Genomic DNA, 129,621 nt, shown 5'->3' on the forward strand with positions numbered 1-129,621 from the left:
CAAACCCCAGCTTCCCAGGGTCTCCTGCTCCTTGGGGGAGACCAAAGCCAGCAGCAGGCATGGTGACCCTCTCTGGGCACCCCCTCTTTCTCTGATTCCCCCATACTGTGCCCTGTGGACTCTCCGGGGCTGGAGCACAGGCTCCGGGACCCTGGACAAAGAACTGAGGAATGCGTGTCACTCTGCCTCTGAATCAGGGCCCTGGTCAGCAGGGTATTGTTGATGGTGCTGCTAATGAGACAGGGCTGGAGTGAGCGCCACGCCAGGCCTGAGTGAGGGACTCAGAAGAAGTGGCGTGGGGCCGGGTGTGGTGGCGCACACTTGTCATCCCAGCAGTCAGGAGGTACAGACCGGAGAATCGCGGTTCACAGACAGCCTCAGTCACTTAGCGAGGCCCTTCGCAACTCAGTGAGACCCTGTTTCAAAACATAAAAAGACTAAAAAATAGGGCTGAGGGTGTAGCTCAGAGGTAGAGTGCCCCTGGGTTCCATCCCCAGAACCACAAAGAAAAAAAAGAAAAAAAGTGGTGTTGGCATTAGGCATCTCCCAGCAAAGCAGCAACAACAGTTGGAGCTGGCAGGATTGAGGTTAGATGTAGGAAGGCCTTCCATACACGAAAGAATGACCAGAACACACACACACACACACACACACACACACACACACACACACGCGTGCGTGCATGCATGCATGCTTCTGAAGGAATGGAACACATGGGGACATCAGGGAGTTCAGTCCATACTGCCGAGATGTAAGAAAATCAACAGAATCAGTAGTGGTGGTGCAAGCCTGAAATCCCAGTACTTGGGGGAGGGGGGGACGAGACAGGAGGATCGCAGGTTCAAGGCCAGCCTCAGCAACCTAGCAAGACTCTCGGAAACATAGCTAGACCCTGTCTCAAAAAATAAAGGAGCTGGTGGTGTAGCTCAGAGGTAGAATGCCTCTGGGGAAAGAAAAGAAAGGAAGGAAGGAAAGGAGAAAGAAAGAAAGAAAGGAAGGAAGAAAGAAAGAAAGAAGAAAGAAAGAAAGAAAGGGGAGGAGAGAGGGAGGGAGGGAGAGAGGGAGGAGAGAGAAAGACCACGGCGTTGAGACCCCACCCGCCTTCCCCCATACCTCCCAACCATATTTCCTCCTCAGATACCCGATACTTCCTCCTCCTCTGCCCACACAGAACCACTGAGTGAGCACAAACCCAAGCAGCCGAGTGCCTGTTCGCAGAGCCTGAGTGATTAGCGCTCAGCCCTATTTCAAGACTCCGTCAGAAGTGCTCGTGCCTCCTTTGCCAGCACTCACGCCGGCAGAGGGCCGTCACAGGGCCGTCACTAGCTGCCATCTGCCACAGTCTCCAGAGCCCGTCCTTGTGTCCCGAGTCCGTCTGGGTGTGTGGAACTTCGTCTTGTCTGCAGAGCCTGGTTTTGCTCTGAGCCTTGGTCTATCCTCAGAGTCCCGATCTCCTTCAGCAGTTCCCCTGTGTATACGACTTGACTTGCGTTTACAGCAGAAACCACCCTGCTGCGCACGCAGCCCATTCTGGTCCACAGAGCTTGCCTCGTGCCTCGTCTGGGCCACCTCTTTCCGCCTCTGACACTGTCTCTGCTTGCAAAGCATCGGTCCTGATCCACAGAGCCATTTCCTCCTCTGTGGGTGTCTCTGGCTTCAGACCGTGTCACCAGACCTCTTGCTATCTCAGAGCCCGGTCTGTCTGAAGTCTGTGGAGCACCTTTGACACTCTCCAGGGCCCCCACAACCGATCTGAATTTCCCTAGAAACTGTGCTTGCTGGTAGATGTGTCTGATGTAGAGCCCACCTGGTGGGGCGGGGCGGGTCTGTCTGGGAGCACTGGTATCTTTCTGCAGCGCACATCTCTGTCAGCAGAGCCTGGACCTGTCTGTGCACTTCTTTATCTCTGTTAGCAGAGCTGGCCTCCCTTCACAGAGCCTTTGCCTGCTTCCAAACTCACTTTCTATAACGCTGGTTCCTGTTTGCAGGACCCAGGGCTCTCCCCAGAAGCCAGCCCAGACATCTTGCCCATGTCTGGAGTAAGCGTGCTTGTGCACACAGCTGACACTTCTGCCACTCTTGTAGCAGACCCTGTCCTTCGCTGGAGAAGCAGTCCCTGTTCCTAGAGCCTGTCTGTCTGTAGAACCTGGGTAGGCTTGTAACACCTCTCCCTACCTGCAGAGCCTCAGCTATGGACTCTCCACTCACAGGGCCTGTGTCTCTTCCCAGAGCCTGAGTGGCTTTGCAGATGGCTGGTTCCCACCTCCCTGTACACAGGAGTTGAGTCTGTTTGCAAACGTTACATCCTGCATACGGAGTGTGACCGTACCTCCAGAGCTTTTGCCTGTTTCAAGAGCCTGCCTCTGTCTGGGAAGCCTTCCTATGGTGAAGATGAGGTGCCTGCTTGCAGAACCCTGACCATCCATGGACCTGTCCCTACGGGCAGAGTTAGCCCCCAATTCAGAGTCTGTGTCTCTAGGGCTTGTCCACATCTGCACTTGCAGAGCCCATGGCAGTCCGCAAAGCTCCTACATGCCTGCCACTGTGACTGTTTATAAAGCCTGTGCCAGAGTTCACAGTTTTGCACGTCCGCCAGCCTGTCCCAGGGTGGTGCCCGTGTCTGTAGCACAAGTTGTCTGTACACACAGAGGGTTCCTGTCTACAAAATTCGTTCCCATTGAGAGGACCTGGGCCTGCTGCTAGCCTTTCTTGGGTCTGAGGAAGCGGTCCCTGCTTGCAAAGTTCAAACCTGTTCACAGAGCCCTTTCCTATCCACACAGCTTGCAAGTCCTCTGTCCATCTGCATAGCCTGATCCTAACTTTGTCTGGAGGACCGATGCCCGTTTGTTACTCTACTGTTGAGTACAGAGCCTGTCTTCCTCTGCAGGGCTGAGTCCCATTTCAAGAGACTCTCCATGGTGACAGAGTAGGCCTCTGCCTGCCCAGGCTGTTCCTGTCTTTGCCTGTCTGCAGCACCAACCAGTGTCTACACTGAGCCCCTGAATGCAGATCCTGTGTGTGTCCACATAACCTGCTTCTAACTCTGTGTGCAGAGGTTCTCACTGGCTTCAAAGCCTGGCCCTGGCCTGAGAGTTTAGCCCTGTTTGAAGAACACACGCACAGATGAACTAGGTCCTTGTTTACAAAGTCCCTGTCTGTTTGGTGGTCTGCAGTACCTGCCCTGGTTTACTGACATCAGTGCTAACAGAGCCTCCTAAATCAAAGACATTTTATTTATTTATTTATTTATTTATTTAGTGGTATTGGGGATAGAACCAGGGGTATTCTAGCTCTGAGCTACACCCCCAGCCCTATTTTTTATTCTTTATTTTGAAACAGGGTCTCACCGAGTTGCAAAGGGCCTCACTAAGTAGTAGCTGAGGCTGTCTGCGAACCACGATTCTCCTGTCTCAGCCTCCCAAATGCCGGGATGACAAGCGTGCGCCCCCACGCCTGGTGTCAAAGACATTTTATGATGTAGGTACTTTGGAGATCTGTAAGTAGGGAGGGCTCTTGCTCCAAGCCCAGAGCACAGGTGGCCAAGGGGTGCCCTGAGACCTCTAACTCTTGTCTCCTGTGTCCTCTCTCATTCCTGCCTGGCTTAGGATGGACGTCAACAAGGGTCTCCCAGCCATCGACAGCCGTCGGGATCTCCACGTGTGGATCGTTGTGGTAAGCTGTGTGAGCAGCCAGGACATGGGGGATGTGGAAGAGAGCAGGATCTCTGGAACCAGGCTCTGAGCTCCCTCCCCACCCTTCCCGGAGGGTTTCCTGGGTGGAGGGAATCTCCGTGTTGTCACTGGTGCCTTCTCCTCCCAGGACCTGAAGATGGTGCCGGTACCTGAGAAGGCTTACGGGAACTTCTTTGAGGAACACTGCTACGTCATCCTCCACGTAAGTCCCTGGGAAGTGTGTCCGGGGGGCGACGTGGCCCAGCGCTGGAGAGAGAGAGGTGCAGACATACGCTCTGGCCTGGGGACCGACAGGTTGAGACACCTCGAGGTGTCTTAGCCTCGCTGCCCCCTCCTGACTTCCTGTGCGTGGGAGCCCTGCCCCCAGGGGTCTCCTCGATGACCCTGTCCCACTCCTGGCTCCACGTGGACCCTAGATCCCTCAGAGCCCAAAGACCACACAGGAGACGCCCAGGGACCTCCACTACTGGATGGGGAAGGAGGCGGGCGCGGAGGCCGAGGCCGCTGCAGGCACCTTCGTGCAGCACCTGCAGGAGGCGCTGGGTGGGCGCACGGCGCAGCACCGGGAGGCGCAGGGCCACGAGTCCGACTGTTTCCACAGTTACTTCCGCCCGGGAGTCCTGTGAGTACAAGGCGGGGTGGGTTGGGGAGGACGGAGAAATGGGGCCGGTGCTGACGCTGGGCCGCCTTGGGAAGACCCTCGTGCGTGTGGGAGAGAGACGGCTTTGTGCAACTACAAATCACATCCCCACAACCCGTCTCAAGTCTACAGAGCAGTGATTTTTAACAGGCTTGTACAACCATCGCCACAAACAGTTTTAGAACATTTTCGTCACCCTAAAGGAAGCCCGTATCTTTTAATGGTCACGCTCCATTCTTCTCCAACACCCCTTTGTCCCCCACTCTTTGCAACCACTAATCCGTATCTGTTTATGCATTCTTCTATTCTGGATGGTCCATTAACAGAATTATACAAGTGGTCTTTTGTGCCTGGCTTTTTTTTGCTTAGCATATTGTTTCTCCATGCTGTAGCATGATTATTACTTAGTTTTTTTGTTACCAAATAATATCCTATTGTATGAGCTGGGCGTGGGGGGCGCACGCTTGTCATCCCAGCATTTGGGAGGCTGACACAGGAGGATCGTGGTTCGAGGACAGCCTCAGCTACTTAGTGAGGCCCTTTGCAACTCAGTGAGACCCTGTTTTAAAATAAAGAATAAGGTGGGCGTGGTGGCGCACGCTTGTAATCCCCGCGCTTGGGAGGCAGAGACAGGAGGATCGCGAAGGTTCGAAGCCAGCCGCCTGTGCTGGCTTAGGAGACCCTGTTTCCAAATAAAAATGTAAAAATAGGTCTGGGAGTGTAGCCCAGAGGTAGAAGGGCTTCCAGGAACCCCAGTACCACCAAAAAAATAAAAATAAAAATAAAATAAAATAAAAAATAAAATAAAGAATAAAAAATAGGACTGGAGGTGGGGCTGGGAGATAGAATGCCCCTGGGTTCCATTCCCAAAACCACAAAATAATAATTAATAATAATAATAATAATAATAATGTCCTATTGTATGAATGTAGAATATTTTATCTATGCATCTGTTAATAGATATTTGGGGTTGTCGCCACTCTGGCTATTATGGTGAATGCCCCTATGAATATCTCTAATCAAGCTTTTGTGTGAACAAATGTTTTTATTTCTCTTGGGTGTATACCTAGGAAGATACACCCGTGTTGTTTTGAGTTTGGCTTTCTCTTGCTGTACAGGTAGAAATATCTTTTTGCTGTATATTACTCCATACGCTTTTAAAATTATAGGACCGGGCATTGTGGCGCACACTTGTAATCCCGGTACTTGGGAGGCTGAGACAGGAGGATCGCGGTTCGCGGCCAGCCTCGGCTACTTAGTGAGGCCCTTTGCAACTCAGCGAGACCCTGTTTCAAAATAAAGAATTTTAAAAAAAGGGCTGGGGGTGTTGCTCGGAGGTAGAATACACCTAGGTTCCATCCCAAGTACTACAAAAAAAATTAAAAATTGCAGTGTATTTAGGTTGTATAGGAAATTGCCAATATTCAACCTGCTTCATCCCATTGGGCCGAATATAGCATGTTGTATATTCATGAACACACACGTAAGAATACATGCCTATGCAGAAACACACATACCACCTCCATGCCTGTCCACCTGTGATGGGCATACCTACACGTATGTGTGAAATGTGGGCACATATTTGATGCCCACTTTTATAGACTCACATGGGCAAATAGATACACATGAACCCAGTACATAGATGTGATGTGTCCACGTATGCACACATGAGTGAAGAAATATGCACTCGTGCCTTACGTGTGTACCTACCTACTTACATGTACATCTGCACACGGCCTCCCCCGTGTGGATCGGAGCACACTGGCATGGGCGCTCGTTCCCAGTGAGTGCGTGTCCTACATGGGGGTTCTGTTCCCGCCTCAGCTACAGGAAGGGCAGCCTGGGCTCTGACCTCAAGCACACGCAGACCAACGTGTACAACATCCAGCGGCTGCTGCACATCGCAGGGAGGAAGCACGTGACCGCCACCGAGGTGAGGGATGCCGCTCGACCTCCAGAAGCAGAGGGAAGCTGGGTGCGGCGGGCCACATCTGTAATCCCCGTCTTGGGAGGCTGAGACAGGAGGATCACAGGTTTGAGGCTGGCCTCAGCAATTGAGTGGGACCCTCCGCCACTTACTGAGATCCTGTTTCCAAATAAAAAACCAAAAGGGTTGGGGGTGTAGCTCGGAGGTAGAGTGTCCCCGGGCTCAATCCCCAGAACCGGTTGGCAGAAAACGCGGTGACAAGGAGCTGCTAGTGTCCCAGGTGGCCTAGCATGAGTAAGGAGAAGGCTTCCAGCCCCAGCTCTGCCGCCGCCCCCGGGCCCTGTTACCCATTGGCCTCAGGGGCGCAGTAAGAATGTGAAGCCGGGCATGGTGGCGCAGTGGTGGCGCACGCTTGTGATCCCAGCATTGGGGAGGCTGGGACAGGAGGATCATGGTTCGCGGACAGCCTCAGCTACTAAGTGAGCCCTTTGCAACTCAGTGAGACCCTGTTCCAAAAATAAGAAGACTAAAAAAATAGGGCTGGGTGTAGCTCAGAGGTAGAATGCCCCTGGGTTCCATCCCCACTACTGAAAAAAAAAAAAAAAAACAAAAACCATGGGCAGGAGCAGCAGCCACGCTGTGCGCCTGGTCCCGTCGGCAGCACACTGGGAGGGCACGCCTCCTGTCTCACACGCTCCCACTGTCACCGCGTGCACTCGCGCTGCCTGTCCCTGCACCCCGGGGCCGCGCTAGTCCACACAAGGCCCTGTGCAGGTCAGCACGGGGAGCCTGGCTCGCCTCTCCCAGGAAATGAACGGAAGATGCCGATTTCGTTTGAGCAAGACATTTTCCTGCCACCCATGGGGAATCCAGCGTAATGAGCATCCGGGTGTACCGTGTCCACAATGTGAACAACTAAAGGTCACACGCTTTAGTTGTACACGTTGCCGTCTACACAGGACGTGGCAGCGGTGTGACTCACTTAGGCTCTGCACAGCCCCCACAAATCCAGTGACCACACATCCCTGGCCACACGGTCACCATGCAGCGCTAGGTCTTGCCTACTCTCCTCCCTAATTACAGTGCCCCCTTTATCCTCCAGTGTCTCCCCTCCACTGGTACACGCTGACCCCACACAGACACACATACACCATCGCCATGGGCACACACACTTGTCCATATGTGATGTGAACACACGGAGAAACAGATTCCTCGGCCCTGCTTGTATACACGTGTACATGCACACATGTACATGCATACACATGTACATGCACACATGCGTACATGCACACACAGCCACAGCCACACATGGAGTGAAAAGCGTTGTGCTCAGGCAAGCACACCCCACGGAACGTAGCACCACCTGCCGTCACGTGTGCCTAGACATGCACACAGCCACACAGTGACCCCCAAGGTCACGTGTGATTGCGCAGGTGCACGCTGTACACGTCGACAGGTGCTGCTACAGCCGTGCATACACCCGTTGCACACGGCTTCATACTTAGAAGCCGCACACTCCAGCTCTGCTCCCCTGCGGGTGGGTGCAGGTAACAGAACACCTGTGTTTCTCCCTGTCCCTCTTGGCTGCCAGGTGGAGCTGTCCTGGAACAGCTTTAATAAGAGAGACGTCTTCCTACTGGACCTGGGCAAGGTGATGATACAGTGGAACGGGCCCGAGACCAGCGCTTGTGAGAAGTCCCGGGTCAGTGTCTGCCCTGGGGCTGGGGTGCAGGCTCGGGGAGGCCCGGCCCTCCAGGGCCTCTGACCACCCTGAGGAGGGGTTGGGCTTTCCACATCAGCCTGGGAGGGACCTGCTAGGTACCAGCTGAGTTCAGCCCTGTGTCTGCTAGGTACCAGGGTGCAGGGGATCCAGGCCTACCTCTGGGAGCTGAGCCATGACAGGAAGGATGTGGGCCAGGCTGTCTGGGGCACGAGGGGGCACCTGGGAAGCCCTGACTGCCGGGACCTCTCTCACAGGCCCTGGCCCTGACCCGCAGCCTCCAGGACAGGGAGCGTGGGGGTCGTGCCCAGCTGGGCGTGGTAGATGAGGAGGCTGAAGCTGCCGACCTCGTGCAGATCATGGAGGCCGTGCTGGGCCGCAGAGTGGGCAGCCTGCACGATGCTGAGCCCTTCAAGAGTGTCAGCCAGCGGCAGAAGGCCAATGTCCGCCTCTACCAGTGAGCAGGACTGGGAAGGGCAGAGTGGGCGGGACAGTCCAGGACTGCTGGTCCAGCATTGCCATGGTAACACAGCATCTCTGGAAAGCCCTCTACGAAGGCAGATGGGTTTCTGGGTCCGGTCGTGTGGGACCTGGGGCCCAGCCTGGACTCTTGCATAAAGCCTAGTGGCCTTGCTGAGAAACCCATTATACAGATGGGGACTGAGACCCTGTGAGGACTAAGGCTGTACTAGAAGGCCACAGCTCAGGGCCCCAGCCCCCATACTAAGGGGAAGGGATGGGCTATGGGCCAGAGTATAGCAGGCCAGGGAGCGGCTGGGCTGCCCATACCTGGATGCCTGTCCCCCAGAGTCTACGAGAAGGGCAAGGACCTGGTGATCCAGGAATTGGCGACCCGCCCACTGAGTCAGGATCTCCTGCAGGAGGAGGTGAGGAAGGCCTGGCCCCAGCACCCATCCACCCACACCCCACCACCCCAGCCCAGTCTGGACCACCCGCCAACCAGTCCCGTCCTTGCTTTCAGGAATGCTACATCCTGGACCAGGGTGGCTTCAAGGTGTACTTATGGCAGGGATGCAGGTCCAGCCTTCAGGAGAAGAAGGCCGCCTTCAGCCGGGCTGTGGTGAGGCCCAGGCCCTGTCTGGGAGGCACACAGCCCTGGGGTCCAAGAGAGGACATGGCCTTTGCTCAAGTTTGCACTAAGAAACATCTATTCCCTGCGCTCCTGAGGGGAGGGAGTCCTGCCTTGGGGTCCAAGAACGAGTGCATCCTGCCGAGGGATAAAACATGGGGTACCCAAGACCCTATAAGTAGGTAGTGGGACGTGACCCGCCTCGAGGTCTGGGGAGCCTCCTGCACTGGGTGCACCCTCCCTTCTGGGGTGGGGTCTGGAGGGGTTACCATGGCCAGCTCGCCTCTAGGCCTGGACGCTGGGGACCCGGCCTGCCCTCAGGGACCTCAGAGCAGGCAGCAGTGACAGCTCCTGCTTGTGAAATGGGTCAGGAGCTTTGTTAATTAAGGCTTCTCTGAGAGCTGCTATTACTGGCCCGGGTGGGAGGTCCCCGGGGGGTGGAGCTCAGTGGAGCGACCTGAGCCACAGAAGTGACAGAGCCCCCCCCCCCAGGGCTTCATCCAGGCCAAGGGCTACCCGGCCCACACCAACGTGGAGGTGGTGAACGACGGTGCTGAGCCCGCCGCGTTCAAACAGCTCTTCCAGAGGTGGTCCAAGGAGCTGGGCAGGAAAAAGTTCAGCAGGACTGGTGAGAGGGTGGGCGTGGCCTATAGGAGAGGGCGTGGTCTGCAGGGGAGGGGGGGTTCCTGCAGGGGAGGGAGGGTCTTGCAGGGGTGGGGCCAGGACGGTGGGGGGGGCTGCAGAAGAGGGGTGGGTGGGGCCAGGATGGGGCGGGGCCTTTAGGAGGGGGCATGGTCTGCAAAGGAGAGGAGGGGAGGGTGGGGCCTACAGGGGCGGGGCCAGTCCAGGGCGGGACCTGAAGAAGGGTGGGTGGGGCCAGTATGGGGCGGGGCCTTTAGGAAAGGGACATGGTCTGCAAGGGAGGGGTGGGGCCTGCAAGGGCGGGGCCAGGACGGGGCAGGGCCTGTAGTAGAGGGGCATGGTCTGCATGGGAGGGGAAGGGAGGGGTGGGACCTGCAGAAGAGGGATGGGTGGGGCCGGGGTGGGGCGGAGCCTGCAGGAGGGGCAGGACATGGCAGGAACCAGCAGCTCTGGGTAAGTGGGCGGGGCGTGACCCAGCTAAGGAGGGGCGGGGCCTGGCCCAATTGGGCAGGGCAGGACGAGGGGGCACGGTCAGAGGCGTGGAGATGGTCTCAGAATCTTGGAGGGAACCTGCGAGGAGTGTGCGGGGCCAGATCAGCCGAGGCAGGAACAGAGATGAAGAGTGTCCCAGACACCTGCTTCCCCACCACAGGTAAACGGATTCAGGAGAGGCTGGACCTGGGCACGCTGCACAGCCAGCCTGAGCTAGCCGCCCAGCTGAGGATGGTGGACGACAGCTCTGGGAAGGTGGAGGTAATTCCTGGCTTAGCCTACGGGTGAACAATATGGCTGCTATATAAAGTGTCCCCGGGACACCAGGTGCACATCCCTGCACAGTCAGAAAGGCCCAGGGCCAGGTGTGTAGTGCATGCACACCCCCTGGCCACCGGCTGCACAGTTACACCTGATTACACAAGCCACAGCTACTGAGTCACAGTCAGACAGGTAACACCTGGACACTTAACTGTGCCGTTACCACCTATATAACAAACGCGTACGCGTTACAGCATAGACACGGAGCTTACACAGTACACACAGCCAAGTGTAAATATGAATCTGCACACACCCTACATCACACAGGACCACAGCCGCACACAACTGCCCACCCCCGGGGGACAACACAGCCACAGCCACATTCAATCGTCACAGCCCCCAGCACACAGCCGTAGCTGTCAGCCTCTCATCTGGGCTCCGAAGGTGTTCTGGGGGCTGGGGGCCGCAGGTTGAGGGCCATTTCCATATCCACGTGACCCGTTTGCATATCTCCTGTTGGCTGACCCCTAACCAGGCTCCTTTGTTCCTTCCGGCCTCAGGTTTTGTTTGTTTTGTTTTTGCAGTACTGGGGATTGAATCCAGGGGCATTCTACCTCCAGAATGGAGCTACACCCCCCAGGCCTATTTTTTATTTCTCTTTTCTTTAAAGGGTCTCGCTAAGTTGCTGAAGGTCTCTGCTGGCCTCGATCATCCTGTCTCAGCCTCCCAAGCGCTAGGATGACAGGCGTGCGCCACCATGCCTTTTATTTCTCATTTTGAAACAGCGTCTCACTAAGTTGTGGAAGGCCTCACTAAGTAGCTGAGGCTGGCCACGAACCTGTGATCCTTCTGACTCGGCCTCCTAAGTACTGGGATTATAAGCTTGCACCTCCCCCGCCCGGCTCAGGCCTCGATGTTTAAGTCAATAAAAGGAGGGCAGAAACTGGTCCCACCTGGTCCCCTGGCTGATGCGAAAACGCTGTGAGATTGTGGGAACAGGACCCTGGGCCTCGGTGAGGGTCCTAGTGCTCCGGGAAGGTTGAGGTCATAAAAATACAGGATTCTTTCTATATTTGATGCAATGTAGGTGGATGGAGGAGGAGGAGAAAGGGGGAGAGGGAAAGGAAGAGGGAGGGCAGGGAGAGAGGAAGATGGGGAACAGAGAGGGAGGAGAGGAGGAGATGGAGGAGGAAGAGCAGGGAGAGATGAGGGTACAGTGTGAGGAGAAGGGGGTTGGGGAGACAGGTTACACGAGAGAGACAGAGGAGCAGACAGGGAGAAATCCGGGAGCAGATAGGAGGGCCAGCTGTGTCTGCTGTCCCTCGCCCCACAGGTGTGGTGCATCCAGGACCTGCGCAGGCAGCCCGTGGACCCCGAGCATCATGGCCAGCTGAGTTCAAGCAGCTGCTACCTCGTCCTCTACACATACCAGCGGCTGGGCCGCGTCCAGTACCTCTTGTACCTATGGCAGGTGCACTGTCCTGGAAGGGGTGGCGCGCACCTTAAAGCCCAAGAGCCAGGACTTGGGAACGGACTGGGCGAGCTACAGCAGGCTCTCCCGGCCCCCTCCGCCCCCCACAGGGCCCCCAGGCCACCGCAGAAGAGATCAAGGCCCTGGACAGCAACGCTGAGGAGCTGGACCTCACATACGGAGGAGCCCTGGTGCAGGAGCGTGTGACCGCAGGCAGCGAGCCCCCCCACTTCCTGGCCATCTTCCAGGGCCAGCTGGTGGTCGTCCAGGTAGGTTGCTATGGCGGCAGCCTCGGTGGTGATCTGCATGCCTGCGGCCCTTACGTGAGCTTGCTCCGCGCCTTCTCTTTGGGGCTCAGGAGCTCCGAGGGTAACCCTTAGCTGAGATTCTCCCCGTGACCCCAGAACTAAGCTCAAAGCAAGAGAACAGGTGAGGAAACTGAGCCCAGACGGGGCCCGGGCCTTGCCTGTGAGGCCAGGCAGGGCAGAGTTGGTGCCTCCTGCGATCCTGGGCACCGCGCACCGACCCGCAGGGATGGGCGGCTACCCTATCCCAGCCGCCAGCATCCCTGCACGCCACACCCAGAAGGTCCAGAAGACAGCAGTGGCCTGAGCCCAGAGGCAGTTTGTCCCCATTAGGATGGGGGAGAGCCCTTTGGAGCCCCTTCCTCATCAGCCTAAGCCCAGCCCTCTTCTAGGGGAGCACCAGGCACCATGGGAAGGGGCAGCCAGCATCTGGCCCGAGACTCTTCCACGTGCAAGGCACCGACAGCCACAACACCAGGACAATGGAGGTGCCTGCCCGGGCCTCTGCCCTCCACTCCGGCAGCGTCTTCCTGCTGCTCGCCGATGGTGTCAGCTACCTCTGGTTTGGGAAGGTACCTGTGACACTGACCTCTTGATTCATGTCCGGAGCCAGTGGGGCCGGGCCGGGGATGAGTCCCCTCCACAGCGGATGCAGGCGACATGCCTGTGATCCCAGTACTTGGGAGGCTGAGATAGGAGAACTGCAGGTTCAAGACCAGCCTTTGCAACTTAGTGAGACTGTCAGCAACCTAGAGACACCCTGTTTCAAAACAAAAGAATAAAGCTGGGCGTGGTGGCGCACGCTTGTAATCTTAGCATTTGGGAGGCTGAGACAGGAGGATCACAGTTCGTGGACAGCCTCAGCTATTTAGTGGGGTCCTTTGCAACTCAGTGAGACCCTGTTTCAAAATAAAGAAGAAAAAATAGAGCTGGGGGTGTAGCTCGGAGGTAAAATGCTCCTGGGTTCCATCCCCAATACCACACACACACATAAAAAAATAATAATAATAATAGAATAGGGCTGGGAGTATAACTCAGAGGTAGAATGCTCCTGGGTTCCATCCCCAGTACCACACACACACACACACACACACACACACACACACACACACACACTAAATAAAATAATAATAATAATAATAGACTAGGGCTGGGGGTATAGCTCAAAGGTAGAATGTTCCTGGGTTCAGTCCCCAGTAACACACACACACACACACACACACACACACACACACACACACACACGTACACACCAATGCGGAGTGAGCCAGGGGTGGGGGATGAGGAGGTACAGTGTCCATGATGGAACCTGGGGGAAGTGAGAAAGCCCCAGGTAGACGAGGGGATGCAGGGGTCAAAGCCAGGCCAGGCCCAGGCTGCCGCTGCTGCTTCCTGCCCCGAACAGAAACGTGGCCTTTCCTGCGTCTCTGGGGGGCAGGGGGAGGCCGAATTCAGCTCACCAGAATTTTCTCTGATCTTTAACATGAACCCTGAATGGACCTTCTGGCCTCAAGGTCCCCAGCTATGCTTGGACTCAGGGGTTCCCAGATCCTGTGTCCCCATCTGCTGGGGAAACTGAGGCCTGCAGGGGAGGGGGAGAGAGACCCCTTGCTCACGCAAGCCCTGCCAGCACCGTGGGCCTCCCCGTGGCTCAAGCCCAGTACGTGGGGTCCCTGCGTGGGTGGGCGTGAAGGCCTGCCCCCCTGCAGGCGTGACCCAGCCCTATGCTCCCCAGGGCTGCAGCGGTGACCAGCGCGAGATGGCAAAGACAGTGGTCACTGCCATTTCCAGGCACGACAAGGAAACGGTGCTGGAGGGCCAGGAGCCTCCCCACTTCTGGGAGACCCTGGGAGGCCGGGCCCCCTACCCCAGCGACAAGAGGTAAAGGGGTTTGGAGGAGTGTTCTTATCTCAAGGAGGAACGGGGGCCCAGAGAGTATGCGTGACTAGCTCAGGGTCTCCTGGAGAGCTGGAGAGATAAGACTAGCACTGAGCGTTGAAAGTTCCTTGCTCCCCTGGGGTTCAGGAGCAAAGTCCCCCTCCCATCTGTCCCCAGCCCTGGGCAACCTGGATCTGGAAGATGCCAGGGCCAGCGGGGGCAGGTCGCCCTCTGCTGGCCACATCCTCTCCCTGCATGGTCACAGGCCACGCGTGGCTCCCCAACCCCCAGGTCAGGGGACAGGATGTGCGTGAGGGGAGGACAGTTTGGCCTCAGGGAGGAGGTAGCTGAGTTCCAGCCCACTTTTGGGGTGTCATTGGAGCCCCATTTTGCACCTCAGTTATTCCAAGTCTTTTGGGCTCAGTAGGACTATCCGTCACTCAGCTTAGCTTCCCTTTTCCCTCCCTAAGCCTGAGGTTCCCTGCCCAGGGTGAGCGGGGGATCCGAAGTCCCAGAGAGGGCGGTGCCCCAGTGCCCATTCCTGGGAGAGTCATGGGGCAGCTTGTGTCCTTGCTGGCTGGGGCTCGATGAATCACCCACCTCTGCCTTCTCCGCTGGCAGAAAGGGACCCTGCAGCCCAGAGCGGGGAAGGCTGCTCCCGAGGAGAACCATGGGGTGGGCAGAGCTCGGAGAAAGGTCCAGACTCCTTTTCCAGAGAAGGGGCTTCTGGGCCTGGGTGGAAGCAGCCGAGCAGAGGGCTGGCTTGGCCCAGGCTGGGAGCACAGCCCCTCCCCTATCCTCTCGCCCCATGCCGCCCAGGCTCCCTGAGGAGTGCTCCAGCTTCCAGCCACGACTCTTCGAGTGCTCCAGCCAGGCGGGCTGCCTGGTGCTCTCGGAAGTGGTGTTCTTTGGCCAAGAGGACCTGGACAAGTATGACATCATGTTATTGGACACCTGGCAGGAGGTAGGGCGGGGGATGAGCAGGGGCGTGTCTGTATTGGTGTAACTGTGTGTGTGTGTGTGTGTGTGTGTGTGTGTGTGTGTGTGTGTAGCCACCTGACTCTGCCCGGAAGGCTGTGGGTGAGTCTGTGTGACTGTGTGATACCCGGGCTGATCGTGTGGCCGGGGACTGAGACCGTGAGTGGGTTTGTAACCCTGAGTGCAGAAGAGTGTGCCCTGACTCGGGGCTGGTGTGGCTGTAGCCGTGTGTGTAGCTGTGTGTGTGTGTGTGTGTGTGTGTGTGTGTGTGTGTGTGTGTGTGCCTTCCGAAGGTATGTGTGACCGCAGGAGTCTGCAGAAGGACTGGCCCCGGGTGTCTGGGCTTTTCTGGGTGATGCCAGCCTGTGACCATGACTCAGCATCAGTGGCCGGGGGGGCAGTAACTAGCTGGACCGGCCAGACCAGATATAACTGGTGACTCTGTGTGTAAGAGACACAGGGAGAAGCCACGTGCGTGGCCCTGGGTGTGAGTGACCAAGCACCTGTGTCTGTGCGTGTGCAGTTACGTTTCCCGGTGCCTTTGGGAGAGGGCGTCACCGGCTGGGCATGCGTGATGTTATCTGCGTGCAGCATGTGCCAACAGCGGGGTCCGCGTGGCTCTGATTGGCTCCTGGCCGGCGGATGGTTGCATCTCTGCATCACTATGTCTGTGTGAAGCCAGCTGGTGGCGAGGCTACAGGGCCTCATCTTACTCTGAGGAAAACCTGAGCCTGCCCACCACCCCTCCCGACCTGGCCAGTCCCAACTGCCCACCTGATGTCCTCACTGCCTCCCCCTTGCTTGTTCTCCTGCAGCCACAGTGGGCTTGTCCCCGGTCCCAGGGCCTCAGGGCCTTTGCACTGGATGATTCTGCTTCCCTTCCTCCCCAGACTGACTTAGTATCTCACGAAAACCCTACAAAGGCAGGGCTTTGTTTATTTAGCACAGTAGCTGCTCAGTTAGTATATGCGGGTTCATTGTACCCGCGCCCAGGACTTTCTCGTGTGTTCATGGGTGTGTGGGGACAGTGGCCTGCTGGGTGTGTCTGGTTGGCCGGAGATGTACGTGTGACATCCTGAGGCTGTTTGACCATCAGGGAATGGAGAGGAAGGGGTTGGCTCTGGCAGCCCCTGCACCTGTCTGAGGCCAGGCCCCTCTGTGGCCCAGATCTTCCTGTGGCTGGGAGAGGCTACAGGGAAATGGAGGACGGAGGCAGTGACGTGGGGTCTGGAGTATCTGAAGACCCACCCGGCGGGGAGAAGCCTGGCCACGCCCATTGTGCTGGCCAAGCAGGGCCACGAGCCCCCCACCTTCACTGGATGGTTCCCCACTTGGGACCCCTACAAGTGGATGGTGAGTGAGGCCCCAGAACCAGCTGCACCCTCACTTGGGGGGAGAGAGGTTTGGCCTGCGGAGATAGAAGGAGGGGGCGCTGCTCAGACCTAGGGCAGCCGATGTGTGTGAAGGAGACCAGGCTGTGTCTTCCAGCCCCCTCCAGGGTCCCAGTGGTACCCCGCATCCTGCCCCAGCCCTGACAACTGTCCTGGTTCTTGACCCAGAGTGACCAGTCCTATGAGGAGGCGGTGCAGGACGGGATCTCCTGCCTGGGAACAGGGTTGGCTGTCTCCAGGATAACAGCAGTAAGTCGCTGGGTCCCTGCATCCCACTAGGTGCCTGGGCTGGAAGGTGTGGTCCAGACTGCGCCAGAGGCAGGGGTTACAGTTGGGGGCAGGAGGCCAGCTTGCCCTCCCCATGGGTGCCTGTCCCCCACGGTTCCCAGCCTGAGGCCCCTCTCTGGACAGGAAGTCAACAACTTCCAGCTGTCCCAAAGGCCGGCTGATAGCGGAGCCGCTCCCTCAACCCTCAAGGACTCTCCAGACACCGCCTCAAAGCACGATCCAGAACCAGAGTCCCAGGCGGATGGTTGCAGCGTCAACAGCACCCGTGTCAGCTGCAGCGGCCCCATCAACGGCGGGGGCCTGCCCCGGGAGCGGCTGATGCACCAGGCCCTGGAGGACCTGCCGCCGGGTGTGGACCCTGCCCGCAGGGAGGTAGGCACCTGCCCCGCCCTTCGATGCCCCCCCCCCCCCGCATCAGCATCTGAAGTCCTGCCAGAGGAGCCCTGGTGGCGCACGCTTGTAATCCCAGCATTTGGGAGGCGGAGACAGGAGGACCGCCATTCAAAGACAGCCTCAGCTACTTAGTGAGGCCCTTTGCAACTCAGTGAGACCCTGTTTCGAAATAAAGAATAAAAAACAGGGCTGGGGGTATAGCTCGGAGGTAGAATGCCCCTGGGTTCCATCCCCAGTACAGGAAAAAAAAAAAAAAAAGGAGCTCAGGCCCCATCAGCCCACAGAGGGCCGTGGCATGCTGCCCTGGGGGACGTGTCCTGGAGGGGTGTCCTGGAGGGGTGATGGGCGACACATGTGCCTGGGTGGGACAGGACGCCGGGCCCCAGTGATCCCTCCCACCTCGCAGTTCTATCTCTCAGACTCTGACTTCCAAGACATCTTTGGGAAATCCAAGGAGGAGTTCTACCGCATGGCCAGGTGGAGACAGCAGCGAGAGAAAAAGACGCTGGGCTTCTTCTGAGCCCCGGGGCCCCGCTCTGACCAGGAGGCCAGGGCTCAGCAGAGCGCTCACCATTACACCACGCAACCTCCTTGGGCCTCCCTTGTCAATAAAAGCTGGTAGCCTGCTCGCAGCCTGGTGTGTGCGCCTTCCAGCCCCGTCCCTTGGTGGTCTCTGGGACACTCCAAGGTGGCCCTTCCCCCATGGAGGGTGACTTCTTGTCGCTGATGTCCCCAGGGGCATGAAGCAGGAACAGGCGCCATGACACACAGGGTGCGTTTTGGATCCAGGAAAGGAGACCATAAGACTCGTCATTATAATTTTTATAAAAGCCCTCGACCCCAGGCTGGCCAGAGTGGAGAGGCCTGCATGGGGTTCCTAAGGGAACTGAGGGCAGGTCCAGGGAGCCCAGGAGGCGGCAGGCAGCACAGACAGGCTGCTAGTGCCGAAGGTGACTCGGGGGCCGCCTTCCTCCACGGTAGAGGTTGGGAGCAGCCGCACCGGCCCTGTCCTCCGTGCGGACGGAGGGCCGACTCACTCTGAAGATGCTTACTGGACGCCCAAGCCTAGTCCTGAAGGGTGATCCTCACAAAGAGAGTAGCTGATGGATGCTGGTCTCCGTTCTTAGACAAGAGGTGGACATGACGGTAACCTGGTAGGCGGATGGCCAGGAAGGGCAGTCCCGGTCACTCAAGGCAGGGCCAGCCCCGCCCGAGGGAAGCCGGCCCTTCCTCCCCACCCCAGCAGAGCCCAGCCCTGCCCGACACTCACCCTGCTTGAGGCTGTGCCAGGGGATGGTGCTCTGACCTATGAAGTCATTCTTAGAAGACGCGTCGTAGTCCTCTACCACGAAGCGGACGAGGGCAAGCTCAGGTACAGCCACCTCGAACTCAAACTCCGTGTCCCAGCGTGGGTTGAAACCTGGGGGGACAGGCGGTGTGTCAGCCATGTGGACACTGGCTCCAGGGGCCGGGGACCGCCCAGGCCCGGCACCTACCGTTATTGGTGATTACGGCAGTCTGGTGGCTGGCCACGTCGCGGCCCACGCCATGGATCTCCACTGTCACCTTGGGGTCCACAATTGAGTTCTTGCTCTTGTTGACTTTGGGTAGCTGCTGTCCAGAGATGACCTGGGGAAAGGTGGGGACAATTTTAAGAATTCGGGATAGCAGCGAGAGGGAAGGGGGGCCCAAGGGCACCTATTCCCTCCCGGCTGCGGCCATACCCTGACGGTGAGCCGTTTCCGGGTCCACCAGGGCCCCTGAGTCAGGGCGCGTGCACTGAAGGTGGTGTTGGGGTCTCTCAGGAAGGCGGGCTTCAGCACATACCCGCAGGCCCCGTTGTCCAGGAAGCGGCCCTGGTACACGTCCATCTCTGGCCCGGGGGTCTGGAAGTTCAGGGCCACTACAGGCAGGACAGAGCAGTCACAGGCTGCGGGCCAACCTCGGGGGCCCGGAGCCCGCCTGCTCGGGGTGCGCTGAGGCCTAGGGTTGCAGTCAGTCAACAGCAGGCTCCTTCTCTCCCTGGCACCGCACTGGCCCCGCGTCCCAGCTCCAGGGCCAGCACTGAGAGCTCCTGGGCTAGTGTGTGATCTCCGACGCTGACTGGCTGGTGGGGACATTCCCAAATCCAGTTTCCCTGCATCTGGCCCTGTTCAGGTATCCCCAGACCTCTCTCTGGGTAGCACTGAAGACTCTGTCCTTTGGAGAAGCACCCCCCCTCCACCCCCTGGCAGCCCATACCGATCTGGCAGCCACCGTTCCACATCTCCACAGGGCTGTAGTTGGAGGAGTCCGTTCTCCAGCCTGCAGGGTAGATCCGGCTCAGGTGCCCCTCATTGTGTCGGACAAAGCTGTTTCCTAGCAGGAGGTGCGGTTTGGTCAATAGAGGAGGCCTCTGGCGAGCCCAGCGCCCTCCCTTCCACTTCTGTCTGGTCCTGAGAAGGGGAACCGAGCCTGGTCTGGCCAGCCCAGATGGTCAGACAGATGGACAGCACCTTCTGCCTACAGACAGGGGCTCACCTGACTCCTGGAGCAGTCGGAGGGCACGGTTCTCGGAGAAGGAAACCATCTCATAGAATGCCTGGCCAGAGCCACCAGAGCTGGAGAAGCCCCCAAAGTGGACACTCTTGCAGTAAATAACCAAGTCGGAGAGCTCGGGCACCAGCCTGAGCTTGTCCTCCTGGGGGCCGCGGGGAGGCCCCAGTTAGAGTCAGAGGTCGGGGCAGGGCAGCCACTGAGAGCCAGAAACCCAGACGCAGAGACAGAGGGAGACAGACAGAGAGAGAGGGGACAGAGGGTCTGAATGGCAGCCAGAGAGAACTTATAAGAGGTGAACGCCCGTGAAGGTGGGGAGGGACCCCAGGGCCGCCCGGCCCCCGCAGCTCCCCCTCGAACCTTGGGCTTGTGCTGCACCCGGCTCCGCACTGCCTCGTCTTCCATCTCCGCAGCCTCATCCTCGTCCGACACGACGGTGGCCTCGGAGCCGCCGTCCCCTCCGGGGGGGAACAGTCCCCCAAGCTTCTTGCCTTTCAGCAAGATCTTCCCCTTCAGTTGCTAGGCACAGAGGAGCGAGGTCAGGACCCACCTGGCCTCACGGACAGCGTCCTGCCCGCTTCCCCAGCACACACCTCGGGGGAGGGCAGGCTCGTGGTGACCCCATCCAGCGGCTGGTCCAGCAGCATGGACCCCAGGATGGCACGGAAGTGTCGCGCCATGACGCGCTGCTGCTCCAAGCTGCAGTGGTTCTCCAGGGACAGGATGACCGGGTAGGGAGATGCCTGGAGACCCAGGGGCGTGTTAGAAGGGTCAGCTGCCCCCAGAGTTCCTGCCCTCTCCCCCAGGGCCACGGCACCTTGAAAGCATAGTCCCGGATGGCCCGGAGCACATCACATAGGAGGATCTTGGAGGTGAAGGTGTAGCCGTGGTAGATGATGGGCTCCAGGTTGGGCCCGTCCCAGCAGTCCAGCTCCAGGCAGCGACAGCCCTTACACAGCGCCCTGTGGGACAGGGCGTGGTTAGGACCCTGGGGTGCTGCCCTGGGTCCCCGCAGATCCCACCCCAGGCTTCCCGGGATCACACCGGATATAGGCTTCGGTACTGCTGGGCCCGGTGAGCTGGTCCTCCAGCAGGTAGGTGTTGTGCGAGGAGGACACCAGGTAGTGGCTGAGTGGCTGGCTCATGTCCTGGTAGACCCGCCGGTGCGCCAGGTTGAAGGCGCTGCCGTCAGCTGACAGCAGGTACATGAGGAAGCCATCCTTGGTCATCTGCCGCTGTGCCTTGGCTGGGAGGGAGGGGCCGCCAATGCGGTCAGAGCCGCCTGCTGGCTGCTCACCCTCTGCCAGGAGGAGCCCCTGCTCCCTCTGCCTGTCCTCCTAGCCGGCCCTCCGTAGCTTTGGGAACTAGAAGAAGTTCAAGTTTCCCGGGAAGACCATGGTCACCCAAGGGTGAAGCTCTATTTCCTCCTCCTCCTCTGTCCCTACGCTCTGAAGCCCCTGGGGGAAGGTCCAGAGGAGGGCTTCCTCTTCTCTGATTGGCTGGGCCCAGAACAGACATGAACACTAAACAAGAATCGTATCCACATCTGCATTTCCAGCCATCCCTTCTCCAAGCCCCGGGAAGAAGGAACCCAGAGGGAAACTGGGGTGGTGGTGCTGGAGCCCGTCTCCAGCTGCCGGCACTGACCGAGGCCCCGGGGGCTGGCCGAGACACCCTCCAGAGGGGCCCTGGGGACCCTCACCAGTCTCGTTGGGCTCGTAGCGCTCAATGAGAGAGAGAGCCAGCGCGGGCCCCGCCGCCTCCTCCCGCTGCTGGTGCTGCAGGAACGTCACTAACTGGTCCACCGACAGGGCATCCCGTGAGCCCGCCGCCTCGGCAAAGGCGCGGTCGATCTCCTCCCGCTGGGTCAGCATCTTGTAGAAGGCTTCAATCTCCTGGTCCTCCAGGGAGTCCGTCTGGGAGCGGTCACACTCCTGCCAAGCCGGGACAGCGGGCAGCTGGCACTCGGAGCGGGCGCCGGGGAGGGTCGCGGTCCCCGCCGGCGGCCGCGCAGCTCGGGCTCACCCTGAAGATCTTGCGGGCGTAGCTGTCATCCACCTGGATGTTCAGCTCCTTCAGGAAGTTCTGCAGCTCCTTGAAGGTCATCTTGTTGTCCTTGTTTTTGTCAGCTTTTCGCAAGCACGAGTGAATCCAGCTGAGCAAGAGGTGAGGAAAGGACCGGGAGCCCGGGACCCACCCAGTCCCAGTGGGAGTTGCCCCTGCCGCCTGCCTGTACTTCAGGGCAGGATCCAGGCCCCTCTCGAGGAAAGCACCACATCCCAGCAAGGAGCCTGTGGCTTCTCTTTCCTTTACTTTTCTGGCCGTAGGGATATTATGTCCAGGGGCATTCTACCTCTGGACTACACCCTCAGCCCTATTTTCTTATTCTATATTTTGAAACAGGGTCTCACTGAGGTGCGGAGGGCCTAAGTAGCTGAGGCTGGCCACAAGCCTGCGGTCCTCCTGTCTCAGCCTCCCAAGCACTGAGATTACAAATGCGTGCCTATTTTATATTTTTATTTTGAAACAGGGTCTCACTAAGTCGCTGAGGGCCTCATTCAATTGCCAAGGCTGGCCTAAAACCTACGATCCTCCCAAGTACTAGGATTACAAGGGTGTGCCACCATGCCCAGGTCAAGGAATTTGTTTCCAAACTGGGCCTGGTGGTGCATGCCTATAACCCCAGTACTCGAGAGGCTGAGATAGGAAGGATTGCAGGTTCAAGGACAGCCTCAGCAACTTAGACTCTCAGCAACTAGAGGGACCCTGTTTGGAAACAAAACAAAAAAATTAAAAAAGGGTTGGAGGTGTAGCTCAGAGATAGAATGCCCCTGTATCACAAAAGGAAATCCCTTGTATCACAAAAAGGATAAAAAAAAAAAAGTCTGTTTCTATTTGCTAGTTTTGAAATATTTTGAATTGTTGAAGACATTTCTTACTAGGAAAGGGCTTGTAGGAGACTGACTAGGTGGGGACATCATTTGCAAAAGTAAAACTAGGAGGAAGCCCCACAGCTGGGGCCTTTCAGCACCTAAGCTCCTGTATCTCTACCTGTCCTCTCTCCCTTCGAGCTTGACCTTGAGGAACTCCAGAAGGGAAGCTACCTTTGCAGAGATCAGACCACAACTAGAAGACCATGAAACCTCACTACCAAGGTGGAAAAACCTAGTAGAACACAGGGGGGGAAACGACAGGCTTTTAGAAGGAATCGTAGGGGAAATGGCAGCATAGCAATGCAAGAGATGCTTTAAAAAAACTCTGAGAACCAAGCTGGGTTGGCAGTGCACACTTGTCATCCCAGGACTTGGGAGGCTGAGACAGGAGGATCGCAGGTTTGCGGCCAGCCTCAGCTACTTAGTGAGGCCCTCTGCAACTCAGTGAGACCCTGTTTCAAAATAAAGAATAAAGCCAGGCATGTTGGTGCACGCTTGTAATCCCAGCATTTGGGAGGCTGAGACTGGAGGATCGTGGTTCGCGGACAGCCTCAGCTACTTAGTGAGGCCCTTTGCAACTCAGTGAGATTCTGTTTCAAAATAAAGAATAAAAAATAAGGCTGGAGCTGTAACTCGGGGGTAGAATGCCCCCGGGTTCCATCCCAGTACCGCAAAAAAAAAAAAAAAAGAAAGAAAGAAAATAAGATAACACTAATAACTCTTAACTAAATGAATATAAACTGGTCTCTTACAAACTATACGTATTATATATAATTTATGTAATATAACATATATGTATGTATAACACAAAGTTTCATACCCAATGCAAGTAAAGATGAGGTAAAATGGGCAGGCATCCAGTGCTTGGGCAGGGTATTGGTACCTTTAGAAAAGGCATCTAGGAACAGCCTAAGCTTTACGCTATTGCTATGGTTTGGGTGTAGTTTGTCAAGGTGCACGTGTTGGAACTCTGGTCCTAGTGAGATGATGTTGGAAGGTGAACCTGTAAGAGCTGAGACCTAGTGGGAGGTCCTGGGGCCAACTGAAGATGCTCCCTTGGGAGGAAGCATGGAACCCCAGGCTCATTCTGGCTCCCGCCGGGTGATGTGATCTAGCCTTCTTACACGTATCTCCCGCCACTGTGATGCTGTGGGCCAGGAGGTCTTTGCCAGAGCCGAGCTGATGCCAGCACCATGCCGTTGGGTCTCCAGAACTGTGAGGTAATAGTTCTCTCCTCTGTACAAAGTTAGCCTGCCTTGGGTACTTCATTACAGCAACGAAAACGGACTAAAACAACCATTGTAAGAAAATACTCCTAAATAGCAAAAGGCTTTATGAACACAGTTCTTTGCAGGGTTATTTATAGAAGTGAAAGACTAAAATAAAACCTCGACACTGCAGGAACAGCTTTGTAATTTACAGTGCATCTGCTCAGTAGAATGTTACAGTCATTAAAGCTGTCTGTGGAGACTTTACTAACTCAGGAAAATAATTGTGATATAATGTCATATGGCAAACGGATCGCAAATGTATGATCTCCACTGTTTTCGGCAGAAGCATCATTAGGCAAACTGAAATGTAGAGAAATAGACTGGGAGGAGACTGTAAATGTCAGCAGTTTCTGGAGGGAGTGGATAGTATACTGTAACATATCCATATTTCCCCAAATCTACACACACGCGCGCGCGCACATGCACATTGAAAAGGTAATTCCCAGCCGGGCGTGGTGGGCACGCTTGTAATCCCCGCGCTTGGGAGGCAGAGACAGGAGGATCTCGCAGGTTCAAAGCCAGCCGCGCTGGCTTAGGAGACCCTGTTTCCAAATAAAAATGTAAAAATAGGTCTGAGAGTGTAGCCCGGAGGTAGAAGGGCTTCCAGGAACCCCAGTACCACCAAAAAAAAAAAAAAAGAAAAAGAAAAAGAAAAGGTAATTCCCGTGCTGAAGGGTACTCAGCAGGAGAGACGGCTTTGTGAGCCCAAGATCTGACCAGTTGGACCTCGTATGGGAATGTAAGACTAATAATAAGGTGTGCACGAGAGTTGACTATGAAGTCGTACCTTTGAATTGCCCTTACAAGACAGCTCCAATGCAGGCAAATGTGGCCTTGAGAGAGAACACTTAAAAGTCTTGCAAATGCTGGGAAACACACAGAAGCTCAAAATGTGAGCCCTGGGGCTCAAAACGTGCTCCCCAAAAAGCTAGATAATCAGCACCCATGAACGTTCTGAATGTGAAAATAAGAAAACAACTCCATTTATAAGAGTCAAAAGGAGATAAATGACCTAGAATAGAAATTTTTAAAACTTAGGATCTCAAAACCATAAAATACCATTGAAAGGGGCATTCTATCCCCAAGCTATGCCTCCAGCCCCTATTCTATTTTTTATTTTGAAACAGGGTCTCACTAAGTTGCTGAGGCTGGCCACGAACCTGTGAACCTCCTGCCTCAGCCTCCCATGTACTGGGATTATAGGTGTGCACCACCACACCGGGCTGAGTTTTTTATTTTGAAACAGTGTCTAGACTGCTGGCGACACATACTTGTAAATCCCAGTACTTGGGAGGCTAAGACAGGAGGATCACATATTCAAGCCAGCCTTGGCAATTTAGTGACGTCTTCCACAGCTTAATGAGATCTTGTTTCCAAATAAAAAGTAAAATTGGGTTGGGGGTACAACTTGGAAGTAGAATGCTTCTGGGTTTAGTCCCCATACAAAAAAGGAAGGAAAAAGGAAGGAAGGAAGGAGGGAAGGAAGGAAAGAAGGCAGGCAGGCAGGCAAAGTTGCTGAGGACCTCACTAAATTGCTGAGGCCGGCCTCTAACCTGTGATCCTCCTGTCTCCGCCTCCCAAGTGCTGGGATTACAGAAGTGCACCACAGTGCCCGACTCACAAAGTACTTTGTTTTAACCCCACGGGCTGGGCTGAGGACCAGGCCTGCGGGGACACCATCCCTCCCTAAGACATAGCACTGACCTCCTGATTCCCAGAGAGAAAAAGTGTGGTAACTCTAGCCAACCCGACTGCACCATCCCACACGAGGCCCCATGCTGAAGCCGGCTGCGCCCCTCAGCTCCCATCTCCGCCCTGGTTACTGGGGGACACAGGGGTGGGGGCATCGGGGGCTGCACAGCTATGGCCTTGGGTCAGAGTAGAAGATCCCACGCACGTTTCCGACCTCCCTTCTGCTGTGGACTGAACTCTGTCTCCCCCAAAAATCTTATGTTGAAGCCCTAACCTTAATGAGGTGGTATTTGGAAATGGGGCCTTTGTGTGTCAGTTACGTGTGGATAAGGTCATGGGCCCTCTTGACGGGATTATTGCCCTTAGAGAAGACTCACCAGGGAACGTTTGTCCCTCTTCCCAACATGGGAAGCCATCAGCAAGTCAGGGAGAAAACTCTCACCTGACTCCGACCCTGCAGGCCGAGAAAATACATTTCTCCTATTTAAACCAGTCGGTCTAGGGCATTTAGTTATAGCAATGTGAGCTGACTAAGCCACTTTCCACACTCAGGCTGCCCCAGGGGCAATGGCGGCCTGTTCCCAGGCCAGGCCAGGCCAGGAGCCACTGGTACCAAGAGGATACTGCCGCAGCTTCTGCCGCTGGTCCATGGAGCCCGAGTGGTGGATGATCTTGCGCAGCCCCTGCACCCAGTGCTGGGCGTCGGCTGGCGACGGAGCGATGAGGTCTAGCGTGTTGCGCTGGTCCTTGAAGACAATGGAGAAGCAGCGGTCCTCCGGCACGTCCCGGGCAAACTTCTCCAGGCCCTCTGTGCGGTGTCCCATCCGCACCTCCTGAATGTCCTCGATGGAGACTGAAGAGGGAGGGGCGGAGCCGCCATGAGGCCATCCCTGCCACCCACACACACAGCCAAGGCCACAGGAGAGGGGTCCAGCCCAGAGACACCACCCCTGAGGGACCAGGGAGGGGCAGAGAAGAGGGACAGAAAGTTAGGAGGAAGACAGAGGTGGAAATGGAGACAGCATGGGACAGTCACAGCGGGCAGAGTGGAGACTCTGGGGAGAGATGCGACAGAGATCTCGAAGGGGGACGGGCCCCTGGGTCCCAGGCCCACTGTCTGGGTGATGGGGGAAGGAGGGCCCAGGGCTGTGCTTTGGGCCTGCCCTCCCTCCATAGCCACGAAAGCCACCAGCTCTGACACTTAGTAGACAGAGGCCCCTTCAGTCAGCCCGGCCCTAGGGTCTGGGGACAGAGGGCCTGAGGTGGAGCTGTGACTAGTGTGTTCTGATGTTGGGAAGCCCTTGGAGCGGGGTGTAGGAAGGCGCTGCCTCCAGGGTCCCAAGAGGCAGGGTTCTGAGAGATTGCCTCTTTCTGGGACCTCCTGTCCCAGCCTAGCATCCCCACCTTGGTGCCTACATCCCAGCGTGCCCTCTCTGGCCCAGCTAAGAGCCAGAGCGAGCCTCCCAGCAGCAGGACCCAGAGCTGCGGGGCCCCACCCTGTCCTGAGCCATCCATCTGTCCTGGGTGTGGCTGGAGGTCCCGTCCCTCTGGAGCCCACCCCACCCCAGTACCAGGGACCTCCCAGCCACCTGCAGGTGCACGTGTGTGGCTTGCGCCTGGCCACAGGCTCTGCAGAGAGGGACACGTGAGCCTGGGCCATCTGGGGTGCAGCGGACAGCCCTGCTTAATCCCTTTGCGGCCTACTAGGCCCCCAGGGGTGCAGCTGCCGCTGCCCAGGCTGGGAACAAAAACAGGAAACCTGTTTTGTGGACCACCCGCCCTAGGCCCACGCCCCCACCCACTCCAGAGAGAAAGTCCAGGCGCCTCGCTGCTGATAACACCCGCCTGCCTGCCCAGAACAAGGGAGACCCAGAGAGCAGAGCTCGGAGAAACAGGGCTGCCCATCCCTCCACCACTGGCCTTAGTTTCCCCAGGGGCAAAGTGCACTTGAGGAGAAACCAAGCGCTCACCCAGGGAAGGGAAGTGCCCACGGGTGGACTGGGCCTAAGACGGGAGCCTGGGCCGCACCAGAGCCTCTGCCCATCATGCTCCTTACCTGAGCGCACCCGGCGCTCTGGGCCGGGATCTCACTCCAGCGGCCCCTTCTCTTAGGTCACAGCCCCTGGGGTACCCTCCTTAGGCCCACCTGAGCCCTTGGTTCACACAGTATCCGGTCCAGAACATTCTTCCTATCCTTTGGCTCACAGCTATCCAAGTAGGAGTCGCATCCGGCCAGTGTAAATGGGGGTCCTCATTTCTCAACCCTCTGCCTGCCCCTTTTCCCATGCTGCCAAGCTCCGGGAACAGGCTGGAATGGCAGGTGGGCGGCTCCGACCATGTGATTCCTGTTCTCACCGTGGCCCGGCCCACCAGCATCTAACAGGAAACCTGATATCAGGGCAGGGGCCCAGCAAAGGAGCTGCCTGGCGCCACGGAGGCAAGGTCAGGGGGTCACTCCTGTGCTGGGGGGCAGCGGGCTGGGCTGGGGCACACACAGGCTCGGGGTAGATTTCTGAGAACACTTAAAAACCCTGTCTCTAAAGCTGGGTGCAGTGGCCCATGCCTGTAATCCCAGTACTTGGGAGGCTGAGACAGGAAGATCACAGGTTGGAGGACAGCCTCAGTAATGTAGCCAGACCTTCAGCAAAACTTAGCAAGATCCTGTTTCAAAATAAGAAAAAGAGCCGGGCGTGGTGGCGCACGCTTGTAATCCCCGCGCTTGGGAGGCTGAGACAGGAGGATCGCATGGGTTCGAAGCCAGCCTCAGTTACTTAGTGAGGCTCTCAGCAACTTAGTGAGACCCTGTTTCCAAATAAAATATAAAATAGGTCTGGGAGTATAGCCCGGAGGTAGAAGGCCTCTGGGTTCCACCCCCAGTACCACAAAAAAAAAAAAAAAAGAAAAGAAAAAGAAAAAGAAGCTGAGTGTGGTGATGCATGTAATCATCCCAGTACTTGGAAAGGCCGAGACAGGTTCTCGGCCAACCTCAGCAATTTAGAGAGGCCCTCGTCAACTCAATGAGATCCTGTTTCAAAATTTAAAAATAAATAGGGCTGGGGGGGTGTGGCTCAGAGGTAAAATGCCCCTAAGATCCAATCCCTAGTACCCAAACCACCAAAAACAAAAGCTCATCACCTCAGACCCTGCCTGGCACTGCTCAGCAACTGTCATGACTCCCGGGCCCCAAAGACTCAGCAGGGCTCCCCCATCTCCCCTGGCTCCTCCCTGCCTGACCTCAGGCCCTGCCACAGGCTGGAGCCCACACCTCATCAGTCCCAGGTCCCCGGGCCTGGCGGACCCTCCCGGGTCAGAGGCGCCCACCCAGAGCTCCCTGGGCGGCTCCGTCCCTGTCTGGGGCTGGTCACTGTGTGGCTTTACTCCCCACAGCTCCCAGGGGCCGGCCCAACCTCCTCCCACCCCGGGGACACTCCTCCCATCTCCCGGGGCAGATGAACAGGTGAGGAGAATCCAGGGGTCTGGCCTTCAGGAAACCCAGGTTATAGTGATCTGCTTTGCCCAACAGACCAGCCACTTGTCACCTGTAGCTGCTTAAACATAAATCAGCTCAGATGGGATAAAATTAAAAACTCAGTTCCCCATCCCGGTAGCCGCATTGGAGGGCTTTGGAGCCACCTGTGGCCGGAGGCGGAGGCGCCATGCTGGACAGTACGGACAGCTTTTCGACCTTGACAAAGAGCTGTACTGAATGGCCTTGTTCTAAAATTTTCCCACGGCCGGGCATGGGGGCGCACGTGTGCCATCCCAGTACTTTGGAGGCTGAGACAGGAGGATCGCAGGGTCACGGCCAGCCTCAGCTACTTAGTAAGGCCCTCCTCAACTTAGTGAGACCCTGTTTCAAAATAAAAAGAATAAAAAATCGGGCTGGGGGGAGGGCTGTAGCTTAGAGGTAGAATGCCCCAGGGTTTAATTCCCAGAACCACAAAAAAAAAAAAAAAGTCTAAGAGGCATAGCTCAGAGGGTGTGTAGGATGCCCCTGGTTCAATCCCCTGTACCAACAACAACAAAAAAAATTCCCACCAAGTAAAAGTGCAGAAGAGAGCGTCTCATCTTAAAGAATCTGCTCTCAGACACTTGAGTTCCCAGGCCCTTTGCTAGCTTCTAGAAAGCTCTCAGACCTCCACCTTCCTCGAGGGAGTGCCCCAGCAGAGGCCTCTCCCTGAGCATCCCAGCCCTGCTCCACCCCAGCTCCTACGGCTCCCTCCCATGCCCCGCCTGGCTTCTTCTCCCTGGAAGGACTTATCTGCGTCTGGACTTTGGGCCTTGCTTTTGGCCCACCACACCCACACAGTGTAATCTATCCAACTTCCCTCCTTCCCATGCCGCCTGGAAGGATATCCGGGAGTTCCAGCATCCCTGTCCATCTCCCTGCCTGCCTCCGAGCCTGGCTGGGCCATGTGTCCCCATCCCCAAAAAGCATTAGCACTGTCCAGCCCAGGCTAGGACTCAGTTTCCCTCCAGGTGATTTACCTGAGCCCAGCCCAAGTTCTCTTATTTCTGGCTCGGGGTTGCACCCATGACCTGCTCCCTACCAGGCTAGACTCAGTTTCCCCATCCCCGCCCCCTCCTCTGTGGCCCAGTGAACTCACACAGCTGGGACTCCGGGGACCTCATGACCTTGCGGGACTCCTGCCAGATGGTCTTGCAGTCCTCCTGCAGCTTGTAGAAGCGCTCTCTCCGCCAGGAGCTGGACTTCACCTTCAGGAGCTGGCTGCCCTTCAGCAGGGCCAGGAGGTCCTTGTCATCCTGCAGGCCTGGAGGTCAACACTGGTGAGTATTGGAGGCTCCGCCTGCCCCGTGACACGCGGCCATCGCTGCGGTATCCTGACCACGCAAAGGGAGCATGATCGTTCGTTCCTTAATTAGGGACTTGTGTGAATGGTTTGACGAAGGTAAACCTTCATTTCTTTGTGGTTTTGGAGATGGAACCCAGGGGCATTCTACCTCCGAGCTCCACCCACACCCTATTTTTTATTCTTTATTTTGAAACAGGGTCTCACTGAGTTGCAGAGGGCCTCATTAAGTAGCTGAGGCTGTCCGTGAACCGCCATCCTCCTCCGGTCTCGGCCTCTCAAATGCTGGGATTACAAGCCTGCGCCACCACGCCCGGCTAAAGTTCTCTCCACAATAGGGTTTATGACCTCGATGTTGGATCAGGGCATTCCAGTGGTGAAAACGCCAATGCCCCTGCTGCCTTGAGCCACACTGGCCATGCCCACCGCTGGGCCTTCCGGGTCCCACTTCCTGCCAGCCTCACCCAGGCTCTGTGTCTTACCCATCTTACCCACGCTCCAGCTGCTCCCAGAGCCCCGCTCAGACTGTAACTGAGACAGCCATGCATACTGTAGAACACTGACCCCCAAACTAACTTATGTGACCACCCCCAAAACACACACACACACACACACACACACACACACACACACACACACACAGAAGAATGGACACAGAAAGGGCAACTAATTCAAGAAGTCTTGGTTCCTGCGGGACCAGGGGACCTGGCTCTAAAAGATGAGTGGGTCCCTCCTGGTCATAAGGAGTCAGGGTAAAGAAGCTTGGACCAAACCATCAGGCAAAGCCGGGCGTGGTGGCGCACACTTGTAATCCCAGTACTTACAGGAGGGTCGCAGTTTGCGGACAGCCTCAGCTACTTAGTGAGGCCCTTTGCAACTCAGTGAGGCCCTGTTTCAAAATAAAGAATACAAACTCGGGCTGGAGGGTGGAGCTCAGAGGAAGAATGCCCCTGGGTTCCATCCCCAGTACCTCACCCCCCCAGAAAAAAAAAAAAATCAGGCAAAAACAGGCAAGAGGCATGAAAGGGAGGCCCAGCCTGGCTCCTCCAGAGCCCTCACCCCCAAGCAGATCCTGTACCAACTGTGAAAAAGGAGACCCCACCCTGCACCTTAATAACCCATCAATATAACACAGATAGACACATCTGTGTGTGTGTGTGTGTGTGTGTGTGTGTGTGTGTGTGTGTGTGTCACTCTGTCCCCCAAACTCTGTGCCCCACCTGCAATCTTGGTCCCAGTACTCAGCAGGGTGGTGGCAAGGGGACCCCAAGGATCCCGTTGGAGGGGCCGTGCGGGGAGCCCTCATGAAGCCATAGGCCTTTTCTGTCCTGACCTCTGATGTCCTCTCCACTGTATCCATGCCCCTGACCCCAGCCACCCTGTCCCACACTGACAGTGCCTACAGAGCCTTCTGGACCACTTCTGGGGCCTCGGCCACCAACACTCTTCCATCCCAAGCTCCAGCGTCTGGTGGGGACAGAGCCTGTGCTAACATCATCCCTCTCTGGGCCTGTGCACCCCCTCGGCCCGGTGAGAACAGTGTGGGGGGCATCCTCGGGCCTCCTCAGGCTGACAGTCTGATGTGACTTCCGCCATCTTTGTCCCAGGGCTGTCCACCCGCTTCCGGAAGGCCCTCTGCCTTAGCACGGGAGCTCCCCGGCAGCTCAAGGGGGAGACTTGGCAGAGAAGAAGGCAGCTTTTACAGGAGGTTTCCAACCATTGGCTGGTACAGGAGAACACAGGAGGGAAGGTAAGGGGGTTCCCGCCTCTGTCCTCTGCTGGGAAATTTCCTTACCATCTGCCAGCTCTGCGCCCCATCCCCTTAGCTGGGCACACATGGGGGCCACCCACTGCAGATGGGAGTCGGGGGTGTCAGGAAGTCGAAGGTGAGCCCCACCCTCCCGTTCTGGAAAACACCATGAAGAGATGACACGCTCATCCTGTCCTGAGCCAGGCTGTGGCTCTGATTGGGTCAGGCAGAGATAAGCCCGAGGCTGCAGACATGGCTGCCAGGACGTAGCCCTCCGGCCCCAGGGGGGCCCGGATAGTTCCAGGAACGTGAGCATCTCGGCTTGCTGGGCCGTTGGGAAACCTTTGCAAGTGTCTCCAGTGGGGCCTTTTGATTCTGAGGCTTCTGGGTCCCCGTGTCACTAGCAAGCAGAAGGCATATGGGCCCCTCCTTCAGCCCCACTCACTACGATACAGAACCTTCTCCTCTGGTGGGAAGGTGGTGCAGGGCTCTGAGCTCTGCAGAAGCCCCTGTTTGACCCTGCAGCCCACCAACCCGCCTAGGCTCACCCCCAGAGAGGGGGCCATGTAGAGGTCACCGGGGGCCAGTGGGAAGCTGGGGGTGCCAGGAGTTCCACCCCTGAACCTAGAGAGGCACACAGTGTAGACACTCGGGCCCGAGACCCACAGCCACACGTAGCTACGCTGAGATACGGCCACGCTAACTCTATGCAACCACATTGCCAGATGCAGCCTCACAAAGGGCCGCACACGGGGACACCCCCAAACTACACACGGTCACAGGGTCACCTTAGTCACACACTGCCACACAGTGCCCAGGGCTACAGCATCATTATCAGGACAGTAATAATAATAGCAGCCACCGTAATAACAGTCACCCTGTGAGCAAGGCCCTGGTCTCAGCACATGTATTTAACCCCCAACAACCCTGGGAGGACGGCGGCATCATTAGACCCATTTTACAGATGAGGGAACCAAGGCTGGAGGAAGCTGCCTGGTGAAGTGGGGACTCGGAAGCAGGCAGCCTGCCCACGGGGACAGGGCTACGAAGCCTGCTGCCACAGGCCGGTTTTTAATTTCTTAATTTAATTTTTTAAATTTTATTTATTTATTTATTTTGCAGTACTAGGGGTGGAACCCAGGGCCCTTCTACCTCCAAGCGCCACCCAGCCCTATTTTTTATTCTTTATCTTGAAACAGGGTCCCACGGAGTTGCAAAGGGCCTCACTTAGAAGCTGAGGCTGTCTTAGAACCCAGATCCTCCTGTCTCAGCCTCCCGAATGCTGGGATGGAGTGTGCGCCACGTCGCTCGGCTTACCAGGGACTTAACATCAGAAAATCCCCAGGACACACACAAGCCACGGAGCAGGATGCCAGGATCTGTCACCTAGGGTCACACACAACCATCCTCTGCCGCCAGCTGTCACACCAAGCCACACGCGGACACCCAGGTGCGCGATGTCCACACTGGGCCAGCCTCGGAGGGGTGGAGGTAGGCGAGGGGCAGGGGTACCCCAGAGCTCGTCCCACGTGTCACGCTGCAAACCCGGCCCCACAGCCCTAAGCCACGGCTGGGAGCTCACTCAGAGGCTGGAGGGCAGGTGGTCCCCGATTCAGGGACAAGCAGCCCGTCCCGCTGCGCGCTCCCCCAGTCCCCAGCGCCCCTTACCCAGTCTTTTCCCATTGAGCGCCGCCACCTGGAGGCTCTGCTCCAGCAGGTAAAGCTCCCTGGAGCGGCTCCGGCTCCGGCTCCGGAGCCCCAGGCACTGCATGGCGCTCCACCGCGCCTCTGCCACCGGGAAGCCTGGTGCGGGGCAGTGCAGCCCCTGGCAGCCTGCCGGGACCAGAGGGCGGGACCACTGGGAGGCCAGCCATAAAGGGGCGGAGCGAGAACCCGAGAGGCGGGGCAGGACCCAGAGGGCGGGGTTGCAGCCCTAGGGGCGGGGCCAGAGGGAAAGCCAGACCAAAGGGGCGGAGTCATTCCTTGGGGGCGGAGTCCTTGGTTGGGGCGGGTCCAGGCCGGGGGCGGGGCTAATGCCCTCGGAGGCGGGGCGACAGTGGAATGCCCCCGGGCAAGGCGGGGCAGAGGAGGGCGGGGTGGGGAGCACAAGTGAGACAGGGCTGCAACCAGGAAGCCCTAGTGTGACCAAGCAGGGGCGTGAGGGAAGGCTGGAGCCCGGGGAGGAGCCAGGCCTGGGGTTGGCGTGGAGGCTGAGCCACATTCCAGGAAGCGGGCCAGGGCGGGGCGGGGCGAGATGGGAGGCCTGGGCACTGGAAAGGCAGTGTCCAGCCCAGGAGGGCGGAGCCTCGGCTTCGGGGGCAGTGAGGGGTGGAGCTGGGGCCGGGCGGGAAGTCCCACCCCATCTCAGAGGGGGACACCCGGGCAGTGCCAGCCCAGGGAGGCAGAGCTGCGCTGCAGAGTTTGGCGGGGCCAGGCAGCCGAGCTTGCCAACTATTTTACTTTAATTAGTGAACAAATTCGTGGTCTCTTAGCTTTGCGCGTGCCTCCTCGCTTAGGAACGTTAGTTGGACAGACCTCAGTCTCCCCACCTGCGTGGGGGCAATCCCAAGGTATTGCGGCTGTATGCAAAAGGATTCTTGAAAAGCAGGTGGCCCTCAAAGAGCCCATTAACGCGGGCTTGCCTCAGCGAATAGACGGGAAGACTGCGGGTGTGCAAAACTGTGCTGCCAATGTGCCTGGGAACAGAGGGCCCTTTCACGTCGCTTACAGCGCCCCTTTCATCCACCCAGCAAATACTGATGGAGCCCCTACTGTGGGCCAAGGCAGGACACCACCAGGGGCCTGACTCACTCTTTTACTTTCTGCCTCTGAAGAGTTCCCGATTCGCCTCCCGTGGCTCCAGCAGTGAGTCACTGGCAAAGCCAGTTTTGGGCACAGAAGGCGCGGCAGTTATAACAATAAACAGAGTCAGAGGGACTGGTCTAAGGTCACACCACAGAGAAGACCGAGCAAGGTGTGTGAGATAGCTGCACAGAACAGGGACACAGAGGAGCTGTGCATCTATTTGGAGTAGGAGGAGCAGAGGCCAGTGTAGCCCTGGTTGTAGAGAAGCCATGCTCTTAACCACTACGAGGATCCGTGGACAGAATCACATCTCCATATAATTCCCTCCCTTTGCATTCTTTTTTTATTTTTTATTTTTATTTTTTGCAGAACTGGGGATTGAACCCAGGGGCAGTCTACCTTTGAGCTACACACCCAGACCCCCTTTTTTTGGTACTGGGGATTGAACTCAGAGGCATTCTACCTTCGAGCTATACTACCCTAGCCCAATTTTTTATTTCTTATTTGGAAACGGCGTCTCACTAGGTTGATGAGTCTCACTATTTACTGAGGCTGTCCTGGAACCTGCAATCCTCCTGTCTCCGCCTCCCAAGTACTGAGATTAAAAGCATGTGCCACCATGCCCAGCCTATCTTTTTATTCTTTATGTTAAAACAGGGTCTCACTAGGTTGCAGAGGGCCTCACTAATTAGCTGAGGCTGATTGCGAACCTGTGATCCTCCTGTCTCAGCCTCCCAAGAACTGGGATTACAAGCATGTGCCACCACACCTGGCTGGCTTTGAATTCTTATGTGCTTTATTTTGCTCATTTAAAAATATGATATTGCCGGGCCGGGCATGGTGGCGCGCGCTCATCATCCCAGCATTCGGGAGGCTGAGACCGGAGGATCGCGGTCCGCGGACAGCCTCAGCTACTTAGTAAGGCCCTTAGCAACTCAGTGAGACCCGGTTTCAAAATAAAGAATTAAAAAAATAGGGCAGGGGGTGTATCTTGGAGGTCGAATGCCCCTGGGTTCCATCCCCAGACCTGCAAAAAAAAAAAAAAAAAAATGATCCTGAGACTGTCTACAGACTTCACTTGACTGCTAAGATGGCCTATGGCACAAAAAAGTCAAGACCAGTGTAGGTGACTCTGTGTGTGTGTGTGTGTGTGTGTGTGTGTGTGTGTGAGAGAGAGAGAGAGAGAGAGAGAGAGAGAGAGAGAGAGAGAGGATATGTGTGTGTGTGTCTGTAGGGGGTCCAGAACCCCAGGAACAGCTTTGAAACTGGCCACCCCAACTTGCTATGATGTTTCTGGCACCATCATCTCTTGGAGGTACTGGCTTTTGGGGAAGCCTGGAGTTCCTAACCCCATTAATGTTATATCCTTGTGGAATATGCATTGCTATCCCATGAATGAGAAAATAGGGTCAGAGAGGCAAAGGGTCATACAGGCAGAAGCAGACCTAAGATGGGATGAGGCCAGGATGAGGTCCCTCTGCTAGCCACGTTTACAAATGCCTGCTCTTGAGTGGGACAGCAGGGATCAGGCGTAGGGAAAGTTAGTGGCGGTGAACGTGTTGCGTAAAGGTAGGATCTGACCGGGAGGTGAAAGGTAGCTCCGTTTCAGGTGCATCTGGGGAGCTGCTGGACAAGCTAGTCCAGGCTGAGCAGAAATAAAACAGAGAAAGCGGGGAGGGGAAGAGGAGAATGGGAACTATAGCATCAGCCAGAGGGCTTCCGAGGCACCTGAAAAAGCCCCTGACATGCAGTCTGGCCACCCTTACCCCGGCTAGGGACTGTCCTCTGTGTGGACTCATTTCCTAAAGAGCGGCACCCAGCAGCTCACAGGGCATGGTAACTGGGGTGGGGCCTCCCGCAGGAACACACCACGGCCCTGGGTACAGCTACTGCTCCAAGTGCCTGGGGGACACCACTCATTCAGCCCTTGCAGCAACCCTAAAAGGGAGGCTAGATCTAGCCCCCCTTTCTTTATGTATATGTGTGTGTGGTACCAGGGATTGAACCCAGGGGTGTTCTGCCTCCAAGCTACACACCCCAAGCCCTATTTTATTTTTATTTTTTATTTTTTATTTTATTTTATTTTTTTTTGGTGGTACTGGGGTTCCTGGAAGCCCTTCTACCTCCGGGCTACACTCCCAGACCTATTTTTTACATTTTCATTTTGGAAACAGGGTCTCCTAAACCAGCGCGCGCGGCTGGCTTCGAACCTGCGCGATCCTCCTGTCTCTGCCTCCCAAGCGCGGGGATTACAAGCGTGCGCCACCACGCCCGGCTTATTTTTATTTTTTATTTTGAAACAGGGTCTCACTAAGTTGCAGAGGTTGTCCTTGAACCTGCAATCCTCCTGTCTCAGACTCATGGACTGAGATTACAAGTGCTCGTCACCATCCCCGGCTGCCCCCCGTTTTACAGATGAGGAAACTGAGGCCCAAAGAAGCCAAGGGACTGTCTCACATGAAGAAGCCAAGCCTTGGACTGAGATAGTTGCCCTCCAGAATCCAGGCCTTTATGCGGCATGGATTTTGCATGCAAATGGGACAAGAGGCATCCAATCTAGGGGAGCCCACGTGGGCAAACGGGGAGACTCTGAGGGCAGCAGACCCCTGACTGCCAAGCCAAGGGAGCGTGGTCCTGCAGCATGCCGGGGCTGTGAAAGGGAGGGACTCCTCCAGGGAGGTGTGGACAACCAGCGACCACCTCCTCCCGCCGCCAGTTCTCTTTGGCAGGTCTTGCTTCCCCACCTGGCTTGCGGTATGGACCAAAGGCAGGGAATGGAGATGATTCGGGGTGATAGGCTAGAAGCGGCAGGGCCTTCGGGGAGACAGCTCGGGGTCACAGTGTTCATGCCAGCCCTGCAGGAAGGGCTGGACGGTGTCATGCTCCGTGAGGCTGGTCTCAAACAGGATGAACCAGGGAGGGCGGCCAAGCCCATGCCGCCAGCCTGGAAGGCTCTGGCCGAGTTTCTGTGTCTTCCTCTCTGGGAAAGATACCGGGGCTGTCCCAGGAGAGAAACTGGGCAAAGACAAGAAATCCAGGGATGGCGGCCATTCAGACACGACTGCTAAGTCAGAGACAACCAGGGGGCCAGGGTGTGGAGGTGCACGCTGGTGGATCACGAGTTCAAGGCTAGCCTCAGAAACTTTGTGAGCTCCTCCACAACTTGGTGAGACCCTATTTCTGAGAGAGAGAGAGAGAGAGAGAGAGAGAGAGAGAGAGAGAGAGAGGTAGATAGATAGATGGCAGAATAAGAATGAACCAGAGGGCTTTGAGGGGGGCCTTTATGAAAACAGGCAGGGAAGAGATGACCTCTGCAGGGCAGACAGCAGTAGCTAATGGATGGTGAGATAGAACACAAGTCTCCACTGTGGTCCTCTGAGCTGCCGGGTCTCCCTTTCCACCAGCCTGCCAGGAGCATGCAGGCTGCTGCTGGGCTGAGGACAGGAGAGGAGACATTAGAAGGAGCAGAGATCCCATGACCCGGCTGGACAAGGAGGCTTTGAGAAACCCTGGCTACGGCCTCTCTAGACTCGGGGGTGGGGCAGGTCTGGGCCAATGGAGAAACACAAAAAGAGCCTGGGGGCTGGCTGTGGGCACATCTCTAGGGTCTGGAGTGGAGGGCTGGAGGACTCTGTCTTCCTCATCTCTAGGTCCATGAGCGGTTGAGCTGAATGGGTAATGGGCACTAAAGTCTCCAACCCCCAGCTTACTGGAAAAAAGAGGGATATCTAGTTAAGAAGCAGTAGGTGAGGGCAGGGTTTGCTGAGCGGAGGATCCGAGGCCAGGAAGGCAAAGGCCCCTCAGCTTGGGTGAGCGCCCCATCTTCCCTCCCAGGGGCCCCCAGACCTTGCGGAGCCCAGGCGCCCCTCACTGCAGGAGGGCCAGCGGCAGAGCGAGGACTGGCCCAGATTGCAGGAAACAGAGCTGCCCTGACAAAGGAGACAGCCGTGAGCGTCCAGCGCAGCCCGGCCGGCCGCCCGGAGGGCCCGCGCAGCCAGGGGATGCTGAGCAGCCCGGGCCAGATCTCACCCAGACTTGCACACCTCCTCGCCCCGCCCCTTACACTCCTGCCCCGCCACACCCGCGCGGCCTGCCGCGGTCCAGGCACGCCCGGGCTTTGGGGAGCCTCTGAGGATGGCTGGGGCCGGCAGGGGAGAGCTCAGTGGGTTCCTGGATGCGGTTTGCTTCCCTGCTTGGCGCCTTCCTGCGGTCTGGATGGTGGAGCCCAATCTTTTCTGACCAGGGACCAGGGCAAGTCCCCGAGGGAGAAGTTTCTGGCTTGCTCGGCTCCCAGACCTCCCGGGCCGGACCCGGGACGAGGCGGTACACACCCAAGGTCGCGCCCCGCAGCTCTGCTCTGGGGTCACGCCAGTCCCGCACAGGGGCCGCGATGGCCGAAGGAGCTGCGAGCCCCTGCCCAGGGTTTCCCCACTCGCACGGGAGGGACACTCACCGTGCAGGGTCAGGAAGTCCCGGCCCGAGTCCATGCCCGCAGCCTGGGGTCCGGGCGCAGCGCGGGGCAGGGGCCCGAATGGGCCGCGGTGGGAGAGGCCGGGGGTGGGCCTGCACAGCGCCCCGCCCCGGGCCCGCCTCCGCCCCCCAGGCCCGCCAACCCGCGCCTCTCCCCGCCCCCTCCTGAGACCGGGAAGACTCGGAGCCAGGGCCGGGGAAGATGGGCCAACTCCAGCGGGGGCCAGTGGGCGCGCCCCGGCCAGAAATAGGTCCCTCCCGCTTCCTTCGCCGCCGCCACCCACAGGCCCTGTCATTACGCGGGCGGCCAGCTCCACACCCTGCCAGCCGGCGCCTCGCTGGGGTCGCCGTGGTGCTGCAGAGAATGGCCTTCATCCCCGAAAAGGGATCCGCTGAGGTCCCCGGGCTGCGGCGGCGGGGTACCACGCCGAGCCGCTCTGCTTCCTGGGTGGGTCTGATTGATTTCCTCTGGAAACAGAGACACCGGCACCCATTCGGAGGTTTGTAGAGAACAATACCCGACTTTGTTCAAAGGACGTCTTCCCTGCGGCTGGGAGGTGTCCGCCCCCAGGGATGCTTTTCATGGAAGGGGGTGGGTAGCAGGTGCAGGAAGCTCACCATTGAAACCCCCCACACACACACACACTCCCCAAAGCCCCACAGATTGGTGCATCAGAGGTCAGAGGAGACCGCCAGGGCCCCTTCTTCCAGTGGCCTTCCAGGGGGCTGTCTGGACAAGCCCCCCCCCCCATGTGGACATCCCTCCACCAATTCTCAATTCTTGAGACCTGGAAACCTTCCTTACTGGATGCCCAGACATCCCTGGGGAGGTCCAGGGAACCTGCCACCATCACCCCTTGGTAGACCTGGGCTCTGGTTGCGGGAGAACCCCAAAAGGCCCTTGAGGATGGAAGGTGCCAGGCTCCTCAGCAAAGCCACCCAGGTCTCCTGGACTGAAGCTTGCTGGCCCCCACCTGGAGACAGAGGCTGGGCTCAGGGGACAGCTGGAGAGCAGTCCTCCCATCCCTGAGAGTAGAGCGGTCTTCTGAATTTGGAGCGCCTCTGCTGTGCCTGTCCTTCCTCACAAGAGCGGGGCTGGCCGTGGTCTGCCACTCCACTCCATCCTGTGGCCCAGGGCAGACAGGTCAGAGCCCTCCTCGGTTTCCTGCCTCCAGCTCAGGGCCATATTTGGGTTTTGTGGAGGGCTGAGCCAGTTCACCCTAGCTGGCTGGCCTGACTTTGGACTCAGCCTGGGGCGTGGGGGCGATGCCAGCACTTGCTATGGCATCTCTTCAGCCAGCTACGTCTTCATGTTGTCTCTCAGCTCTGAGTCCTGGGCCCCGAACCAGAGCATCCTCTGGGACTCTGGCCTCTTCTCTGCCCCCAGGAACCCGCAGTGGGGTTGTAGCTGGCTCTGCCCTTGCATTCCCCAAACCCACCTCAAACAGGCCCTCCTCTGGCCTTCAGCCCACACACAGGAGCCGAAGCCTCCTCCCTGGCCCGGGGTTATTGGGCAGGATGGGCTGACTCAGAGCTGGCCGTATAACCAGGTTCTGCCAGAAAGGAGGGCCGGCCACGCCCTGCCCGGAGCGGGCTGTGCTGACCTGTGGGTCAGGCCTCTGTCCTGCACGCCCCCTCCCTGCTGTCCACGTGCCTCCTCCCTCTCTGCTGGGGGTGAGTCTCAGTGCTGACTGGATTCTGGGGGGGGGGCAGGGGTGAGGGAGGCACAGCAGAAGGCTGTAGAGGGGACCACAGAGCGGCAGGATCCTGTTCCCTCAACTCCCAGGACGTGCTATGTGGGCCAGCCCTGGCCGGGCACCAAAATCACCCTCCCTGGAAGCCGCTCTCAACTACCTCGGCAAGATGTCCTAAGAGCCTAGTGACTCAGCGCTCTGTGACGAGCTCCCTTTGGGTATACTAAGGGCCCATGCATGTCCAAGCCTGGCCTTGGAATGGCAGAGCTCCAGGCACCTCACCAACCCCAACCGGGCCCCCCACCCCGAGTCTTCAGGGGACACAGGAAAGAAATCTAGTGTTAGGGCCAGTGTGTCTGAAGCCACTTCCCGTAGCACCCTCCCACCCCCAATCCTGGAGGCCGGGGAAGGGGGTTATCAACCCAAGAATGTCAACTTTCAGGATGACCAGGCTCTGGGTGGCTTCAGAGCTGGCTCTGTGCAAACCTTCCCCATGAAACTCGAACACAGGCAAGCCTGGGTTTATCTGGCCAAGTCCATCCTCAGTGTCTATATCCATCGCCCCGTCCCCGGGCACCCCACTGAGAGGGCTCTTGAAATCTTGGCTTTGATAGTTACCTCATCTCTCTCTAATGGAGAGCTGCTTGGAATAGGATGAAGAACCAGTTGTCAAGTACCTGGCACCAAGAAGTGCCTGCTGAGGGGTCTGAGCTGGAATCCCCTCTCTCCTACCCTCTCCTCCCCAGCCTCCCCTACAGCTCCTGGGAGAGAAGAGCGCCTCCCCTGAGCACCCTCCCGAGGGCCCTGGGCCAGGCCCACGTGCAGCAGGAAGGAGAGGGAAGGTCGCCTCCCTCCCGGGGCAGATGTGGCAAAGGGAGGGTCCCGGGCCGCATCAGGAAGACACACCTGACCACACAGGAATCCAGGGAACCACCGTAGGTCACAGGGTTCCGGGAACTCTTGGCAATCCCAGGACAGTGTGGGGTTAATCGGGGTTACTTTTCCATAATTATATTTGTGGGGCTTTATCAGTGGATGTAACTGTGAGTCTTATTTTACTGTGGATTAAGGTCCTCACACCCCATAGGAGGGGAAGTCGGGAGACTTGTCCCTGGCCTCATCTGAGAAAGAAGATAGACCTCCTCATCGGAGGAAGAAGGTAGTGTGGGAACTGCAGGAGACCAAAACTCATTTGAAAACTGTTCTGCCAACCAGGCATGGTGGTGTACACCTTTAATCCCATTGCTTGGGAGGCTGAGACAGGAGGATCGCAGGTTCAAAGACAGCTTCAGCAGTTAGCGAGAACTTGTTTCCAAATAAAAAATAAAAACAGGTCTGGGGTGTACCCCGAAAGTAGAAATCCCCTCGATATTACAAAAACTAAATAAAATGAAATAGGGCTGGGGGTGTATTTCAGAGGTAGAATGCCCCTGGGTTCAAACCCTAGTCCTGCAAAAAGGAGGAAGAGGAGGAGGAGGAGGAGGAGGAGGAGGAGGAGGAGGAGGAGGAGGAGGAGAGAAAACTTTCTGCCATTTTGCTTATTTGATAAATATTTTTGAGCACCTACTGTGTACTAGACACTGTCTTAGAGTTTCAAGAATCATCAGTGTGAGCGGGGCATGGTGGTGCACACTTCTAATACCAGCATTCGGGAGGCTGAGACCGGAGGATGGCAGTTTGCGGACAGCCTCGGCTACTTAGTGAGGTCGTGGCAACTTAATGAGACCCTGTTTCAAAATAAAGAATAAAAAATAGGGCTGGGGGGTGTCGCTCGGTGGTCGAATGCCCCTGGGTTCCATCCCAAGACCCGCAAAAAAAAAAAAAAAAAAAAATCTCATCAATGTGCAAACATACCAAAACCCCTGCAGTCCTGGAGCTTAAACTAATAGGAAGAAAAGAGACACTACAAGAAACGTAAGAAATGAATCCTTTAGTGTATTAGAAGGTGCTAAGAAAGTGGAAACCAAAGTCAGGGAAGGGGTCAGGACTCGATTTTAAATAGCTTGGACAGGCTGGGGAGATGTATTCGGGCAGACTCGGGGGAAGTGAGCGCGTGAGCCATTTAGGGGCATCTGGGGCAGAGGAGCCCAGTGGCAGAGAGTGGGCAGTGCCAGGGCGTAGGCGGGAGCTGGCTGGGCTGTTGGAGGCTGCAAGGAGGTGAAGGCACAAGCTGAGAGTAGGAGGTGATAATGCCAATGGACAGGGACACACAGGGCGTGTGGCTACAGCCGTGATCTTGGGGATATAGCGGCACCAGGACCTGGCCCTGCTTGCCGGGGAAGGGCTTCCATTCTTGCCCTGGGAGACATGGGGAGCACTGGGAAGGTTTCAAGCCATGGAGGCCTGTGGCCCGACTCCTGCTTTAAGAAAATCCCCCTGGCTGGGCGTGGTGGGGCACACTTGTAATCCCAGGACTTGGGAGGCTGAGACAGGAGGATCACAGGTTTGCAGCCAGCCTCAGCTACTTAGTAAGGGCCTCATTGTGAGATCCTGTTTCAAAATAAAAAATAAAATAAAAGGTAGAATTGACAAGACTTACTGGTGAATGAAGAAGGATAAGAAAGGGGTACCCTGGGTCCAGTTCCCTGTAACACACACACACACACACACACACACACACACACACACACACTCACAGAACATTATGAGCTGGGAGTGGTGGCGCACGCTTGTAATCTCAGTACTTGGAGGCTGAGACGGGAGATTCAAAGCCAGCCCTGGCAACTTAGAGAAGCCCTCAGCACCCAGCAACAAGATGGAAAATTGGGTGGGGGCATAGCTTGGAGGAGAATGCCTCTGGGTTCAATCCTTGGGGGGGGAGGGGGGGAGGGAGAGGGGGAGGGGAGAGGGAGGGAGAGGGAGGGAGAGGGAGGAAGAGGGGGAGGGGAGAGGGAGGGAGAGGGAGGGAGAGAGGGAGAGGGAGGAAGAGGGGGAGGGGAGAGGGAGGGAGAGGGAGGGAGAGAGGGAGAGGGAGGAAGAGGGAGAGAGGGAGAGAGAGAGGGAGAGGAAGAGGAAGGGAGAAGGAGAGAGGGAGGGGGAGGGAGAGAGGGAGGGGGAGGGGGAGGGAAAGAAAGGAATATCCCTCTGCTGCTGGAGGAAGTCTCCTCACCATGGCGGAAGCAGGTAGGAGCTGAAGCTGCTGTACCAGGAGGACTCTGGGAGAGTAAGTAATTCAGGTTGGAGTAGATGGCGGCTCAGGCCTCGGTGGTGGGAGAGAAGGTGGTGAAGGGGGAACTATTCCTTCCAGAAGCATTTTTTAAAATTATTTATTTATTTATTTATTTTTGTACTACTGGCGATGAAACCCAGGGGCATTCTACCTCCAAGCTACACCTCTAGTCCTATTTTTTTCTTCTTTATTTTGAAACAGGGTCTCACTGAGTTGCAGAGGGCCTCACTAAGTAGCTGAAGCTGTCCTCAAACCGCAATCCTCCTGTCTCAGCCTCCCGAATGCTGGGGTTACTAGCGTGCGCCACCACGCCGCCGGCGTATCCGGAAGCATTTTGATGTCGAGCCGGCAGGATTTACTGGTGGGGCTGTGAGGGCAAGAGAGGCCACAGGTTGGCCCCAGGGTTTGGGCAGGGCAGCTAGAGCAGAAGAAGGAGCCACGGGGAGCATTTGGGCACACCAGGGTGCCAAGGAGAGATATCAAGTACAAGATGGGTGTACAAGCCAGGAGTTGACATGGACTAGAGATAAGATTTACGATCTGATTCAAAATATGTTTGAAATGCCTTTCAGCTGGGCGTGGTGGCATGCCTGTAATCTCAGTACTTGGGAGGCTGAGGAAGGAAGTTCACAAATTCCTGGCCAGCCTCAGCTACTTAGTGAGGCCCTCTGCAAATTAGTGAGACCCTGTTTCAAAATAAAAAATGAAAAGTAGGGCTGCGGGTGTAGCTCAGAGGTAGAATGCCCCTGGGTTCAATCCCCAGTACTGCAAAAAATATTTAAATTCAAAATGAAAAATAATTATGATTTTTAAAAAGGAGGTCTGGGAGCCAGGCGTGGTGGTGCATGCTTGTAATCCCAGCATTTGGGAGGCTGAGACAAGAGGACTGAGATTCACCGCCAGCCTCAGCTACTTAGTGAGGCCCTCTGCAGCTCAGTGAGACCCTGTTTCAAAATAAAGAATAAAAAATAGGGCTGGAGGTGTACCTCAGAGGTAGAATGTCCCTGGGTTCTGTTAAGTTGGGTCCTGCACTCATGTGACTTTGTGTCACATGACCTCTGCAGGGCAAGGGAGGGGCTGAAACCCCCACGAGAATTGGGCATTCCCGCGAGTAAACCCCCATCTCGCGAGATGCATGCCTTTAAAAGGAGAGCCCGTGTCCTCTAGCTTCGGACAGGCGCGCGGGCCCCACGGTGCCTCGCCCTGATCCCCGGGAGAGCCGTGCCATTAAAACTTTACATGCCACGTGTACCGGACCTCTCTCGTGTTTTTCACACTCCGCCGTATGCACATTATTTTTTATTTTACTCGCATTTAATTTTTTATTTTACTTATCATTTGGTGCCGAACCGGGAGAACTCTTGGGTCCCTCCCCATTTTTTTTCCTTTTTTTTTTTTTTCTGTTTTCTCGTTTTATTTTTACTCTCTTTTTGAGCCCCGGACTCTCCGACCCGCCAGCAGCTGACTGTGAGGTCCCACACCAGCGCTCCGCTTGCAGGCGTTGCTCCCACCACTGCCGCTGCTGCTGCCCCGTGCCTGCCCGGACCGTAAGCCATCTTTCCAGCCCCGAGCTCTGCTGAGAGCTCACGGCCATCTTTTCAGCCCCGCGCTCTGCTGAGAGCTCAAGGCCGTCTTTCTGGCCCCGCGCTCTCCGGGAGAGCTGGCGGCCTTCTTCCCGCCCCGGGCTCTGCTGAGAGCTCGCGGCCATCTTTCCAGCCACGAGCTCTGCTGAGAGCTCGCGGCCATCTTTCCAGCCACGAGCTCTGCTGAGAGCTCACGGCCATCTTTTCGGCCCCAAGCTCTGCTGAGAGCCGGTGGCCATCTTTTCCCGCCCATGTGCTCTCTTCCGGAGCGCCGGCGGCCATCTTCCGCGGCCACCACCGCCGGGGCGTGCAGGCTCCACCGGCCGCCAGGCTGCTAGTTCCACCCGCCCGGAGCCAGGCTCCTTGGGTGATGCTGGCACCTGTTCTACTTGCTGACCTCCTGCACGGGCCAGGACCTCTGCCTGCTGCTTGGACCTCCTAAAACCACCGTTCCCGCCTGCCCACGCCGCCCGCCGCTGGAATGGGACCGCGCCGCCTGCAGACTGCGCCACGCCGTGTACCTATGTTTTCTCCGCGCCTGACATTGCTTAGACCCGCCTGCCGGGGCCGCCTGCCTCCTCCATCTAGGCGGCCGCCACTCTGCTAAACAGCCCCCAGCCCGCGCTCCAGCTGGTTCCTCCACTCGGACTCGCGCCCTGGCGCCCTTCACCCTGTGCCCGCCCACCCCCGCTGCCTGGGCCTGGCCATTCCGGTAAGCAGCCACATGGAATTACTGGGGGATGGGGTCGCCAGCTTTGGCCCGCCATCTTGGACACGTGGAATCACTGGGGGGCCGCCATCTTGGCCCCACTATCTTTAACCCCTCCCACCTCATGGCCTCACTGGAGGCCTCGCCATCCTTAACCCCTCCCATCTCATGGCCTCACTGGAGGCCTCGCCATCTTTAACCCCTCCCACCTCATGGCCTCACTGGAGGCCTCGCCATCTTTAACCCCTCCCACCTCATGGCCTCACTGGAGGCCTCGCCATCCTTAACCCCTCCCACCTCATGGCCTCACTGGAGGCCTCGCCATCTTTAACCCCTCCCACCTCATGGCCTCACTGGAGGCCTTGCCATCCTTAACCCCTCCCACCTCATGGCCTCACTGGAGGCCTCACCATCTTTAACCCCTCCCACCTCATGGCCTCACTGGAGGCCTCGCCATCCTTAACCCCTCCCACCTCATGGCCTCACTGGAGGCCTCGCCATCCTTAACCCCTCCCACCTCATGGCCTCACTGGAGGCCTCGTCATCTTTAACCCCTCCCACCTCATGGCCTCACTGGAGGCCTCACAATCTTTAATCCCTCCCACTTTCCACTCCTAACCAATCCTAGGAGTCGGCGGCCATCTTTCCGGCCCGAGCCAGGCAGCTTGGCACTTGCTCTGCCTGCCAACTGCCTGCGCGGGCCAGGACCTCTGCCTGCCGCTTGGACCTCCTAAAGCACCGTTCCAGCTTGGTTCTCCGGTCACCGCCGGGACCTCTGGCCGGTTTGCCCCACCCGCCCCGAGCCAGGCTCACTGGCGGTGCTCCTCGGGGCCCAGCCTCAGCGTCTGGCGCGTGCCTGGAAGCCATTTTGTCTCCACGCCGCGGGCCCGGCAAGCCACGCCGCCTGCGCGCCCCCACTGATCCCGCCAGCCGCCAGTGCCGTCCACACCAGCCACCGGCATCCATGCGCCCCAGCTCCACCACGCCCCCAGCAGCTTCTCAGCGCTTCTGTCGCAGCCAGCGCTGGCTGGCAACACTTCACTCCGGTAAACTGCCTCCTTCCCTTGGTTAGCGGGTTCTGGACTTGGGTCTTCCGGTCCACTGGGACCTTAAAATCCAAGCGCTTGGTGACCCATTGTCCCATGGTCCACTGGGACCACGCTGCGGATGACCAGGTCATCCTCCGGTTTTGAGAAGGAATGAAGACGTTCTTCCCTATCTCTTAACCTCTGTTTCCGAACGATTGAGCAGGGAAATCGGGGACGCCCATTTCCTGTTCTTCGTTTCCACCCGCGAACCAATTATGGGGAGTCGAACCTTTATACTAGCAGATGCCCTGAGAGCCTGTCTGCCTTGATACGAGTTGGGAAATAGGTTGCGGTGGCCCAGGAATAGTTAGGAACTTTTATAAGCGGTCTGGTATCCTTCCAAATGCTCTCCCCCATCAGCTTCCATTTATTTTCCCGCCAGCTGCCATTTTGTGATGGCGCGTAGTCACTGCCTGGTGATGTCACAGTCGCCATCTTGGCCCGCGCCAGACTGCAATTTTGCTGGGCGGCCCGCGTGGGCGCGCCCTAGGTGCTGTGGGAAACGCCGGGGCTGGGGCGACACCCTCTGCCCGTGGGGAGTCTGCGTTGCCATTCTTGCCGGACACCAGCCCCGGGACGCGCTCTTTGTGAGTATAGGTCCGTCACAGCTGACAGAACCTTAACATAGCATCTAAGTTTTAATTCCAGAGAGAAACAGGCGGAAATGGAGCGTACACTCCGACTTTGCCAAAAAGCAGATCCCTGGTAGCTGCCCTTCAGCTGGCGGTGGCGGCTCAGCCCTCTGGAGCGCCACCTAGGTGTGGAGGACTGCAACAACAACTACCTCCAGGAGCCTGCCTCAAGTGGGGCAAAGCCACGCCCACCAATCAGACGGCTCGGCGTGTGGCCAGGAGGGCCACTGGAACAGTGCCCTAGGAAAAGGTTGAGCCCCAGGTGCCTCAACACAGGGGGAGCACCTTTCCAGACCAGGCCCTGCCGCTGGCTCTACTCAGCCTGGCTGAAGACTGACGGCTCCTGGATCCCTCAACCTCCATCCTCTTTGCCAGCTCAGGGTAGCTCTCCAGGTACTGAGTAAACCAGTCTCCTTTTTGGTCGCCTGCTCAATCTCATGATTTGTTTTTTTCTTTAATAGCCCTTGCCTGTTCAAGCCTCCTCAAGCGCACATCACTAAGCTGTCCAGGGTAACCTCCAATTCGCACTGCAGCTATGCACCCACCTGCACCACTTCTGGGGGACTGGACTCCCAACTCCTCCCGGCCTGGGGCCCCTGACAACGCCCCTTGACAGCAGGAAGAAGCTAGAGGGTCCAACGTCATCCATTATCCCTACCATCAAAAGGCCGGAATGTTAAGTTGGGTCCTGCACTCATGTGACTTTGTGTCACATGACCTCTGCAGGGCAAGGGAGGGGCTGAAACCCCCGCGAGAATTGGGCATTCCCGCGAGTAAACCCCCATCTCGCGAGATGCATGCCTTTAAAAGGAGAGCCCGCGTCCTCAAGCTTCGGACAGGCGCGCGGGCCCCACGGTGCCTCGCCCTGATCCCCGGGAGAGCCGTGCCATTAAAACTTTACATGCCATGTGTACCGGACCTCTCTCGTGTTTTTCACACTCCGCCGTACTCACTTATTTTTATTTTACTCGCATTTAATTTTTTATTTTACTTATCAGGTTCCATCCCCAGTACCGCAAAAAGTGTGTGTGTGTGGGGGGGGGTTGGGGTATAGCCTGGAGGTAGAATGCCACTAGGTTCAACTGAGTTTAATCCCAGAATCACAAAATAAATCAATAAATCCCTAAAGATTTATTTATGTCAAGTAATGCCTATGAGAGTCTATTTTGGTATGTTATTTCTGAAGGTCAATTTGGCAACATCTCAAATACTAAAAGGTGCATATCCTTTGGCCAAGCAAGTTTATAATACTATCCCACAGAAATATGATACAGCTATACGGAGAACGCAGGAATATGAACAAGGTCGTTCATACATTATTTATACAAGCAGAAAGAAAGCTGCTAGCCGGGCGTGGTGGCGCACGCTTGTCATCCCCGCGCTTGGGAGGCTGAGACAGGAGGATCGCGCGGGTTCAAAGCCAGCCGCGCGCGCTGGCTTAGGAGACCCTGTTTCCAAATAAAAATGTAAAAATAGGTCTGGGAGTGTAGCCCGGAGGTAGAAGGGCTTCCAGGAACCCCAGTACCACCAAAAAAAAAAAAAAAAAAGAAAGAAAGAAAAAGAAAGAAAGCTGCTAGGCCGGGCGAGGTGATGCACGCTTGCAATCTCCATGCTTGGGAGGCTGAGACAGGAGGATCGCGCGGGTTCAAAGCCAGCCTCAGCTAATTAGTGAGGCTCTCAGCAACTTAGTGAGACCCTGTTTCCAAATAAAATATAAAATGGGTCTGGGAGTATAGCCCGGAGGTAGAAAGCCTCTGGGTTCAACCCCCAGTAACACCATAAATAAATAAATAAATAAATAAAGACTAAAAGCTAGGGCTGGGGGGTGTAGCTCGGAGGTACAATGCCCCTGGGTTCCAGCCCCAGTATTGAAAAAAAAAAGAAAGCTGCTAAGAAAAGCAAATGGCAGAATCACATGCATGGCTTGGTAATGTCATTTGTGGTGTTTTTTTTCTTTTTATTTTCAGTACTGGACATTGGACCCAGGGGCATTCAACCTCTGAGTACACTCCCAGCCCTATTTTTTTATTTTTATTTGAAACAGGGTCTTGCTAAGTTGCAGAGGGCCTAACTAAGTAGCTGAGGCTGGCTGCAAACCTGTGATCCTCCTGTCTCCGCCTCCCAAGTACCTGGAGTTATAAGCGTGCACCACCAAGCCCAGCTCGATTTTGTTTTTGCTTTACTATGATAATATACAACTTCTGAAATGTAAATGGGGGGGGGGTTTAAAGGGCAAAAGAAGTGTGTGGGACTCAGAGAGAAATAAACAGGGGTCCTGTGAAGAGGGCCTCTCAGGAGGAATTCCCTTCCGGCCCAGGAAGCCTCCCCGCCTTTCCCCAGGTGGCCTGGGCCTTTGTCAGGGACAGGCCAGAGCCAGTACCCAGCAAGCCAGAGAGCGCTCAGAGCCTGGATGTGGGGCTGGGTGGGATCAGGGAGCCAGAGAGTTTAGCAGGCAGAGGGGCAGAGGATACAGGCTGGGGTGCCCAGAGAGGTGGGGAGGGCCAGGGAGGTGGGCATGTCAACCAGGGAAGGGTGCAGTGGCCAATACCTTTGGGGTCCCAGGCACCTGGGGGTCAGGCACAGGACCCACACCTTGGCACTGTAGGCTCCCAGCTTTGGGGGGAAGAGTGGGGCTGGGGAGAGCCAGAGCAGGACCATCCCACCAGTATCAGGTGCAGCTCTCAGTGCAGAGCGGCCAGAAGGGGCGGACGAGAGTCAGGCCCAAGCAGAGATGCAGGGGTGGTCTAGTTCTGTGGGCAAGAATCCTGTCCAGGCTGTCCTCAAACCGGCAATCATCTTGTCTCAGCCTCCCAGATACTTGGATTACAGGCGTGCACCACCGTGCTGGACCCTTGGTACCTCTTTCTTATCCTTCTTCATTCACCAGCAAGTCTTGTCAATTCTACCTTTTATTTTATTTATTTTTACTTTTTGAGCTACTGGTGATGGAACCCAGGGGCATTCTACCTCCGAGCCACACCCCTAGCCCTATTTTTTATTCTTGTTTGTTTGTTTGTTTGTTTGTTGGTACTGAGAATGGAACCCAGGGGCATTCTACCTCTGAACTACACTCCCAGCTACATTTTTTTATGGGGGGGGGGTACTGGGAATAGAACTCAAATGCATTCTACCTCTGAGCTACACCCCAGCCCTATTTTTTTTTTTTTTTTTTTTTTTTTTTTGCTGGTCTGGGGATCGAATCCAGGGGCATTTGACCTCCGAGCGACACCCCCTACCCTATTTTTTATTCTTTATTTTGAAACAGGGTCTCACTAAGTAGTTGCGGCTGTTCGGGAACCGCGATCCTCCGGTCTCAGCCTCCCAAATGCTGGGATGACAAGCGTGCGCCACCACGCCCGGCTCCAATTCTACCTATCAGATCTCTCTGCAACCCAATTCCCTCGCCCTCATCCAAGCTCCTGTATCTCCTTCCTTAACTCTGAAATTCATACCAAATTGATCTCCTGGCGCTCCTCGCCACAGGCCCTCTGCTCTCAGAGCAACCAGAGTGACCTTAGTAAATCAAGACTGTGGCATCCTCTCTGCATGACTTACCCTTTCTTCCTTCTCCTTTGGCTCGCTCCTACTCAAAAAAATTTTTTTTTTCTATGAAAAATCCTGAGGCGGAGCCAGGCGTGGTGGCGCACGCTTGTAATCCCAGCATTCAGGAGGCTGAGACAGGAGGATCAGGGTTCACAGACAGCCTCAGCTACTTAGCAAGGCCGTTCACAACTCAGCGAGACACTGTTTCACACTGTTTCAAAAATAAAAAAGACTACTAAATAGGGCTGGGGGTGTAGCTCAGAGGTACAATGTCTCAGGATTCCATCCTCAGTACTGAAAAAAAAAAAAAAAAAAAACCAGACAGGACGATGGCAAGTTCAAGGCCAGCCTTAGTAACTTGCTGAGACCCTCAGCAGCTTGGCAAAACCTTGTTTTAAAGTAGAAAATAAACACCAGGCGTGGTGGCGCACGCTTGTCATCCCCGCGCTTGGGAGGCGGAGACAGGAGGATCGTGCAGGTTCAAAGCCAGCCTCCCTGGCTTAAGAGACTCTGTTTCAAAAAAAAAAAAAAAAGGTATAAAATAGGTCTGGGAGTGTAGCCCGGAAATAGAAGGGTTTCCAGGAACCCCAGTACCACCAAAAAGCAAAAAAAAAAAAAAAAAAAAAAAAAAAAAAGTAGGAAGTAAAAGGCCTAGGGGTGTAGCTTGGAGGTAAAACATCCCTGGGTTTAAAACAAATGAACAAACCAAATAGCAACAACAAAACCCAGTGCATAATTCACATACAGTAAAATCCATCTTTTATAGTGTACAGTTCTGTGAAGTTTGAGAAATCCAAAGTTATGTATCTACCACCATGACAAAGAGAGAGGATAGTTGCATCACCCCCCCAATTCCTTCATGCCCCTTAATAGCCAATCCTAGCCTCCATCCCCAGCTCCTGGCAACCCCTGATCTGTTTTCTGTTTTGCATGCTTTGGACTGCCCTGAACATGGTATCATTCAGTAGGTATGTAGCCTTTTGAAGGTTGGCTTCTTTTACTAGCATTATGCATTTGAGATTCATCTGTGCTGTTGCATCAAAAGTCTGTTTCCTTTTTATTGTTGAGTAGTATTCCATTGTATAGATATACCACAGTTTATCTGTTCACCAGTGGGTAGGACATTGGAGAGTTTTGCTGGTTTGGGATGATTCTGAATAAAACTGCCACGAACATTTATGTATAAGGTTTTGCGTGCGACTAGTTTTCATTTCACTTGGGGAAACACCTGCAGTGGAAATTTTATGTACATCACTTTTGTAAGAAACTGTCAAACTATTTTGCAGGGTTGCAGCACGAGTTTATCTTCCCGTTCACAACATAGGAGAGAATCCCGGTTGCTCGCCGTCCTCACCAGCACTAATTTGGTTTCTTTATTCGAGAGATGTATCTGTTTGCTTTTGCCATTCTACTACGTGCGCAGCTGTATAGAATCGTGGTTTTAATTGGCACTCCCTTGATGACTAACGCTGATGAGTCTACTCATGCTCTGAAATCTCTGCCTGCTCGTCCAGGACGCCAGCCGCTCCCCCTGCAAAGTTCCTGCCCTGCTTTGGGACTCTAGGACCCACACCACTGACATCACTCTTGGGCTTCTTCCTTCTTCTGACATCCTCAGCTCCGGAAAGTAAGGACCGGGAACCTTTACACAGTGCAGGTTCAAAGAGTGAACGCACAGTCTCTGAACAAATTAAAGAGGGGCGGAGGTGGCAGACAGACCCGGAACGTGGTTCTGCCCTCTGACCAGCCGGTCTCCATCCACCAACCCTTCCCCGCGCTGTCTCACCCTCGGCTCGCTTTTTTTTTTTTTTTTTTGTGGTACTGGGGGTGGAACCCAGAGGCTTTCTACCTCCGGGCTATACTCCCAGCCCTATTATATATATATATATATATATATATATATATATATATATATATATATATATATATTTTTTTTTTTTTTTTTAATTTGGAAACAGGGTCTCACTAAGTTGCTGAGAGCCTCACTAAGTAGCTGAGGCTGGCTTCGAACCTGTGTGATCCTCCTGTTTCAGCCTCCCAAGTGCAGGGATTACAAGCGTGTGCCACCACGCCCGGCTTTCGGCTCACTTTTATTTATTTTCTTTTTTTTTTTTTTTTTTTTTTTTTTGCGGGTCTGGGGATGGAACCCAGGGGCATTCGACCTCCGAGCTACACCCTCTGCCCTATTTTTTATTCTTTATTCTGAAACCGGGTCCCACGGAGTTGCGGAGGGCCTCACTAAGTAGCCGAGGCTGTCCGCGAACCGCGATCCTCCGGTCTCGGCCTCCCGAATGCTGGGATGACAAGCGTGCCCACCACGCCGGCTTTGGGCTCACTTTTAAACCCAGCGGGGCGGTCGGAGTTTGCGCCCCGAGCTCGGGAGCCCCACCCCAGCGGGGGGGGGCCGGCGGAAGCGGAAGTGCGGCCCGGAGCGCCTGGCGTCTCGGTTGCCATGGAGACCGGGAGCCCGAAGGGAAGGCGGTCCCCGCCGTCCCAGACCTGCGAGAATGAGGGGCCCGCGCGGGGCTCCCGCAGCCCCGGCCAGTCCGGCCGGAAGTCCTCCCGGCTGTCCTCCCTGGCCTCCCTGGCCTCCGAGCGCGGCCGCCCGCACCTCCCGGGCCGGCCCCGCCGCGTCGGCTCCCTGGGGCTCCCGCCGCGCCCCGAGCCGCAGCCGCTGCGCCCGCGCCCCGCCTCGCGGCGCACGCAGGACATCTCGCACCTGCTGGCCAGCGTCTTCCGCAGCCTGTACTCCACGGCGGGCATCGGCGAGGAAGTGAGCGCCAGCCTCATCCAGGCCCGCGGCAGCGAGAACGCGCGCCACGAGGCCTTCGTGGAGCAGCTGCGGCAGGTGCCCGGCCGCCCGCGGGGTCGGGGCTCTGTCCGCGCGCGCGCGTGCCCGCGCCCCGCGGCTAGCCCCTTTGGCATCCGTGCCCAGATGTGCGGAAGCATCCTCGGTCCCTGGCACGGGAGCTCGACTTCCTCCTCTGCCCTAGGAGGAAGCCAGCTGGCGGCGATCTTGCTGAAGCGCCTTCATCTTAGGGCACCGCCTCCCCCGCCCCGGACCTCCCCCGGGCCTGCCTCCCGGGGTCCCCTCTCTCCACCCCCTCTGCCCGGGAGCAGAGGGCAGAGGCCGCAGCCCAGCCCCAGCCCCAGCATTCGTTCCTTCATTTTCTTTTATTTGGTACTGGAGGTTGAACCCAGGGGCATTCTGCCTTCGAACTACATCCCCAGCCCTTTTTATGTTCTTTCTTTCTTTCTTTCTTTATTTATTTATTTATTTATTTTTGTGGTACTGGGGATGGAGCCCAGGGGCATTCTACCTCCGAGCTATACCCCCAGCCCTATTTTTTTTTATTATTTATTTTGAAATAGGGTCTCACTGAGTTTTGTTAAGTAGTAGTTGAGGCTGTCCGCAAACAGTGATCCTCCTGTCTCAGCCTCCCAAATGCTGGAATTACAAGTGTGCGCCGCCATGCCCGGCTTTTATCTTTTATTTTTGAAACAAGGTGCTGGTAGGTTGCTGAGGGTCTGCCTAAGTTACTAGTCTGTCCTCGAACCTGGTATGTGATAATACTTTTTTTGTGTGTGGTACTGGAAATTGAACCCAGAGCCATTCTACCTCCAAGCTACATTTCCAGCCTTATTTATCTATCTATTTATTTATTTATTATGGTACTGGGATTGAACCGAGGGGCATTTTACTACTGAGCTACATTCTCAGCCCCATTTTATTTATTTATTTATTTATTTATTTATTTATTTATTTATTTAGTGGTACTGGGGATGGGACCTAGGGGCACTCTACCTCTGAGCTACACCCCCAGCCCTATTTTTTATTCTTTATTTTGAAACAGGGTCTCACTGAGTTGCAAAGGGCCTCACTAAGTAGCTGAGGCTGTCTGTGAATCGCGATCCTCCTGTCTCAGCCTCCCGAATGCTGGGATTACAAGCGTGCGCCACCCTGCTGGCTCATAAGCTGTCTTTAACAATGCCTGTACTGGCGAGCTCTTGTTTCTTGATTTGAGACTTTGTACGTGTGTGTGTGTGTGTGTGTGTGTGTGTGTGTGTGTTGCTAAAGATTGAACCACGAGGTATTCTTCCTTTAAGCTACATCCCCAGCTCTATTTTATTTTAATTAATTAATTTATTTATTTATTAATCTATTTTTGTGGTACTGGAGATTGAATCCAGTGGTATTCTACCTCCAAGCTACACCCCCATCCCTATTTTTTATTCTTTATTTGAGACAGGGTCTCACTAAGTTGCAGAGGACCTCTCTAAGTAGCTGAGGCTGGCCATGAGCCTGCGATCCTTCTATCTCAGCCTCCAAGTACTGGAATTACAAGCGTGCACCGCCATGCTTGGCTTTATTTTTATTTTGAAGCAGGATATCGCTAGGTTGATGTGAGCCTCATTCAGTACTTGCTGAGGCTGTCCTTGAACCTGAGGTCCTCCTGTCTCCGGCTCCCAAGTACTGGAGTTACATGTGTGTATCACCACGCCCCAATTCCTTGAGACTTCTGAATTTGAAAACATGGACCAGAAGCTTGGCTGGCTGGTTATTCTATATTCTTGAGGTGTGTGGTGAGCAGCCGGGTTGGGGGCTCCGGATGCAGACTCTCTGGTAGAGTTTGGGGGCGGGGGTTGGTGATTAGCAGTCAACACCTGTAAAGGGAACAGAGAAAGCAGCTTTGAACCACAGGAGAAGCTGAACTGTGGCAGGGCCTAGTAAACCTTGGCAGACTCGCTCTGGGGAGAATGTGGCCTGCCGGGGTTTCTCTTTTTGTATCTGAATGGCCAGACCTTTGTACCTAGGGCTGGCTGTCCGTCACTGGATGTGGGTACCACAGCATCAGGGGAGCCCTTGCCAGCAGCTTAAGGCAGACCCCGAAGGGGCTGACTGTCGCTTGTCTGTTGAGGACCTTCTGTGCAGCGAGGGAGCAAGTCGTTTCCTGGACAGGGACCTAGGGGTAGCTTGCATTTGGATTTCACAGCCTGGAGGGCAGCTCTCTCCACCCTGAAGCCCACAGATGCTGCGCCGGGCTTGGCTCTGTGGGTCACCTTTCTGTGAAACCCTTAAGTCATTTGTTTTTACGAGGCTGAGGCTCGGTTTCAATGGTTCTCTGGCTCTTCTGAGCTTCGCTGGAAGCCCTGAGGCACTGGGTGGGGCAGGGGAGAGCTACATGATCTCACTAGATTTCTGTGCACTTAACCATCCCCTTGCCAGATGCGGCAGCTCTACAAGCAGCGGCTGGATGAGGTACAGATGGTGGAGAAGCATATCATCCAGGCCCAAGCACGGGCCCTGGCGGAAACAGAGCGGGCCACGAACCAGGCCAGAGGGCACGTCCTCGAAGCCCTCAAGTTGCCTCCAGGTGTGTATGAAGAACTCCGTGAGCCGGGCGCGGTGGCGCAAGCTTGTCATCCCAGCATTCGGGAAGTTGAGACTAGAGGATCGCACATGTTCGAAGCCAGTTTCTCTGGCTTAAGGGACCCTGTTTCCAAATAAAATATAAAAAGTAGGTCTGGGAGTATAGCCTGGAGGTAGAAGGGTTCCATCCCCTGTATCACCACCAAAAAAAAAAAAAAAAAGAATAAAAAAATAGGCCTGGGGGTGTAGCTCAGAGGTGGATGCCCATAGGTCCCATCCCTAGTATCGCAAAAAAAAAAAAAGAATCCCCATTGTCTGCCCTCGGCTCCCATCTGTTGATATTTTCCCTGATTGCTCCGTTCCCCTCTCTCTTCCTGAACATTTGGAGAGCAGCTCACAGCCATGCTCCTTTCATTAACACAAGTCGTGGTATCACCAGAGTGGAGACGCTGTCGGGCGTCACCAGTGTACACCCTCCAAACACTGGCTTTTCACCCCAGGATCCCATTCAGATTTCGCCAGCCATCCTGCAGCGGCTCCCAGGACCCTGTCCAGAAGTCAGGTGGCGTGGGATGGCCACGGCTCCTTCTGTGGCATGAGTCCTTGACCTCCCCTTGCCTTTCATGTGCTTGACCCTTCCCGACAGACCTTTCCCTCTGTTGTATGGTCCTGTTTGACGTTTCCCCATCGAGAGACCCAGGCCGGGCGTTCTGGGCAGCAGCACCCATAAATCATCTCGTACCCTGCTCTCTGCCCCGTGTGGGGGTACAGGTGCTGCTCACCTCCAGCACGTGAGCAGGCCGGTCTCTGCCACCCTTCCCTATGTCAAGTTCTACAGATTAAAACCAGGCAGGTCGGTGCTCAACTGTGATCCCAGGACTTGGGAGGCTGAGACGAGAGGGTCACAGTTGAAGCCAGCCTCAGCAACGTAATGAAACTCTCAGCAACTTAAGTGAGACCTTGTTTCCAAATAAAAAATAATAATAAAAAGAGCTGGGGGTATAGCTCAGACGTAGAATGCTCCTGGGTTCAATCCCTAGCAACACACACACACACACACACACACACACACACACACACACACTAATGAGGGTTGTTTGGTTGTTTTTGTGTCGGTGTGAGCTCATGAACGTCATCACTACAGTTATATTTATTATCTTTGCTGATGCTTCTGTGGCCCCACCTTTGGCCAGTAAAGTCTTTTCAAGTTGACTCTTGGTTTCTCTGAAAATCAGTTGGTTGTCTTTGGAAACTTCCGTGCTCTCTAGAAGAGTAAGATGTTCCTGGGTCTTTCCTGTCTCAGACCTGGAATCAGCCATTTCCCCAAGAAGTCCTGGTTCCTTCCCTACGCCTCCAAGGACTTAGATCTGTCTTTTTACGTCACTAAAAATCACCATTTTCCAGTGGAGCAGGCAGAAAGGACAGTGCATTCAAGTTCTGGAAGCCTGTCCCATCTGTGACCTGGAAGGGAGGCCTTAGAGGAGGGAGTGTGCAGGGAAAGGCAGTTACACAAGCTGGGCACCTTTGTAATCCCAGTACTTGGGAGCTTGAGATAGGAGGATTACAAGTTCGAGGCCAGCCTCAACTACCTAGTGAGGTTCTTCGCAACTTAGTGAGACCCTGTTTCAACTAAGGAATAAAAAATAGGGCTGAGGATGTAGCTTGAAGGTAGAATACCCCTGGGCTCAATCCCCAGTACCAAAAAAAAAAAAACAAAAAAAAAGCTAGGTGTGTTGGCACATGCCTGTAATCGCAGTACTTGGGAGGCTGAGACAGGAGGACTGCAGGTTAAGGACAGCCTCAGCAGCTTAGCAAGACCCTGTCTTGCTATTTTATTTTTTATTTTGAAACAGGATCTTTCTATTTTATATATACTTTTTGAAACAGGATCTCACTAAATTGTTGAGGGCATTACTAAATGGCTGAGGCAGTCCTCAAACCCTCGATCATCAGATTCCAGCCTCCCAAGTACTGGGGTTATAGGCATGCTACACCAAAATACCTTGCACATGTTTGTCTTTTTAATGAAAGTGCAATCTAATACTGAGAGGGTGGGGGCAGATATCAGCTGGGATGGTTTTCCAATCCCCTTCATTTTATTATTTATTTTACTCAAGATAATATTGTTATAATCAGCAGTTTCTGGTTTCTCAGCCTTCTTCTGCTAATGTGTTTTTCTTTCATTTCAAAAGGAGCAGAAAAGAGCCTTTAATCCAGCTCCACAGATGTGGTCTGGCTCAAAACAAGGTTATCTTAAAAACTGAGATAACTGGTGGTGGGGGGGTTGATGACTTCCCCTGAGACTTTTCTTATCTGAGGCTCTGGGCAGCTTTTCTCTAGATGAGATGGGCAGAAAACAGGCACAACTTCTCCAGACAGAGGGAGAAAGATCAGAGCCCTGCTTCCAGGACATCTTGTGCCTTCATTCCTGCCCCTCGCTGGGACTTTGTCCCTGTATCTTTTGGAAAACGGACTAGCCCAACCCTAAGCCACAGCGTAGGAGCCTCCAGGTCAGCCCAGGAAGCCTCCCCTTCCCAGAGGAGGAAGATGTTACAGGTCCAGCTGGCACAGTCTTTCCAGGGATCTGATAAACAAACTGCCCTGGGCCTCAGGCTGGCAGGGGGAGGACTGTGGAGTGAATAATATAAGACTGAGGAGATACAGCTGCTTATCTTTTGAGATTTCCGGCCGACCATCACCAGGTCTGTGGGAACTGGGCTGACTGTGTCAGGTTCCCTGGCTGCTGCTCTTTGCCAACTTCCGGCCCCCTTGCCCACCGGAGGGGCCACATTTCCCAGAATGCACCTCTGCCCCGGATGGGTGTGTCTACCAAGAGGCCCTGGGTGAATTCTGGGAGGGGAGGCCATTACTCTCCAGGAGCTGTGGTCAGCAGATGACTACTCAGTGGCTGTCACTTCTCGAGAAACCCCCTCCCTTGCTGATGATGGTTTCCCTGACCTTTTCTCCTTCATCCTGTAATCCCCTACATTAGAGCCCTTTCTACTTGATGTACATAGGATGGTTCCTGTTTTCTTGACTATTGCGGTACCTGGGCAACATCGGAATCCTCAGGTAGCATATATGATGGGAAGGGCAGGTATTCCTCACTGTCTCATTGGTTCAAGGAGACTTGTAAAGGGAAAGACTGTCTAAAGGTATCCTGTCTAAGAAAATGCTGGTTAATGGAGCAAGTATCCGTATTTGGAGATCCCTGAGTCTTCCATTTATCCTATTTGGTCCTTATTTTTATCAAACTAATAAATGTACATAGCTCCCCAAACCAAGTAATTTAGAAGAACCTCTAATATAGTATAAAAAGCTTTCTACAAACGTGGTATAAACACACAATGGAATTTTACTAGGTCATAAAGCAGAACAAGCTGGGTGTGGTGGTGCACAATTGTAATCACAGCATGCAGGCGCCCGAGACAGGAGGATCACGGTTCAAGGCCAGCCTCGGCTACTTAACGAGGCCCTTTGCAACTTAGTGAGACCCTGTTTCAAAGAATAAAAAAATAGGGCTAGGAGTGTAGCTCGGAGGTAGAATGCCCCTGGGTTCCACCCTCAGTACTGCAAGAAAATAAAAAATAAAAATTAGGTACTATGCAGGAAAATGGGTGGAACCAGAGACTGTGATGTCATATCCACCGATCTCAGAACACCAAGGGCCAGGCGCTTTCTCCTATGTGAAAGCTGGAGAGAAAATGGAAAACACAGGGGATTTCAGTTAACTGCGGAGAGCGACCAGGGGAAGAGTGGTAGGGAGGAGAAAATGAGGCTTAAGGAAGGGAACAGTCCAAATAGTGTATCTCCGCCCTGGAAGGCGTCCCCACCAAGCTCACTATCGTGTACCCGGAGAGAGGAGCGGAGGAGAGGCAGAGGGAGAGACCCCAAGTGATGGGGCTGTGTGACTGGACCGCTGGGAATCCCGCTCTGATGTATAATTACAGTGAGATACGTACAACAGATAAAAGCATAAAAAAGCCTTCGGCTATCTGTGTTGTTACAAATTTGTCCAAGCATAGGCTTTTTAATACCAAGAGTAAACCCGAATGTAAAAGATGCCCACAGACTTTGAAGTGTCGGTGCAGATGGGCGGGATGTCCGTAGCCAGGGAGGCTCTGCGCCTACGGGGCAGGAGGGACGTGGAGACTTTCTTCCTTCTTTTCAGTTCTGCCACCAGCCTATAGTTGCTCTAGAATACAAAGGCTACTTTAACGGTTTTAACTTTATTTACTTTTTTTTTTTTTTGGTGCTAAGGAGTGAGCCCAGGGACATTTTACCTCTGAGCTACAACCTCAGTCTCTTTTAAAATAATAATAATAACTATTATTATCTTAATTATTGCCATTATTATTTGAAACAAGGTGTAAGTTGCCAGAGACTAGCCTTGAACCTGTTATCCTCCTGTCTCAGCCTCTCAACTACTGTGATTACAGCATGAGCCACTATGCCTGACTTAAAATTGACTTTAACAAGAGTCAGGCGTGGTGGCGCACGCTTGTAATGCCAGTACTTGGGAGGCTGAGATAGGAAGGTTGCAGGTTCAAGGCCAGCCTCAGCTACTTAGTGGGGCCCTCTGCAACTTGATGAGAGTACCTCGGAGGTAGAATGCCCCCCTGGATTCAATCCCCAGTACTGAAAAAAAGAAATCTGTTTTAACAAAAGACTCTCAGACCACTTGCCAATAATAGATATTGCTAGTTTAAATTCTTCTGGATACCTCTAAGTAATATGTTCTTTTTATACTATGTAAAAAATGTCTTCTCTACTGTTTTCTGGCTCATACCAACTTGCCCCTCTGGTGGATGGGATTTTCTCTCGTGTGTCTTCGGGTCGGCCGGGGATCGGCTGATCTCGCTGGGCCTGGCTGGCTGGACCGGATTCAGCTGTGCTTCCTCACAGCTGGGTTCCTTGCTGGAAACTGGGCTCAGCTTCACTCCACAAGGACTTATGCTGGTGTCCAAGATGCAAGAAGGATGCTCTTCTCCAATGATGGCCAGAGCACAAGAGGGAAGGCTTCCTGCACACACACACACACACACTTGGAATCCCTGCCAACATTTCACTGGCCAAAGCGCATCATGAACCCAAAGTCCAGGGTGCAGAAGTGTGTTCTTTCTGCAGTAGCAGGACTGCAGAGTCCAATTGCACGAGGCATGGGTGCAGAGAAGGGTGATCTGGGGCCATTCATTCCCTGTGCCGCGCTCAATTCCATTTCGTCATAGGCTTCTCTGCGTCCCCGCATCTCAGCTCCAGTCGTACCACAACTCACCTCTGCCCAGTGACTGGGCTCCTCGAAGTGGCTGATAAATACCTGCTGTTTAGCATCTGAAGTTACCACAGTATCAGCGTGGCCACGGGGCTCTGGGAAGGGGTGTCCTCACACGGTGGGGGCCCAGGGGTGAAGGGATTTGGGTACAGCTTGAACCGGCTCTGCTCACCCCCTTCTGTGCAGTGAAGACTGTCTTCCGGTGGTGTGTGGACAGCGAGTTGCTGCGGAAACATCATCTGATCTGCCCGGAAGATTACTACAGTGACCCCATGCCGTTTTGCTCTGCGCCTAAAGGTAGCGTAACCGCACCCTCTGAGCCCCGCTGATTGTTCCAGGGACGCCCATAGCAGCAGGTCCCCTTGGCTATCATGTCCTTGTTATAGGCCTTGCCCTTCTTTAATTTATTTATTTTAGGGGTTTGGGGAACTGCGGATCAAACACAGGGGCATTCTACCTCCGAGCTATATTCCCTGCCCTTTTTATTTGTCTATTTTTATTTATATTTTTGTGGTACTGGGGATCAGACCCAGGGGCATTCTACCTACAAGCTACACCCCTATTTAATCCTTTTTTATTTTTTGAAGCAGGGTCTCACTAAGTTGTGAAGGGCCTCACTAAGTTACTGAGGCTGGCCACAAACCTGTCGTCCTCCTGCCTCAGCCTCCCAAGTACTGGGATTACAAGCATATGTCACCACATATGGCTTCATTATTATTTATTTATTCATTCATTCATTCATTCATTCATGGTGGTTCTGGGGATGGAATCCAGGGGGCATTCTACCTCTGAGCTATACCACCAGCCCTATTTTTTTTATTTTGGAACAGGGTCTCACTGATTTGCAAAGAACCTCACTAAGTAGGTGAGGCTGTCCACGAACCACGATCCTCCTGTCTCAGCCTCCCAAATGCTGAGATTACAGGCATGCATCACCACGCCTGGCTTTTATTTTTTATTTTGAAACAGAGTCTCACTAAGTTGCTGAGAGCCTCTCTAAGAGAGACAGGAGGATCACAGATTTGAGGACAGCCTCAGCAATGTAGTAAAACTCTCAGTAACCTAACAAGACCTTGTTTCAAAAGAAAATAAAAGCCAGGTATAGTGGCGCACACTTATAATCCCAGCATTTGGGAAGCTGAGACAAGAGGATCAAGTTTGCAGACAGCCCCAGCTACTTAGTGAGGCCCTGTGCAACTCAGTGAGACCCAGTTTCAAAATAAAGAATAAAGCCGGGCAGGGTGGTGCACGCTTGTAATCTCAGTACTTACCATACAACATACAAGAAGGCTGAGACAGAAGGATCACACAGGTTCGGAGCCAGACTCAGCTACTTAGGCTCTCAACAACTTAGTGAGACCTTGTCTTCAAAATAAAATATAAAATAGGTCTGGAGGTATAGCCCATAGGTAGAAGGCCCCTGGGTTCCATCTCCAGTACCACAAAGAATAATTAAAAAAAAAAAATTAGGGCTGGTGGTACAGTTTGGAAGTAGAATGCCCCTGGGCTCCATTCCCAGTGCCGCCAAAAGAAAAAAAAAGAAAAGAAAAAGGACTGGTGTAGCTTGGAGGTAAATGTGTACAGTCCCCATTACACACACACACACACACACACACACACACACACACACAGCAGTGACATCTGGTGTTGTAAACATGAAAGTTTAGGAGAAAACATGGCACCAAAGGTGTTTGGTGGTTGTCTTAAAGCAGCCCCGGGCCACCTGCTCATCATAGCTCGGGAGCTCAGTTTGTCCCTCCGTGTCCTAGGCACCTTCCTCCCTGGGTGTTCAAAACTGACATTCAGCTGTGGGAAGTGTATTATCCCCAAGAAAGAGCTGAGCCGTGCTCCCCAAGAGCCCTGCGAGGGGAACCTTGCTGTGTTTGAAGACGATCTCGACTACACCATGGACAGCCTGTCCCTGGACTCAATTCCTCAGGCCAGAAAAGAGAAGAAAGAACCGGCCAAGGTCTGACCCGAAGCGCGTCCAGCCGTGCGTGCAGGCAGTGGCGGGGGAGGGGGAGGGGGAGGGTTCAGATGGCAGCCCCATAAGTTAGAGCTTGCACTCGGGGTCCGGCGTTGGCCAAGATGTCAGCATACGCAGGCCTTTTGCCCGTCATTGACTCTACTTCTGTGTGTTTCAAAGAAAGCAAGTCCGCCAAAGAATAAAAAGTGGATGAACCACTTACGTGTGCCACAAAGGGAACTGGAGCGACTTCTGCTGGCCAGAATGGAGAATCGGAACCACTTCCTGAAAAACCCTCGCTTTTTCCCCCCTAACACTCCTTACGGGGGCAAGTCTCTGATTTTTCCTCCAAACAAGCCAGCACTGGTAGGAGAATTCCCGAACGTGGAGCTGGAGCAGAGGTATAGCTTTCCTTGACGTAGACTTTCGACCACCTTACCCTGTAGAGTAATACCAGAAGGCCCAAGGTTCATCCTGATGATGGAAACCCCTATACTTTGGGGGTCAGGGTAGAGCTGGGCTTCAAGGTCACCCACAGACTTTGGGCATTCCCCAGGGTTCTGGTCTTATGCTTTTCTGACCTGTCAGGGTCGTACATAGAGGAAAAGAGAAATAGGATTGGGGCTGGACTCAACTGGCATCTGAACGGTCTGTTGGAACGGGAGGAATCTCTACAGCATCTACTCCTTTCCTTGCATTGAGATGTTTAAGATTTGATTAGTTAGCCGGGAGTGGTGGCGCACGCTTGTAATCCCAGTATTTGGGAGGCTGAGACAGGAGGATCGCGCAGGTTCAAAGCCGGCCTCAGCTACTTAGTGAGACCCTGTTTCCAAATAAAATATAAAATAGGTCTGGGAGTGTACACCAGAGGTAGAAAGCCCCTGGGTTCCATCCCCAGTACAGAAAAAAAAAAAAAAAAAAGAATAGAAAATAGGAAGCTGGGCATGGTGATACATGCTTGTAATTCCAATACTTAGGGGCCGAGACAGGATAATTACAGGTTCTCAGACAGCCTCAACTACTTAATGAGGCCCTCTGCATCTCAGTGAGACCCTGTTTCAAAATTAAAGAACAAGCCGGGCGTGGTGGCGCATGCTTATAATCCCAGCATTTGGGAGGCTGAGATGGGAGGATCACAGTTTGTGGACGGCCTCAGCTACTTTTCTTAGGCCCTTTGCAACTGAGTGAGACCCTGTTTTAAAATAAAGACTAAAAAATAGGACTGAGGGTATAGCTCGGAGGTAGAATGCCCCTGGGTTCCATCCCCAGTACAGCAAAAAATAAATAAATAAAAATAAAGAATAAACGGGCGTGGTGGCGCACGTTTGTAATCCCCGCACTTGGGAGGCAGAAACAGGAGGATTGCGCAGGTTCGAAGCCAGCCACGTGCACTGGTTTAGGAGACCCTGTTTCCAAATAATAATGTAAAAAAGTAGGTCTGGGAGTGTAGCCCAGAGGTAGAAGGGCTTCCAGGAACCCCAGTACCACCAAAAAAAATAAATAAAATAAAGATAAAGAATAAACTGTATCAGGCTGGGGATATAGCTTGGAGGTAGAATGCCCCAGGATTCAATCTCCAGTACCACACACAAAAAAATAATTAATTAAATAAAAAGGGGATAGGGTGTATCTCAGAGGTAAAATGCCCCTGGCTTCAATCCCAAGTATAACAACAGGAAAAGGCTGACATATTATATTGGTGTTTAAACTTCCAGCGTTTTCCTTATACATGATGAAAATTATGTATGTAGCTATAATCTTCCCAAAGTTTGGCTTGTGCTTTCAAATTATTTGGTAACCTGCTCCCTCATCAACAGCAAAACGCCAACACATGACACGTGTGACTCCCTTTGAGGGCCTGGGTGTGCTGTCTTTGCACTAATCTTCACTGCGTGGTCTCTTGTCCTGTAACGAACCTCACGACCTTTCCCTTTCCCTCCCACAGCTGCACGAATACGCCAGTGTTCCTAGCTAAGCCGTCAGTTGGGTTTTTCACAGATTATGAAATTGGACCAGTCTATGAGGTAGAAATCTCGATGCTTTCTAGATCTACCCCCATTTCTTTCTTTCCTTATTTAAAAAAAAAACTTCAAGCGGGACATGGTGGCGCACGCTTGTAATCACGGCTTTTGGGAGGATGACACACGAGGACCACAGTTTGAGAACAGCCTCAGCTACTTAGCGAGGCCCTTTGCAACTCCATGAGACCCTGTTTCAAAATAAAAAATAGGGCCGGGCGTGGTGGCGCAAGTTTGTAATTCCCGCGCTTGGGAAGCGGAGACAGGAGGATCATGCTGGCTTGGAGCCAGCCTCGCTGGCTTAAGAGACCCTGTTTCCAAATAAAAAATATAAAATAGGTCTCGGAGTGTAGCCCGGAGATAGAAGGGCTTCCAGGAACCCCAGTACTGCCAAGATAGATAAATAAATAAATAAATAAATAAATAAATAAATAAATAAAATAAAAAATAGGGGTGGAGGTGCAGCTTGGAGGTAGAACACCCCTGGATTCCATCCCTAGTACAAAAAAAAAAAAAAATTCTTCAAGCCGGGAATGGTAGTACACACCTGTAATCCCAGTACTGGGGAGGCTGAGACAGAGGATTGCAGGTTGGAGGACAGCCTCAGCAAAAATTAAGTGAGATTCTTAGCGACTGAGCAAGAATTTGTTTCAAAGCAAAAATTAAAAAGGGGCTTGGGTGTAGCTCGGAGGTAGAGAAGTACTGGGTTCCATCTCGGGCACTAAAAATAAAAAAATTCATATAAGCCATCTCTCCCACCCAGCTGTAGCACGTGGCTATGACGCTCTATGTTCCTTCTGCTCTCTTCTCCCTGCTGTGATACCCTAAGGACCTCCAGCCCCAGCTCCTGCTTGGAGCCGCATAAAATAGACCATATGTATATATGTGTTCATGTGTATATATATATATATATATATACACACACACATACACACATATCACTATACATTAATATGCTATATATTCCATTATATATAGTATATATGTTTCAATATATACACACATACATTATATATCACAGTATATTAATATGCTATATATTTTATTATACATGGTATATATATATATTTCAATATATATTCCAAGCTGGGTGTGGTGATACATGCCTGTAATCCCAGTACTTCAGAGGCTTAGACAGGAGGATCGCAGGTTTGAGGATCGCCTAAGCAGGTTGTGAGACTTTCATCAACCTAGCAAGAGTTTCAAAATAAAAACAATAGGGTTGGGTGTAGCTTGAGGTAGAAAGCCTCTGGCTTGAATCCTCAATATCACCATATGTGTGTGTGTGTGTGTGTGTGTGTGTGTGTGTGTGTGTGTATTCCCCAATACCCCTCTCTCTCTCCATATTTATATCTTTCTCTCTCTCTATCCATATATATGTGTATGTGTGTGTATTTCCCAGTATATGTCCAATTACATTCCTATATATATATATTCCATTATATATAATAGTATATATATTATACATACACATATATGATTTCTCAGAAGGTTTTGTTGAAGTGTGCAAATGGTAGCGCACAAATGCGTTAGTGAGGCCTTTCTTTCTTTCATTCATTCTTTCTTTTTTTTTTTTTGTGGTACTGGGGTTCCTGGAAGCCCTTCTACCTCCGGGTTACACTCCCAGACCTATTTTTACATTTTTATTTGGAAACAGGGTCTCTTAAGACAGCGCGGCTGGCTTTGAACCTGCGCCGTCCTCCTGTCTCCACCTCCCAAGTGCGGGGATTACAAGCGTGTGCCACCACGCCCGGCTCGTTTATTTCTTTAGAAGACTGCTGACCAGGCGTGGTGGCGCACGCTTGTAATCTCAGTGCCTGGGAGTCTGAGACAGGAGGATAATGGCTCACAGCCAGCCTCAGCTACTTAGTCAGGCCTCCTGCAACTTAGACCCTGTTTCAAAATAAAGAATAAGAAATAGGGCTGGAGTGTAGCTCAGCAGTAGAATGCCCCTGGTTCCGTCCCCAGTGCCCTCCTCCCCATACACAAATGCTACAGGGGTTCTCTGTTTGCTCACTCAGTAGCGGGGGCAGCAGGCAACCTGCCCAAAGTAGTAGAGGTCAGAGGCTGTAGGAGAGAGGTTAATTTCTAGAGATGACTTTGATAATCAGAGTCCTGGTTTTTCTGGACATGTTGGAGAGAGATCTGTAGAGTAGTGACTGAATTACTGAGAAGTATACACCAAATAAAATAATTAGCTGAAGCCAGGCATGGTGGTGCACCCTTGTAATCCCAGTACTTGGGAGGCTGAGACAGAAAGATTGCAGGTTCAAAGCCAGCCTTGGCAACGTAGTAAGGCTCTCAGAAACCTAGTGAGACCTTGTTTTCAAATAAATAAAACTGGGCTGGGGGCTCAGCTTGGAGGTAGAATGCCTCTAGGTTCAATCCCCAGTATCAAAATAATAATAATAAGCCGGGCGTGGTGGCACACTCTTGGAATCCCCGCGCTTGGAAGGCTGAGACAGGAGGATGGCGCAGGTTCAAAGCCAGCCTCAGCTGGCTTAAGAGACCCTGTTTCTAAATAAAATATAAAATAGGTCTGGGAGTGTACCCTGGAGGTAGAAGGCCCCTGGGTTACATCCCCAGGACCACCAAAAATTAAAATTTAAAAAATAATAATAATAATGAGTTTTAACTTCAGGAAAAGCAAAATTTGTACAAGGGAGGGAAAAGAATCCTAGTCTGCCTCCTGCTCAGCTGTGAATATCATTTATATAGTAACTGTAATGTAAACATAAATTGCTGATCTAACCAGTAATGAGGTATGACTATGCTGGGAAGATGGAAACGAGGAAGACAGGTCATATTGAAACGGGGGTTTCTTGAGAGAAAACCCGGCGAGTTCTTGGGGAGTAAAAGGTTTATTGGAAGCAGCAGGGAATGGGGGGAGGGTAGCTGAACACCCCCAAAGGGGCTGGGACTCTGGGTCCAGCAGCTGCCTTCAGGACAATACTTGAGAGTAGCCCAAGCCGAATTGCCTTCAGGTGCAGGCTGCTTTCTTCCGGAGTCCACGCGATCTGCCAGAAGGGAATAGAGAAAAATGGCCGAACACCCCAAAGGGGCGGTCGGAACTCCGGGGTCCAGTAGCTGCCTTCAGGGTCACTACCCGAGTGTCGCCCGAGCCAAGTGCCCGTCAGTTGCAAACTACTTTCTCCCAGAGTCCATGTGATCTGCCAGAAAAGAGGTACAGGTCACCCCTAGGGGCCTGGCCAGCCATAATGTCCAGCAGAGGCCTTCAAGCCACGTGCCCTCAGATGCACTCTGCCTTCTCTCAGGGCCAACACGACCTGACCTGCGAGAGAGAGAACAGCTCCCCAAAAGGGCAGGGGGTCCCGAGTGGGAAAGTCCCTCTTTGCCATCTGACTGGCCAATGCCTGACCGCTTGCAAGTCCGTTTGTGGTTAGGGTGACTTTTGGGATTCCAAGGAGAATTTGCATAGGGCATTTGCAAGTCCTTTGAAGGGTCTCCTTTCAGGAATGCCAGACTTGCTCGGTGGGTTTGTTGATTAGGAAACTCAGGATGGCTTTGTGAAGCTCTGGCCTTCTTATCTCTGAGCCTTTGGAGTTTCAGGCATTTGTCGCCCCTCAGGAAACTCAGGAAATTAACTTTTTTCTACCGAGGCCTTTTCCCTATCTGCCTATTTCCTTTCTACCTCCTCAATATGTTGAACTGGATATTGGAGGAAAAAGAAGATATCCATAGCCTCCACCCACAATTAATGCCTGAAGCTGAAGGGGGAAAGCAGTGCACCCCTCGGAGATGTGGAGTTAAACACCAAAGAATCGGCTAAGGGAAGGAAACGTGTTTGTCCTCAGAGAGTGGAAAGGGTGGAGAGCAGGGGAAAAGGGAAGGATTCCTATTTTCAAAACCTTGCAGGACTTGCTGCCTCTTTAAACTCTGCGGCTGCCCAACTCTGATGAAAATAACTTAAAAAAAAAAAACATTCCAGGAAAAATAATTAAATGAAAATAAAAGTGCCAGGGCCTCGATCATATTACTGCTCTGACACCAAGGGCAGGGGGCGGGGCGGGGGGGGCATGAGTCAATATTGGCCAAGAATATAGATGTAGAAAAGCGTAGAAAGAAGCAAACCAAACCAAACAGGAATTCAAAAACAAAACACGCGTAAACACAGGAGCCCTGTGCAGCTCAGGAATGCCAGGAATGTCTTCACAGAGGGGGCAGAGATGGCCGCCCAAACTATCATTTTCCACTCCCAGGCTCCCAGCGCCATTAAGGAAAGCCAGCTCGCTCCCCCACTCAGAATGATCACAGCTGCAAACCTTGTAGCCGCCCCAGCTGCTGAATGGCCTGACCACCCACCTGCCCCTCGTCCCAGCTGACCACCGGAGGAAGCAGAAATTATCGCGATGCCACCGTGCCAGGGTCCGCAGACCCGACTTCCTGCCCACTGGGGTTCTTAGTGCCACCAGAACAGTGTGAGAAAGCCCACTCCAGGACCGTCCTAGCACAGAGCCCCCCTAGAGCGGAGCTGGAGATGGCGAGGTTAATTAAAAAGCGTTCACAGTTCCAGTGAGGATAGAGGTTTGAAGAGGGGTGGAAGTAGGGAGGGTTACGATGAGAATGTATTATTGAGCTGGCCACCATCAAGTGCAATTGATTGGGCTTGTGGGACCTCCCTTAGGAGGCCCACGCCCTCCCTCCCTGGTTCCTGCCCTTCACTAGTCGGAGGTTGGCCCGGTGTGGCTGGAAGCGCGGTGCATCTCTGCTGACTGCACTCAGGAACACCTCCGTCTATCATGGCTGCAGTGGCTTAATAAGCTGTATTACTGAAGGGTCATGTGCCCTTGCTAGGGCCGGTCCCTACAGGTGCTCAGGACTGCAGATACAAGACTGAGTTCTGACTCCTTACCATGTGAAAAAGGATCTGATCCCAACCTCACACCATACCCCAAAACAAATAGTTTGGGAGAGAGGGAGAGAGAGAGAGGAGAATGTGTGTGTGTCTGTGTGTGTGTGTGCGTGTTTACTTTTTACTGGAGATTGAACGCAGAGGCATTCTATCTCTGAGCTACACCCCCAGCCCTATTTTTTATTTTTTATTTTGAAACAGGGTCTTGCTAAGTTGCTGGGGACCTCACTAAATTACTAATGTTGTCTTCAAACCTGTGATCCTCCTGTCTCAGCCTCCCAAGTACTGGGATTATAAATGTGCACCATCATATTGGCTTGTTCATGTACCATTTAATTAGGACTGAATAGTAATACGGCTTGCATCTGTATTGAACGTGTATAGACCTTTTTCTCATTTTCGTAGCATGTACAGGGCATTAGGCATTGTAAGCGACCTAGAGATAATTTAAAGTATATGGAAGGATATGAGCAGGTTATATGCCAATGCTGAGGAACTTGATGAAGGACCTGCAGATTTTAGTATCTGCTGGGGTACTGGAACCGACTGTAGTTGTTATTTAAAATGATAGGACAGCCGGGCGTGGTGGCGCACGCTTGTAATCCCCGCGCTTGGGAGGCAGAGACAGGAGGATCGCGCAGGTTCAAAGCCAGCCGCGCTGGCTTAAGAGACCCCGTTTCCAAATAAAAAGTATAAATAGGTCTGGGAGTGTAGCCCGGAGGTAGAAGGGCTTCCAGGAACCCCAGTACCACCAAAAATTAAAAAGTAAAAAATAAAATAAAATGAATGATAGGACAAATCCAGGAATGGTGGTCCATGCTTATAATCCCAGTTCTTGAGAGGCTGAGATGGGAGGATCACAGGTTCAAGCCACCCTCAGCAACTTAGTGAGGCTCTCATTAACTTATTTTGTGTGTTTGTGGTACTGGGAATTGAACCCAGAGGCATTCTACCTTCAAGCTTCACCCCAGGCCAATTTTATTTCCTATTGGGAAGCAGAGTCTTACTAGGTTGATGAGAGTCTTACTACTTGCTAAGGCTGTCCTTGAACCTGGGATCTTTCTGTCTCAGTCTCCCAAGTACTGGGAGTATAGATGTGTTCTACCATGCCTGGCTGTCATCAACTTTATGAGACCTTGTTTCCAAATAAAAAATAGGGCTAAGGGTGTGGCTCAGAGGTAGAATGCCCTGGGTTCATTATCCAGTACCAAAAATAAAATAATAAAATAAAATAAAATCATAGGTCAAGTCTACCCCCCTTTCATTTTTACCTTGTGTTTTGTTTGTTTGTTTGTTTGCTTATTTTACTACAGGAGCTTCCCTGAACAAAAGTAGATGTAATAGCACAATGAGTCCCCACGTGCTCACCTCCCAGCCTCAATAGTTAGCAAAGCATGGCCAGGCATCTTTCCTTCATGCCCCTCTCCCCATGGTGTCCCATGTTCATGGATACCCATTTCTATATTATCTCATTTCCATGCATCCTCGTTTCCATGCTCTGTGTGTGTGTGTGTGTGTGTGTGTGTGTGTGTGTGTGTGGTACTGGGGATGGAACCCAGAGGCGTTCTACCTCTGAGCTATACGCTCAGCCCTATTTTTTATTCTTTATTTTGAAACAGGGTCTCATTGAGTTTCAAAGGGCCTCACTAAGTAGCTGAGGCTAGCCGCGAACCTGCAATCATCCTGTCTCAGCCTCCCAAATGCTGGGATTATGAGCATGCACCACTCTACCCAGCCGTTTCCACACCCTTGAAAGTAAATCCCAGCCATCAGCTGGCTGAGTCTGTCCTTGGCTGCTGCCCTCTGACAAGCTGCCCTTCCTTTGAGCAGATGGTCATCTCGCTGCAGAACACCACGGCGGCCAGCCGCTACCTGCGAGTCCTCCCGCCGTCCACACCTTACTTTTCTCTGGGATTAGGTGAGTTGGGAATAGTAGCTTCTTACACTGCTTCAAAATTATGTGCTGGGCTGGCCTCCAGTTACTGAGCCACCCGGTCCTGTCACTTTGCCCCTCAGCAGTCCTGGGGCCTCGAGCTCAGCTGGGAGCCCTGTCTCAGCATCTCTGTAGCACCTCCCTACCCATGTTCTGCCTTCAGACTCCCATTCTGCCACCTCCCCACCCTCGATGATGCCCTGTCCACAGTCCAGCCCTCCCACAGCTCAGGCTCCCAGCAGCCTCCAGCATCAGCGGCACCCTAGGTCTGAAGAACAACTCTGGTTATAAGCCAGGCATGGTGGCCCATAAGCCCGGCACTAGGGAGGTTGAGACAGGAGGATTCAGGTTCGAGGCCAACCTCAGCAACTTAGTGAGACCCTTTTTCAAAATAAAAAATAAGCCGGGCGTGGTGGCACACACTTTTAATCCCAACATTTTGGAGGCTGGGAGAGGAGGATCGTGGTTCACGGACAGCCTCGGCTACTACTTAGTGAGGCCCTCTGCAACTCAGTGAAACCCTCTTTCAACATAAAGAATAAAAAAATAGGGCTGGGAGCCAGGCATGGTGGTGCACTCTTGTAATCCCAGCATTTGGGAGGCTGAGACAGGAAGATCGTGCTTGGTGTTCCAGCTACTTAGTGAGGCCCTTTGCAACTCAGGGAGACCCTATTTCAAAATAAAGGATAAAAAATAAGCCTGGGAGTATTGCTCGGAGGTAAAATGCCCCTGGGTTCCATCCCTAGTGCCATAAATAAATAAGTAAATAATAAACAAATAAATAAATAAATAAATAGGACTGGGGGTGTAGCTCAGAAGTAAACTGCTCCTGGGTTCCATCCTCAGTACTGCAAAAAAAAAGAATAATAAAATAAATAAAAATAAAAAATAAAATAAGACTCAGGGGTAGAATGTTCCTGGGTTCCATCGCTAGTAACACACACATGCACACGCATGCGTATGTGCTCATCCACACACACACACACACAAGCACCCTGGTCCCATCACTCCCATTCAGAAAACTTTAAGTCCTCTCTGCTACCCACAAAGTAAGTTCTAGGCCATAAGCCAGGCTGTTCTGGGTGACCCCGACCCTCCCCTTGGTCCTGGCCCGGTCACCTGGAGTCCCTGCCCCCCAGGCTGTCCCTGAGCACATCCTCCCCATCAGCCTGGCCTCGGAGGTACTGACTCACAGAGCCAGCCCTGGCCTCGCCCTGACGGCTGGCTGCTCCAGCTCCTCACTGGTGGCTTCCATCATCCACAGGGATGTTCCCAGGGAAAGGCGGAATGGTGGCCCCTGGCATGACCTGCCAGTACACCATCCAGTTTGTTCCCGACTGCCTTGGGGATTTTGATGACTACATTTTGGTGGAGACGCAGTCGGCCCACACGCTCCTGATCCCCCTGCAGGCCCGGAGGCTGCCCCCTGTGCTGACCTGTGAGTGCGTACCCCCGCCCAGGGACTCCATCACCGCCCGCACAGTCTCCGTGAGGACGGCCTGCCTGCCCTGGGCCCTTGGTAGCAGCGTAGAGCCCAGCCCTCTTGGTGGGGGGCTTCGGGGTCCTGAGGAAGAGCTGCCAGTGTTGAGTCCTGAGTTTACTGCTAGGTGTGAGGTTGACTCTGCGTGGGGAGGAGCCCAGCCAGGTGCGGCTGGCTGGGAACACCCGGAGGGGGCTGCGCCACACTGAGACCAGGAAGGATGCCTGGGTGCCCCGAGGGGCCCTCGGTGGCCGTGGAGGCTTTGGCCATGGGGTGATCTGTTTCCTCTGGGCCTCCTCAGATACGAACTTCTTCATCTGGGTGCAGGGTAGAAGCGGGGACTCTGAGCCGCTCACCTCCATCCCAAGCCCATGCAGCATGGCACTGGCCGAAGCAGAGTCCACAGCGGGTGTCCAGTGCCCGCGCTCTAGCCAGGCGGGGGCAGAGTCCCGTGGTGCTGCAGCAGCTAGTGCAGCGCCCCGGCGGCACAGGCTCAGGGCGTGCCCCTCCATCCTCTCTTCTGGGGTGCTGGGCTGGGCCCCCAGGTCCTTTCTTAGCTGCTCTGAGCTCTGGCTACGCCCTCAGTGACAACCGGTGTGGTTGCAGTGTCTCCGGTGCTGGACTGTGGCTACTGCCTCATCGGGGGAGTAAAGATAACCAGGTTCATCTGCAAAAACGTGGGCTTCAGCGTCGGCAGATTCTGCATTATGCCCAAGAAGAGCTGGCCACCGCCGAGTTTTAGGGTGAGTGATCACAGATCGCTACCTGGAGAAGGAGCCATTTCATCAGAGGAAATAACCCCCCAGAGGGAGCTGCCAGATTGCACCCACCATTGGAAGCACGTAAGAGCAGAATGGGGTGGGCTTGCTATCCGCCTGCTGTGGCCCAGAAAGGGCAAATGTGTAGGGAGACCAGGGCCGTAATTTTTTTTTTTTTTTTCTGTACTGGGGATGGAACCCAGGGGCGTTCTACCTCCGAGCTACACCCCAGCCCTATTTTTTATTCTTTATTTTTGAAACAGCGTCTCACTGAGTTGCGAATGGCCTCACTAGGTGGCTGAGGCTGGCCGTGAACCGCCCTCCGGTCTCAGCCTCCTAAGGCTGTAGATCCTGTTGCCCCCTAACACCTGCAGGACCTGGGCAAACGGTCTCACGTGCCTGGCACAAACGTCACTAGTCACTCAGCCCGTCCTTATTATAGCGAATATCAGGAGACACCAGAGGCCACAGACGGGCAGCTGTTTGGCTAAATTCTGCGGCTGGTCCTTATTTGGCCCAATGCTTAAAGACCTTTTTGAGCCAGCCTTTCAAAACGGGGAGATTTCAGCCGCGCATGGGGGCGCACGCTTGTAATCCTCGCGCTTGGGAGGCTGAGACAGGAGGATCACACAAGTTCGAAGCCAGCCTCAGCTACTTACTGAGGCTCTCAGCAACTTAATGAGACCCTGTTTCCAAATAAAAAGCATAAAAAAAATAGGTCTGGGAGTATAGCCCGGAGGTAGAAAGCCTCTGGGTTCCATTCCCAGTACCAGCCCCCAAATGGGGAGATTTCACATAAATATCTGCTTGCCCGTCTCTGTAAAATTGAAAGGTGAGCAACCTCGGGCCAGGTTTACTGTTTCCCCGTCGGCCGGGCTGGGAGGTGGGGGATGTGCCCTCCATCCCACTGGCCTGGCCCACTGTTGCCCGGGCAGCCCGGCCTGGGCCGTCACTCATCGTGTGCACACTGGGATTTATGTGGGCGGAGGGAGACTTCTCTGTACCTTGATGTCCAAAAGGCAAGTGAGATCCAGAGGACCACGCATCCAAGAAGCACATCTCATTCATTTCAGCTACTTGCCAGGGTCTTGCGGGCAGGGGTTTGTGTCGCTAGCATGCTCATGGCTTCTCTTTTTTTTTGGGGGGGGACCTCGATCAGAAGGACTTGGGCCCCAATGCGCATGGCTTCTGACGTAGGTACTGGGGCTGCGGCTCTGCTAAGGAGATGGGGGCCGCCCTCACGACCCGGGAGCTCCTCTCCAGGGCTGGGGAGGATGGGGGCCGGCGCACAGGAACACCCGTGCAGGCACCTCCTACACCGCTTCTTTGGAAGACCCTCCTCCCTCACCCCCTGTGTGCCCCCTGCACTCGGCCTGGCTTCCCTTGCTCCTCCCACCAGGAGTCAGCTCTCAGAGACGCTCTGAGACGCACTCATCCTTGACCTTCAGAACCTCCCCTGGCACAAGGTGCCTGGAGAAGGTCAAGCACATGCAGGCTGCATGAGCGGGCCACAGTCTCCTCACCGACTGACACCTGCTGACCCTGAAGACCCTGCAGTTAGAGGAGAGAAGTCTGTAATCTGAGCACCGGAGTTTGGGGTTTTCCTCACACCTCTGGGAACCTTCTGCTTTCCTTGAAGGCTGTTGCAGTCCCTGGCTTTGTGGAGCAGCCTCCCTTTGGAGTCATGCCGTCGGTGTTCGAGCTGGCCCCGGGGATTGCCATATTACTGGAGGTAGGTCACTAGACACTGGGGCATCCTTGTTCGCCAGGCTGTCATGGCTCTGCCCCAACTGCCGCACGACTGCATTTGACTCCATGGTTTCATGGCCCAAATGTCCATTGCACCCCAGACCCGCCCGTTGCCACCCCGGACCCGCCCATCGCCACCCAAACCCACCCATCGCCATCCAGACCCCATCTATCCTCATCCAGGCCCCGCCCATTATCACCCAGGCCCCACTCATTGCCACCCAGGCCCCACCCATTGTCACCCAGGACCCGCCCATCATCACCCAGGACACGCCCATCATCACCCAGGCCCTGCCCATCATCACCCAGACCCACCCATCGTCATCCAGACCCCATCTATCCTCATCCAGGCCCCGCCTGTCGTCATCCAGGCCCCGCCCATTGCCACCCAGGTCCCACCCATCATCACCCAAGCCCCACTCATTGCCACCCAGGCCCCGTCCATTGTCACCCAGGCCCCGCCTATCACCACTCAGCCCCTGTCCATCACCACCCAGACCCCACCCACTGCCACAAGGCCCTGCCCACTGTCACTCAGACCCCTCCCACTGTTGCCAGGTCCTGCCCATCCCCACCTCAGGCCCCTCCCGCTGCTGCCAGGTCCCGCCCATCCCCACCTCAGGCCCCGCCCATTGCCACCCCAGGCGGGTCCAGCCTTAGTGGGTTCTGGGTGGGTGCACTTTCCTGTGTCCTGTAGGGCCACATTGTTTGCCTCGTGCCCTCACTTGCAAAGCAAATGCAGATACACCTCGCATCCCCGTCACGACCCCTGAGCAGCACCCTTCTATGCCGCTAGCTTGGGCCCTGGTCTTGCCCTCGCGTTTATAAGTCAGCAGGGCCCACCTGCACTTCTCGGGAGCGCCCAGAGCCCTCCTGGCGCTGGTGCTGTCCCCTCTGCCTCAGCACACCTGCTTGCGGGCTTCAGAAGAGCTTGTGAGACCTGGTGATGCTCGCTGGGCGAGGTGGCGCAGGCCTGTGGTCCCTGTGCTTGGGAGGCTGGGACAGGAGGACCGCAGATTCAAGGACAGCCTTGGCAAGTAGTGAGAACTGTATCAACCTAGCGAAACCCCGTTCCGAATAAGAAATAAATCGGGCTGGGGGTGGAGCTCAAAGGTAGAATGCCTCTGGGTTCAGTTCCCGCCCCCCAAAAATGATGCCGTTTCCTGCCGGGGCTCTGCCCCACCTGCCACGCCCCGGGCCACCACGTGACTGGGTGTGGGGGAGGCGGCAAACATATTTACCCATCCTCAATAGCAGCTCCCCACGATCAGGCATGGAAACTGGTTTCCAACAGGCAGTGCGAGCCGAGTCAGGGGAGTTAACCTCAGCTGCAGCCTGGGATGCAGCCTGCGTTTGCCGTCATGCTGTAAGCGCTGGCTCCCCTCGCCAGCCGCCTTCCTGTGTCCATGTGGTCCTGTCCCGCAGCTCTGGGGCCCGCTTTCCAGTTCATGCCCTTGCTGATCCATCCCCGGGGGGAGACTGTTCTTGGGGGGTCATGACTGGGCCAGCTGCGGGGCACAGGAGGGTTTCATCAGTTCTGTGGGTCTGCAAGGCTCACACACAGCCTGGCCTCTGTCTCCTCTGGGCCTGGAGGAGCTCAGGCTGTGCGGTATTGAGTCTGGCCTCCTTGAACCTCTCTGTCATCCTGACCTCCTGTGGTCCCCAAGGAAGGGGAAAGGGTGGTGACAGGGCTCTAGGGGGCAGAGAGGAGGGTTCTTCTTTGCATTCATTATGTATTTTTTTATTGGTTGGTTTGGGATTTATTTGTTTTAAAATATATTCAAGCCGGGTGTGGTGGCACACGCTTGTAATCCCCGGCTTGGGAGGTGGAGACAGGAGGATCACGCAAGTTCGAGCCAGCCTCGCTGGTTAAGAGACCCTGTTTCCAAATAAAAATATAAAATGGGTCTGGGAATGTAGCCCGGAGGTAGAAGGGTTTCCAGGAACCCCAGTACCACCAAAAAAATAAAATAAAAAATAAAATATATTCAAGCTGGGCATGGTGGCACTTGTCTATAACCCCAGTACTCGGGAAAAGCCCCACTATTCTCACAAGCATTGGAAATAAGAGTGAAAATAGACAAATGGAATTACTAAAAGTTATCTAGCCAGGCGTGGTGGTACACGCTTGTAATCCCAGTACGTGGGAGGCTGAGACAGAAGGATCACAGGTTCGCGGCCAGCCTCAGCTACTTAAGTGAGGCCCTCTGCAATTTAGTGAAACCCTGTTTCAAAATAAAGAATAAAAAATAGGGCTGGGGGTGTGGCTCGAAGGTAGAATGCCCCCTGGGTTCCATCCCTAGTACCGAAAAAAATAAAAAGTTATCTACACCACAAAGGAAGTAATCAAAGAAAGAGAAAACCTATAGAGTGGAGGAAACGTTTGCAAACTCTACATCTTATAAGGAATTAATATCTAAAATATAAAAACTTCAAGAATTTCAAACAACTCAACAGCAAGAAAACAATCTGTTTTGTTTGTTTGTTTGTTTGTTTGTTTTGCAGTACTAGGGATTAAACCCAGGGCCTCGTACATACTAGACAAGTGCTCTCTACCACTGGGCTACACCCCCATCTTATTTTATTTTGAGATAGGGTCTTGCCAAGTTGCCCAGGATGGCTTCGAACTTGCGATTCCCTGCCTCAGCCTCCCGAGTAGCTGAGATGACAGGTGTGTGCCTCTGCACCCAGCTAACAAGCTGATATTTTTAAATGGACAAAAGAGCCAGGCGAGGTGGTGCATGTATAACCCCAGTACTTGGGAAACTGAGACAGGAGGATCACAGGTTTGAAGTCAGCCTCAGCAACTTAGCAAGGCCCTCAGCAAGTTAGTGTGCCTTATTTCAAAATAAAAGCTAGGTGTGGTAGTGCACATTTGTAATTTCAGCATTTGGGAGGCTGAGACGGAGCATTGCAGTTGATGGCTAGCCTCAGCTACTTAGGCCCTTTGCAACTCAGTGAGACCCTGTTTCAAAATAAAGAATAAAAGAATAGGGCCAGGGGTGTAGCTTGGAGGCAGAAGGCCCCTGGGTTCTATCCCCAGTACTACACACACAAAAAAAATAAGTAAATTAATTAGTTAATTTAATTAAATAGGACTAGGGGTGTAGCTTAGTAGTAGGAAGTCCCTGGGTTCAATCCCCAATACAACACATGCACACACACACACACACACACACACACACACACACACACACACACAAATGGCCAACAGGTATATGAAAAAATAGTCAACAGTATTAACCACCAGGGAAATGCAAATTAAAAACACAACGAGATACCATGTCAAACCTGTTGGAGTAGCTATTGTAAACAGACAAGGATCGGGAGAATGGGCAGGGTTGTGGAGGAACGGGGACCTTGTACGCTGTTGGTGAGAACATCAGTGCAGCCCTTATGGAAAAGAGTATGGAGGCTTCACAACAATTAAAAGTAGGACTGTCATATGATCCAGACATCCCGCTGCCATGTATATACACAAAGGAAAGGAAATCAGTATGTCAAGACATTGGCACCCCCACGTTCAATGAAGCGCTACTCAGAACAGCTGAGAGAGGGAACCAACCCAAGTAAGCATCTGTTGCCGGGCGCAGTGCGCACGCTTGTCATCCCCGCGCTTGGGAGGCGGAGACAGGAGGATCGAGTAGGTTCGAAGCCAGCCGTGCTGGCTTAAGAGACCCTGTTTCCAAATAAAAATATAAAATGGATCTGGGAGTGTAGCCCAGAGGTAGAAGGGCTTCCAGGAACCCCAGTACCACCACCAAAAAAAAAAAAAAAAGAATAGGCCTGAGGGTGTAGGTCCGAGGTAGTGTCCTGGGTTCAGTTTCCTAGTGAGCATCCGTGGGTGGATGGGTAAATAAACTGTGGTAAATATATGCAGTGGAATACTCTGCAGCCCTTAAAAGAAACAATTCCTGGCACTGGGATAACATGGACAAGCCTGGAGGACATCATGTTAAAAATCTCACGTACGTGTTGAATCTTGAGAAAAGTAGAACTCACAAAAGCAGAGAGAAGAACAGGGGCTCCCGGGGGCTGGGGCTGTGTAGAAGTTGGGGAGGGGGACAGGATAAATAAAGAATCACAGCCACCTGTCTGCCCTGTGCCAGTATAATGAGTGAAAACCGTTCTTCGGGTGTTCTGCCTTTGTTTATCTTTTTCTAGGGACGAGGGTACATGTTACATGTTGTGCCTTGGCCTTGAACCCTCCTTGCTTCTGCATTCCTCGGGGGTGGGGCCTGGGCTTCGGGGCCAGGTGGGCGGCGGGGGAGGCAGAGAACTTAGGGGGTGTTTCGGAGAGAGGAGAGGTGGGGTTGGGAGCCCTGGCTGGGGACGGGACCCTGCCTCTCTCTCCCAGGTCTTATTCCTCCCGACGAGCCTGGGCAAGGTGGAGCAGACCTTCATTGTCGTGTGTGACAACTGTCAGACGAAAGAGCTGGTGATCGAAGGTGGGTGCCCCCCGCCGGGCCGGCCACCCTGTGCCGGGGGCATGCTAGGGGTGCTGCGGCCTCCGGGCGCCACGGCCGAGAAGCCAGTGTGGCCTCCGGGACCGTCCAAGGAGCCTTCGGTGGGAAGCAGGGTGACATCTCCCATTGTTTTCTGGCTGAATGTGGGTCCTGAGGGCAGCCTTTGGCCCCAGAGGCTCAGCTGACCTTGCTGACCTTGCCACCCTGCTCTGCCAGGAACCGGGCAGCTGATTGCTTTGGATGTGATTTATATTTCTGGTGAAAAAAGTCAACCGGACCCCGGAGAGCTCACAGACCTTACAGCGCAGTACTTCATACGCTTTGAGCCAGAAAACCTTCATTCCACAGCAGAGAAACAGCTGATCATCCGAAATGCTACGTGAGCGGGCCCCACGCGCATCCCGTCATGTCCCTTCTTCTTCCCCCACCGGCCCGGAGTCCCCTGCCAGGCGGGAGCGTCCTTCCAAGGGCCAGATAGATCCTGGGCCCAGAATGGGTCCAGATTGGATGGAAGGATCCAGATGTACACTGGCCATCCTGGTAGCCACTAGACAGGAGCAGTTTTATATTTTAAATTGGTTAAAATTAACTAAAAAAAAAAACTGTCTGTGGTTGTAGCGGGTGGGTTGCTGTTACCACGGATGCTGATGTTGTTAGAAGTGTTCTTGCATGAAGAACACGAAGTCAGGATAATTGGAGAAGCAGAGTAGCTGGGGAAGCCAGAGACCTCAATCTCGTCCAGCCAGCACTTTCTTTTTCTTTTTTTTTTTTTTTTGCGGGTATGGGGGATGGAACCCACGGGCCTTATGCCTCTGAGCTATAACCCCCAGCCCTATTTTTTAGTCTTTCTATGTTTTTGAAACAGGGTCTCACTGAGTTGTGAAGGGCCCTGCTAAGTAGCTGAGGCTGTCCTAGAACTGCGATCTTCCGGTCTCTGCCTCCCGAATGCTGGGATTACAAGCGTGCGCCATCATGCGTGGCAGCACCTTCTCATTGGCAGTTTTTAGCCAAAACATTACAGAGAACGATTAATCACAGGAGCCAGTAAATCCATCATAGAGTGAAGGAAGGAAAAACGACAGGATGACTCAGGGAAAGACAGTAAGTAAAACAATCGTCGCTGAGTCGTGGAACAGAAAGATGAACAATCCTGAGAAAAAGGAAGTGGCCGGGTCCCCTCTTACGGGTCAGGGTCCCAGCTCATCGGTCCCATTCGGTCCGTGGAAACTTTCTTGCATGCAAACAATCTCCACTTGGGGGGCAGTTTGTGCCCCTCCCAAGCCAGACTGAGGTGACCTCAGGGCTGATGAGTAAGAGGCTCCGGCGTGTGGTGGCACACACCTGGGAGGCTGAAACAGGAGAATCACAGGTTCGAGGCCAACCTCAGCAGCTTAGCAAAATTCTCAGCAACCTAGTAAGACTGCCTCACAATAAAAACCAAAAGGTCTGGAGGGTGTAGCTCGGAGGTAGGATGCCCTTGTGTCCAACCCCCATCACACACACACACACACACACACACACACACACACACACACACACAATTTAACTAAAACCCCAAACACTTGCTCAGTGACACCGGCCACATTTCAAGTGCTCGGTACCCGTCTGTGGCTAGTGGTTACCATATTGGACAGCACAGCTAGGACCTCCATTGCTGCAGGAAGCTCAACTTCACCGCGCTGCCCGGAGCCCCGCCTGGTCGCTTCCTGTCGCGTGGAGTGGGGTGGGGTGGGGAGGGGGGACCGGGGTTGGCTGCCCACTGTGATGGTGCCCCACAGGCATGTGGAGCTGGCCTTCCGCTGGCAGATCATGAAGCCCAACCTGAAGCCCCTGATGCCCGGAGAGGCCTACAGCGCAGACAGTATCAAGTACCACCCCGACAGGAAGACCGCCTTCTCCATCACACCAGAGAAGGGGGTGCTCGGCCCCCACACAGACCAAGAATTCATCCTGAGCTTTTCTCCCTACGAGGTTAAAACAGTCATCTCGTTAGCCACACCTGTTCCTTTGGCGTGTGTGTGTGTGTGTGTGTGTGTGTGTGTGTGTGTGTGTTACTGGGGAATTGAACCCGAGGCTTCATGCATGCTAGGCGAGCACCGTCCCACTGAGCTACCTCCCCAGCCCCTGCTCGTGTTCCCTAATGACATCAGAGCCACAGCGAGGGCTGGCTAGGTCCCTGGGCATCCTGCCGAAGCCAGCCCTTCGCTCGAATGTGGCTGGAGCCCGTGCCGGTGAGCAGGGCAAAGCCGCATGTTTGCCCGGTCTTGATCCCAGACACACCACCGTGTTAAGTGGCCCTGGAAGGGCCCTGCTGTGTTCCACGCCCACACCAGCATCCCCCAGAGACAGCAAGGTGCAGAATCCAGGGTCCCCGTTGGTGGTTCCAGGCTCCGGGTGAGCAGGGCTGCCTCTGGAGCCTACACGCCCCACCCAGGGCCGATGGCAGCCTTGGGGACCTTCCTCCCTGTCCTCAGGCCCGGAGAGGCACGCTCCTGAGCCCTGGCTTCTGTCCTGGCAGCGAGCCTGCTCTCCCTAGTGCTGAGCCTTCCAGAGGGGCCCTGGTGGCCGGGCTCAGCCGTCCAGGCAGCGGGGCTGCGGTGCAGGCAAGTCAGGGCGCTGTGCTTGTCTTGCAGCTGAAGACCTTCCACAGCGTGCTACACATGGTTCTGGAAGGCGTCCCCGAGCCCTTGAAGTGAGCAGGGCCCGGGCTGGGTGGGGGCCAGCGGCTGGGCTCCCTGGGGATGCTTCTGGGGCAGGTGCGGGGCAGGGGTGGTGAACAGCTGGACCCCGGCAGGCCTGGGGGCTGGGAGTGTCCTGGCCTGCCTGGTCACCCAGCGTGGGGCAGGCTCAGGATGGGAGAGACAGAGCCCGCTGGACTTGCTCCGGGAGGACCTTGGGGCTGTGCCCAGGCTCCCTGCTGCCGTGGGCTGGGTGGTGCCGAGTGCAAGGGAAGGTTTTGGTGGGGGTGAGTCTCGAGACCCCAGGTGGGAGCTGTGGTCCAGTCCCTGGGGCGGTGGGGCAGAGGCCAGGCCCAGGCTTTGTGCTATCAGAGCAAGACCATCTGCCATTCTCCTGGGCTCTGCTGCCCATCACAGGGGTGCTGGGAGATGTGGGTCAAGGAGTTTTTTCTTTTGTTTTGTTTTGCAGTATGAGGAATGGAACCCAGGGGCATTTTACCTCTGAGCTACATCCCCAGCCCGATTTCTTATTCTTTATTTTATTTTTTTATTTTTTGTAGTACTGGGGTGGAACCCAGGGGGCTTTTCTACACTCCTGTTTCAGCCTCCCAAGTACTGGGATTATAAGCATGCCCCACCATGCCCAGCACTCTTTTTTTTTTTTTTTTTCAGTGCTGATGATGGAACCCAAGGGCACTCTACCTCTGAGCTACACCCCCAGCCCTACTTTTTAGTTTTTTATTATTTATTTATTTATTTATTTTGGTGGTACTGGGGTTCCTGGAAGCCCTTCTACCTCCGGGCTACACTCCCAGACCTATTTTTACATTTTTATTTGGAAGCAGGGTATCCTAAGCCAGCGCGCGCGGCTGGCTTCGAACCTGCGCGATCCTCCTGTCTCCGCCTCCCAAGCGCAGGGATGACAAGCGTGCGCCACCACGCCCAGCCAGTTTTTTTATTTTTTGACACAAGGTCTCACTGAGTTGCAAAGGGCCTCGCTAAGTATCTGAAGCTGTCCATGAACCACGATCCTCCTGTTTCTGCCTCCCAAATGCTGGGATTATAAGCGTGTGCCACCACGCCCGGCTTTTTAAAAAATTATTATTTTTTACTTTTGTGGGACCAGAGATGCAAGATGGAGGCGGGACAGGCAGGGACGGTCACGGGGCGGGGCTGTGTTCAGTTCCGAGGTGGAGAATCTGGGAGAGTACTCCTACTCGGTGGATGACGTGATCGTCCTGGAGATCGAGGTGAAAGGCTCGGCTGAGCCCTTCCGGGTTCTCCTAGAACCCTACGCCCTCATCATCCCGGGGGAGAACTACGTTGGCATCAATGTAAAGAAAGATTTTAAGGTAGGCCGTCGCCTGTGCCCTGCCCAGGCTGGCTGATACGGGGAGCACTTGAGTGAGAGTCCAGGAGAGCCAGAGATGGGGCAGCCCTGGCTTGAAGCCTGAGACTGTCTCAGGGCCCCAACCCAACATGGCTCACGCAGAGGCCTGGGCCTGTCTAGTCTGTTTATTTTATTTTATTTTATTTTATTTTATTTTATTCATGGTACTGGGGCTGGAACCCAGGGGCATTTAACCTCCGAGCTATGCCCCCAGCCCTATTTTTTATTCTTTTTGTTGTGTGTGTATGGGTCTGGGATGGAACCCAGGGGCATTCGATCTCTGAGCTACACCCCCTGCCCTATTTTTTAAAATTATTCTTTATTTTGAAACCGGGTCTCACTGAGTTGCAGAGGGCCTCACTAAGTAGCTGAGGCTGGCCGTGAACCGTGATCCTCCTGTCTCAGCCTCCCAAACGCTGGGATGACAAGCGTGCGCCCCCATGCCCGGCTAATCTGTCTTATTTTATGAACCTTCCAGAATGCTCTGAGGTCAGGGCAGTGGACCCACCCCCCTGTTCACAGGCCGTGGGCTGCATGTGACACCCACCTGCCTGCATCGTGGAGAAAGGGTGCCGGTGGGTTGGGAAGGCTGCGGCCCCCAACGGCCAGGAGTCAGTTGGGAGGGGCCTAGTGGCGCCCGTGAGCCCGCAGCCCCACAGTCCCGCAGGCACAGGTTTGACAGGAGAGGGCATCTTGGGCAGCCCTGATGGCCGGTGTCTTTCAGATGTGGAACAACAGCAAGTCTCCCATCAGGTACATGTGGAGGAAGATCAGCCACTGCCACATCATTGAAGTGGAGCCCTGCATGGGGACCATAGGTACCGGAGGCCTGCAGGGGGGTGCCTGCTGGGCAGCGGGCAGAGGCTCCAGAGCTCAGGGCCCGCGGAGGCCTTTGCTGTCCTCCACTCAGCTCCGGCTGAGGCCCGGGGCTGCCGTGGATGAGGAAGGAGTGAGAGCCAGACATCTGGAATCCCAGTACTTTGGAGGCCGAGACAGGAGGAGCTCAGGTTGCGGCCAGCCTCAACAACTTAGCGAGACCCTGTTTCAAAATAAAAAAATAAGCCGGGCGTGGTGGGGCACGCTTGTAATCCCAGTACTTGGGAGGCTGAAACAGGAGGATCACACAGGTTCCAAGCCAGCCTCAGCTACTCAGTGAGGCTCTCAGAAAGTTAGTGAGACCCCGTTTCCAAATAAAATACAAAACAGGTCTAGGAGTGTAGCTTGGAGGTAGAAAGCCCCTGGGTTCCATCCCCAGTACCACAAAAAAATTTAAAAATTTAAAAATATTTAAAAATTAAATAAGGCTGGGAGTGTAGCTCAGAGGGAGTATGTCTCCCAGTTCAATCCCCAGTACAAATTAATAATGATAATAATAATAATAATAATAATAATAATAATAAGCCAGGCATGGTGGCACACTGTAATCCCAGCATTCGGGAGGCTGAAACAGGAGGAACACAGTTCACAGACAGCCTCAGCTACTCAGCGAGGCCCTATGCAACTCAGTGAGACCCTGTTTCAAAAATAAAAAGACTAAAAAATAGGGCCAGGGTTGTAGCTCGGTGGTACAATGTCCCTGGGTTCCATCCACAGTACCGCAAAAGAAAAAAATGTCTGTCTGTCTGTCTGGGCCCAAAACCAGAAAGACAGTTCTCCTCCGTCTGCCACACCTCGTGCTCCCCTCTCTCCCAGAGCCCAATGAGGTCGGAGATTTTGAGCTGAACTTTACCGGGGGTGTTCCCGGCCCAGCAAGCCAGGACCTGCTCTGTGAGATCCGAGACTCACCATCACCGGTGGTCTTACACATCGAGGCCGCCTTTAAGGTGCTGGGGGCTGAGAGGGGCTGGCTGGAGGGTGGGCCCAGCAGAGCAGCCCAGCCCGTGACACGCCCCTCTGTGTCCCGTGTGGCAGGGGCCCGCCCTGCTCATCAACGTGTCAGCCCTGCAGTTCGGGCTGCTCCGCCTGGGGCAGAAGGCCAGCAGCTCCATCCAGATCCAGAACATCAGCCAGCTCCCGGCCACCTGGCGCATGAGGGAGAGCCCGATCTGCCTGCAGGAGAGGCAGGAGGAGGTAGGTCTAGCTCGGGGTCCTGTCTGCACCGGGACTCTTGGCATGCTTGCCGCCTGTGACAGCCGCCTGGCAGTGCCTGATCTTCTACCCCACCAAGGAGCTCTCGCCAGAATGTACGCCAACCCCGACTTAACAGGCCTGTCCCCTTCTTGCTTCTACCATCGGATGCAGACTGGGGCGTGGGTTTCTTTCCTGTCAGAGCGGGAGGAAAATGGGCAGCTGCTCAGGGCAGTTAATCCCCAAGGTTGCCAGGGTTCTTGGCTCCTGGGGGTTATGCACCTGCAGTTCCTATACATGCCAGGAGGGGGCGCTTAGCCCCCAAATCTGAAGGCTGGGCGGGGCCGGGGGCTGTGACTCAGGATTCATTTGCATTCTTTAGCTGAGCTTGGGCCCCAAATTCACAGTGAGCTCGCAGAGCCAGCCCACCCCTCCCACCGGTGTGTGTGGAGGGCGGGCGGGCCCTGGGAAGCAGCAGACCCCAGCACCAGGCCAGACCACAGGGCGCCTCCCAGCAGGTGCACTCCAGATACACCAGAGAGCTGGTTTGGTGGATAGGAGAGACCAAAGAGAAATAAGGTCCCCACCCTGTGACCCTTCAATGTCCAGTGACACCCCCTAGGGCAGCGAAGCCCATCCCACCCCCCTCCTTTTTATGTGTGATGCTGGAGATGGAGCCCAGGGACATTCTGTCTCTGAGTGACACCCCCAGCCCTACATTTTAGTCTTATTTTGAACCAGGGTCTCACTGAGTTGCACAGGGCCTCACTAAGTAGTTGAGGCTGTCCGCGAACCTCAGTCCTCCTGTCTCGGCCTCCCAAGTCCTGGGATGACAATTCTGCGCCATTGCGCCCTTTTCTCAGCAGAGACAGGAAGTGTCCCACCTGCTGGCCCCCTTCTGGACCCCAGGGCTCAGAGCTCTGGGGTGATGCCGGTGGGCGTGGCCAACCCCGCCAACTGCAGCTGCGCTCACCCGCATCCTTCCGGGCACTAGGCATCTCCCCTGGACGCCGAGCCTTCCGGTGGATATCTTCATCCCCTGGGCGAGTGCAGGGTGACCGTCACCTTGGAGGCTTTGCACTGCCAGACGCTGCAGACCGTGCTGGAGCTGGAGGTGGAAAGGGGGACCTGGAGGTACGGGGGGGGGGGGGGCTCAGGGGCGGGGCACGACAGGCTGTGTTCACAGTCTGTCCATCTGGCGCATGTGCAATGAATGCCGGTTTCATCTCAAGGACATTTGTTATTTATTTGTTTGTTTATTTATTTATTATTTCGCAGTGCTGGGGATGGAACCCAGGGGCATGCTACTTCTGAGCAACACCCCAGCCCTATTTTTTAAAATTCTTTATTTTGAAACAGGGTCTCACCAAGTTGTGGAAGGCCTCGCTCAGTAGCTGAGGCTGGCCGCGAACCTGCGACCCTTCTGTCTCAGCTTCCCAAGTCCTGGGATTACAAATGTGCGCCACCACGCCTGGCTTCAAGGACATTTCTGGACTGAAAACAATGGGACACGTGTTTATACAATGAAATTGGGAGATTACACGAAATTAAGAGAGAGACCCATAATCCATTACCTAGAAATAATTCACCTGCCGGCCGTGGTGGCATACACCTGTAATCCCAGTACTTGGGAGGCTGAGACAGAAGGATCGCAGCTTTGAGGACAGCCTCAACAAGTAGTGAAACTCTCCTCAACCTAGCAAGACCCTGTTTCCAAATAAGGGCTGGGGGTGTACCTCTGGACTCAATCCCCAGTATGGCACGCACGCAAACACGCACACGTGCATATGCAAATTCACTGGTAATATTACGGGATATATCTTTCTAGGGTGAGTGCTAAAGGGATGTAAATTTGCGCAACTACCTTCAAAATCGTGTTACTGTAACCTCATGAGGTAAAATATAATACTGAACAACCAAAGGCCACGAAGCTCACCAACAGGAGATCGCACACACACGATGGGGCATATTCAGTGTGTGAGTGGCACTGCATTCTGGGAGGGACACACCAGAGGTTCTGAAGGTTCATTCCTCCTCTTCTGCATTCTCTCCTTTCTTTCTAGTGGAAAATTCCTCCCATTTGTAAAGCAGAGAGGCTAGTTAGTATAAAAGCCCCTATGAACCTGTCTCCTACCCTCAGGGATTACCAGCTACCTGCATGAGCTGTTTCATCCAGTCCCCACCTCTCCTCCCGGAGGACTCAGAAGTCAAATATTTCCTTAAGGTGCCTGACGACAGTATTGATTTCCTGAAGCTCCGGGGGGCTGTACAGAGGTGTTCTTTTTAATTATCATTCTTTAAACTGTAGACACAGTTAAGCTGTATCTATGTCTCACACTCGTTTCTGCATTAAAAAAAAAATACCGGGGCTTGAATCCAGGGGCATTCTACCTCTGAGCTACACCCCAGCCCCTTTTGGTTTTTATTTTGAAACAGGGTCTTGCTAAGTTGCTGAGGCTGGTCTTGAACCTGCGATCCTCCTATTTCTGCCTCCCCGGTACTGGGATGACGGCTTTGAGCGACCGCACCCTCTCTGAGCCTCTTTTTATGAACTCATAGATGTTTGTGTCAGTTTTGGAGAAACATCTATTGAGATGTGCTGCCCATTTTTTTTTTTTTTTGTGGGTCTGGGGATGGAACCCAGGGGCATTCGACCTCCGAGCTACACCCCCTGCCCTATTTTTTATTCTTTATTTTGAAACCAGGTCTCACTGAGTTGCAGAGGGCCTCACTAAGTAGCTGAGGCTGTCCGCGAACCGCTATCCTCCGGTCTCAGCCTCCCGAATGCTGGGATTACAAGTGTGCGCCACCACGCCCGGCTTGTGCTGCCCATTTTTGAGAATTAGGATTATCTTTTTATTACTGAGTTGTAAGCAGTCTTTATATGTTCTAGATATAAGACTCTTACTAGATATAGAATTTTAAAAGTTTTTTGCCCATGTCAAGAATTAGCTTTTTCCTTTCTTGATAGTTTTCTTTGACGTACAAAAATGTTTAATTTTGATAAAATCCAACTTATCTTTTTTCTCCTCTTTTGATGTCAAATCTAAGAAACTATTATCTATTCTAAATTCACATGTATTTACCCATTTTTAAGATTTAGCTTTTACATCTAGGTCTCTGATCCATCTTGAATGAGTTTTTGTGCATGGTGAGAAAACAGAGAGTCCAGTTTCATTCCTTTCCATGTTGATAAGCAGTCATGTCAGCAGCGCTTCTGAAATAAAGCATTCTTTACCCACTGAATTAAGTTGGTACCCTTGTCACATGACAGTCGTCAGATAATCAGTCAAGTGTGAAGGTTTATTTATGGAATCTCAGTTCTTTTTCACGGACCTACATATCTATCCATATCCCAGTACCACAGTGTACTGTATATGGATCGCTGTGGCTGCATGGTAAGTTTGAAAATAAGGAAACAGGAATTTTTCAGTGTTCTCTTTTTCAGGATCGTTTTGACTATCTCGGGTCCTTTGAATTTCCATATAAATTTTGAGAAATTTCTGTATGAGGTAGTCTGTCAGCTTCTGCAGAAACCCAGTTGGGGTTTAGACAAGGGAAGGTCCTGCATGTGTAAATTGATTTAGGAAATACTGTCTTCGCAATATCATCTCCTCTTCCATGAACATGGGATGCCTTTCCATTTACTTAGGCATTTGTTTTGTTTTGTTTTGTTTTGTTTTGTTTTGTTTTGTTTGCGGTACTGGGGATGCAACCCAGGGGCATTCTACCTCCGAATGACACCCCCAGCCCTGTTTTTTATTCTTTATTTTGAAACAGGGTCTCACTAAGTTGCAGAGGCCTCACTAAGTAGCTGAGGCTGTCCGTGAACCCTGATCCTCCTGTCTCAGCCTCCTGAATGCTGGAATTACAAGAGTGCGCCACCACACCCGGCCTACTTAGCTTTTTTTTTTTTTTTTTCATTTCTTTCAAGGACGTTTTGTTGTTTTTCAGTGAACAAGTCTTATACTTCCTTTATTAGATTATTACTATTTTTTTATTCTTTCTTATGCTTTTGGAAATAGAACTGTTCTCTAATTTCATTTTTTGATTGTTCATTACTAGGGTATTGAAATAGAAATATTTTTATATTTGGTCATGTATCCTGCTACCATGCTGACCGCATTTATTATTTCTAATAGTTTCTGAGTAGAAGCTCATGTTCTCTGCAATATAGAGATAATTTTAGTTCTTCCATCCCAATCCAGATGCCCTTCATTTCTTCTTCCTGCCTAATGGATTTAATGTTCTAGTACAATGCTAAATAAAAGTGGCACTATTTGGCCAGGCCTGGTGGTGCACGCTTGTAATCCCCGTGCTTGGGAGGCAGAGACAGGAGGATCGTGCTGGAGGAAACCCTGTTTAAAAAAAAAAAAGAAGAAGAAAAATATATATATATATTAGGTCTGGGAGTGTAGCCCGGAGGTAGAAGGGTTTCCAGGAATCCTAGTACCACCAAAAAAAAAAAGGCAATATTTGATTTTTTTTGGGGGGTGTGGTACTGGGGTTCCTGGAAGCCCTTCTACCTCCGGGCTACACTCCCAGACCTATTTTATGTTTTTTATTTTGGAAACAGGGTCTCTTAAGCCAGCGCAGCTGGCTTCCAACCTGCGCGATCCTCCTGTCTCTGCCTCCCAAGCACGGGGATTACAAGCGTGCGCCACCACGCCCGGCACTGCATCTGTTATCCTAACATAATATTTTATGTCAGTTTGTTTCATTTCTGAAACAAATCCATTTGGTCCCTGAAATAAGGCCAGGGTCCTTGCATTGCAATCACTTTGCACCTAATTGTAATTTATAACTGTATAGCGATTATAAATGGTGCTGTGTGTACAGATATGATTGATTTTTGTGTATTGTTCTGTGCCCTGTAACTCTGCTAAACTTAGTTTTAGGAGTTGTTTGTTTGTTTAGTGGTAAAGGACTTTAATTTCTGTTTTATGAAAAGATATTGTCAATTTAAGAGACATAAATTAAGCTTAATGAACATCACACTTTAAACTCTTTAAAAATATTACAACTTAGAAAATATATTATAAAAGTATGCTTACACTTAGACCCTTTGGCATAGAAGGACAAGATATATAGTAATTTCCAAAACTGGAAATTATTTTAAACACCATGAAACAATAATTTTGCACATTTAAAAATGCTATTTTATCTGGCATATTTTCCAAAATAAATGAAATTAGTTACTTTGGAGAGAGTAAGGAACTTGGGTCCTAGCTTGGATCTGTCATTCATTCCTGGGTAATTTTGGGAGGAGTGTTTGTTTGTTTGTTTGTTTACTATAGATTTCCTCAAGATTTTCTGCACTGCCCATCCTGTTTTATTCTCCTTTTCTAACCCGCATGCCTTTCCTCTCCTTGTGTCCCAGCTACCTCCCTGTGTACGCCGAGATACAGGAACCGCACGTGTACCTGCAGGCCAGCCAGGTGGAGGTCAGCAAGCTCTACCTGGGCGTGCCCACAAAGTCGACTGTGGTGCTGGTCAACGGCACCCAGCTGCCCACCAGGTTCCACTGGGGCAAGGTCAGTGCCCTGCACTGGGCGTCTGCAGCCCTCGGCCACAGAGACCCACGTGGCCCCAGGTCCCTCCCACAACACGTGGGAAGTAGGGACGAGAAAGCTTGGCTCCCCAGAGGAGCAGCAACCTGCTGGCTTTTCACGGCCTTGTGTGTAGAGACTTCTAGTTCCTGCCCGGAGTTTCTGGAGAACACAGCAGAAGCCTCCCACCCAAAATGGCTGCTCCTCACAGCTGTTGGGAGCCCAGCTGTGGCCCTGGCCCTGTGGTTGAGTGCAGTGGGAGGCAGGGCCACTTCTGGGTGCATCAGAGGCAGCCACCTTCTGCCCCGCATTGCTCGGGGCCTCACCAGACAGGCAACCCCCCGACGCCGGGAAAGTCCGTCCAGGGTTGGGGAGGAGCGAGGGGACCTGTGTCTCATCCCCAGAAGTGAGGCCCCAGCCCAGTCCATCTTGCTCTGGGTCCCAGTCTGCCAGCCTCCAGCGAGCACCCTGTCTGGGCCCCGGTCCATTCTGGGAGCCACACAAGACAGCAGGCCCACCATGTGTCTCCCAGCTCCTAGGGCACCAAGCAGACCTCTGCACGGTGAACGTCTGCCCCAGACGTGGCCTGCTAGGCCCCAGTGAGGAACGCCAGCTCATCCTGGAGTTGACGGCGCATACCCAGGTGAGTATAGCTACGGGGAGCCCCGAGTGCCCGGCATGGGGGGCACCTGCCAACAGCTTACCCCTGTGCCTCCATGGAGGTCCCCCTCGACCCCACTTCTGGTCTTCAGGGGTGGGGAAGGGCCTGGCTTCTCGCCTGGCAGCATAGGGTCCCTGTTCAAGACGGACCTGCTCTGTAGGGACACAGGGTCTGAGAACCTGGAGCAGGCCTGGCTGTACCCCGAGACCCAGTGGCCACTTCCACCAGCTGCAGCCTTCTTCAGACCTCTCTCTGTGGGCACAGGGGGCCCAGCTTTCCAATTTCTCCAGAGCCCAGGGCAGGGCTGCTGACAGGTGGCCAGGTCCTCCCCGGAGAGGCTGCACTTCCCCCAGTGGCCCAGAGGGAGGCCATCGGGGTGGACGGCCTCAGGCTTGGCTGTTGCCGGCTGTCCCCTTGTGGTTCTTCCTCATTGGCAGACAGAGCAGTGAGCTTCCTTACACCTGAGCCTGAGCTCTGGGTTGACAGGCAGGCCCCGGGTGGAGCAGACCCCAATCGGGAAGGGTTTGATGTTTATGATAGCAGAGAACATGCGGCTCGCAAAGGTGGCTTTGAGGGCTCTTTTTTTTTTTTTTTTTTTTTTTTTCTGTACTGGGGATTAGAACCCAGGGGCATTCTACCTCTGAGCTACACCCCCAGCCCTATTTTTTAGTCTTTTTTAAAATTATTTTTTTTGAAACAGGATCTCACTGAGTTGCAAAGGGCCTCACTAAGTAGCTGAGGCTGTCCGTGAACCGTGATCCTCTGGTCTCAGCCTCCCGGAATGCTGGGATTACAGCGTGCGCCACCACACCTGGCATGCAGGGATATTTGGGGCAGACTCAGACAGCCGTGAACCCTGGGGAAGGGCCCAGGCCTCTGGGTCTGGATGGGAGCCAATGGGTTGGGCTCCCTAGAGACGCCCGAGAGCTGTCCTTTGAGATGACCCTGGACAGAGGTAGCTTGGCCTTTGTGCCAAGCTACGCACAGAAGCCACCTGTGCTTCCAGAGACCATCCAGGCTATCTTCTGAGGCCCTGGGCCTGGGTCTGACCCTTGGACGGCCTCTCATGCAGGAAGAGCTGACCGATCTGGTCCTTCCTTGTCACGTGTCGGGCATAAAGAAGCCACTGGCCCTGGGCATCTCTGGGAAGCCCCAGGGGCTGCAGGTGACCGTCGCTGTTTCGATGGAGGGCTCTGATATCAGGTGAGCCCAGGGCAGGGGCAGCGGCACAGAGGACAGGCCCTGCACACTGGCACCAGCCTGCTTCCTGCCAATCTCTGCTGCCAGGAAGGGTGGTCACGGGACCCTCGCCACCTTTATAGGAGCAGACTCCTCAGCCACCCCTGCCGTCTGTGTGACCTCCCCCCACACGCTCGAAGGCCCAGTGTCCAGGCAGGTGGGATATGGCTGCGGGCCTCTCAGGCTTTCCCCACAAGGCTCAGCAACCAGGAGACACCCCAGTCTGTCCCCAGCCAGGGACGGTTTGTGCAGTTTGAGGTCTGGTTCAGCATGTTGGGCAGAAAGGAGGGGTAGGCCTGGGGGTTGGCGGCTCCCCACGGAGGGGCTTGAAGACAGGGCCAGGCCTCTGGGCAGCGCAGGGAGCATTTCCCAGGTGATGGGTGACACAGTACCCTGGGTGCCGGCAACGCTTTCAGCCCCGAGCAGTGGCTGGGCCACCCGGACGCGCTCCGCCTGGACTTTGGCTCCATGGTCCCACTGAGGAGCTGCGTGAGCTGCCAGCTGATCCTGACCAATCACTCCCCGATACCCGCCTCTTTCTCCCTCACGTTCGAGTACTTCGGAAGCCCCCAGCACGGCCTGAGCAAAAAGGCCAGTCTGTAAGTGTTGCTGACTCTAGAGGCCGTCCCGGGATGGACTGGCCAGGTGGGGTTTGCCCCGCTGGGCCTCCTCATGGCTCCCAAGTCTGAAGGGGAGGCTGGGCTCAGCTTCAGAGAGCAGGCGGGAGGTGCCCGTGCACGGGGAGAAGTCACTGTGCATGGACCGTGGGCAAAGGGTGGGGACGGTCAGGCAGGGAGTGTCCTGGGGACTGCGCATCCGTCGTGTGGCTGGCAGACATGTGAGGCAGAGAAGAGAGGAGCTGTAGGTGACAGAGATCGACAGAGCAGAGGCCAGACCCGGAGCAGTGTCCACACACACACATGCACGCACATGGACATGCACACATGTACACAAACACACACATGTATGTGTACACACATACATGTGCACGATGCTGAGGGTGTCAGAAGCAGCGAGTGCCAGCCCAGAAGAGCCACGTGTTAGATATTCATACATTTTACAGGGCTATGACTTGAAATGAGTATTTACACCACAGAAATTGGCACACACATGTGCACATGCACACACACACACACACACACACACACACACACACACACACACCTATAAATCAGGACATCTCTTCCTAGAGAGGCACTTTTCCAGCATACCGGCACCTTCTTGGACTTCTTGGGAGGCGATTCCTGTGACTGGGGTGAGGGGCCTGCAGCTGGGGGTTATTTCATGGGAGGGTGCAGCAGGCAAAAGGCCCAGAGAAGGAGGCGATGCAGGGGCCTGCGCAGCTCTGGCCTGGGAGGAGCAGCCAGGGCTCCCTTCCTCTGCTGAGTACGATGCCGGTTGTCATGGGATGTGGTTGGGGTCTTGGGAAAGACTTGGCTGTTTTGACCTAGTCTTGAACGTCATCTGTAAAGCTCTGACATGCCTCCTGCCCTGCTGAAGACAGCGAGGATCCGGGAACAGCTGGCCAGGCGTGAGCAGCTGGGTAAGAGCCGCCAGGGCAAGGGCCATGGCTAGAGCTGGGCTGTGCGAGGCCTTCTGAGGATGGACCAGGACCAGAGACCCCTTCTCTGTGTCTCTCTAGCAAGGTCACCAGGATGGCTTCCTCTCCACCTGACACCCCCCCCCCGAATAAGGCCATTATATTTTAATTTTATTTATTTTTGTGGTACTGGGGATGGAACCCAGGGACATTGTACTCTGAGCTATACCTTCAGCCCTATTTTTTATTCTTTATTTTGGAACAGGGTCTCACTGAGTTGCAAAGGGCCTCGCTAAGTAGCTGAGGCTGGCCGTGAACGTGATCCTTCTGTTTCAAACTCCCAAATGCCGGGATCACAAGTGTGTGTGCACCACCACGCCCAGCTTGAGGCCATTTCCATTCTGGAACCTAAGCTCATGCACAGGGCCTATATTCGATTCGGGCTTCCTGATGGCTCCTAGTGGAGACTGCCCCGGGGGCTGGACTCTTAGAGGGGACCGAGCGGCGGGCCCTGGCGCTGACCTCAGCCAGAGAGAGGCTGTGTGGTGGCTTCTCTGGAGCAGTGCTTTGCCAACCTCTGGGGGTTTGGACCTCACTCACGACCCCAGGTCCCCGAACGCCCCTCCTGATTCTCGCTGCAGATTTCATAGAAAGCATGCTGTCTTCTGGGAGAGGCGCCGCTTTCTTCCCCCACGTTTCCCAGGGCATGCTGGGCGCCTACCAGCAGCTGAGCATTGACATCACAGGCTGCGCCAACATGTGGGGTGAATACTGGGACAGGCTCATCTGCAGGGTAAGCGACGGCACCTTTGGGCTTCCCTGCCTCCCTCAGCTCCTGGCCCTCAGCAGGCTACCTCGCGGTACCCGCTGTTCACTCTCTCTGCGCGCGCGCTCTCTCTCTCTCTCTCTCTCTCTCTCTCTCTCTCTCTCTCGGGATGGGCGTTCACATCCCTGTGACCTCTGGGATGAGGCCAAGAGGGTTTAGGAGGGAGGGCACTCAGGAGCACTTTCCCCAGGAGGGCAGGGCGGAGGCAAGGAATGCAGAGAGACCCAAGACCTGGTTAGTGGCACAAGGAGTAGAGGGACAGAGACAGCCGTGCCCAGCCTTCTGTGCACTCCTTCCTTTACCCCGAGCTCCACTCCCTCTGCGCATTGAGCCCCTACTGGATACGGGTCCCTGAGCACCACCCCCAGTACTGCGGAGATTCACGTGTGAGTGTGATAGCGGCCATGCCACCAAGCAGCTCCCAGCTTACAACAGAAGGATGGAACACGCATATGTTAGCCTACGCTGCTCCGTTGCCCTGTGGAAGGTGTTTCTAAAGCCGGGCATGGTGGTGCACGCCCCTAATCCCAGTACATGGGAGGCTGAGACAGGAGGGCCACAGGTTCAAGGCCCATCTTGGTAACGTAGTGAAATCCTGTTTCTTCTTCTTTTTTTTTTCTTCTTCTTCTTTTTTTTTTTTTTTTTGGTGCTAAGATTTGAACCCAGAGGCATTCTACCTCTAAGCTACACCCAGCCCTATTTTTTATTCTTTATTTTGAAACAGGGTCTCGCTAAGTTGCAGAGGCCTCATTAAGAAGCTGAGGCTGATCAGAAACCTCCGATCCTCCTGTCTCAGCCTCCCAAGTACTGGAATTATTCTTTTTTTTTTTTCTTCCGAGCTAAACCCCCTCCCTATTTTTGATTCTTTATTTTGAAACCGGGTCTCACTGAGTTGCAAAGGGCCTCACTAAGTAGCTGAGGCTGTCCGTGAACCACGATCCTCTGGTCTCAGCCTCCCGAATGCTGGGATTACAAGCGTGCGCCACCACGCTTGGCTCCAAGTACTGGGATTATAATGTGTGCCACCATGCCCGGCTCACATTGCTTATTTTAGAAGAAAACAACCTAAGAGTGTGTGTCTATGAGTAGAAAATTAGATAAACCACAGGGTAGATAAACCTCCTTACACTGGAAGTCTCCAAAGCCCACTCTATGATGATACTGTACACCTTTTTTTAGAAAAATAGCTTCATGTTATTAAGAGAAAGGAAAGCTGGGCGTGGTGGCGCAGACTTGTAATTCCAGTATTTGGGAGGTTGAGACAGGGAAATTGCAGGTTTGAAGACAGCCTTAGCAAGTAGACTGTTATTAACCTAGTGAGACCCTGTTTCAAAATAAAAATAAAAATAGGACTGAGGGTATAGCTCAGAAGTGGAATGCCTAGTGCCACCAAAAACAAGAAAAGAAAAAAGAAACGAGAGCAAGAAAAGAGAAGGTTATGAAAGAAAAACATGTCTGGCCTGCTGCACATTGTATCTGTGTTATGACACATAGGAAGGGTGTGTGCTAGCAATCTAAAGTAGCACTAGCCAGAGCGGGTATAGTGGCGCACGCTTGTCATCCCAGCATTCGGGAGGCTGAGACAGGAGGATCACAGTTCGCGGCCAGCCTCAGCTCCTTAGTGAGGCTCTTTGCAACTCAGCGAGACTGTTTCAAATGAAAAAATAGGGCGAGGGTGTAGCTTGGAGGTTGAAGGCCCCTGGGTTCCATCCCCAGCACCACAAAAACAAAACAACAAAATAAATAAATAAATAAATAAATAAATAAATAAATAAATAAATAACAGATTTTTCCAGGTGCATGGCTCACGCCTGTCATCCCAATACTTGGGAAGCTGAAACAGGGAGGATCGCAGGTTCAAAGCCAGCCTCGGCAGCTTAGCAAGGGCCTCAGCAACTTGGCAGAACCCTGCTTCAAAATAAAAATAAATAAATAAAAGGGACTGGGGGTATAGTTCGGAGGTAGAATACCCCTGGGTTTAATACCCAGTACACACACACACAAAATGTAGACACTTGATCAAAGAGGCCAGAGACTTCCAGGCTGGGAGATCTTGTAGCCACAGGCTGAGAGAAAAGAGACAGCAGAGGGGAGGGAACAGAGGGGAGGGGAGGGGTCCACGGCCAGGAACGAGCAGCCCAGGCCAGGGCAGTATGGACAGAGACTCGGTCAGTGGGGAGCGAGGTGGGCCCAGCTGGACCAAGCTGCAGGGACCCAGAGCTGGTTGGACAACAGAGGCCTTGGCTGCAGGAGCCCGCGGTCAGCGGGGAGGTGACAAGGGGCTGCTGCGTTTGCAGGTGGGAGACCTGCCGCCAGCCGTCATCCAGGTACACATAGCCGTGGTGGGCTGCCCCATCAGCTCCCAGCGGGCCACCTACTACACGCCTGACCATTTCCAGAAGGAGCCCATCATCAGGTGCCCCCCTCATCCTCTGCCTGAATCTTCTGGCCTCTAGCTTGTTACTGTAAGGAGACCCCGGGGCAGGGCAGTCCTGAGAGGCCCAGGGTCATGGCCAGCATCTTGTGTCTCTGAGGGCTTCCGGGGGGGCAAAAGTAGCAAGTAGCCAGTATGGCCCCAGGTCCGCCCCAGGCCCAGGACTATTCACCCAGGTGAGCGGGGACCCGTCTGAGCAGTGTAGTTGGGGGTGGGGGGTGGCAGGGGCAAGATGGCCAGGGCCGTGAGCAGCCCCAGGTCACAGTCCATCAGCCCCTGCACAGGGGAGGCCTCCAGCCCCGGGTCGTGGTGTCCCCCGGGCAAGGGCAAGACATTGTGGTGCCTCTCTGGGTGGGCAAGTTGCCCACTGGCTGCGACCCTGTTTAATCTGGTCTTCTACCTCCAGGTTTGGGACCCAGGTCTCTGGAGGAGACACAGTCACACGGACCCTTCGCCTCTACAACTCCAGTCCCTGTGGTGAGATGCTCCCAAGACCAGCTGGTGGTGCTGGAAACGCTGGTGGCCACGGGCAGGACCCAGGAGTCTGGGTGGCCAGTGGATTGAGAGGGAAACCCACGAGGGCCACGGGAGGGTGACCACACCGGCCCAGGGTTGGCAGAGAAGGCAGCCTCCATCCTGAGGACAGGCCCTGTCCCTGCCACGCCTCAGGTCTCCCAGTGTCCCAAGAGCCACAGAGCTCTGTGTCCCTGGGGTCATTGGGCCTAGGGACACTTGCAGGGAACCCTTTCCCCATCCCTCAGCCTGAGCTACCATGCAGGAGGCAGGGGTGCAGGAACAGGGTGTGGGCTTTGCCCCGGGGCTTCTGTTGGGCATTGGACTCGGGGAAATTCTACCTCCCAGCCCAATTTTTATTTTTTATGTTGAAACAGGGTCTCACTTAGTTGCTGAGGCTTGACCTTGAACCTGTGATCCTCCTGTCTCAGCCTCCCCAAGTACTGGGATCACAAGTGTGCACCACCACGGCTCCTCTAGCTCATTTCCTGGTGTTTCCAGTATTTTGCTACTTGTTTTTAGCGACCCTCTTTCTTAGATGCATTTGAACACTGCATCTTCTCCACAAATCGAGGTTTCTGCCATCTTAGCGTTCCTCTGGCCCCTTCAGAGCCGTTGCCCCTAAATCCCACTTCGCCTTCTGGTCCCGGTGCCGCCCAGGCGTCTCCTGCTCCTTGCAGCCTTTGCCTTTGTAACCTTGACATATGCCTTTGGTAAAGAGTAGACAGCTCGGGTTTTGAAAACCCACGCCGACATACCCTGTGTTTAAACAGTTTTTGTCTACCATATATTTCTTCCATCTTATTTTAAGATTTATTTTACTTTGTCTCCCTCCATCCTTCCCTCCCTTTCTTCTTCTTCTCCTCCTCCTCCTCTCCTCTTCCTCCTCTTCCTCTTTTCCCTTCCTCCTCCTCCTCTTCCTTTCTCTTCCTCTTCCTTTCTCTTCCTCCTCTTCTTCCTCCTCCTCCTCTCCTTTCCTCCTCATCCCTCTCCCTCTCCCTCCTCCTCTCCCTTCCTCCTTCTCCTCTCCTTTCCTCCTCTTCCTCCTCCTCCACCTGCTTCTCCTCCTCACAGCCTTCCTCTTCAGCTCCCCACTCCCTTGGTGTCCCCATCCCTTCCTTGGGCTCACACTCTCGTGCCCATTTCTCTGCCTGTAGTTGAAAAAGCCCCCACTGGACCTTGGGCCATGGCCGTCATTGGTGACTAGTGAGAGGCAGGTGCTCAGTAGTAAACATGAGACACAAGATCCAGCAGCTGGGGCTGGGGGTGTGTCCACCAGGGCCCAGCCCTGAGCCTTGCACCACAAGATCCAGTAAATCAAATGCTAATGGCAGAGAGGGTGAGAGGGGATGGTGGTGATGATGTTGTTGTTGTTGGTGGTGGTGGTGATGATGATGATGAGGAGGAGGAGGAGGAGGAGGAGGAGGAGGAGCTGTCACTGCTGCTTATGGGCATTTGGTCCTAGGAGCTTGCTGTGGAGGGGAGGGGGAGGAGGGGCCTGAGGAGCTGGTCTGGTAGAGGAAGCTGATGCATGATGGGGGAGGCCTGGAATGGCTTCAGCGTGGCTGGAGGCAGGTAGATGGGCTGGAGTTGGTGATACAGGAGCGAGGCCGTGCTGGGTCCAGCGGGCCCCTGGGGCAGGGCTGGGTTGACGGCTGGAGGATGGGAAGATGGGACGATGCAGACAGGACTTGAGGGGACTTCTGGGAGATAAAGTGGGGCACAGGGGCATCAGGGGAGAGAGAGCAGGGGTAGCTCGACATTGTCGTGGCTGGGAGGGAGGGCACCGTGGGACAGGCTGGCATGGCTGTTTGGCTTGGGGGATTTCTCCAGTGGTGCCCAGAGGGATGGCGCGTTTAGATTGCTCGAGGTCTGGCTTGGCCACATGGTGGAAGAATGGGGTCGAGGGGAGAGGAAGCTGTTGGGGATGGGAACATCTGAGTTCCTGCAGATGGACACAAAGACCTGGTCTTGCCATCACGAGAACTTCAGGCGATTGAGCCAGATGTCTTAAGCCTATAAAGATGACTTAAAACAAGCCAGGCATGGTGGCGCACGCATGTAATCCCAATACTTGGGAGGCTGAGACAGGAGGATAGCAGGTTTGCAGCCAGCCTCAGCTGCTTAAGTGAGGCCCTCTGCAGTTTAATGAGACCTTGTTTCAAAATAAAGAATAAAAAAAAAAAGTCAGGCATGGTGGTGCATGCTTGTCATCCCAGCATTTCAGAGGTTGAGACAGGAGGATTGCGGTTTACGAAAAGCCTCAGCTACTTAGTGAGGTCCTTTGCAACTCACTGAGACCCTGTTTCAAAATGAAGAAAAAATAGGGCTGGGGGTAGAGCTCAGAGGTATAGTGCCCTTGGGTTCCAATTCCAGTACCGCAAAAAAAAAAAAAAAAAAAAAAGAAAGAAAGAAAGAAAGAAAGAAAGAAAAGAAAAGAAAGACATTGAGTCTCCATGCTCCACCTTGAGCATGGGAGAACTGGATAGGGGAGGCCCAGGGAAGTTCTCACCCATTATCTGTGTCCCCCCACCCCGTCTGCCCCAGATATCCGCCTGGACTGGGAGACCTACGCTCCAGAGGACAGGGCCGACCGCCTGCTAGAGCTGCTGGTGTTCTATGGACCTCCGTTCCCGCTGCGGGATCAGGCCGGGAACGAGCTCGTCTGCCCGGATTCCCCCGAGAACAGCAGCTCGCTCTGGTCGCCGAGTCCCTCCAGTGTGTCCGAGTCCAGCCACACAGCCGTCTGCTTGGTGAGCAGGGGTGCAGGGCCGTGGCCGGCTGGCCACCCAGGACCGCCGAGGTGCGGCCCGTGTGAGCCCCGGGGACTCCTTGACCACAGGTGGACAGCCCCTCCAGCGCCAGCGACAGGACCACGGAGCCCATCATCTCAGTCATCCTGCAGGGGCACGAGGGGGTGCCCTCCGACCACCTGTACCGCATCAGCCCCAAACAGGTGGTAGGTCAAGGTCCAGCCTGCTCCGGGCTCCAGCCTCCATGTCCAGGGCCACGGAGCCGGCTCTGGCCGGAAGCAGTGGTCGGTGCAGCGGGAGGGCAGGGCGGCTGGAGTAGGGCTCAGGCTACTGTGTGTGTGCCAGGTGGTCCCTGCCGGGGGTAGCAGTATCATCTACATCTCCTTCACACCCACGGTGCTCAGCCCGGACACCCTACACAAGGTGGAGTGCACCGGCTACGCGCTGGGCTTCATGAGCTTGGACAGCGAGGTGAGCCCTCCCGCCGCGGCCTCTGTCCCAGCCCTCACGCGGCCTGCTTGGCCCAGGGACCACTATGACCAGTGGTGGCTGGGCCTCCTAGGCGGAAAGAGAGATTCCGGGGAGGAGGCGTCGCCTGCAGGACTTTGCTGTGGGACCCCTGAGGCTGGACTTGCTGAGCTACGTGAGACGGGCACAGTGAGTCTGCGGGCTGCCCGTTCCCCATCCCTCCGGGGTCGGGGGGAGTCCTTTCCCGGCCCAGGGCCTGGAGCAGAGAAGGGGTCCCCAGGAGGCGGCGATGGCCGCTGCCCCAGCAGAGCCTGTCCTGGCAGGCTCAGCGTGGAGCTGGACAGCAGTGGCAACCTGGAGTTCCGGTGCTGGGCCAGCGACCTCATCCCTGAGCAGCCCTGTTCTGGGGTAAGTGTGCTGCGCCCCAGGCCCTGCCAATACCCCCGGGCCTCAGCTGTGCCTCAGAGCCCCTTGGGGGACACCGGCTGTCTAGTCCGAGTCCCCACCCCTGAGCCACGGGCCCCAGGAGAGGGCACAGACACGCCCCAGCTCCCCGCCTCCGTGACGGCCCAGGTGCTGAGCGAGCTGCTGACCGTCCGCCACCTGAAGCTGATCAACGCCACGGGAATCCCGCACTGCTTCCGGCTCCTGGCCTCCAAGCCCTTCTCCGCTTCTCAAGCCGGGGCGAGCGGGGGCCGTGGAGCTTCCTCGGGCCGAAAGCAGCCACGCAAGGAAGAGACGTCGGGGGCCAAGCAGCTGGTGCTCCCTCCGCGGGAGAGCATGCTGGTCAGTGTGCATGTGTGTTGGGGGGTGTCGGCGGTGCGGCCTCGATGGACACACACACACACGTGTACAGACAACACCTACACGCCATCCCCGCAGACATGGGCCCCCTGCACGGGTGGCAACGTGTGCCGGGAGGGGGGACAGACACAGTGCACCCAGCCACCTGTGTTCTACAACAGACCCCCAGCCTGCCCCAGAGGGCCTGGAGGACCCCCGCGGGCACCTATACTCCTGCGCAGACCCCTCGCTCCAGGGCTTGAGCCCGGGATTGGCGGCACCCCGGTAGGATTGCTTGAAGCGTGAGGCACTCCGGGTCCCAGGGGTTCTCTCTCTCTGCCGGCAGCAGTGATAACAGGAGCCGAGCTTTTCAGAGGGCCATCCTGGCGACGCCAGGGCCTCGGTGGGAACCATTAACGTCTGCCTCTTTTGGTCTGAAGCACTTGGATTGCAGAGGAGACCCAGGCCTTGCAGGGGCTGGGGCTGCACACCCCTAGCTGCACGGTGGCTTCCTGGGTCGATACAGGACAAGGCCAGCCGGCCAGCCTGTGACCCGGCTCTCTCTCCTGCCTTACCTCCTTCTCTTTTTTATTTTTTGGAGGCCCTCTTTCCTCACTCCTGGAGGACTTCCCTTTCTGCGAATACTCCTGAGGCTCCGTCCAGCTGGACTCTGGGCTCCCTCTGCTCAGTCTTGGCTCATCTGGTCCATTTCCAGTCTCCATGAGCAGCTTCATTCTCTTTCAGATGTGTCTGTCCTATCTAGTGGCTGCCACGTGCCAGCTACCGGTCTCCGTTGAGGACGGCCTCATGGAGGCAGTGGACACAGATGTACAGAACACACAGCGGGCGGGCCCCTTGGCCACCTCGCCATGTCTCCTAGAGCTAAGGGGACGGAGGGCCCTTCTGCCAGGCCCCCTAGGAGTCTGGCTTTAGCCACCAGGTAGTTAAAAGCCTCTGGGGAGGCCCAAAACCTCCCAGCAAAGGACACATCACAGGCTGGGTGCAGTGGCGCAAGCCTGGACTCCTAGTACATGGGAGACTGAGACTAGAGGATGGCAGGTTCGTGGCCAGCCTCAGCTACTTAATGAGGCCCTCTGCAACTTAGTGAGACTTGTTTTTAAAAAAAAATGCCGGGTGTGGTGGTGCACGCTTGTAATCTCTGCACTTGGGAGGCGGAGACAGGATCACGCTGGTTCGGAGCCAGCCTCGCTGGCTTAAGAGACCCTTAATAAAAAGTATAAAATAGGTCTGGGAGTGAGGCCCATCGGTAGAAGGGCTTCCAGGAACCCCAGTACCACCAAAAAATTAAAAAAATAATAATTCTGGGTGTGTAGCTCAGAGGTAGAATGCCCCTGGGTTCAATCTCCAGTACCACAAAAAAGTTTTGAAAATAAACCTCACACACACATCACACATCACACACACATCACGCATCACGCAATGGCACCATATCTCACCCTCTGTGGAGAGACAGTGCCCAGGTATCTGACTCCCGACCAGAATTCTCTCCTCAGTTCTAGATCAAAACTAGAACTGTAAAACTCACACTGTCAAACTGAACTCCCCTGGCCTTCCAGACCCTCCCTGCTCTGCCCCTTCCCTGTGCCTTATACCTGCAGTGGCGTTTGACCTCAGCAAATGCCGCCCCTCCCCACCACCTACTGGCCCACCTGGTCCTTGACACCTCTCCCTCTGAGCAGCCGCCACGCCCTGTAGGTAAGTGTGCCTGCCCCCCCCCAATACTTCTCACTTCTCTTCAACTCGACACACGTATCTTGCTCGAGGACACTGGTTCCCCAGCCTGGCAGTACACCAGTGGCCTTCAGGAAGCTTGTTGAAAATACAAGCTCCCAGGCCCCATTTCCAGAGGTGCCACGGTCCGGGCAGAGGCCCCGGAATCTGTATTTTTAACAAACGCCTCATTGGATGCTGACGTGCGATACCAAGGACCTCCCCGTGCGAGTCCGGCGTCCAAGCCCCATCCTCTTGGTTAAGTTCCACTTTCAGCCACCTGACTGCTGCCCTCCACCCTCCGGGGCTCCCTTAACCACCTGCCCACAGCAGCTGGGGTGACTTTGTGGAGGGTAAAGGTCACGTGGACAGCCCCCTGCTTCACAGCCCCCGCTGCCCTAAGGAAAAGGACAAAGTCCTTCCCCAGCCTGACAGCAGGCCTCCCCTGCCCTGGTCATGCTGAGTGGAAAGGGGCATTTGATTGTCACCTCTGATCCCGAGGGCTTGTTACCATAGGAACCAGTCCCTGGGCCCAAAGCAGGTGCAGGCAGCACTTGTGGAATGAGCACGCCAGCCAGGTGGGGGCGCTGCTGAGCGGTCTGCGGGCCGGGGCAGGGGCCGCAGCCTGAGCCCATTGCCCTCCTGCACAGGTGGACGTGTCCTTCGCCCTCTCCCTGGAGCTGCTTTCCTACCAGAGGCTCCCAGCTGACCAGATGCTGCCCGGGGTGGACATTCAGCAGAGCAAGAGTGGAGAGAAAGAGATGGTGTTTACTCAGGATCTGCTCCTGGAGTTCACCAACCAGACCACTCAGGTGCGTCCCAGGCTGGCTCCTGGAGGCCAGGGAAGTGTGTGTGTGTGTGGGGGGGGTACTCAGCGGCTGCTGTACCCTGGGGAGCCAGGAAGACACCCCCAGGCGGGGCGCTCTCGGGGAGGTGCCCTGACCCTGCTCTGGGGGTGCTACAGTGGGCCTGAAACACGCCCTGCGCATGGAAGAGGGGCCTGCGCCCTCCCCTTTCCCGGGAGCTCAGCCAGGTGAGGGGCTGGGGCGGCGGCAGGTGAAGCTTGTGTGATTTCATTGCAGGAGAAGGGAGACCACCGGGATGGTGGGGCCCAGAGACCGGCCTGATGGCTGGAGCATCTACACTAGGGCTTCTGTGGGCCCTGGGGCTCCAGGGTGAGCTCCCTGACCAGGCCAGGGGATACAACCCAGGGTGTCAAGGTCCCCGCCCGGCTGCAGGCAAGGGGTGGGGGGCTACAGGGGGACCAGAAGCCACAAGCAGAGGAGCATGGGAGCCGAGCATTCCAGCCAGGAGCCAGCAGCTGCTGGGGCTCAGGGAGTAGGCTGTGCACCAAGGTGCCTGAAGGGCTGCGCACTTCCAGGGCATTGGGCAGGGCGCGGGAGCCTGAGGCCACGATGGCCCCGGGGTCTGAGGAGCTGGGGGGAGGGCTGCGGCCCAAGGGAGGCAGAGCAAGGAGTCAGACCCTCACAGGAGCACAATGCAAAACTATGGTAGTGAAGCTGGAAGGGAGGGAAGTATGGGTCCACCCTGGCCTGTTCCTGCGCAGACCTCCATCGTCCTGGCTCTCGAGGGGACACCAGTCCCTGCCTCCTGTCCAGTTTGTGGCCTCTGCTCTGCTCAGTACCCTACCCTGCATCCTTGGGGGCAGCAGGACCCTGTCTCCCAGGGGCCCCGGCTCATTCCACACTGCGGAGGGCAGGTGGCCCCTCCCTAGCTCTGAGGCTCTGTCCCCAGGTGGTGCCCCTGCGGGCCATTGTGGCCGTGCCCGAGCTGCAGCTCTCCAGCAGCTGGGTGGACTTCGGGGTGTGCTTCGTGAGCCAGCGCAGGGTCCGGGAGGTCTCCCTGATGAATCTCAGCTGCTGCCGGAGCTACTGGACCGTGCTGATGGGTATGACCCACCCTCCAGCAAGGTCCAGGGACCTCACTCCACACTGCGTTTCCTGCCCCGCAGGCTAGTGCCCCTGGGCCTCCTGCAGAGACGACAGCCCCCAGTCCTGTCCCTCTGGGCGGGCGAGCATGGGGACTGCTGGGGGGAGGCCGGGCTTCCAGGATGGCGTGTGCGGCTCCAAGCCAGGCGTCTTCCTCTCCCGGTGCAGAACAGGAGGAGCCCACCAAGGACGCCCAGGCCTTTGAGGTCTCCCCGGGCAGCGGGCTGCTGGAGGCCAGACCTGCCAACTCACCCCCCACCTCCACCACCCTGCGGGTGTTGTTCACTGCCAGGTGAGCCCCCACCCCCCCCCCCCGCTGGCCCACAGGGCGGGGACCCTGCCCGGGGCCCTCTGACCTGGCCCCGCTGTCCACAGGAGCAGCGAGCAGTTCGAGTCCACGCTGGTGGTGGAAGGCGTGCTCGGGGAGAAGGCTTGCACCCTGCGGCTCCGGGGCCAGGGCTCTTACGACGAGAGACACGTGGTGCCTCCCCAGCTCTGAGGCCTCCCCTGCCCACCACGCCTGGCTGAGATGCAGGGCCCAGGGCTGAGCAGGCCCGCCGGGCAGGGTCAGGGCTGGGGCTGAACAGCTCGCGGGATGGAGGGGCTCCTCCCGAGGGCCCTTTGTGGCGTCCCCAGAGCTAACAGGAGGGACAGCCACGCCCTGGGGACACCAGGGCATTGAAGTACCCTGCTCACACCGGGGCGAGGAAGACAGGCCAAAGCCGGCGCCGGAAGACAGCCACAGCCACCAAGACCAGAGGACACGTTTATTACCCCCGGCCGCCATCTCGAGGCCGCGGTCCCCTAGGAGTTACAGGGTGGCCGCGTGGCCTGTGCTGACGTTGGCCCAATGAATGGGGACGGCTCAATACTGTGTCACCAGCGGCCTTTCTCCAAATTGGTTCGAGTGCATTCATAGCCCCCACTAGTGCCGAGGGTCCCATGTGGTCTGCCTCCCTGTGTCCGCTCCGGCAGCCGCAGCAGGACTGTCCGGGTGCTGACTCCAGCCAGGGGCTCAGTTCAAAGACAGCGGCGGCTCCTATTCTGGTCCCGATGCACATGGACACCATACCATAGGCCCTGGGGAAACCAAAAGGTGTTGACAGGCTGTGGCACGTAGGGAGGAGGCGGATGCCACCCCTGCCAGGCCGGGCTGCAGGGACCAAGGTACCCGACAGAGGCAGATGCCCGCCCGCCCGCCCTACGGGAATTGGACCCTGCCGGCCCCCCAGATACACGTGCAGGGCACAGGTGTGCTCTGAGGCAGAGTCCCTACAAGACTGGCCTGGGGGAGACAGGGATGGCACCCCTACACCCCAGCTCAGAGGGTGTGCGACCCCGACCCCACCACTAGGCAGGCCCGCACTCCCAGGCACAGCCCCACCTCTTTCAGTGGCGCCTGAGCTCTTGTGACCTGCCATGCCCCTGTGCACCCCACAGGGTGGCCCAGAGCCACTGCGCCCCCCAGGGGGTTCGCCTCTGGGGGCAGGGGGGAATGCCCAGCTCCGGCCACACAATGGGGACAGACAAGGCTCACCTGGCTGGCAAAGGCCTCATTGATCTCAAAGACGTCCATGTCTTCCACTGTCAGCCCTGCAGGCAAGGCACAGCCGTGACCACAGCGGCCCCGGGCAGGGCTCCGGGTCCCCACCTCCTTGTGCCAAGGTGCCCGGTGTGTCTCCAGGACGCCTAGTGTGCCTGTCACCTGCACACGGGCGAGGGCCCAGCTGTGAAGACCGGGAGGCCTTCTTTTAAACTTCAACAGTGTTCAAGTACCAGGTGGTTTAGGGTAACCCTTACAACCTCGTGCAGGACTGAAGTGCCCTGCACCACTCCAATGGGAAGGAATCTAGTTTCTAGCAAATGCTCACATGCTTACCTGACTCCAAGATCTCAGAATCCGCCTCGCAGAAGCCGCAGGGCCCAAGCCCCGCCCGCCTTTGCTGTCCTCTCCGCCTGGCCACCGCTGGCTGCCCTAGCCTGCCACTGCCCAGCGGCCTGGGCCCCTGGCTTTGGCCAGCGTGGGCCCTGCCCTCAGCCAGGATGCTCCAGAGCTGGGTGGTGGGTCCGGCACGGCTGGCCCCACACTGCAGCCCCCAGAGAAGCCTCTGACTCTGAGTCAGGCCCTCACGCCACAGCGTTAGAGGCGTACCGGCCCTCACCATGCCCAGTGAGCAGAGGGGATCCGAGGCCTGGCTATGGGGAACACAAGACACTCGGTGTGCACAGCCAGCGGGGGCCTGGTGAAGCCGCCCGGCCACAATGGCACTGGCCCCTTCCCACCTCAGGCTGGGAGGAACGAGACTTGCAAACCCCTCGCTGCCTGGGTGGTGTTTGCTATTGTGGGACCACCAAAGACAGCTCACCCCCCCCCATCCTCCCACTGCCTGGTGACACTCACTTCTGCTGGGAGGCCAGCGCAAAGGTGTCCTGCTTCTCATGGGAGATGCCACACCGCTCAGCCACGTTCTCTGAGGTGATCCTAGGGTGTAGACAGCAAACCAGCTGCGGTGGGGCTGGAGGCCTGGGGCTGGGCCAGGCTGCAGCTCTGGGCCGCGGAGCGGAGGGGACCCGCGGCCCTAACCTAAGCAGGTGGAGGTGGGGGCCCAGGCATGGAGGCAGAGGCCAGTCCCACCACAGGAACACTGGTAAGGACACACGAGGGGCCTCACCAGGCCGGGTGTGTGGGCACAGCTGGGGAGTCGCCGATGCCAGCCAGGTCCTCGGTGGCAGACACCAGACATGCTCTCCCCAAGGGAGGGCCACTGGGTGCAGGCAGAGCCGGAGCCACAGAGGAAGACACAGGGCCATGGGGTATAGTGGGAACTGCAATGGCTCCTCGTGCTGGCTTTTGCTATGGCTTTTCAGGCTGGACCCCGGACCACCCGCCCCCAGCCCAGTGTCCTCACACAGCCACAGGGCTGGGACTCCCTGCCACGATCCTGGAGGCCCCCAGAGCATGGGGGTGCTGGCGGCGTGCCCGGGTCAAACACAACACACTTCACATCGGGCACCTCACAGGCCCCGGGGCTTCCCTGCAGGTCAGGGGTCAAAAGCCCCCCCTTTCTACTCCAGGGGCCAAGCCTCAGGGCCTCCATCCTCGTGACTGAGCGCCCCGGGGGCCAGGACAGGGTGGGCTGTTTGGGAGGCCTCGGGAAGGGGAAGTCAATGCAGGGTGGAGCCCACACCCAGAACCTGCAGAGTGGATGCCACAATTGAGGGCGGCCAAGGCTGGGCACTACCAGCCACGAAGAGGAGGCTCCTTGGCCGGCCCTGGACAGGAGCCGAGGGACATGGCACGGAAGCTCCGACGGGCACTTACCCCATGGGCATCAGGCAGTCTCTGGCCTTCTCGTTCTCCAGCAGGCGCGAAGTAATGTTCCCAGGGTTTCCTCTGTCGGCCAGGGACATGGACTCCACCCTGAGGAGGAGGGAGGGGAGCTGAGCCCTCCTGGGAAGCCCCAAGGATGGTGGAGACGTCACGGCAAGAGCAGGAAGGCCAGGGAGGCCTGGGCGGTGCAGTGTGGGAGGCACGGGCAGGCACCGGGCCAGCGAGGCAGAGCCGGCTGCAGGCTGCTGAGCCCCGACTCCATCTCCATCCCCAGACATGGCACTGTGCAAGCCGCGCTCCCGGGGCAGGGCCACGCTTCCCTCTACAACTGTTGACACGGCCACCTGGCAGTTCCCAAGGAAGGTCTTCTAGTGTCCCCTGCAGTGCGGGAAACACCGACAGCCCAGGTCTACAAACCCAGAGGGACTGGAGACAAATGCCTTTAACACAAGTGCAAAGCTCACATAGGAATGACCTGTCCTGCATAGACAAGGAGGTGCACCAGGGCTGAGAGGGAGGCGAGGTGGCCAGTGTAGATGGGTCAGTGGCTCTGCAGGGTGGGCATAGGCTTCAAGAGTAATGACTGGCAAGCCGGGCGTGGTGGTACACGCTTGTAATCCCAGCATTTGGGAGGCTGAGACAGGAGGATCCTGGTTAGCAGATAGCCTCAGCTACTCAGTGAGACCCTGTTTCAAAATATAGAATAAAAAATAGGAGTATATCTTGGAGGTAGGATGCCCCTGGGTTCCATCCCCATACCGCAAAAAATAAAAATAAAAAAACCAATGACTGGCGATGTGGACAGAGCGCTATCTTTTCCCCGACACTATTTTGAACTCTTTATGGCATGAGAGTGCTTCAAACAGCATCAGCCACAGGGTGTTAGCTTGGTTATGACTCCATTTAATCTTCTAACCCATACAGCGTGAAGGCAGGCATCCCATTTTATAGATGAGCACACTGAAGTCCTGGGTGGCGAGATTTGTGCGCTGAGCTTGGATCCCAAGTTAGGTAGCCATGCCTGAGTCCACTCCCAATCAGGACGCCCTGGGTAACTTCACACTCAAAGTGCAGCAGCTGCTCAGGCTGTAATGTGGGTATCCTGCCAGCCCCGGCCCTTAGTACCCTAGCAACACAGTCCTTAACCTGCTAGGAATCAGAAGCCCACTAAGACGCTCATGAAGGTGCCAAACCTCCAGTTATCCTCCCCAGCTCTCCCCCAATGAGACGGGGACATGGGGGACATCCCGGGGCAGGCCGAGCTGTGGCCTCTGCCCTGCTAAGGCCCTGTTTGTGGCCTTGACTCTCTTCCAACTGAGACACGGGTCAGAGCAGCCTGGTGCAGGTCTCTGTGTGCTCAGAGCCCGCTCTGAATTGCTTCCTACCTGCCCAGGAGAGACTGCTGCCCACTCTCAGAGCCAACCCAGGCCGGGCCCTGGCCGTGGGCACCACCCAGGCCCAACTCACCAGCAATGTTGGCCACGGCCTGCAGCCCCGACGAGCACTGTCTCTCGACACAGGACAAAGGCACAGTCTCTGGGATGCCACTGCAACAGAAGGGGGATGGTATGACTGCCCTGCCCACCCGGCTCTGTGGGGAAGCAGCCTGTGCTCCTGGGCCCTGTGACTACCCATCAGAGGAGGCAACCAAGGGAAACAGCCTGGCAGCTCTGCCCCCACGTCACCTAAATTCCCAGGGTGGGGGCGGGGCAGCTACATGGCTGCCCTGGTCTCTGCAGGCACTTTCTCCCCACGCCCCCAAAATACACAAACCCTTTATCCTCATTCTTTTCAACACAGGGCTGGGGAGCCTGTGTGGCCACAGTGAATCTTGTCTCCCTCTGAAGATTCAACAGTGTAATCTACACATCTTTTTCTTCCCAAAGATCAGTGGTTTTTTTGTTTGTTTGTTTGTTTGTTTGTTTGTTTTTGTCTTTTCAGTACTGGAGATAGAACCAACCCAAAGACATTCTACCTCCAAGCTCCACCTCCAGCCCTGTTTTTTTTTTGTTTTGTTTTTGGTTGTTTTTTTTTTTGGTGGTACTGGAGTTCCTGGAAGCCCTTCTACCTCCAGGCTACACTCCCAGACCTATTTTTACATTTTTATTTGGAAACAGGGTCTCCTAAACCAGCGCACAGCTGGCTTCGAACCTTCACGATGCTCCTGTCTCTGACTCCCAAGCACAGGGATTACAAGCGTGCGCCACCACGCCCGGCCCAGCCCTATTTTTTATTCTTTACTTTGAAACAGGGTCTCATCGAGTTGCAAGGGCCTGAGTAGCTGAGGCTGTTCGCAAACCGCGACCCTCCTGTCTCGGCCTCCCAAAAGCTGAGATTACAAGCATGCACCACCACGCCCGTCTATCAGTGGGGTTTTTGCTGAGTCAGGCCACCAGAAGAAAAGCCATGTCTCAGGTGTGAGGTCAGCAACCTTCCTAACCCCTTGGCACCACCAGTGACCACGTGGCCCAAGAGCCCGTTCCCAGCTGGACTAAGAGCATCTAATATCATCTACTACCCCCTGCCCTGGGGGCTCCCCAGGCGCTCATGCTGGGCTTGGCCTTGGAAGCTACACACCCTGCCTTGGCCAACAGTGTGACGACCTGGGGATATCTCTGAGACTGCCTCTGATATGTTCAGAGCCTCAGGGACCTAACACATCCAAATGCATCCAGAGTCCTAGCCAGCTCTACAGAGGGGCCACAGGTGAAAGGCCCCCTAGGCCTGTTCAACCTATGCAGGCGTCCCAGTTCTAGAACACCTGGCATCCTCACCGAATCCAGCAAATTCTCTCAAAAGACCAACTGAAGCCGGGCGTGGTGGCGCACGCTTATAATCCCAGCACTTGGGAGGCTGAGATGGGAGGATCGCACAGGTTTGAAGCCAGCCCCAGCCACTTAATGAGGCTCTCAGAAACTTAGTGAGACCCTGCTTCCAAATAAAATATAAAGTAGGTCTGGGAGTATAGCCCAGAGGTAGAAAAGCCCCTGGGTTCCACCCCCAGTACCACAAAAATAAATAAATAGACCAACTGAGCATAAGGCACCAGCTGAGTCGTGCTGGGGTGTTAGAAAGAAGGCCTCTCCTTTGGGGCCGAGGGCTGGGGAAGCCAAGTCTAAATGGCGAGGCAGAGAGAACAGGTAGGAACATACTCCAGGGAACAGGAGGGGCACAGTAGGGAGAAGAGCGGGCCGGCAGGTTGGCCAAAAGAGGAAGAGCCCAGGAAATTAGCAGCTGGGAGATGAGGCTGCAGGGAGACAGTGGAGACCTGGCTGGAGGCTCAGCCATCCCCCACTTCCTAGAGGCCTGCCTTCTATTCCCTTCCAACACTGGCTAATGTTCCTGTCGCTTCTATTCAGTGCATGCGCCTGGAAGATCAAAGGCAAGTGGGTCCTGAATCTACCCGTGGAAATAACGGGAGCACCCTTGCCCATCTTGAAACAGTAAATGCTGGAGGGTCCGAGGATCAGGGCTTCTCCTAGGCTCCACAGTGCCCCAGGGGTCTGCCAGTTCCCAAGCCTCTGCCTAGGGCTTGGGCCTCCTGTTCCCAGTACGCTCAACCAGCAAGGCCAGGAAACTCACATTCTAGCACATTTCTGCGGTCACTTACATGATGGCTACAGTCTAACTCCACACATCCGAAAGGTAGGCAACAGGGTGGCTTTGAGGAAAAATCAGGCCACAGAGAGCCTTTATTCCAGTTCTAAAGCCCTATATGTCTTGGATCTGGGCCAGGTAACCTTCCCTCTGCCCCCTAGTAGGGGAAGTTTGGGTCCACAGCAGAAGATCCCAAGGTTTTTGGTTGCCAGCCTGTCGTCCAGGATCTAGTGTACAACGTGACCCTCCACCACCCACAGGCTGAGTTCTCGGGCCAGGAGCCCCTAGAGTTACCGTGGCCTCGCCAGGTTTTGACATTCTCTCTTCTGTCCTAGTGTAGACAAAATGGAGGGTGCACTGGGAACCTGGCTCTTCTGCGTCCTAGAGCGTCTCCCGCTAGGCCCCCTGCTTTCCCTCATCCTTAATATCCAGACTGTGCCCGCAGGGGGCGCACAGTGTCCGGTTTTAGGGGTAGCCTGGCTCTCAGGAGGCGATCATGTCGAACTCGGGAGAGTCCACCGTTCCCCTTAGTGAAAACGCAGGATCTGGAGGCGTGGGGAGGGGGCTCGGGAAGGACGGGAAGGCGGGGAAGGGCCGGGCGCAGAGCCTGCGCGCACGCTGCGCTCACCCACGGAGATGTCTCCCAGCTGCTCCGGCCTCAGCTTCACGTCCTGGAGAACCGCGGTCATGACGGCGGACAGAAGCTCGTCGGGGGTGGTGTCCTGCAGCGGGAGCGCAGCGCCGGTGAGTCCCGCTCCCGCATCTCACCCCGGGGAGACAAGGTGGCCAAAGCTCGCGCGCTGACCACCTCCGGCCCCGGGGCCACCGAGCAGCCGACCGGACCCCAGCTCCACCGTCTCAGCCCTGAGCCAGCCCCGAGGGGCCTCACCTTGAAGCCCCCACGCCCCGCTTTTCCGATGGCGGTCCGCCGTCCATGCACCACCACCACGTCCGCGGGCGAGGCTTGCGGGAAGCCGCTGGAGCACGGTGCGGCCCGAAGCCCCGGGCCCGACTGGGGCAGGTCGGCCAAGCTCTCCAGCACCACCTGCAACCTCCACTTTGGGCCGCAAGGACTGGCAGACCGAGCCCTAGCTTCGCCGCAGATCCCCCGGAAATTAAAGCCACACGCGCAGGCGTGGAACGGCCCTCGACCGGACACCGCAGCCCTGCTCGCCTCACGCGAATGGGCCTCGGAGGCCCCGCCCACCCCACCGTAGCCAATCAGAAAGAGCAAAGCCTTAGGACACACCCCCAACACGACCCGCCTGTCAAAGCATGGCCCTGAGGCTCCGCCTGGAAGCGTTTCCTCCCAAAGTCCCGCCTACCGCGGACTGCCGCAGCCAATCAGGAAGTGATTCTTTCGGAAGTGTTGCCCAGAAATAGACTGGAAACTTTTTTTTTTTTTTTTTTTTTTTTTTTTTGCGGTACTGGGGATGGAACCCAGGGGCATTCTACCTCCGAGCTATACCCCCAGCCCTATTTTTAATTCTATATTTTGAAACAGGGTCTCACTGAGTTGAAAAGGGCCTAGGGAGCTGAGGCTGTCCGTGAACCCGGATCCTCCGGTCTCAGCCTCCCAAATGCTGGGATTACAAGCGCGCGCCACCACGCCCGGCTGTCTGGAAACTCTTAACACCTTAGCAGAAGCCGAAATGGGACCCCAAAGTCACGTAAATTTCTTGAAATAAACCGGGCCTCCACCAGGAGCCCAGTCCTCCAAAGCCCTACCCTCTGCCCGCTGCAAGACAGAGGGCGGGGCCGCCGGGATCCGGCCGCGGCCTCGCGTTAGTTGCGGGGGGAGATCAGACTCCGGTTCCACACCCTAGTCCGCTCCCCCGCTTTCGGCTCCCCAGCACTCAACCCAGAGGACCTCAATGCTGCCCGTACTCCCCGTCTACTCGGAAAGGGGCAGGTTCTCCCGGTGATCTCCGCAGAAGAACGAGGCAATTTGGGATTTTAAAGGCGGTGAAGGGGTTTTACAAAGATGTCGAAGTGTTTCCAGCCCTTTAACTGGGCAGAGAGCGTCGCGCCCTTTTTATACCAATCTTACAATCTCTTGGGGAAATTCCATTGGTTCCCACCCTCCCCACTAGTCAGGGGCCACATCGAGGCCGAGGGAGCATGCTGTGTGCAATTAAGACCTGGGGAACAAACGCACAACCAGAGCTCCAGGTCTGGACTGTGTCTTCAACCCTAAGGGGCAAGGGTGAGTGCCTGGCAGGACCGTGGGTTTATCTGAGTCCCAGACACATCGTATTTGCCCAGACACCAAAGGGCAGGGTGCTCTGTGAACCCCAGTCCTGGAGGGTAGGGTTAGCACCCCCCACCTTTGAAGGACAGAGTCACAAACGTCTCTCATTCCTGAAGGTAGTATAGTCTCCACTGGTACCTGCAAGTGCACACCCGGCCCCTGACCATTCTCCTGGCAGGATTGTGTGCTCCCCAGAGACTCCAGAGGGCAGAATGGGTGCCCCCCATACTCCACAGCAGGACCATCAGATCCCTTAGATCCCCGACAGAGGGGATATGACTCTATCCAATCCAAAAGAGCAGGGCAGGGGTCGCCCATCCCTGAAGGAAGTTGTTCACCCTTTACCCCCACCCAGGCCCTTGGGAGCAGGTCAGTGGGCCTCCTGGTCTCTCAAAAGGCACAGGTTCTGGGTTCCCACATCCGCTGCCCGCCCCTGAGACCCAGAGGGCAAGGGTGGGGCGCCCCACCTCAGCATATCCGCACAGGACTCCAGTAGAGGGCAGTATAGTAATATTGCTCAGAAAGAAAAAGCAGGGTTGCAGATAGGAGCCAGAGGGGAAGGAGGGAGTGTGACTGGGGAGGAGGGGAGGAGAGGTGAGAAAAATAGTTCTGAGCTCAGGCAAAGGCCCTGGGGTTGGACCAGGAGTCAGAATTCAGGTTGCTTTGGGGCAGCAGAAGCAGCAGGTGAGGATCTGGAGGCTGGTGGTCTAGGAGAAGCTCAGGTGCCTGGAAATGTTGCCCATCTGCCACTCGCGAGGGCTCACACAGGGACCTGCACGGCCCTGCAGCTGCCCCACACCGGCCTGGTCTGCTCCCGGCTTCTAGAACAGAACACCCCCCTGCTCCTCAGGTCCTGGGCCATCTGGCCCTGCTCGTGGACTTTAGACCTTCCTGTGTCCTGCCTTCTGTGTTCTGCTGCTCTGCACAGCCGCTCCTGGAAGCCCAGCAGCTGCCCACGCTCTAGGCTGCAGAGCCCGGGTCCCTTGCCCCGACTCCAGCTTCCTGCCTCTCTGGAGCCTCCTCCTCCTGCCAGAGTTGACCTGCAGGAAAAACAGCCCCGGCTGGCTCTGAACCTCAGCCTGTGTGTGATCTGTTGGTCCAAGTCACTTAGCCTGAGGTAGTTAACTCAAAGGGCAGGGGCTGATGGGTAAGTGAGCTTGGCACCCTGCAGCACCAGGGTATAACAGGACAAGCTGGTGCCTGGCTGTGTCCCTCTGCTCCAGACTCTGAAATCCCAGAGCCACAGGCGACCCGCCGAGGGCTCATGTTCCTCAAGTAAGACCGGAATGTCTCCTCTCTGCTACTCACAGATGTAGCTTAGTGCCCGGGATACCATTTGGCATTGAATAAAGACTACTTTTTTTTGTCTACAAAAAATGTGCTTTAGTGTAGAGCCCTCGTGGCCTGGAGCACCAACTTTCTGGGATCATCTTCTCTACTTAGAGCTGTGTGTTGACCATTATGACTCTTAAGTGGGTCTTGACTCCAGAGAACTCAGGCTGTGGGTGCTGGAAGATCAGGTTGGACACTAGATGTCAAAAGATGTAGAAGAAACTGGAATCCTTGGGATCCTTCTCTTGGGTGCCAAAACTTTACTTTGGGGGAAGGCAGAGGTGTGTTACCCAGCCCAGATCCAGGGCACACAGGACTTTGGGACTAGAACAAAGGTTATATGTGGACTGACTTTTACCCAAAGATAATATGCTATTTTAGAAGCATGAATTCTGTCCTCATCTGCTATAAAAATAACCACAGGAACATGCTGAAGAATGTCTTCGCTTTCTTTGCTGGTGGAGAAAACAGGACTATCCCGTCAGCAGAGGCTTGGGGATAGGAGACCCCTGGAGCAGGGGGGTGCCTGGAAGGAGCCCTGGTCCTCTTGGCCCTGCAGCACTGGCTCTTCCAAGATGAACAACATAACAATATAACTGATTATTCATTTGCCAGGCCATCTGTCCCTTTGTCCCTGACCCTGGTACCCGGATGGAAACTTCTGACTGCCTACCAGGCTCTGGGGATCATGGTCAGATCTCTGATGATTGATTTGGTCACTCACCTTTACTCAGATTGGGGCTCCTGCTCTGCCTGCAGCAAGTCGAGCCTTCAAAGTTGTTTTGGGCAGGGCTTGGGGGCTGGGGGACAGGCAGTGGAACCTGGCTGGGTGCTATGGGCCCTGGCTGGGTGCAGCCCAAGATGCAGGCTGGCCTGCGGTCCTGGCTCTTTTCCAACTGAGACACAGGTCAGGGCATCCCAGTGCGGGGCAGCCAGGACCTGGCCGCGGGCCAGCAATGCTTCCTGTCAATACACACTCCACAGGGAGCAGAGAGACCGTGGGACACGGCACAACCCGGCTGCCGCACTCAGCCAAGCCCATTCAGCAGCCCCTGCCAGGACAGCGCCTGCCGGCCCCAGGCCCTGCCCAGAACAGCGCCTGGGGCTCCTCTGAGTGAAGGTGAGTGACTGAAGCACCAGAGAATCATCAGAGATCTCATTGTGACCCTCAGAGCCTGGTAGGCAGCCAGAAGTTTCCACCTGGGTACCAGGGTTGGGGACAAGGGGCCAGGTGGCCGGGTGAAACAAAGTCAGTTTAGAGAAGCCCAACTGCGCTTCTCTCTCCGCAGCACGAGAACCACAGGGGCCAGGGAAGGAAGGCCAGGATGTCCCCATCACGCTGCCAGCACTCCCCAGCCCGGCAGGTTCCCCGGAGGAAAGCTCCAGGCCAGGGGAGACCAGCGGCCCGCCCCCAGGTGCTGAGATGCAGGAGGCTGTGTTTGTGGGAGCCACGGCCCGAGGGGGGAGGGAGAGCCCTGGAATCATGGCCTCTGAGAACAGAGGAGAGAAATTAGCTTGATTGTCTCTGTTGGTTAATGAGGTCTGGCAGAAAGAAACTCTTACCCACAGGCCATAAGACCTGTTTGTTTCTTTTTAAAATTCCTGCAGGTGCGGTGGCTCATGCTTGTAATCCCAGCGCTTGGGAGGCTGAGTCAGGAGAATCGCACAGGTTCGAAGCCAGCCTCAGCTACTTAGTGAGCCTCTCGGCAACTTAGTGAGACCCTGTTTCCAAATAAAATATAAAATAGGTCTGGGAGTATAGCCCAGGTGTAGAAAAGCTCCTGGGTTCCACCCCCAGTACCACACACAAAAAAAGCAAAATGAAAATTTTGTGTGTGTGGGGGGTACCAAGGATTGAACCCAGAGACATTCTACCTCCAAGCTACACCCCCAGCCTCTTCTCTTTCTAATTTTTTGTTTTTGAAAAAGAGCCTCTCTTGTAGCTGGTCATGGTGGCGCACGCTTGTAATCCCAGCATTTGGGAGGCTGAGACAGGAGAATCGTGGTTCATAACAGCCTTAGATCCTACTTAATGAGGCCCATTGTAGCTCAGTGAGACCCTGTTTCAAAATAAAGAAGAAAAAATAGGGTTGGGGGTGTAGCTCGGAGGTAGAATGCCCCCGGGTTGGTTCCATCCCCAGTACCAAAAAAGAAAAAGAAAAGAGTCTCTGTAGGTTGCTGAGAGTCTGGATATTTGCTGAGATTGTCCTGTAGGACCCCGGTACCCCAACAGCCTCAGCATTCGGAACTTTCCGCCCCAGTGCCCCTGTTTGCAGGTACTGGGACTCGCCGTTGCTAGGACTTTACTTCCCTGTGTTCCAGGAACTAGCTCCCCATCAACCGTTGTTAGAAGACTAAAGTAACAATTTAGGGACTTTCCACTCACCAGAATAACAGGACCTTGGTTATCACAAACTGTCATTAGAGCTAAAAAATGATATCTCTGGCCAAACCACCCAATCCTGAGACAGGTTAGAAATAAGAACCGATGATAATAAAACACCTAATGTTAACCGCGCCTCTGTAATTAAAGTGTATAAAAGCTGCCAACATCTGTTGCTAAGGGTCGATTCCTCAACTTGAGAGGCGACCCCAGCGCTGGACATAATAAAATCTCTTGCAAATTGCATCGACTTCTGCCTGTGAGTGATTACTGGGAGGGTGCGTGCTTCCTGGGGGATGTCAGGTCCAACAGTCCTCCTACCTGCAGTCCTCCTATCTCAGCCTCCCAAGTACTGGGATTACAGCTGTGCACCACCACACCCAGCTCATAAGACCCGTTTCTGATGCCACCTGCAATAAAAGCATCCCATAACCACCCTGGCCCCGTCCATCTGTCCCGGGGGCTGCTGGGAGCTGAGGCTGAGGAGTCAGTCTCGACGGTGCTGGGGGACCTGGAACTGCAGGCTACGCAGTCGGAGCCTCTCCCAGGAACACAGGGTTTGTTGCCTTTACGGTTCTGCACTGGCTAATGTTACTATCATATCTATTCCCTGCAAATGAAAGACAGAGAAATGGGTCTTAAGTCTTCCTGTGGAAATAACAGAACCACCCCTCGCCCATCCTGGGAGAGCAAGTTCAGTAGTCTTGCCCCCCCCACGGCGCCCCAGGGTCTGACCCCCCAAGCCTCTGCTTATGGGATAAGTCTGGAACCCCCGCTTGCTTAATTAGCAAAGATAGCAAAGTCATCATGCACAAGGTCAATGAGGACAGAGTCCACACTTTTTTAATTTGGCAACAAACTGATCTGGATACCATCAAGCCCTAAGAACCTTTGCTCCAGTCCCAGTGCCCTGTGGGCCACGGCTTGGGCTGGGTGATACACCCTCTGCTCTCCCAACATAGGAGGAAGCTTGGGTCCACAAGAGCAGGGGCTCTAGTTTCCACCCGGATCTTCTACCACCCACAGGCTGAGTTCCCTGGGGGCCAGTGTTGCAGGAGACTCCATCTCCCCCTCTTCCGTTTCCCCTTCAAGACAGGATTTCTGAGGATTGTGTTTTGTGGACAGCCTCAGCTATTTAGTGAGGTCTTCTGCAACTTAGTGAGACCTTATTTCAAAATAGAATTTTAAAAAATAGGGCTGGGAGGTCGTAATCAAAGACAGTTTTCTTTATTTACCTGTAAATGGCTCCATTGACAAATTCACAGAACTGAGCTCTGATCTAAGGGCTCACATGATTTTTTTAATTTATTTATTTTATTTATTTATTTTGCTGTACTGGGGATGGAACCCAGGGGCATTCTACCTGTGAGCTACACCCGCAGCCTGTTTTTTATTCTTTATTTTGAAACAGGGCCTCATTGAGTTGCAGAGGGCCTCACTAAGTAGCTGAGGCTGTCTGCGAATGGTGATCCTCCTGTCTCAGCCTCTTGAATGCTGGGATTACAAGCATGCACCACCACGCCAGGCTCTCACATGATTCTTATACCCTGGGCCTCTCACTTTGGAGAATAGTAAGTTTAAAATTTATTATACCTAGTAAGGTGCTTACAAGTTACATGCCGTCCCCAGCGCTCTCCAGTCTTTTTTTTATATTTTGGTGGTACTGGGGGTGGAACCCAGAGGCTTTCTACCTCCAGGCTATCCTCCCAGACCTTTTTTATATTTTATTTGGAAACAGGGTCTCACTAAATTGCTGAAAGCCTCACTAAGTAGCTGAGGCTGGCTTCGAACCTGTGCGATCCTCCTGTCTCAGCTTCCCAAGCGCGGGGATTACAAGCGTGCACCACCACGCCCGGCTCGCTCTCGTCTTTTAACTGGCTCTCTAGTTTACATTAGGAAGAACTCCCGGTCACCACTCTGGGTTGCGGAAGGAATTTCTCCCTTATCTTCTCCTTGCTTGAGGACTACTAGGGCAAGGTGTTGGGGAACTCTTACTCTTTCCCATCTTAGGTCTAAACTCCTGACAATATTCCTAAGGCTCTGACTGGGTGTTCTATCTCACCAGGACTTGGTCAAGAGTCACTTGGGGGAGCTCTTGCAGAGCTGGAGAAGTGGAGAAGGTTATCTCAGAAACCAGGTGATCTAGGCCATGGTGGCTCTGGCTCCAGTAGAAGCACATTTTCTGTGACCAAAAAAAGAAAATCTGAGCCCGGCGTGGTGGCGCACGCTTGTAATTCCAACATTTAGGAGGCTGAGACAGGAGGATCGTGTTTTGTGGACAGCCTCAGCTACTTAGTGAGGCCTTCTGCAACTGAGTGAGACCTTATTTCAATAAAGAATTAAAAAAAAATAGGGCTGGGGGTGTGGCTTGGAGGTAGAATGCCCCTGGGTTTCATCCCTAGTACTGTGCAAAAAAAAAAAAAACAAATAAATAAAATAAAAAGTCTGAGAAGACAGGCATGGCGGTTCACACCTGCAATCCCACTACTTGGCTAGGACTGGAGGATCGTAGGATTGAAGGCAGCCTCAGCAAGTAGTGAGACTCTCATCAACCTAGAGAGACCCTGTTTCCAACTAAACATCAGATAGCTCTGAGGTAGAGTGCCCCGGGCTCAATCCCCCCCACAAACACATGCGCACGCACACACACACACACACACACACACACACACACACACACACAGTCTGAGAAGCCCTTGCAGGTGCCCAGAGTAGAAAGCAGCATGGCGTCCACCGATGAGCTGATGGGCAGCACCACGCTGGACGACCCCCTGGGTACGGGCTCAGGTGGACAGGAGGGCCCGGCCACGGGCAGTGTGCCGGGCAGCGCACAGATGTTGGAATCAGATGCGCTGTGGGTTCCTGGAAAGACACGGAACCTTTCTGGGCCTCGGCTCCCGCGGCTAAGGGAGCACTCGCAGTCCTCCCTCAGAGTCGCTCTGAGGCTCCGGTGGAGCCTGTGTCTGTGTGCGGTTCCCAGGGCCGTGACCCTTTCTCTGAGCCATGCCCCTTCGGGGATGGGTGCAGGGCCGGGACCACGTCGCCTGGGCAGGAACTCCTGGCCGGGCTCCTCGCGGGCGTCCTGCGGAACTCTGCCCGTCACCCGGTGCTCTGCCCCCAGGGAAAGTGCCCGAGCGGTTCGATGCCTTCATCTGCTACTGCCCCGGCGACATCCAGTTTGTGCAGGAGATGATCCGGCAGCTGGAACAGACAGACTATCGGCTCAAGCTGTGTGTGTCTGACCGAGACATCCTGCCCGGCACCTGCGTCTGGTCCATCGCCAGCGAGCTCATCGAGAAGAGGTTGGCTGCGGCCCAGGGGCCCAGAGGCTGGGCTTCCCCTGCCACCCGGGCTCTGTCTAACACCCAGCGCTGGCTGGGAAGCTCAGACGCACCGAGTGCTCTTGGGACTGTGGGCTGGAGCAAGGAGGCTTTTCCTCGGGATGACAGATTATTCTCAGAGATCGGCTAGGCTGGAGCCACTAGAGAAGCAACCCCCAGTGAAGACCGAGATAGGTAATCCCCACAGCCACGTTATTTGGAAGCAGCGGAGCCCATGCCCTTGCGCCCCCAGGGGAAGTTCTCACAGTTTCTTTACACTCCACTCCACTCCTGCCCTGACTGGTGCACAGCGTAAAGCTTTGCCCTCTGTCCCCAGCCTGAGCCTGCGCTAGGAGCCCAACACCGGCAGATGCCTGGGTTGGAAAATGAGGCTGGCCTGGAGACACGGTCGTGCCCTCTCCAACCCTGGCTCTCAGAGACCTGGTCTATCCCCTCACCCCAGACCCATCCAAGCCCCCCGCAGAGAGCTCCCTCCTCCACAGCCCCCTCCTGCAGCCCATGGCCCCTGGGTTCTTCAGACACAGCCAACTCTGATATAGCCATCTCAAGACCAACATGGCACCTTTATTAGAACACATCACAGCCCGGCTCCCCCGGAAGGGGCCAAGTTTGGATCACAAGGGCTGGCCTCAGGGCCAGACTGCCCCTGCCCCCACACTGGCCTGGGCCTGGGATCCGTGGCCTTCACCCCACCGTTCAACTCTGACTTGAGATGACTGGGGGGCTGCCTCTCAGGGAGCCTGGCTAGGCACCTTGTTGTCTGAGAGTTGCTTCGAGGCAGAGTGGGAGGACGGCGTGGGGTTCACTGTCGGGACGTGGGTGTTGAGAATGGTATTCTTTACCACCTCCTCCATCGTGTCGTCCAATGACTCAGTCATTGCTTCGGTCGTAATGGTATCCTTGCCCCTCAAAATGTGGTCGGAGTAGGGGCTTGTATCTTTCAGGATGCTGAGGAAAGGGGCTACTCTGAGGCACCGTCTGCCCTGGTGCTCTCTGTACCCCCAAGGTGAGGGGTGTGCCTGCTCACTAGGTCCCCAGCCAACCTTTGCCTCGTGCAGAGAGGGACTCTCCTCCAGACCCAGACAGAACCTTCTGTTTTCTAGCACTGTGTGTGTGTGTGTGTGTGTGTGTGTGTGTGTGTGTGTGTGTGTTGCTGGGGACAGAACCTGAGGGCATTCTACCTCTGAGCTACACACCAACCCAAGTTTTCTTTCTTTCTTTCTTTCTTTTTGTAATACTGGGGATGGAATCCAGGGGCATTCTACCTTCGAGGAACACCCCCAGCCCTATTTTTTATTCTTTTTATCTTTACTTTGAAACAGGGTCTCATTGAGTTTCAAAGGGGCCTCATTAAGTAGCTGATGCTGTCCGCGAACTGCAGTCCTCCTGTCTCAGCCTCTCAAATGCTAGGATTACAAGTATGTGCCACCATGCCCAGCTAGGCCAGAATCTTTTCAAGGCTGGATCCTTTTTTGTGTGTGTATGTGTATGTGTATGTGTGTGGTACTGGGGATGGAACCCTGGGGCATTCTACCCTTGAGCAACACCACCAGCCCTAGTTTTTTTTTTTTTTTTCTTTATTTTTATTTTTATTTTTGTAGGTCTGGGAATGGAACCCAGGGGCTTTCTATTTCTGAGCTATTTTTTTTAATTCTTTATTTTGAAACAGGGTCTCACTGAGTTGCAAAGGGCCTACGTATTAGCTGAGGCTGTCCTTGAACCGTGATCCTCCTGTCTCAGCCTCCCAAATGCTGGGATTACAAGTGTAAGCCACCATGCCCGGCTCCCATTTTTAATTCTTTCTTTTGAAACTGGGTCTCACTGAGTTACAGAGGGTCTCACTAAGTAGCTGAGGCTGTCCTCGAACCGCAATCCACCAGTCTCAGCCTCCCGAATGCTGGGATTGCAAACGTGTGCCATCACGCCAGGCCCTATTTTTTTCTTCTTTATTTTGAAACAGGGTCTCATTGAGTTGCAAAGGGCCCACTAAGTAGTAGCTGAGGCTGTCTGCAAACCAAGATCCTCCTGTCTCAGCCTCCCAAATGCTGGGATTACAAGCTTGCCCACTGTGCCTGGCAAGCCTGGATCCTTTATGAGGAAGTGGAGGAGAGGTCTGGGAAGAGGCCAGGCCAGAGACTCTGGAGTCCCGTGCCGCAGGGCAGGGCAAAAAGAGATCCTGACCCAGGCGAGCAGCCTCCAGAGAGCTGGAGGAGATGCTGTGGGCTCAGGCCCTTCTGGCAAAGGGGCAGGAATGAGCAGAGGCCGCCATATTCTCAGCGCCAAGGGCCTATGGCCAGGGGGGCCTGCCACCTACCTTGTCCTTCCAAAGTGCTCCAGGCTGTCAGGGAGGGACTGATCTTGTGTTTCAGGCAGCATGATGGAGAAAAATAAGGCAGTGATGGATGACAAACAGCAGAGAAAGATGGGCAGGAGCGCTGAGGCCTGGCTGATGATGGTCAGGGACGAGATGGCGCCAGCTGCCGAGGCCAGGGACACCAGCCCTAGACCTGTGCCCCTGAAAGGGGAGGCAAGAGCTGGTCTGGAAGGCTTCATGGGCCCAGAAGCAGACCAGCTGGGGCTGGGGAGAAGCTACCTGCACCTTACACCCTCCGGTCTCCACCCGGGCCCAGCTTGTGGTGTGACTGGGAGGATTTCGTTTTCCACTGACTCAGGGTCAGGTAGTCATTTCTAGTGGACCTCCTCCATGCGTGTCAGGGGAGAGAGGGAAGAACCAGGCGGTGTTAGGTGGACACGCAGGGAGAGGACGCAAGTGGCCCTGCCAGGCGGGCAGGGAAACACGGTCGCCGTCACCACGGGCTCCTGTGGGACGAGGCTCAGCCCCAGGGTGGCCCAAATACACTTGAGCAGTGCGTACGAGTGAGGGGAGGCCGCAACCCCAGCCTGCCACCTGCAATGTCTTAATCGGTCGGCACCTCTGGCCCTTTGGTTGCATTTACGTCCTCTAAAATGGGCTTAATGGTGCTGTCAGGGGGTTGGGGATGGTTTAAGGATGGTTTTGGTGAGGCTTGGACCGCTTGTACACCACTTGGCACCAGGAGAAGGCTCCATGTGTGCTGGCGGTATTCCTCAGGTTATACCCCACCCCATTCCCAGAGCCCGAGGCCGCCTCGCACCTGAGGACCGTGGGGAAGAGCTCGGCGGTGTAGATGAAGCACACGGTGACCGTGGCGGCCAGGCTGAACTCCCCGAAGATGAGCACCAGGATGATTGTGGACGTGAGCTCTGTGTCCAGACAACAGGGCCCCTGAGGCCAGGCCCGACAGCCCACCTCGATCCCTCACAGGAGGGGTCCCGGCCACCTGGCCACTGGCCGGTGGACTCGGGCTTTGCGTCAGAGGAGGGTCAGTCTGCAGAGGCCCAGCCAGGGTGGAGGTTAGTATATCTGCAGTGGGAGAGGTGGGAGGGGCACCCCACTGGGACCCCGAAGGCCTCTGTAGGCACCGACCACCATGTTGGCTTGAGCCTCAACTTTTTTTGTGTGTGTGTGTGGTCCTGGGGATGGAACCAGGGGCATTCTACCTCCAAGGTATACCCCAGCCCTATTTATTATTATTATTATTATTATTATTATTATTATTATTATTATTATTATTATTTTGTGCTACTGGGGATGGAACACAGAGGCATTCTACCTCCAAGCTACACCCCAAGCCCTAGTAGTAGTAGTAGTAGTAGTAGTAGTAGTAGTAGTAGTAGTATTCTGTGGTACTGGGGGTGGAAACAGGGGCATTCTACCTCCAAGCTACACTCTCAGCATTATTTATTATTATTATTATTATTATTATTATTATTATCATTATTATTATTATTTTGTGGTACTGGGGATGGAACCCAGAGGCATTCTACCTCCAAGCTACACCCCAAGCCCTATTATTATTAGTAGTAGTATTAGTATTATTTTGTGGTACTGGGGGTGGAAACAGGGGCATTCTATCTCCAAGCTACACCCTCAGCATTATTATTATTATTATTATTATTTACTATATTATTATTATTATTATTATTATTATTATGCAGTACTGGGGATGGAACCCAGGGGTATTCTACCTCCAAGCTCACCCTCAGCCCTTTATTTTTTTTAGCTGAGGCTATCTGTGAACTGTGATACTCCAGTCTCAGCCTCACAAATGCTAGGATTACAAGTTTGTGCCACTTGTAATCCTAGCCCACCACGCCCAGCTCCCCAGCCCTATTTTTATTTATTATTATTATTATTATTATTATTATTATTATTTTGGTGGTACTGGGATTCCTGGAAATCTTTCTACCTCCGGGCTACACTCCCAGACCTATTTTATATTTTTATTTGGAAACAGGGTCTCTTAAGCCAGCCTGAGATCCTCCTGTCTCCGCCTCCCAAGAGCGGGGATTACAAGCATGTGCCACCACACCTGGCTTATTCCTTATTTTGAAACAGGGTCTCAGTGAGTTGCAGAGGGCCTCACTAAGTAGCTGAGGCTGGCGGCAAACTGCAATCTTCCTGTCTCAGCCTCCCCAATGCTGGGTTACAAGCGTGCGCCGCCACACCAGGGTCCACATTTCTTTTTACAGGTTTCTTTCTGTTCTTCTCCTTAAAGGGTAGCAGCTCCCCACGCCCCACCCCTCTCCCCTGTTTTTTGGTCATCCCCTGCGCCAGGCTTTCAGCTTGGGGCTCCCCCTGTCTCTGCAAGGTGATCTGAGGGGAGGGGCTGGTCCCTGTCACCTGTGTGGCTGGGATTGATCCCAGACACTCCAGGACGCCTGCCCCTGGGCAGCCAGGCATACACTCTGAAGGAGAACGAGACTCAGCAACGGGGACTGCTGGGACTCTCGGCAGTCCTGCCCTATCTCCTTTCCTAGTGCTGAGCCCCAGGGAGGGAGAGGCCTCCAGCAGGAACTGGTCCTGCAGGTCAGGCTCAGTTTGGCCAGGTTTCAGCCCCACTTGTTCCTGGAGTTAGGGCCTGGGGTAGCAGCTGAGAGTCCTGTGCCGAGACCTGTTCGCATGTACTGCTAGGTCTGCTACCGACATGGGTTGGGATCAGCTGGCAGAGGTCATCTGTCCTTCT

The 129,621-nt window shown here is 54.8% G+C and overlaps 4 protein-coding genes across 5 annotated transcripts; 2 read left to right on the forward strand and 2 right to left on the reverse strand.

Annotated features, from left to right (window-relative positions):
• Nucleotides 1-3,606: 3,606 nt before the first annotated feature.
• On the forward strand, nucleotides 3,607-17,688 carry VILL (villin like; the record flags this gene model as incomplete). Its single annotated transcript, XM_080715864.1, has 19 exons — nucleotides 3,607-3,672; nucleotides 3,820-3,894; nucleotides 4,109-4,314; nucleotides 6,157-6,265; nucleotides 7,851-7,961; nucleotides 8,237-8,436; nucleotides 8,788-8,866; nucleotides 8,962-9,060; nucleotides 9,562-9,697; nucleotides 10,364-10,464; nucleotides 11,798-11,935; nucleotides 12,046-12,204; nucleotides 12,633-12,812; nucleotides 13,976-14,121; nucleotides 14,938-15,082; nucleotides 16,264-16,449; nucleotides 16,656-16,736; nucleotides 16,899-17,147; nucleotides 17,575-17,688. The coding sequence occupies 19 exons, from the start codon at nucleotides 3,607-3,609 to the stop codon at nucleotides 17,686-17,688; spliced, it is 2,580 nt and encodes an 859-aa protein (XP_080571990.1).
• A 545-nt stretch (nucleotides 17,689-18,233) lies between these two features.
• Nucleotides 18,234-39,452, reverse strand: PLCD1 (phospholipase C delta 1; the record flags this gene model as incomplete). Of its 2 annotated transcripts, none has more annotated exons than XM_080715974.1 (15): nucleotides 18,234-18,319; nucleotides 18,439-18,588; nucleotides 18,665-18,797; nucleotides 18,893-19,071; nucleotides 19,410-19,526; nucleotides 19,689-19,848; nucleotides 20,064-20,222; nucleotides 20,297-20,446; nucleotides 20,521-20,665; nucleotides 20,748-20,949; nucleotides 21,406-21,637; nucleotides 21,729-21,858; nucleotides 26,224-26,452; nucleotides 30,207-30,371; nucleotides 39,419-39,452. In XM_080715974.1, the coding sequence occupies 15 exons, from the start codon at nucleotides 39,450-39,452 to the stop codon at nucleotides 18,234-18,236; spliced, it is 2,271 nt and encodes a 756-aa protein (XP_080572100.1). The 2 variants fall into 2 exon arrangements, with proteins under 2 accessions (XP_080572100.1, XP_080572099.1); XM_080715973.1 differs by lacking the exon at nucleotides 39,419-39,452 and adding an exon at nucleotides 33,829-33,931.
• Nucleotides 39,453-39,637: 185 nt separating this feature from the next.
• Nucleotides 39,638-108,819, forward strand: DLEC1 (DLEC1 cilia and flagella associated protein; the record flags this gene model as incomplete). Its single annotated transcript, XM_080715865.1, has 39 exons — nucleotides 39,638-39,883; nucleotides 53,368-53,480; nucleotides 54,248-54,701; nucleotides 57,081-57,228; nucleotides 62,683-62,793; nucleotides 64,266-64,465; nucleotides 64,643-64,863; nucleotides 66,408-66,486; nucleotides 73,184-73,271; nucleotides 74,551-74,724; nucleotides 75,373-75,509; nucleotides 77,164-77,256; nucleotides 81,631-81,721; nucleotides 81,956-82,118; nucleotides 83,518-83,710; nucleotides 84,373-84,431; nucleotides 85,601-85,769; nucleotides 86,532-86,625; nucleotides 87,500-87,630; nucleotides 87,719-87,877; nucleotides 88,869-89,008; nucleotides 93,255-93,408; nucleotides 93,956-94,066; nucleotides 95,157-95,287; nucleotides 95,740-95,922; nucleotides 96,796-96,866; nucleotides 97,505-97,656; nucleotides 99,987-100,105; nucleotides 100,530-100,600; nucleotides 103,184-103,389; nucleotides 103,479-103,595; nucleotides 103,735-103,860; nucleotides 103,952-104,046; nucleotides 104,181-104,265; nucleotides 104,431-104,643; nucleotides 107,022-107,183; nucleotides 108,127-108,280; nucleotides 108,489-108,612; nucleotides 108,696-108,819. 39 exons carry the CDS (start codon nucleotides 39,638-39,640, stop codon nucleotides 108,817-108,819), a joined length of 5,661 nt encoding a protein of 1,886 aa, XP_080571991.1.
• A 305-nt stretch (nucleotides 108,820-109,124) lies between these two features.
• ACAA1 (acetyl-CoA acyltransferase 1) lies at nucleotides 109,125-118,361 on the reverse strand (the record flags this gene model as incomplete). Its single annotated transcript, XM_080715866.1, has 12 exons — nucleotides 109,125-109,151; nucleotides 109,247-109,400; nucleotides 109,664-109,913; nucleotides 110,200-110,516; nucleotides 110,722-110,802; nucleotides 111,643-111,741; nucleotides 113,037-113,198; nucleotides 115,543-115,681; nucleotides 115,877-115,970; nucleotides 116,138-116,305; nucleotides 116,977-116,986; nucleotides 118,264-118,361. The coding sequence occupies 12 exons, from the start codon at nucleotides 118,359-118,361 to the stop codon at nucleotides 109,125-109,127; spliced, it is 1,599 nt and encodes a 532-aa protein (XP_080571992.1).
• Between the last annotated feature and the right edge of the window lie 11,260 nt (nucleotides 118,362-129,621).

Source organism: Muscardinus avellanarius (assembly GCF_963383645.1).
Source record: "Muscardinus avellanarius genome assembly, chromosome: 18".
In the NCBI taxonomy this organism is placed as follows: domain Eukaryota; kingdom Metazoa; phylum Chordata; class Mammalia; order Rodentia; family Gliridae; genus Muscardinus; species Muscardinus avellanarius.